We start from the raw sequence: 144,179 nt of genomic DNA, 5'->3' as shown, positions 1-144,179 counted from the left end.
TTCGTATCATTTGGACTTCGTTTGATACTCCAACGGTTAACCGAGGGACCGAAAAGGCCTCGTGTGTGTTGCAGCCCAACACCCCTCAAATTTGGCCCAAAACCCACCAAACTCTGCTCTATGTCCTAGAGCGTTCGATCACGATCGCGTGGCCGAAAACCGCACCTCATTTGGAGTCTCCTAGCTCCGTCTATGCCTATATATAGCCCCCTCCATTCTCGGATCATCTCTTCCCACGAAACCCTAGAAAAAAAACAGATCTTCCCCGCGCGCCGGACAACGTCCGCCGGCGCCGAACGTGTCCGCCCCGCTCCCCTTGCCCTATCCGCTACCGCCATGTGTCCCCGGCGCGGGACCGCTTCGCCGCCCACCGCCGCGGGCCCGAAGCCCATCGCCGGCCCCCGCTTGCCGCGCCCCGGGCCAGAACCCCGCCGCCTCAAGCCGCTCGCCCGCCTCTTCACCAACTCCGGCAGCCGGCGCCGCCGCCCGCGCCTCCACGCCACCTCGCCGCCCGCCGCGCGCCGGCCGGCCGTGCCTCGCCCCGCCCGCGGCCGTCGCTCCACCTCCGGCGACCGGCCGGATCCGGCCGCCTCCTCACAGTCCCCGGCGAGCCCATCTTCTCCGGCGACCGACCTCGACGCCGACGAACCTCGGGAGTCGCGTCGTGAACAGTGCTGCTACAGTACCTCCTCAGATCCAGATCCGGATCTCGGTTGACTTTCCTGCCTAACCCTAGTTTTTTATGCATACTTTGACTGCCCGTAACTTTGCATCCGGAGCTCCAATTTGGGCATATAATATATCAAAATCTTCACCTCGACGAGTGCATCTTTTCATTCCATTGCATCATTTTCATTTGAGTTCATCTTGATGCCCAAAATGCTGTTAGAAGGAGGCTTCGTGAGTTATTTGACAGATCTGCTAGCTCATCTTAGACTTTTGTCATTTTTTCCATGATTATTGTGTGCATGCTATGCCTGTGAGTCCTTCATATGTTTTGTTAAGAATTTTGTCTTCTTTCTAGAGGTGCAACCCATGGATTTTTAGGATGTGTGTGGTGTCTTGTGCAAGCTTGCAAAGAGAGGCACCCGGGAAATCTGTTTTCAGGGACTTAGTTGTTTTCACAAAGTCTGGGATATTTTAGTTCATGATGCCATATGTTCAGCTTGTTTCCTAGTGATCCGTGCCTCTTTTGAGGATGATCAGTAAAGGAGTTTTTTTAATCATGTTATGCTATATCCATCCATGTCTTTGTTTGCAATTATGGAGCACCCTAGCTTGATTGACTTAGTTGTTTTCACAAAGTCTGGGATATTTTAGTTCATGATGCCATATGTTCAGCTTGTTTCCTAGTGATCCGTGCCTCTTTTGAGGATGATCAGTAAAGGAGTTTTGTTAATCATGTTATGCTATATCCATCCATGTCTTTGTTTGAAATTATGGAGCACCCTAGCTTGAGTCAATCAAGCTCTACTTTTGCTTCGTGGTGAATCTGGGCAGATCGTCAACTCGTTTGCGATTTTGCCGGCGTTGTTATAGTTGATCCGTGCATGCTATGCCATTGTTCTTGCCATGTATAGCCTGTATTTTGTGCCTTCTTAATGGATGTATGCCTGCCTTGCCATGACTTCCACCGTGGTGAGTGCATCGAGCTCGTTTACATGCCTTCGTGAGTTATATTTCAGCATGTCTCAGTTTTCACTAAGTCTGAAAATTGCTTGTGTTTTAGCTATGTTCATGTGCCCGTTAATATATTTTGTGAACCCTTTTGGCCCCAGGTCACTTTGGGTCTTTTGTTAAGCTTGTTGAGTAGCTCCATGACATGTTCTTACTTGTCATGTTCAGGTCATGTATCATGTTGTTTTGCTGCTCCGAAGAGAGCATCGTGATCTGAAATTTTAGACTAGTGTTAATTTCACCAAGTCTGGAATCTGTTTTGCATTTGCGTTTTTGCCATGCTTGTTTGAACCTCATAATGGATGAATTGGCCGTGGCTCAGTGCTAGTCTTTTGTTAAGAATCTTGTGGGCATCCCTGCCATGTATTTTTTTGTCATGTTTGGTGGCTGTAGCATGTTCATTTCGTTGCATTTAGATGCCTACTTGCTGTAAATCGCAGACCGGTGTCATATCTTAAAACGCTTGCCATTTCCAAACCGTAACTCCGATTCCAATGATCTTTATATCGTTTTCAAGAGATTTCATCCCCTCTATCCTGTGGCACCCTTGGAATTCCATGTTGAGGCCAGTTTCATGCATTTCCTATCATATCTTGCATTTTGCATCCCGCATCGCATTCCATATGTTATGCTATATCCATCCATGTCTTTGTTTGCAATTATGGAGCACCCTAGCTTGATTGACTTAGTTGTTTTCACAAAGTCTGGGATATTTTAGTTCATGATGCCATATGTTCAGCTTGTTTCCTAGTGATCCGTGCCTCTTTTGAGGATGATCAGTAAAGGAGTTTTGTTAATCATGTTATGCTATATCCATCCATGTCTTTGTTTGAAATTATGGAGCACCCTAGCTTGAGTCAATCAAGCTCTACTTTTGCTTCGTGGTGAATCTGGGCAGATCGTCAACTCGTTTGCGATTTTGCCGGCGTTGTTATAGTTGATCCGTGCATGCTATGCCATTGTTCTTGCCATGTATAGCCTGTATTTTGTGCCTTCTTAATGGATGTATGCCTGCCTTGCCATGACTTCCACCGTGGTGAGTGCATCGAGCTCGTTTACATGCCTTCGTGAGTTATATTTCAGCATGTCTCAGTTTTCACTAAGTCTGAAAATTGCTTGTGTTTTAGCTATGTTCATGTGCCCGTTAATATATTTTGTGAACCCTTTTGGCCCCAGGTCACTTTGGGTCTTTTGTTAAGCTTGTTGAGTAGCTCCATGACATGTTCTTACTTGTCATGTTCAGGTCATGTATCATGTTGTTTTGCTGCTCCGAAGAGAGCATCGTGATCTGAAATTTTAGACTAGTGTTAATTTCACCAAGTCTGGAATCTGTTTTGCATTTGCGTTTTTGCCATGCTTGTTTGAACCTCATAATGGATGAATTGGCCGTGGCTCAGTGCTAGTCTTTTGTTAAGAATCTTGTGGGCATCCCTGCCATGTATTTTTTTGTCATGTTTGGTGGCTGTAGCATGTTCATTTCGTTGCATTTAGATGCCTACTTGCTGTAAATCGCAGACCGGTGTCATATCTTAAAACGCTTGCCATTTCCAAACCGTAACTCCGATTCCAATGATCTTTATATCGTTTTCAAGAGATTTCATCCCCTCTATCCTGTGGCACCCTTGGAATTCCATGTTGAGGCCAGTTTCATGCATTTCCTATCATATCTTGCATTTTGCATCCCGCATCGCATTCCATATGTTATGCTATATCCATCCATGTCTTTGTTTGCAATTATGGAGCACCCTAGCTTGATTGACTTAGTTGTTTTCACAAAGTCTGGGATATTTTAGTTCATGATGCCATATGTTCAGCTTGTTTCCTAGTGATCCGTGCCTCTTTTGAGGATGATCAGTAAAGGAGTTTTGTTAATCATGTTATGCTATATCCATCCATGTCTTTGTTTGAAATTATGGAGCACCCTAGCTTGAGTCAATCAAGCTCTACTTTTGCTTCGTGGTGAATCTGGGCAGATCGTCAACTCGTTTGCGATTTTGCCGGCGTTGTTATAGTTGATCCGTGCATGCTATGCCATTGTTCTTGCCATGTATAGCCTGTATTTTGTGCCTTCTTAATGGATGTATGCCTGCCTTGCCATGACTTCCACCGTGGTGAGTGCATCGAGCTCGTTTACATGCCTTCGTGAGTTATATTTCAGCATGTCTCAGTTTTCACTAAGTCTGAAAATTGCTTGTGTTTTAGCTATGTTCATGTGCCCGTTAATATATTTTGTGAACCCTTTTGGCCCCAGGTCACTTTGGGTCTTTTGTTAAGCTTGTTGAGTAGCTCCATGACATGTTCTTACTTGTCATGTTCAGGTCATGTATCATGTTGTTTTGCTGCTCCGAAGAGAGCATCGTGATCTGAAATTTTAGACTAGTGTTAATTTCACCAAGTCTGGAATCTGTTTTGCATTTGCGTTTTTGCCATGCTTGTTTGAACCTCATAATGGATGAATTGGCCGTGGCTCAGTGCTAGTCTTTTGTTAAGAATCTTGTGGGCATCCCTGCCATGTATTTTTTTGTCATGTTTGGTGGCTGTAGCATGTTCATTTCGTTGCATTTAGATGCCTACTTGCTGTAAATCGCAGACCGGTGTCATATCTTAAAACGCTTGCCATTTCCAAACCGTAACTCCGATTCCAATGATCTTTATATCGTTTTCAAGAGATTTCATCCCCTCTATCCTGTGGCACCCTTGGAATTCCATGTTGAGGCCAGTTTCATGCATTTCCTATCATATCTTGCATTTTGCATCCCGCATCGCATTCCATATGTTATGCTATATCCATCCATGTCTTTGTTTGCAATTATGGAGCACCCTAGCTTGATTGACTTAGTTGTTTTCACAAAGTCTGGGATATTTTAGTTCATGATGCCATATGTTCAGCTTGTTTCCTAGTGATCCGTGCCTCTTTTGAGGATGATCAGTAAAGGAGTTTTGTTAATCATGTTATGCTATATCCATCCATGTCTTTGTTTGAAATTATGGAGCACCCTAGCTTGAGTCAATCAAGCTCTACTTTTGCTTCGTGGTGAATCTGGGCAGATCGTCAACTCGTTTGCGATTTTGCCGGCGTTGTTATAGTTGATCCGTGCATGCTATGCCATTGTTCTTGCCATGTATAGCCTGTATTTTGTGCCTTCTTAATGGATGTATGCCTGCCTTGCCATGACTTCCACCGTGGTGAGTGCATCGAGCTCGTTTACATGCCTTCGTGAGTTATATTTCAGCATGTCTCAGTTTTCACTAAGTCTGAAAATTGCTTGTGTTTTAGCTATGTTCATGTGCCCGTTAATATATTTTGTGAACCCTTTTGGCCCCAGGTCACTTTGGGTCTTTTGTTAAGCTTGTTGAGTAGCTCCATGACATGTTCTTACTTGTCATGTTCAGGTCATGTATCATGTTGTTTTGCTGCTCCGAAGAGAGCATCGTGATCTGAAATTTTAGACTAGTGTTAATTTCACCAAGTCTGGAATCTGTTTTGCATTTGCGTTTTTGCCATGCTTGTTTGAACCTCATAATGGATGAATTGGCCGTGGCTCAGTGCTAGTCTTTTGTTAAGAATCTTGTGGGCATCCCTGCCATGTATTTTTTTGTCATGTTTGGTGGCTGTAGCATGTTCATTTCGTTGCATTTAGATGCCTACTTGCTGTAAATCGCAGACCGGTGTCATATCTTAAAACGCTTGCCATTTCCAAACCGTAACTCCGATTCCAATGATCTTTATATCGTTTTCAAGAGATTTCATCCCCTCTATCCTGTGGCACCCTTGGAATTCCATGTTGAGGCCAGTTTCATGCATTTCCTATCATATCTTGCATTTTGCATCCCGCATCGCATTCCATATAGCATATCATCATTTCATCATATTGCTTGGTCTTGCACGTGGTTGATTGTATCCTTGTTGCTTGTTTGTCTTGTTGGGTAGAGCCGGGAGACGAGTTCGCTACCGAGGAGCCCGTTGAGTTTGCTTGTGAGGATCCAGTCAACTCTGACAACTGTGCAGGCAAGATGATCATACCCTCGAAATCACTACTATCTTTGCTATGCTAGTTTGCTCGCTCTTGCTTTGCCAATGCTACGATGCCTACCTTTTGCTTGTCAGCCTCCTAATTGCCATGTCAACCTCTAACCTACCATGTCCTAGCAAACCGTTGATTGGCTATGTTACCGCTATGCTCAGCCCCTCTTATAGCGTTGATAGTTGCAGGTGAAGATTGGAGGCCGTTCCTTGTTGGAACATTTATTTACTCATTGGGATATCATTATATTGCTATGTTATCTTAATGCATCTATATACTTGGTAAAGGGTGGAAGGCTCGGCCTCTCGCCTAGTGTTTTGTTCCACTCTTGCCGCCCTAGTTTTCCGTCATATCGGTGTTATGCTCCCGGATTTTGCGTTCCTTACGCGGTTGGGTTATAATGGGAACCCCTTGATAGTTCGCCTTGATTAAAGCTTTTCCAGCAATGCCCAACCTTGGTCTTACCATTTGCCACCTAGCCTTCTTCTTTCCCTTGGGTTCTACAGACTCAAGGGTCATCTTATTTTAACCCCCCCGGGCCAGTGCTCCTCTGAGTGTTGGTCCCACTGAGCGATGTCCGAGGCTACCAGGGGCAACTCTGGGCTGGCTTACCCGACGTCTGGCTCATCTGAGTGTGCCCTGAGAAAGAGATATGTGCAGCTCCTATCGGGATTTGTCGGCACATTCGGGCGGTGTTGCTGGTCTTGTTTTAACCTGTCGAATTGTCTTGTTGTACCGGGTTACCGAGTCTGATCGGTGTGTCTCGGGTGGAGGTCTATTCCTTCGTTGACCGTGAGAGCTTGTCATGGGCTAAGTTGGGACCCCCCTGCAGGGATTGAACTTTCGAAAGCCGTGCCCGCGGTTATGGGCAGATGGGAATTTGTTAATGTCCGGTTGTAGATAACTTACACCTTAATTAATTAAAATGAATCAACTGTGTGTGTTACCGTGATGGCCTCTTCTCGGCGGAGTCCGGGAAGTGGACACGGTGTTTGAGTAATGCTTGCGCAGGTTGTTCCTCTAGATTCTCGCTCGCGCCTTGCCTCCTCTTCTCGCTCTCTTTTGCGGATAAGTTAGCCACCACATATGCTAGTCGCTTGCTGCAGCTCCACTTATATTTGCCTTATCCATTCCTTAAAGCTTAAATAGTCTTGATCGCGAGGGTGCGAGATTGCTGAGTCCCTGTGGCTCATAGATACTATAATTCCAGATGCAGGTCCAGGTGATTTTGCTCCAGGTGACGAGTACGAGCTCAAGTGGGAGTTCGACGAGGACTCTCAGCGTTATTATGTTTCCTTTCCCGATGATCAGTAGTGGTGCCTAGTTGGGGTTTGATTCAGGGCCTTGTCGCATGTTGGGTTTTTCTTCTATTTTGGCGCCGTAGTCGGGCCATGAGTGCTTGTATGATGGATGTTATTTATGTACTCTGATGTGACGTGGCGAGTGTAAGCCAACTATGTTCTTCCCCTTTTATTATATATTACATGGGTTGTTGTAATGATTGCCTGACTTGCGACATTGCTTTCAATGCGGTTATGTCTCTAAGTCGTGCCTCGACACGTGGGAGCTATAGCCGCATCGAGGGCGTTACAAGTTGGTAATCAGAGCCTTCCCCGACCTTAGGAGCCCCATTGCTTGATCGTGTTTAGCAGCCGAGTTGTGTCTAGAAAAATGTTTTGAGTCTTTAGGAATTATATATCGGAGAGTTTAGGAATTCTATTTACTTCCCAGTCTCCTCATCGCTCTGGTAAGGCATCCTGACGTAGAGTTTTGACTCTTCTCTTCTCAAATTTCACTAAAAAATTTTTTTAGGATCACGCGAGTATCTTGGATTTGTTCCGATGGCTTATGATGAGAACATTGTCTTGGTGCCTCCTGTCAGGGGTTTAGTGGAAGTGTCCCGGGGAGTTGAGCTCTGAGGTGTTGTCATCATAATTTTATCGTTGCAATTCTGGAATACTTGAGATATGTTCGCCGACATCGAAAATCTCTTTTATGCAGTTCGTTGGTGAGATAACCTCGACGCCACCCAGTACTGGGGCGGGAGTTCGGGAGTATCGCCATAACTTGTATAACGGATGCTTTTCGAAGGTTGAGGTAGATGGTTTCCGAAGTTTTCTTGGTTATGTGTTGAAGGATGGATACAGCTGGATGTAGGATTTGCTAGTTTGGGTGAGATATTATGCTTCCCCTGTATCCCCAACACCTGATTGCATAACCGGAAAAGTTCGGGAGTTTCATAGGTGGGAATTCTAGTAGCTCTAGTTCTTCTTCCACAGATATTGGTTTGAGATTGGGATTTCTTACCGATTATTCGTTCTTGATCCATACCTTGTTGATTTGTTTCTCTACCTTAATTCTACGTGGATTCTCAATTTATGGATATGTGACCATTTGAAGAGGAATGCATTCGTTCATTTTGTTCGGATGTGAAGACTATATGTTGCAATTTTCATTCCGTTGGATTCAGCTTCAATATTTATCTGTCTATGTGCTAACGGTGGTCAACCTCTTCAGGATGGCTCCCGCTAAGAGCACCAGTCAGAACCAGAATCAATATCCGCCACCGCCTCCACCTCCTCCAGAGGCATGGCAAGCTGTGATGGCCGCAACCAATGCAAACACTCAGCTGATCATGCAAATTATCCAAGAGCGCAATCAAGGCAGTCAAGGGAATCAAGGCAGCAATCAGAGTCACTTTGCTACACTCAACCAGTTCCTTGCTAATGGGCCAAAGACTTTCAGTAATTGTGTTGAGGCAACCGATGCTGACGATTGGCTTGTGGATCTGTGTAAGCATTTCGAGTGCAGCAACGTCAGGCCTGAGGACTTTGTGAAGTTTGCTTCCTTCCAACTCAAAGATCAAGCTGCAGAATGGTTCCAGCAGTACAAGGATTCCAGAGGTGGACGTGTTATCACTTGGGATGATTTCCGTCGAGATTTCCGAGCTCATCACATTCCGCAGAGCGTGGTTGAAAGCAAGCGTGAGGAATTCTGCAATCTGAAGCAAGGCTCTTTGTCTGTCTATGACTACAACAAATTGTTTCAGAAGCTTGCCCGCTTTTCCAAGCAGGACGTTCCTGATGAGAAGAGCATGATATACCAGTTCAGGGGTGGTCTCAGAGAAGATATTCAGCTTGCTCTTGTTCTCTTTGAGCCCTTGAGATACGATGAGTTCTACAACATGGCACTGAAGCAAGAGGCTGCTCAGTTGAGGTGTGATGCTTCCAGGAAGCGAGTCAGAGATGTTACTCCTTCTTCCTCTACTCAAGTGGCCAAGCAGAAGAAGTTTTGGCTTCCTCCTCCTCCGTTCCGTCAGCCGTATCAGCAGAAGAGCAAAGGTGGCAGTGGTTCTTCCCACCCACCCAACCCAGGCTTTCAGAACAAGACTTCGTCTCAAGCTCCAAGATCGAGTGCTCCGTATCACCGTCCGCTTTCAGAGGTCACATGCAACAAGTGCCAACATAAGGGTCACTATGCCAACAAGTGTTTCAACCGGAGGCGTCTTCCTCCTCCTCCTCCTCCTGTCAGATCGGCAAGTACAGCTGTGGTCAAGCATAACCCCAAGTCCGCCAAGGTCAATTTGATGAATGCAGCTCAGGCAGAGGACTCGTCAGATGTGATCATGGGTAACCTTCCTCTTAATGACATTCCTGCTGAAGTTCTTTTTGACACGGGTGCATCGCATTGTTTCATCTCGAGGCCATTTGTTTCTAAGCATGAGTTGCCTTTGCAAGATTTGCCTAGACAGTTATCTGTGGTTTCTCCGGGTAAATTTATGAATGCAAGCGCGTTTTCCCCAGATGTTTCTATCACATTGGGCGATTACAAATTTCTCTCTTCTCCGGTGGTTCTTGGTAACTCGGATATTGATCTTATTCTCGGAATGGATTGGCTTTCTAAGCACAAGGCACATCTTGATTGTGCTGCCAGACAGATTCAATTGACTCATTCGTCTGAGGATGTAATTATCTTTGCCGCTCGGGATAATACTATCCGTCTGTTTTCTCTCAATGAGAAGGGTGAATTGGATGCCATCTCTCAGATTCCAGTCGTTTGCGAATATCAAGACGTCTTTCCAGAAGAGCTCCCAGGAATGCCTCCGCACCGGCCAGTTGAATTCGTTATTGAACTTGAGCCTGGCACGGAACCTGTGTGCAAACGTCCTTACAAGCTCGGACCTGAAGAGTTGAAGGAGCTGAAGAAGCAACTCGATGAGCAAGAAAGAATGGGTCTCATCCGGCCTAGTACTTCTTCGTGGGGTTGTGGTGTTCTTTTTGTGAAGAAGAAGGATGGAACGGACCGACTTTGTGTTGATTACCGTCAGTGTACAAGAAGACCATCAGGAACAAATACCCACTTCCCAACATCAATGAGCTGTTCGAACAACTCAAAGGTGCCCAAGTATTCTCCAAGCTTGATCTCCGTATGGGTTATCACCAGATTCGCATTCGTGAAGAAGATATTCCCAAGACAGCATTCAGAACAAGCTTTGGTTCATATGAATACACTGTCATGTCTTTTGGCCTCGCCAATGCTCCTCCGACGTTCTCTCGCATGATGAATTTCATCTTCAACGCCTACACCAATGACTTCGTTTTGGTCTATCTCGATGACATTCTGGTTTTCTCGAAGAACACGGAAGATCATGCCAAGCACTTGCGTTTGGTTCTCGATAAGCTCAGAGAACATCAGTTTTATGCCAAGTTCTCCAAGTGTGAATTTTGGCTCGATGAGGTTCTTTATCTTGGTCATATCATCTCTGCCAAGGGCATTTCCGTGAATCCCGAGAAGGTATCCGCAATTGTGAATTGGGAACCTCCTCAGAATGTGAAGCAACTCCGCAGTTTTCTCGGTCTCGCAAGATATTGCCGAAGATTCGTTGAAAACTTTTCCAAGATCGCGAAGCCTCTCTCAAATCTTCTGCAGAAGCACGTCAAGTATGTTTGGTCTCTGGAGTGTGATATTGCTTTCAACACTTTGAAAGAGAAGTTGATCACTGCTCCAGTCTTGACTCCGCCTGATGAATCCAAGCCATACGAGGTCTTTTGTGATGCCTCTCTCCAAGGTCTTGGCGCAGTATTGATGCAAGAGAAGAAAGTGGTTGCTTATACATCTCGCCAGTTGAAGCCTAATGAGAAGAACTACCCCACTCATGATCTCGAGTTGGCGGCAGTTGTGCATGATCTTTTGACTTGGAGACATCTTCTATTGGGAAGAAAAGTGGACATTTTCACCGATCACAAGAGTCTCAAGTACATCTTCACTCAGCCTAATCTCAACCTAAGACAAACTCGATGGGTCGAAATGATTCAAGAGTATAATCCGAGTATTGAGTATACTCCAGGCAAGGCCAATGTGATTGCTGACGCTTTGAGCAGAAAGGCCTACTGCAATAGTCTGATTCTCAAGCCTTATCAACCCGAGCTTTGTGAAGTTTTCCGCAAACTTAATCTGCAAGTTGTTCCTCAAGGTTTCCTCGCCAACCTTCAAGTCTCTCCTACCTTAGAAGACCAGATTCGCCAAGCCCAGCTTCTTGATGCTATGGTGAAAAAGGTGAAGATTGGGATTGCCAAGAGTCAGTCCAAGTACAAGTGCTACCGCCTTGATGACAAGGACACTCTCTTCTTCGAGGATCATATTGTTGTGCCCAAAGGAGAACTTCGTAAAGTGATCATGAACGAGGCTCACAATTCTCTCCTCTCCATCCACCCTGGGAGCACGAAGATGTATCAGGACCTCAAGCAAGCTTATTGGTGGACTCGAATGAAGCGCGAGATCGCTCAATTCGTGAATGAATGTGATGTCTGCAGAAGAGTGAAGGCAGAACACCAAAGGCCAGCTGGTCTCCTCCAACCTCTTGCCATTCCAGAATGGAAGTTTGACCACATTGAAATGGACTTCGTGACTGGGTTTCCAAAGTCCAAGCGTGGCAATGATGCTATATTTGTTGTCATCGATAAGCTCACCAAAGTGGCTCACTTTCTGCCTATCAAAGAGTCGATCACTGCAGCTCAATTGGCGGAACTCTATACCTCTCGCATTGTCTCTCTGCACGGTATTCCTCAAGTGATCTCTTCAGACCGTGGCAGCATCTTTACCTCCAAGTTTTGGGATTCTTTTCAGAAGGCCATGGGCACCAGCATCCGCTTCAGCACTGCTTTCCATCCTCAAACAAGCGGTCAAGTCGAGCGTGTCAACCAGATTCTTGAAGATATGCTCAGGGCTTGTGTGATCTCCTTCTGCATGAAGTGGGAGGATTGTCTTCCTTATGCTGAATTCTCCTATAACAACAGTTTTCAAGCAAGTTCGGGCAAGGCCCCATTTGAAATTCTGTATGGCAGGAAGTGCCTACCCCTCTCAACTGGTCTGAAACCGGTGAACGTCAGCTGCTGGGTAATGACTTAATCACAGAAGCATAAGAAATGTGCAAAGTCATTCGTGATAAACTCAAAGCAGCCCAATCCCGCCAGAAGAGCTACTATGATAGTAAGCACCGTGATTTGGCTTTCGAGATCGGAGATCATGTTTACCTCTGTGTCTCTCCTATGAAAGGTACTCGTCGCTTCGGTATCAAAGGGAAGCTTGCCCCTAGATACATGGGACCTTTCAAGATTGTCAGCAAGAGAGGCGACCTCGCCTATCAACTTGAGCTTCCTTCAAACTTTGCAAATGTTCATGATGTGTTCCATGTCTCTCAGCTTCGAAAGTGCTTCAAGATGCCTGACCGCACCGTCAACTTCGAGGACATTGAGCTCCAAGAAGATCTCTCCTACCGTGAGCACCCAGTTGCTATTCTTGAAGAGACTGAACGCAAGACTCGCAACAAGTCAATCAAATTTCTCAAAGTCAAGTGGTCACACCATTCCGACCGTGAAGCTACCTGGGAACGTGAGGATCACCTCTGTTCTGAGTACCCAGAGTTCTTTCAGTCCTAGATCTCGGGACGAGATCTTTTCGTAGTGGTGTAGTGTTGTAACACCCCGGATGTAACTTTCCCTATTTGTACTCCAACTCTTGCCGTTGCCGGCGTTAAGTTATATTTATTTCCTCGGGTTCGGGTTTTGTCTCCGTGTGTTGTTTTCGTTCTCATGCATCTCATATCATGTCATCATGTGCATTGCATTTGCATACGTGCTCATCTTATGCATTCGAGCATTTTCCCCGTTGTCCGTTTTGCATTCCGGCGCTTCGTTCTCCTCCGGTGGTCATTTCTAGCTTTCTTTCGTGTGTGGGGATTAAACATTTCCAGATTGGACCGAGACTTGCCATGCGGCCTTGGTTTACTACCGGTAGACCGCCTGTCAGGTTTCGTATCATTTGGACTTCGTTTGATACTCCAACGGTTAACCGAGGGACCGAAAAGGCCTCGTGTGTGTTGCAGCCCAACACCCCTCAAATTTGGCCCAAAACCCACCAATCTCTGCTCTATGTCCTAGAGCGTTCGATCACGATCGCGTGGCTGAAAACCGCACCTCATTTGGAGTCTCCTAGCTCCCTCTATGCCTATATATAGCCCCCTCCATTCTCGGATCATCTCTTCCCACGAAACCCTAGAAAAAAAAACATATCTTCCCCGCGCACCGGACAACGTCCGCTGGCACCGGACGTGTCCGCCCCGCTCCCCTTGCCCTATCCGCTGCCGCCACGTGTCCCCGGCGCGGGACCGCTTCGCCGCCCACCGCCGCGGGCCCGAAGCCCATCGCCGGCCCCCGCTCGCCGCGCCCCGGGCCAGAACCCCGCCGCCTCAAGCCGCTCGCCGCCGCCGCCTCAAGCCGCGCCGCCGCCGCCCGCCTCTTCACCGACTCCGGCAGCCGGCGCCGCCGCCCGTGCCTCCACGCCACCTCGCCGCCCGCCGCGCGCCGGCCGGCCGTGCCTCGCCCCGCCCGCGGCCGCCGCTCCACCTCCGGCGACCGGCCGGATCCGGCCGCCTCCTCACAGTCCCCGGCGAGCCCATCTTCTCCGGCGACCGACCTCGACGCCGACGAACCTCGGGAGTCGCGTCGTGAACAGTGCTGCTACAGTACCTCCTCAGATCCAGATCCGGATCTCGGTTGACTTTCCTGCCTAACCCTAGTTTTTTATGCATACTTTGACTGCCCGTAACTTTGCATCCATAGCTCCAATTTGGGCATATAATATATCAAAATCTTCACCTCGACGAGTGCATCTTTTCATTCCATTGCATCATTTTCATTTGAGTTCATCTTGATGCCCAAAATGCTGTTAGAAGGAGGCTTCGTGAGTTATTTGATAGATCTGCTAGCTCATCTTAGACTTTTGTCATTTTTGCCATGATTATTGTGTGCATGCTATGCCTGTGAGTCCTTCATATGTTTTGTTAAGAATTTTGTCTTCTTTCCAGAGGTGCAACCCATGAATTTTTAGGATGTGTGTGGTGTCTTGTGCAAGCTTGCAAAGAGAGGCACCGGGGAAATCTGTTTTCAGGGACTTAGTTGTTTTCACTAAGTCTGGGATATTTTAGTTCATGATGCCATATATTCAGCTTGTTTCCTAGTGATCCGTGCCTCTTTTGCATTTGCGTTTTTGCCATGCTTGTTTGAACCTCATAATGGATGAATTGGCCGTGGCTCAGTGCTAGTCTTTTGTTAAGCATCTTGTGGGCATCCCTGCCATGTATTTTCTTGTCATGTTTGGTGGCTGTAGCATGTTCATTTCGTTGCATTTAGATGCCTACTTGCTGTAAATCGCAGACCGGTGTCATATCTTAAAACGCTTGCCATTTCCAAACCGTAACTCCGATTCCAATGATCTTTATATCGTTTTCAAGCGATTTCATCCCCTCTATCCAGTGGCACCCTTGGAATTCCAGGTTGAGGCCAGTTTCATGCATTTCCTGTCATATCTTGCATTTTGCATCCTGCATCGCATTCCATATAGCATATCATCATTTCATCATATTGCTTGGTCTTGCACGTGGTTGATTGTTTCCTTGTTGCTTGTTTGTCTTGTTGGGTAGAGCCGGGAGATGAGTTCGCTACCGAGGACCCCGTTGAGTTTGCTTGTGAGGATCCAGTCAACTCTGACAACTGTGCAGGCAAGATGATCATACCCTCGAAATCACTACTATCTTTGCTATGCTAGTTTGCTCGCTCTTGCTTTGCCAATGCTACGATGCCTACCTTTTGCTTGTCAGCCTCCTAATTGCCATGTCAACCTCTAACCCACCATGTCCTAGCAAACCGTTGATTGGCTATGTTACCGCTATGCTCAGCCCCTCTTATAGCGTTGATAGTTGCAGGTGAAGATTGGAGGCCGTTCCTTGTTGGAACATTTATTTACTCATTGGGATATCATTATATTGCTATGTTATCTTAATGCATCTATATACTTGGTAAAGGGTGGAAGGCTCGGCCTCTCGCCTAGTGTTTTGTTCCACTCTTGCCGCCCTAGTTTTCCGTCATATCGGTGTTATGCTCCCGGATTTTGCGTTCCTTACGCGGTTGGGTTATAATGGGAACCCCTTGATAGTTCGCCTTGATTAAAGCTTTTCCAGCAATGCCCAACCTTGGTCTTACCATTTTCCACCTAGCCTTTTTCTTTCCCTTGGGTTCTGCAGACTCAAGGGTCATCTTATTTTAACCCCCCGGGCCAGTGCTCCTCTGAGTGTTGGTCCCACTGAGCGATGTCCGAGGCTACCAGGGGCAACTCTGGGCTGGCTTACCCGATGTCTGGCTCATCTGAGTGTGCCCTGAGAAAGAGATATGTGCAGCTCCTATCGGGATTTGTCGGCACATTCGGGCGGTGTTGCTGGTCTTGTTTTAACCTGTCGAATTGTCTTGTTGTACCGGGTTACCGAGTCTGATCGGTGTGTCTCGGGTGGAGGTCTATTCCTTCGTTGACCGTGAGAGCTTGTCATGGGCTAAGTTGGGACCCCCTGCAGGGATTGAACTTTCGAAAGCCGTGCCCGCGGTTATGGGCAGATGGGAATTTGTTAATGTTCGGTTGTAGATAACTTACACCTTAATTAATTAAAATGAATCAACTGTGTGTGTTACCGTGATGGCCTCTTCTCGGCGGAGTCCGGGAAGTGGACACGGTGTTGGAGTAATGCTTGCGCAGGTTGTTCCTCTAGATTCTCGCTCGCGCCTTGCCTCCTCTTCTCGCTCTCTTTTGCGGATAAGTTAGCCACCACATATGCTAGTCGCTTGCTGCAGCTCCACTTATATTTGCCTTATCCATTCCTTAAAGCTTAAATAGTCTTGATCGCGAGGGTGCGAGATTGCTGAGTCCCTGTGGCTCACAGATACTATAATTCCAGATGTAGGTCCAGGTGATTTTGCTCCAGGTGACGAGTACGAGCTCAAGTGGGAGTTCGACGAGGACTCTCAGCGTTATTATGTTTCCTTTCCCGATGATCAGTAGTGGTGCCTAGTTGGGGTTTGATTTAGGGCCTTGTCGCATGTTGGGTTTTTCTTCTATTTTGGCGCCGTAGTCGGGCCATGAGTGCATGTATGATGGATGTTATTTATGTACTCTGATGTGATGTGGCGAGTGTAAGCCAACTATGTTCTTCCCCTTTTATTATATATTACATGGGTTGTTGTAATGATTGCCTGACTTGCGACATTGCTTTCAATGCGGTTATGTCTCTAAGTCGTGCCTCGACACGTGGGAGCTATAGCCGCATTGAGGGCATTACAGTGTCCTCATAAATGAGGTTCAGGCCACTACCCCCGTCCATCAGTTCTTTAGTTAGTCTGAAGTCATCGATTATGGGGTCAAGGACTAGTGCGGCGGGTGCATGGGTGGTGCGGGACCTTGGCTCGTCCTTTCGATTGAAGGTGATAGGTGTCCACCCATGGCTATGACCATCACCTGGTAGACCTGGCCGAGCTCTCAAAGAACCCTTTTCCTTTGAATGTTTGAGGAGAACGTCTCGTAAACCATCAGGACATCGTCATTGTGGGATGGTGTTGTTGATCGACCATCATGAGTTGTGAGACCAAGGATATTTTTGCTACTTTTGGCCACCTGCCTCACCACACAACAAGCTCGAACCTTGTGAGTTGGATTTGCATTAAGCAGGGCCGAGTGTATAGGGCATGGTTTATCCAGCAATTCATCCACGACTGTTCTGGGTCTATTTTTGTTTTTGGCCGGCTCATGCTTGGGCGACCGTCTCGCTTTGCTTTGGATTTCCTGGACTACGGGGGAGGGACAACTCCTTGTGCATTTTCTCTAACCTGCAGGTGCTTTCCATGGCTCAGTATTTGCGTACCATGTCCGATAATTCGGCGAAGTTTTGCACGCGGCAGTGGGTGAGGGCATTTAAGATCCCTGTGTCCCGGCAGTTGAACCGAAAGGCTTCAATCATTTCTTCGTCATGGCAGTCCATTATCTTGTTTTTGACCAGGAGAAATCTGGCCCAGTAATGATGGACCGTTTCTTCAGGCTTCTTCTTGTAGTACATCAGGTCCCATACGTCTGGTCTTCCAGCATCCAGGCAATATTCGGCGTGGAAGGTGGGTGGGAGAATGTTGTGCGCTCCCGTCTACCGTGAGTCTGGAGCATCGGCAGCAGCAAGCCGCGCCTCGGGTATGTCTGGATCTGTTCGCATAGTGTTCGGACATATGCTTGTATGTGGTCACGCCGACTCAAGGTCAGATCTTGTATCACAGGCCGAGTCCGAACTCTTATCTTGATGGGTGTCTGTCTCCGGGCTAGAGACTCGGATGTTTACTGTCTTTAGCTTCGGAGATCGCGATCCTCCGCCCTTTCTTCAATTGTAGCGATGAGGAGAGTGATGGGCGGGATGTGAATCTCTTTGTTGTCAGGTTCAAGCCCAATATGCTTGTTGGTTGTAGGCCTGCTGACGGAGATACCCATAGTGAGGAATCGATCCAACAGGTTGATCACCAAAAAATTCCCGTCGGGGCCATGCCTCCTAGATGTTCGGGGGATATTCTTTGGGTATTTCGATGGGATCTGGCTTAGGGACAGATCCCGGATTGTGTCGGCTCCCTTTGTATCCCCTGAACCCAAGGTCAAGGCGTCGGGCTCACGGGTTCTTCAGGAGCGAGGTTTTTCCGAGGGACGACGTTGTACTCTAAGTTCCAGTGTCCGGCTTCATGATCGGCAGTGAGGTTTTCAACCTGGTCAAGATGACTGGATGGGTTGGCGCGTAAAATGATGCTGTTGAACATAAAGATCTAGCTGGGGACGAAGATGTCCCTGGTGCTGGCGGGGTTTCCAATGAGCAGTTGGGCCATCGATCCTTTGGCGATCCACAACGGAACTCTCAATGGAAGCACCAATGTCGGTGTCAAAACCGGCGGATCTCGGGTAGGGGGTCCCGAGCTGTGGATATAGGATCAATGGGGAACAAGAGACGAAGAACACGGTGTTTACCCAGGTTCGGGCCCTCTCGAAGAGGTAAAACCCTACATCCTGCTTGATTGTATTTGATCTTTATGATATGGTTACAGAGTCGATCTACCATGAGATCAGGCGAGCTAAACCCAAGGTTTGATGGGGTGATGGATGTTGTTCTCACCCTAAAGACTAAAACCCCTTGGTTTATATAGACACCGGTAGGGTTAGGGTTACATCCGATTGGTTACAATGAAGGAAAGACCATGCTTCATCTTGACTTGGAGGGCACACTAAGACTCCGAAGATATCCTATCCGGCCACAGATCCGCGCTCTAGCTTGGCTCCATAATAGCCCATGAGTCCAACCCACATGTAAAGGGTCGAGGCCCGAGGACCCCTTCATCCAGGACTCCCTCAAGGGGCCCAATATTTCGATGAGAAGATAACTATCGATTTGGTGTAGTCGACTTTGATGATCCGACTATGAATGTGCAACAACATTGCGCCTTACCAATCGCTAAACCAATCTTTTGAGGTTACTGACAATGCCCGAAGCACCATCAGCCTAACCACTGATACGTCTCCAACGTATCTATAATTTTTGATTGTTCCATGCTATTATATTATCTGTTTTGGATGTTTAATGGGCTTTAATATACCTTTTTATATTATTTTTGGGACTAACCTATTAACCGAAAGCCTAGTGCAAATTGCTGTTTTTTGCCTATTTCCGTGCTTCGCAGAAAAGGAATATGAAACAGAATCCAAACGGAATGAAACCTTAGCGAGGATATTTTTTGGAACAAACGTGATCCAGGAGACTTGGAGTTAATGTCAAGGAAGCAGCGGGGGAGCCACGAGGCAGGAAGGCGCGCCCCTGGGTGGTGGGCGCGCCCCCCACCCTCGTGGGCCCCTCGCAGCTCCACCGACCAATTTCTTTCTCCTATATATACTCTTATACCCTAAAACCTTCGAGGAGAGCAACGAAACACCTTTTCCACCGCCGCAACCTTATCTACCCGTGAGATCCCATCTTGGGGCCTTTTCCGGCGCTCCGCTGGAGGGGGATTCGATCACGGAGGGCTTCTACATCAACACCATATCCTCTTCGATGATGTGTGAGTAGTTTACCACAGACCTTCGGGTCCATAGTTATTAGCTAGATGGCTTCTTCTCTCTCTTTGGATCTCAATACAAAGTTCTCCTCGATCTTCTTGGAGATCTATTTGATGTAACTCTTTTTGCGGTGTGTTTGCCGAGATCCGATGAATTTTGGGTTTATGACTTGATTATCCATGAATATTATTGGATTCTTCTCTGAATTATTGTATGCATGATTTGATATCTTTGCAAGTCTCTTCGAATTATCGGTTTAGTTTGGCCTACTAGATTGATCTTTCTTGCAATGGAGAAGTTCTTAGATTTTGGTTCAATCTTGCGGTGTCTTTTCCCAGTGACAGCAGGGGCAGCAAGGCACGTATTGTATTGTTGCCATCGAGGATAAAAATATGGGGTTTATATCATATTGCTTAAGTTTATCCCTCTACATTAGGTCATATTGCCTAAAGCGTTACTCCATTCTTATGAACTTAATATTCACATGCATGCTGGATAGCGGTCGATGTGTGGAGTAATAGTAGTAGATGCAGAATCGTTTCGGTCTACTTGTCACGGACGTGATTCCTATATTCATGAACATTGCCTTAGATATCATCATAACTATGCGCTTTTCTATCAATTGCTCGGTAGTAATTTGTTCACCCACCGTAATACTTGCTATCTTGAGAGAAGCCATTAGTGAAACCTATGGCCCCCGAGTCTACTTTATATCATATAAGTTTCCAATATACAATTCTAGTTTACTATTTATTTTGCAATATTTATTTTGCAATCTATACAAAAAATACCAAATATATTTATCTTATTATCTTTATCAGATCTCACTTGCGTAAGTGACCATGAAGGGATTGACAATCCCTTTATCGCGTTGGTTGTGAGGTTCTTGTTTGTTTGTGCAGGTACTAGGCTACTTGCGTGTAGTCTCCTACTGGATTGATTCCTTAGTTCTCAAAAACTAAGGGATATACTTACGCTACTTTGCTGCATCACCCTTTCCTCTTCAAAGGAAAACCAACGCATGCTCAAGAGGTAGCAAGAAGGATTTCTGGCGCCATTGCCAAGGAGATCTACGCACAAGTCAAGACATACCAAGTACCCATCACAAACTCTTATCCCTTGCATTACATTATTCTCCATTTCCCTCTCGTTTTCCTCTCCCCCACTTCACCCTTGACGTTTTATTCGCCTCTTTTCCGTTCGCCTTTTTTCCGTTAGCCTCTTTTAGCTTGCCTCTTGTTTTCTTGTTTGTTGGATTGATTGTTTGTCACGATGGCTCAAGACAATAATAAATTGTGTGACTTTTCCAATACCAACAATAATGATTTTACTAGCACTCCGATTGCTCCTCTTACCGATGCTGAATCTTGTGAAATTAATACTGCTTTGCTGAATCTTGTAATGAAAGATCAATTTTCTAGCCTTCCTAGTGAAGATGCCGCTACCCATCTAAACAGCTTTGTTGATTTATGTGATATGCAAAAGAAGAAAGATGTGGATAATGATATTGTTGAATTTAAGCTAGATCGTGCTAATACTTGGTTCTCTTCTTTGCCTAAAAATAGTATTGATTCATGGAATAAGTGCAAAGATGCTTTTATCTCTAAGTATTTTCCTCCTGCTAAGATTATATCTCTTAGAAACGATATTATGAATTTTAAGCAACTTGATCATGAGCATGTTGCACAAGCTTGGGAGAGGATGAAATTAATGATACGTAATTGCCCTACACATGGTTTGAATTTATGGATGATTATACAAAAAAATTATGCTAGGTTGAATTTTTCTTCTAGAAATATTTTATATTCGGTCGCGGGAGGCACTTTTATGGAAATCACTTTAGGAGAAGCTACTAAATCCCTAGATAATATTATGGTTAATTATTCTCAATGGCACACCGAAAAATCTACTAGTAAAAAGGTTCATGCGATAGAAGAGATTAATGTCTTGAGTGGAAAGATGGATGAACTTATGAAATTGTTTGCTAATAAGAGTGTTTCTTCTGATCCTAATGATATGCCTTTGTCTACTTTGATTGAGAATAGTAATGACTCTATGGATGTGAATTTTTTTGGTAGGAACAATTTGGTAACAACACGTATAGAGGAAACTTTAATTCTAGGGCGTTCCCTAGTAAGTCCCCTAATAATTTGGTAATTCCTACAACAACTATTATACAAATTGTAATGAGATGCCCTCTGATTTTGAGACTAGTGTTAAAGAATTTATGAAATCACAAAAGAATTTCAATGCTTTGCTTGAAGAAAAATTGCTTAAGATTGATGAGTTGGCTAGGAACGTGGATAAAATTTCTCTTGATGTTGATTATTTGAAACTTAGATCTACTCCACCTAAGCATGATATCAATGATTCTCTCAAAGCCATGAGAATTTCCATTGATGAGTGCAAAGAAAGAACCGCTAGGATGCGTGCTAAGAAAGATTGCTTTGTAAAAGCTTGTTCTTCTAGTTTTCATGATAATGATGATGAAGATCTAAAAGTGATTGGTCTATCTCCTATTAAATCTTTGTTTGCCAATATGAATCTTGATAAAGATGGGACTGGAGATGAGTCAACTTTAGTTAGAAGGCCACCCAACAATTCAGAGTTTTTAGATCTTGATGAAAAAATTGGTAAAAGTGGGATTGAAGAAGTCGATACTTTACATAGCAATGAACCCACTATTTTGTATTTCAAGGAATTTAATTATGATAATTTCTATTTGATAGATTGTATTTCCTTGTTGCAATCCGTGTTAAATTCTCCTCATGCTTATGATCCAAACAAAGCTTTCACTAAACATATCGTTGATCTTATGAAGAAAAGCTTGAATTAGAAGTTTCTGTCCCTAGAAAACTTTATGATGAGTGGGAACCTACTATTAAAATTAAGATTAAAGATCATGAATGGTATGCTTTATGTGATTTAGGTGCTAGTGTTTCCACGATTCCAAAAACTTTGTGTGATGTGTTAGGTTTCCGTGAATTTGATGATTGTTGTTTAATTTTTCATCCTGCAGATTCCACAATTAAGAAACCTATGGGAAGAATTAATGATGTTCTTATTGTTGCAAATAGGAATTATGTGCCCTTAGATTTCATTGTTCTTGATATAGATTGGAATCTTACTTGTCCTATTATTCTTGGTAGACCTTTCCTTAGAACGGTTGGCGCAATTATTTATATGAAAGAAGGAAATATTATATTCCAATTTCCATTAAGGAAATGCATGGAACACTTTCCTAGGAAGAAAATTAAGTTACCTTATGAACCTATTATGAGGGCCACTTATCGATTGCATACCAAAGATGACAACACCTAGATCTATTCTTGTTTTTATGCCTAGCTAGGGGCGTTAAACGATAGCGCTTGTTGGGAGGCAACCCAATTTTATTTTTGTTCCTTGCTTTTTGTTCCTGTTTAGTAATAAATAAATAAATAATCTATCCTCTGTTATGATTGTGTTTCTTATGTTTTAATTAGTGTTTGCGCCAAGTAAAGCCTTTAGGATCTTCTTGGATGATTGTTATTTGATCTTGCTGAAAAAAAACAAAAAGTATGCGCTCACAAGAATAATTTTCATTTTTAACCAGGGAGCGATAAAATACAAATTCCAACTGCAGTAGATCAATATACAAATTATTTAGGTATTCCTAATTTGGTAGGATTTTTGGAATTACAAAAGTATTCGAAACCTACCGATTACTACAGAGTGTTCTGTTTTTGACAGATTCTGTTTTTCGTGTGTTGTTTGCTTATTTTGATGAATCTATGGCTAGTATCGGGGGGTAAAAACCATAGAGAAGTTGGAATACAGTAGGTATAACACCAATATAAATAAAGCATGAGTTCATTACAGTACCTTAATTGGTGATTTGTTTTCTTATACTAACGGAGCTCATGAGATTTTCCGTTGAGTTTTGTGTTGTGAAGTTTTCAAGTTTTTGGGTAAAGATTTGATGGATTTTGGAACATGGAGTGGCAAGAGCCTAAGCTTGGGGGTGACCAAAGTACCCCAAGGTAAAATCCAAGGACAACCAAAAGCCTAAGCTTGGGGATGCCCCGGAAGGCATCCACTCTTTTGTCTTCGTCTATCGGTAACTTCACTTGAGGCTATATTTTTATTCACCACATGATATGTGTTTTTCTTGGAGAGTCTTGTATGATTCGAGTCTTTGATTTTTAGTTTACCACAATCATCCTTGCTGTACACCCCTTTTGGGAGAGACACACATGAATTGGAATTTATTAGAATACTCTATGTGCTTCACTTAAATCTTTTGAGCTAGATAATTTTTCTCTAGTGCTTCACTTATTTTTTTAGAGCACGGTGGTGGTTTTATTTTGTAGAAATTACTGATCTCTCATGCTTCACTTATATGATTCAGAGAGTCTCTTAGACAGGATGGTAATTTTCTTTGGTTATGAAATTAGTCCTAATATGATAGGCATTCAAGATGGGTATGATAAAAAACTTTCATATAAAGTGCATTGAATACTATGAGATGTTTGATTATTTATGATTGTTTTGAGATATGAAGATAGTGATATTAGAGTTATGCTATGTGAGCAGTTGTGAATTTGAGATATACTTGTGTTAAAGTTTGTGATTCCCGTAGCATGCACTTATGGTGAACCATTATGTGATGAAGTCGGAGCATGATTTATTTTTTGATTGTCTTCCTTATGAGTGGCGGTCGGGGACGAGCGATGGTATTTTCCTATCCCCCTAGGAGCATGCGCGTAATACTTCGTTTTCGATAACTAATAGATTTTTGCAATAAGTATGTGAGTTCTTTATGACTAATGTTGAGTCCATGGATTATACGCACTCTCACCCTTCCACCATTGCTAGCCTCTCTAGTACCGCGCAACTTTCGTCGGTACCATAAACCCACCATTTACCTTCCTCAAAACAGCCACCATACCTACCTATTATGAAATTTCCATAAACATTCTAAGATATATTGCCATGCAACTTTCCACCGTTTCGTTTATTATGACACGCTCCATCATTGTCATATTACTCTGGATGATCATGTAGTTGACATCATATTTGTGGCAAAGCCATCATTCATAATTTTCCATACATGTCACTCTTGATTCATTGCACATCCCGGTACATCGCCGGAGGCATTCACATCGAGTCATATTTTGTTCTAAGTATCGAGTTGTAATTCTTGAGTTGTAAGTAAATAGAAGTGTGATGATCATCATTATTAGAGCATTGTCCTACTGAAGAAAGGATGATGGAGACTATGATTCCCCCACAAGTCGGGATGAGACTCCGGACGAAAAATAAAAAAAGAAAAGGAAAAGAGGCCATAAAAAGAAGAGAAAAGGTCCAAATAAAAAAACTGAGAAAAAAAGAGAGAAGGGGCAATGCTAGTATCCTTTTCCCACACTTTTGCTTCAAAGTAGCACCATGATCTTCATGATAGAGAGTCCCTTATGTTGTCACTTTCATATACTAGTGGGAATTTTTCAAAATACAATTTTTCTTGTATATTCCAATGATGGAATTCCTCAAAATGCCGTAGGTCCTCATGAGCAAGCAAGATGGATGCACACCCACTTAATTTCTTTTGTTGAGCTTTCATACATTTATAGCTCTAGTCCATCCGTTGCATGGCAATCCCTACTCACCCACATTACTATCTTCTCCATTTTATCTTCTCCACAACCACCATTCTATTCCATCTATAGTGTTATGTCCATGGCTCATGCTCATGTATTGCGTGAAGATTGAAAAGGTTTGAGAACATCAAAAGTATGAAAAAATTGCTTGGCTTGTCATCGGGGTTGTGCATGATTTAAATATTTTGTGTGATGAAGATAGAGCGTAGCCAGACTATATGATTTTGTAGAGATAGCTTTCTTTGGACATGTTATTTTGAGAAGACATAATTGCTTAGTTAGTATGCTTGAAGTATTATTATTTTTATGTCAATATTAAAGTTTTATCTTGAATATTTCAGATCTGCATATTCATGCCACAATAAAGAGAATTACATAGAAAATTATGTTAGGGAGCATTCCACATCAAAAATTCTGTTTTTATCATTTACCTACTCGAGGACAAGCAGGAATTAAGCTTGGGGATGCTTGATACGTCTCCAACGTATCTATAATTTTTGATTGTTCCATGCTATTATATTATCTGTTTTGGATGTTTAATGGGCTTTAATATACCTTTTTATATTATTTTTGGGACTAACCTATTAACTGAAAGCCCAGTGCAAATTGTTGTTTTTTTTTCCTATTTCAGTGTTTTGCAGAAACGGAATATCAAACGGAATGAAACCTTTGTGAGGATCTTTTTTTGGAACAAACGTGATCCAAGAGACTTGGAGTGGACATCAAGGAAACAGCTAGGGATCCATGAGGCAGGAGAGCGCACCCCAGGGGGTGGGCGCGCCTCCCACCCTTGTGGGCCCCTCATAGCTCCACCGACCTATTTCTTTCGCCTATATATACTCTTATACCCTAAAACCTTCTAGGAGAGCAACGAAACACCTTTTCCATCGCCACAACCTTCTGTACCCGTGAGATCCCATCTCAGGGCCTTTTTCGGTGCAACGCTGAAGGGGGATTTGATCACGGAGGGCTTCTACATCAACACCATAGCCTCTCCGATGATGTGTGAGTAGTTTACCACAGACCTTCGGGTCCATAGTTATTAGCTAGATGGCTTCTTCTCTCTCTTTGGATCTCAATACAAAGTTCTCCTCGATCTTCTTGGAGATCTATTCGATGTAACTCTTTTTGCGTTGTGTTTGCTGAGATCCGATGAATTGTGGGTTTGTGACTTGATTATCTGTGAATATTATTTGATTCTTCTCTCAATTCTTGTATGCATGATTTTATATCTTTGCAAGTCTCTTCGAATTATCGGTTTAGTTTGTCCTACTAGAATGATCTTTCTTGCAATGGGGGAAGTGCTTAGCTTTCGGTTCAATCTTGCGGTGTCCTTTCCCAGTGACAGCAGGGGCAGCAAGGCACATATTGTATTGTTGCCATCGAGGATAAAAAGATGGGGTTTATATCATATTGCTTGAGTTTATCTCTCTACACCATATCATCTTGCCTAAAGCGTTACTCCGCTCTTATGAACTTAATACTCTAGATGCATGCTGGATAGCGGTCGATGTGTGGAGTAATAGTAGTAGATGTAGAATCGTTTCGGTCTACTTGTCACAGACGTGATGCCTATATTCATGATCATTGCCTTAGATATCATCATAACAATGCGCTTTTCTATCAATTGCTCGACAGTAATTTGTTCACCCACAATAATACTTGCTATCTTGAGAGAAGCCACCAGTGAAACCTATGGCCCCCAGGTCTACTTTATATCATATAAGTTTCCAATCTACAATTCTAGTTTACTATTTATTTTGCAATCTTTATTTTCCAATCTATACAACAAAAATACCAAAAATATTTATCTTATTATCTTTATCAGATCTCACTTTCATAAGTGACCGTGAAGGGATTGACAAACCTTTTATCACGTTGGTTGCGAGGTTCTTGTTTCTTTGTGCAGGTACTAGGTGACTTGCATGTAGTCTCCTACTGGATTGATACCTTGGTTCTCAAAAACTGAGGGAAATACTTATGCTACTTTGCTGCATCACCCTTTCCACTTCAAGGGTAAACCAAGGCATGCTCAAGTGGTAGCAACCACGAAGGTCTATTCCTGCATGCAATTGAAGAACAAGCAAGCATATGAAAATGCAATCTGAATATAGCGAATATATATGAAGTATTGATAAAAGTGGGGATCTTAAAGCAGTCTTGGTCTGGTCGTTGGACACAAACAAAGTACACGAAGTTGTTGTGGCTAACTTCTAACTAAGTAAATCCCAAGGAAAAAGCTACTAGATGGATCTACTTATATTGGAGGAAGGGGTGGCGGCCATGTAGGTGGGAGGAGATCCCAAGGGAGCCTAAAACTCAACCTAGGTCTTACAAGGCTCATGGGCCCAAGTGGAGGTCATGCAACACCTTTGAACTTGTAGTTTGACTCAGATTCTACTGCAGCGTCAGATTGTTTCTTCAATATGTCAATGCTGTGGAATTTTTTTAAGGTTAATCCAATTGGGTTGGAAATTTCACAAAATCTACCTTCCAACAAAAAAAGAATCGCCCAATTCGGAGTCCGTATGAAAGAGATCTTGCCATTTTGAGTCGGGTATGTCTGTGCAGTCCGAATCTGAGTCCAGGACATGAGGGACTTGGACTCTATCTTCTCTTGGCCCAAAAGTGACATGAGAGGACTTTTTGAATAGCACCCAAACTTCTCTTTTTCCCTTATCTTCATATATGGATTGTACAAATGTCCCATACACCTACAATTAGACATGACACAAAAGTGTGTGAAGTATTTTTGTCCTAGATAACATAAATAATTATTCGATAGTTTGCATTGGAAATCACCTCACAAATATGCATGTATGCAATATTTTTTGTCGTATCCAAGGTAGTCATGTCCTCATCATCCTCCCCTTCTTGAAAACAAAGCCATCCTCGGCGTTGCTTAATCTGAAATGTGGCTAACAAAAGACACAAGGTGTACATTTTTTATATGTATACGTCATCCATTCTTAATTCCCTTGGTTTTTGCACATATGACACATGTATACATGAGTAACTTTCATAGTTCATAGAATGTAAAACCAAAATTGTCGGCATTCTGGGAACGGGGTCCCCAGACTTGCCTGCCTGCGGCCTGCGGCGTGGCTCAAAGGGGGGCCCAGCACGGCCCATCTTCACCAACACAAACTCAAGACCCTCGCAAGGGGCCAAGCCTCGCGGGGCGGACGACACGGAGCTTCCTCAGGCACGGCCTCGTCAGGCTGGCTCACGAGGACGCGGAGAGATCAAGGCGGGGTACCTCGTGAGGTGCCCGTGACGCAAGCCATGACAACTCAGGGCGCCAGGCGGGTGCCAGCCCGCACATCGTCCTCCTTTCCTCTTTGGTGCAAAGGGGGCAAGCGTAGCCGCGGAGTACCGAGGCGTCAGGCAAAGGTTGCCATTTCGGTGCAACGAGACCAAGACCAGGAGGACTACGAGATGGAGGTCACCGTGGAGCCCAAGACGGCGTCATCACCAGAGCTTTGCGCAGGCGAAGACTACTTTTGTCAGGATAGTTGATACTTGCTGTCCCCCTTCAAATTAGCCCGGCATTGTTGGCTCCCTTCCCGCTCAATATTTGGGGAGAGGACCAGGGCCACTATAAATAGGACCGGCCACCCACGTAGCAAAGGGTTCGGCCCAGTCTCCTCCAAGGGCTCGACAAGCAGAGAGGTGGCAAGCAGAGAGAGAGAGAGATAGAGAAAGGTGGTTGAACTCCTCCCAGCAGTTCATCGCCTCAGCCAAGAACAGACCCTCGCGAGGCTGTTCTCCCTTGTGTTGTTCATCATCACCAGCCCAAGAGGCAATCCACCACACCACACACTGGAATAGGGTATTACACCACAACGGTGGCCCTAACCAGTATAAACCCTGTGTCCCTTACGTTGTTCTTTTCATAGCTTTGATCCTAGCGTGGCGGAGGGGTGCAGGAAGGTAGGAGGCAAAATCTCCGCACGCACCACAGTGTTCGAACCTCAAGGGTTTGCCGGAACCCGAAATCCGACATTTGGCGTGCCAGGTAGGGGTGCACCAGAATTCGTTTTCCACCGCTCCGCTCTCCTCTGACCATCACGCTCATGTCTGACGCACGTCGGGCCGCGCGGAGCGTCGGGCCACCCTTGCTTCCCGCATCGCCCAGACAACCCCTGTCGGTAGGCATCCTCGCCGTTCCCCATCACCTGCCGTCAACGCCTCCACCGGCCTGGCGGGGGACGAGCAGCAAGCATCGTCTCAGCATCCATCCGTGCGCCAAGACGGCCGCACCGCGACTCCCTCACTCGCCCCGGCTGGATCTTCGTCGCGCGCGCTTCGCGTGCCCATGGAGGCTCGGGCTGCACTCATCGCGGCAAACGAGCTCCTGCGCTACCGTCCCGCCGACGACGTCTACGAAGAATGGCTCGACCGCGTCGCCGAACTCGTCCGCGCCACCGGGGCTCCTCCGCGCCGTCCGCTCCGCTGCACCGCACCCCGCCCCGGATGGGCGACGAGGCTCCGGCGGCGCCCCGGCCGCCTCCTCCTCAAGAAGACGCCATGGCTCCAAGACACGTGGCCCCTGGGCGGAACCCGCTCCGTCAGGTGCCAGCGCGGCAAGAGCAGAGCTGCCAAGAAGTCCTTCGCCCGCCAGCAGCTGCCCGGGCACTCCCTGCTCCAGCACGTCGCGACCATCCTCCTGCTGCGGCGCGTGGGGACATGCAGGACCAGGCTCTCCATCACCCAAGGCCTCCCGTGGCCACAGCAGGCTGCCGCGCCTACACCACCGAGCTGCGGAGCGTCGCATGGCCAGGCAAGTTCAAGCCGGACCTGCCTCCTCGCTACGACGGCACGGCCGAACCTGCGGAGTTCCTCCAGCTCTACGAGCTAGGCATCGAAGCTGCCAACGGAGACGAGAAGGTCATGGCGAACTGGTTTCCCATGGCGCTCAAGGACGGGGCCCGCACTTGGCTCCTGAACCTGGCTCCAGGCACAATCTCGTCCTGGGAAGAGATGCGCACCGGCTTCATCGCCAACTTCCAAGGTACTCGCGACCGGCCACCCGCCGTGAGCGACGTGCGCCGCATCAAGCAACAACCCGGGGAGACCCTGCAGAAGTACATCCAGCGCTTCAACAACGCACGACTCAAGATTCCCAAGGTGACTGAAGAGGCCATCATCTCAGCCTTCTCCGACGGCATGCGTGATGTCAAGATGACGGAGGAGCTGGCGATGCATGAAGACCTGTGCACTTCTTTGGAGCTATTCAACTTGGCGAACAAGTGCACCAGGGCTGAGGAAGGGCGTCTCTCCCTCCTTGAGCTGCCTACCGCAGACCCAGAAGAGAAGAAGCTCAAGGCCAAGGAAGTGAAGCGCAGGGGAGCTGCCGTGCTCGCGGCAGAACCAGACACCAAGCGGGGCAGAGATCAGCCCGAACCTCCCAAGGGCAGCCGGTACTGTGTGTACCACGACCTCCACACCCACAACACCAGCGAATGCCAAGACCTCCGAGCCATGCGTGAAGGAAGGATCGGCCGTCGCCCTGACCGTGGTGACCGGGGATACGCCGAGGAGGAGGAAGGAACGCAGGGCGCTGGGAAGACCGTGGCCCGCGCCAGGGGTGGCGCGACCAACCTCGTGAGGATCGCTGGCAAGACCCACCTCGCGAGGGAGGCTGGAGGGGTCAGCCTCGCGAGGATCGCCCGCAAGGCAACGCAGGCCTCCCACCGCTGCCACCGCAGCCAAGGAGAAATGAGGACCGCCACCAGGACAAGGAGGCTGGGGGCTTCCAGGAGCCGCGCGCGATCGCCTGCATCCCGGGCGGAGCTCAGGCCCCAGCCTCTCAGCGCATCTCAAGTAGTTCGCCCGCGAAGTGAATGCAGCCCTCCCCAGGCTCGAAGCCACGCGCCCTCTTAGGTGGTCGGCGTGTGCCATCACCTTCAGCTCAGCAGATCAACTCAAGTGTGCGGCTACAACCGGAGTCCTCCCGATGCTTTGTTCCCCAATCATCAGCAACGTGGTGGTCACCAAGACCCTCATCGATGGCGGGGCAGGGCTCAACGTCCTGTCCGTGGAGACGTTCAACAACCTCCAAGTGCCCTACAGCCAGGTTCAGCCAACCAAGCCCTTCTTCGGTATCACCGATGGCTCCACGGTCCCGATCGGGCAGGTCCGCCTCCGCGTCACCTTCGCGGCACGCGACAACTACCGCACCGAGCTCATCGACTTCGACGTCGCTCACATCCGCCTGCCATACAACGCCATCCTCGGGTACCCGGCGTTGGCCAAGTTCATGGCCATGACTCACCACGGCTACAACGTCCTCAAGATGCCAGGAAGCGGCGGAGTCATCACGGTGTCTTGTGAAGAGGAGGACGCAGTGTGTTCCCTGGAGCGAGCCTTTCAGGCCGCATCACTGGAGGACCCAGATCGCGGAAGCAGGAGGCTTCCCGAGGTCGCCCCCAAGAAGAAGAAGACATCGTCCGGCCTGGCCCCTCAGTAGGTGGGCCCCTCTGGGCCCGTGCTTGCCCAGGGGGAACCTCCTTCCATCGCATAGGAAAGCGCGCCCGGCGCCCTCCTCAGGCAGGGTTCGGGGGCTCTCCCCTGGAGGGCCACCGACCTAGCAAGGGTCACGAGGGAGGCGCTGGGGCACCACACGGAGGCGTGTTTCAGAGCACGTTTCCCTCAAGAAGGAGCAAGGCAAGGAGATCCAGACCCACAGGAGTTCGTCAGCAAGGCCATTCAGGAGATACAGGAGTCCAGAGTCATGAGAGGCGCCTGCCGCCTACCAGCAGTGGCTCCCCATCCAGGCGAGGATGGCGGGATGCGCGTCTGCGTCGACGTACCAGGGCTCAACCAAGTCGCCTCCCTGGAGCGCCTCTGGCCCTAGCGAGTGGGGCGCTGCGGAGGTCCACCCCAAAGCTACGTTCGCATGCCTTACGGCTTGCCGAGCGCGGCTGACGCGTACCAGCGCCTCATGAGGGGCATCGCAGAGGCGCAAGAGGCCAGGTGCTCCGTAGCCCTGGCGAGATGAAGATGGCCCGCGAGGAACCGCCAGCGCCTCCGGAGCCTCCCGAGGCCCCTGGGCCTGGGGGCCCATGAGGATCGGCTTCCGCAGCCCACCTAGCCGGCTACACCAACACCCCTTCGTCTTCAGCGTCATCACGTGACATCTTTCAAGTTTCACTTCCGGCTGGGAGCGCCCCCAGGGCTGCATTATTCCCAGGCCGCGTGGGTCCGTCCCTGTGACGTGTATCCCTTTTATTTCGCGTCGTTAGCTTACCTTGTTGGGGGCGCCCCTCGGGCTGCATGATCCCCAAGCCGCTCGGGCCAGGCTCAGCGACATGTACCCCATTTGCGTTCATTTCCGATTATGCGTAGAACTGCCATGCTTGATTATTTGATGCCGGTCCGCGGCGCCTCCTCTTCTCCATGTTGACCACTTGCACGTTAAAGGGGGGGTACCTGAGCATCGCGACTCAAGGCTCTTACTGGCTCTCCAGCCCTCACCCTCTGGCCCTGACCACGGCATCGTGACCTGGCATACCAGCGACGGCTGAGACCAGCTCGAGGGCCGGGACCTGAGGACATAGAGTGCGGGCATCTAAACGAACTTGCAGGGACATAACACAAGATAAGGCCTAGTGCCAGGCGCAACACGCCTACAGGTAGGGCCCCGTGAGTCCCGCGCTGGCTCACGGGTGCCCAGATACACCTCACTAGGCCATACTGTGCCAGCCACATGTTAGGGCGGGGCTGTATACGCCCCGGGGGCTCATCCCGGAGGGGGGACCCCTCCCACGCACCAGTGGAAGCACCATGCTCCGCGCTGGCTGACGACACTGCCGAGGAGCGGCTATGCCCGTACTCATACGGAAGCGCTATGCTCCGCGCTGGTGATAAACAACTGAGGGTGGCCTCCGGGCCGCATCAACCTCAGGGAGCCCAGTGCTCAGTGTCTAGCCTCATCGCAACGCCTCCCCTCGGGAGTGCCGCGCGAGGGGGCTAGGCACGGGGGCTGCGCTAGGGTCACGCCCAGACGCACGCCGCCCAGCCAGGTCCCCACGGGCCTGGTTCGTCGCTCGCCTCTCCCCGAGCGGAGCCAAGGTATGAAGGCTGTTTGAGCGTCAAGGGGGACTCCTGAGCATCGCGACTCAGGAGCCTAACTGGTCACGTAGACCCTCACTCCTTTGGTCCCATCCTGGTTTCCGATTGGGGCTATTGCTGGGTGAGGTACACACGTGGCTGGGCTCTGCAGACGTAGAACGGTGGATCCACCCACATCACACCTCCCTACTTGCTGTTCGTGCGCCAAGGGGGACTCCTGAGCATCGCGACTCAGGAGCCTAACTTGTCATGTAGCCCCTCACTCCTTGGTCCCGTCCTGGTTTCCGGTTGGGGCTATTGCTGGGTGAGGTACGCGCGGGGCCGGGCTCTGCCGGCGTAGAACGTAAGCAAGTAGGAAGGGAAAGCACAAATTTCAAAGGAATTCGAAAGCAAATATTACAGTCCACACTGTTATCCCAATATCAGGCGCAAGTTTAAACGCCTCCTCGAGGCATGATACATGTGCAGGAGTCAAAAGCGGGACATGAGCCACGATGGAGTCACTTGGCGGCGGGGGAGCAGCGCGGCGTGGGTTCGCCTAACGTAGCTGCGGGGTCGACAGCGCCTTGCTCCGGCTTGGTGCTGAAGGCCCGGAACTTCCCCAGCAGAGCCTCTGCACGACCCTTCACGGCCTCGGCAGCAGCCGCCGCACACTTGCCGCTCACGGGCTCCAGCAGGCTGTCAAGGTCGAACTCGGGATCGTGATGGTGGATGTGGGTGAGAACCCACGTCAATGCTGCAAAAGACAGAACACGCGCCTCGGCCTCGGCCGTGGGGCCGAGGCCAAGGGCGACATCTTCAAGAGCGTGGACCAAGAAGGGAAGCAGCTTGGCGGGGCCGTCCTCGGCGCCGGCCAGCGGGCTCTCCAGGCCGCTGTCATAAAGCGTCCTCAGCGAGGAGCGAGCCTTCGCCTCCAGCTCCGTGAAGGCCGCGTGGTCTTCGGCGAGGACCAGGGCCTTGCCGTCCAGCTCGGCCTTCCTCGCCCCCAATTCCTGCTCCAGCGCGCCTAGGCGGTCGCGGTGTTTCTTGAGATTGGCCTCCCGGCCCTCGACGTCCGCCTCATGAGCCTTCACGCCTTCTTCCTGCTCTTGGCGAAGGCGAACCTCTTTCGCGAGCTAATCCCGCAGGCCCTGCAGCTCATCCTCCAGCACCTTGCAGCGACCACGGATGTCGACCACCTCTCCCAGGGCTGCATCACGAGCAGCCTTCGCCTCAAGGACGGCCTGCTTCTCCTCGTCGCATGCCGTCGAGGCCTGGACCAGCGCCGCCCGAATCGAAGCGTCGGAGCGAACCCATCCAGAAACTAGCTCCAAGCGCCCGGCCACCAGGCGAGGGTCGGCGCCAAGAAGATCCTGCCGCAGCCAGTCCAGCTCAGCAATAGCGCGGTCCAGAACGGCGGAAGGAGTCGGGGAGATAGCAGCCAGTGGAGTAGGAGGAGAAGGCGGTAGCACGGCCGCAGCATCCTGAGGCGGAGTCTGCCGCGCCCCGACAGCTGTAGCAGTGGCGGCAGACGGGAGCACCTCGGGAGCCACTTGGGCCGTGGGCGCTGAGCTCGCCCCAGCCGGCTCAGTCAGGCCCCGCGAGGATGACCGGGCAGGAGAAGCTTGTGCGTCGCGGTCACCTTCCTTCAGGGGTGCTGTCACGAACGAAACCTCAGGAGCCCCCTTTGACTTCTTTGCTGCGGACGCCAACCTATCCAAAGACGCGGACGTCAAGCCCCAGAAGCAGAGCAAGAGATAAAGACAAGAATGAATGTTTACGGGTAGTCGCCAGTGAGCTCAAGCGGCGTCCGGCCAAATTTGAAGCCTGAAAGCCGGCTGGAAGGGTCAACCTCGGGAAGCTTGGAGGCGGAAGGTGCGTCTGCGGTTCGCCCCAGGGCCGGGGGAGACCCGCGGGAGATCAGCCCGGTCCTGTCCTTCTTCGGGATCGGGGGCGGGCTCCCGCCGTCCTTCTCGTCGTCGTCTTCATCGTCATCCTCGTCATCATCGTTCGGAGAGAGGCGGAGAACGCGGGACCTGCGCCGGGGGAGGGGATCCCTTGACTCTCCGTCAGTCACCTCGGAGTCAGGCCCTTTTCCGCGCTCCCCTCCTTCTTCCTCTTCGCTGGAATCGCTAGAGGGCACGTCCACCGGTCCCTCGGGAGCCTCCAGGGGCACGGGCCCTTCCCCGTTGAAGACGGGCATGGACTTCACTACCCGCTCCTAGTCGTCGCGGAGGAACAAGGGCGTAGGAGCGCCCTCCATCCTCGCCACATTGCCCCCGACCAGATATTGGAGAACCGCAGCCAAGTCTCCGTCGACCCAGGCCGCGGGGCTCGGACGGGGCCTTCACATTGGAAGCTAGTACTGCCGAAGCGGAGCCAGCTTGTGCTCCAGGAACTCCCTCAGCAATGACGCGCCGGTCAGCTTCGCCGCCGCCATGTCGGCCGGCCTCAGATCCGCGTCCATCTTCTCCAACACCATCTTCGCGCGGGGATCCGTGAGCTCCGCTCGACCCCATTTGCTGGAGCTCGTGGGCTGCTCGGTGGGCAAGATCAGCCGAGGGTGGATGCGCTCAGCGTCCACCAAGACCCACTTGCTCCTGAAGCCCTCAATCCTCTTCCCAGAGTTCAAGATGGCAATGGCGCCACCGTACACGACGAAGCTCACGCACGCGGAAGCAGGACCGCGAGAGGTCCGTAGGGAGAAGTAGTGGCGCAGCAAGGCCACTAAGGGCTGCACCCCAACATGGGCCTCGCAATAATAAGCAAAGATCGCGAGGAGAAGGACGGAGTTGGGATGGAGATGCAGAGCCTGCAGCTTGTAATGGCGGAGGACAGAGAAGAAGAACTCGGAGAAGGGAGGCACCAGGCCAGCAACAATGGCACTTACGAAGAGTGGATAGAAGGTGCTCCTCTGACCCTCAAGGGTGGCGGAGCCGGCCTTGAACACCTTCGTCCCATCGATGCCTCGCGTCGTCGCTATCCGGCGCAACCGGGCAAGGCCCGCCTCCGACACGTTCGGCGGGTCCAGGGCAGACGAGTACCAAGCTGCGACCGGGGGCTGGCGAGGCGCCATGGCTTCCTGGGTCGCACGGTCAGAGCAGATCTGGAGATTTCGGAGGAAGGAAGGAGAAGCGCAGGAAAGGGGATCTGAACAGCAACTGGGGGGAGCAAGAAGAAGGGCCTAGGCGGAGGCCACTCCCTTATCAACTCGCGCGGCTGCTAAGGCGCCCACGTCCAGTCAACCGCCACGCGGCGCCCAAGGCCGCAGGCTGTTAGGGCCCGTGGCGCTTCGCTCTTGCCCTTCCGCCTCCCTGCACGGCCATGTCCAGGCGCGCCTTGGGCTCGGGGGCTACTGTTGGTGTTCTAGGAACGGGGGTCCCCAGACTTGCCTGCCTGCGGCCTGCGGCGTGGCTCAAAGGGGGGCCCAGCACGACCCATCTTCACCAACACAAACTCAAGACCCTCGCGAGGGGCCAAGCCTCGCGGGGCGGACGACACGAAGCTTCCTCAGGCATGGCCTCGTCAGGCTGGCTCACGAGGAGGCGGAGAGATCAAGGCGGGGTACCTCGTGAGGTGCCCGTGACGCAAGCCATGATGACTCAGGGCGCCAGGCGGGTGCCAGCCCGCACATCGTCCTCCTTTCCTCTTTGGTGCAAAGGGGGCAAGCGCAGCCGCGGAGTACCGAGGCGTCAGGCAAAGGTTGCCATTTCGGTGCAACGAGACCAAGACCAGGAGGACTACGAGACGGAGGTCACCGAGGAGCCCAAGACGGCGTCATCACCAGAGCTTTGCGCAGGCGAAGACTACTTTTGTCAGGATAGTTGATACTTGCTGTCCCCCTTCAAATTAGCCTGCCATTGTTGGCTCCCTTCCCGCTCAATATTTGGGGAGAGGACCAGGGCCACTATAAATAGGACCGGCCACCCACGTAGCAAAGGGTTCGGCTCAGTCTCCTCCAAGGGCTCGACAAGCAGAGAGGTGGCAAGCAGAGAGAGAGATATAGAGAAAGGTGGCTGAACTCCTCCCAGCAGTTCATCGCCCCACCAAGAACAGACCCTCGCGTGGCTGTTCTCCCTTGTATTGTTCATCATCATCAGCCCAAGAGGCAATCCACCACACCACACACTGGAGTAGGGTATTACACCACAACGGTGGTCCGAACCAGTATAAACCCTGAGTCCCTTACGTTGTTCTTTTCATAGCTTTGATTCTAGCGTGGCGGAGGGGTGCAGAAAGGTAGGAGGCGAAATCTCCGCGCGCACCCCAGTGTTCGAACCTCAAGGGTCTGCCGGAACCCGAAATCCGACAAAAATATTATCACAAGAAGTAGAAGGCATGAAAATATTGCAACTCAGTTTGCACATATAAGTGAAGCTCTTATTCATATCAAAACATTGACAATGTTCATCATTAAACCATCCCAACATTGGTGAATAAACTTACTTACATCAAATATACATGCTACGACATCCTTAAATAAGCAAACATGCAATAAGTCATTTGACACAGAATAATCACCAAGATTATAGGTCATATCAAAATGATTAAAATTTGTTTTTTGCATCAACAGTTAATTTGATGGGTGCACTCAAAATTGTTGGTACTTCAGTTGTTTGATCACATGATGCATTCACGACAGTAACATGATTCTATAAAATAGTTGGTGTGATCAAATCAATATGTAACACAACACATGATGTATTCAAGTTAACTAGGCATGCATCATTCTCATGTGAAGTTATATCATCAATACCTTTACTGTTACCTTGTCGCAAAAACGTAGCTGATGTAGCTACGAACAATGACAATATACCATACACTTGAGAAGATGTTGCACTCACAATCTAAGGTGTGGTTGCTCTAGTGATAGAGGCGAGGGTGAACCAATCTTTCGACAAGATGATAACTATCGATTTGGTGGAGACGACTTTGACAATCCGACTACAAACGTGCAACGACGTTGCGCCTTAACAATCGCTGAACCAACTCTGAGAGGTTATTGACCACGCCAGAGCACGATCAACCTAACTGATGAGGACATCACTACCATTGTTACACCCACAGCCTCTGCTGCTATACATACTGGACCAATTACTAGAGCTCGTGCACACCAATTGAATTACCAGGTACTTTTGTTTCTTGTTAAAGATTCTAATGTACATGAGAATATGATGCTGCCTAAATTGGATACATTTGTTTTGCTTACAAATGAAGGGCCTAGCTTGGACAAGAAAGATGAACCTTGGAGCAAGTTCAAGCATGGAGATGATGGCATGCGCAAGGGGAACAAGAATGAAGTTTCAAGTGATGATTTCAGGACTTTAAAGCCACCATAATGAGTTCATGAAGGCTTGGACAAATATACAAGATGCCACTTCCTAAATTTCGTCTAGAGGCTATTATAGGTGTTGCGTCGCCTTATTATTGGGCCAGGCCCATGTAATTTCAAAATACTTGACTATAGGTTGTTCTTAGAGTTCATATGTGTGGGGAAACAAGAGATAGGGTTGGTTTCGGACCCCTCCTCCAAGGGCCACAAAATTCCCCCTCTTCCTCCATATATACAGCTCTTAGGGCACCGTTTAGACTTTGGGATTTGTCTAGTTCAAAGTTAGCCATTGCAACTTCATGTAATTTGTTTGTGTCCAATGACCAGACCAAGACCACTCTTGGATCCCCACCTTTATCAATACTTCATCCATATTTGCAATATTTAGATTGATTTACTATATTCTTGCTTGTTCTTCGATTGCTTGCAGGAATAGACCTTTGTGGTCAGGTTGATCATGCTCCGGCGTGGTCAATAACCTCTCAGAGTTGGTTTAGCAAGTACTAAGGCACAACATTGTGCACGTTCGTAGTCGGATCGTCAAAGTCATCTCCACCAAATTGATAGTTATCATCTCATCGAAAGATCAGGACACCCCGCCGCTATCAAGTGGTATCAGATTTCCAGGTTGCTCGGTGAGATTTTCCAGTTTTTCATAGTTTAGACTGAGTCTGTTCTTCATACCTATAGTCCATGAAAAAGCTAAAAAAATAGGGTTAGTTCATCATATTCGAAGCAATCTAAGCCTTTTCATAGTTGAATTTGCGGTTGCATCATCATGTCGAGTTGCTGGTCTTAGCGTCTAGTCGCTTACAGTTTCGAGTTCTGTCACAGGTTGTCATGCTGCTGCCGCACCATCGTCATAACCGCTGCCATATACCACCATCGTTATCACCTCTGCCATATACCACCATCATCATCACTATCACCACTGACATATACCACATATCCACCGCCATCACGATAATCCGAGTTCACCTCCATCACAGATTCACCACCAGTCCGTGTTCCACCGCCCTACATATATCCGCCACTAGTCCGAGTTTCCACCAGATTCATCTCCGCCACCAGTCCTAGTTCGAGTCCAGTATTTGTTTCTTTGCTTTCGATTTCCAGCTCATGCCATACTCCGAATTGTGAGCAAGTCGGATTTTGCAACTTTCGTGCCACCTGCAGAAGAAAACTAGTTCCAGTTAAAAAAAACTAAGTTTGGAAAATTCTGGCTAGGTAGCTTTTAGACCATTTGTAAAGTTTTTCAAAAAAAATTATCGCGGAGCAAACAAAAGAGGAAAAAATGGAAAAAAATCAGAGTGTGCTCCTCCCTTGTTTACGTGCAGCACCGTGATTTTTTTAGTGTTCTAGGCTCGCGTCTCTAGTGCGGTCAAGCCTAGGACCAACACGCTACTGTCGTTGAGTGTTTATTCAACTTTGCATCTCTGAATTGATTATTGCTGACCCTTTTTGCTACCATATTATAAGCCTTCCCAGCTCCACATACATCTACATCGTGCGTTTGACTCTCCATGGTAATCGCTCGATCCAAGCTTTGAGAGTTTTGACTACAACGGTTGCCGATCACCACCTGATGTTGGGTAAGAACTGGTAAGAATTTGAGATTTTCTTGGCGGATTTGTGACACACTGCCACTTTATAGTAGTCTGTAGGATCATATTCTTGTGTGTTTCTATTGCTGCTAACCATGGCAGGACCACAAGCCGATGAGATTGACTGGGAGAACATGACGAAGAAGTAGCTTCATGATAAATTTCAGCAAATGTTGAGTCAATAGGTGGAAGACGTCATGGCCAGCTTTGGCAAGGCACTGGAGAGGATTGATGAAGTTGAAAAGACAATTGACACCAAGTTGCACGCCAAGTTCGATGAAGTACTCATGTGTCTTCCACAACAAAAACAACAACAACAACAACAACAACAACAACAACAACAACAACAACACCAACAACAACAACAACAGCAACAACAACAGCAACACCAACAGCAACACCAACACAAACACCAGCAACAACACCAGCAACAACACCAGCAACAACAACAACAACAACAACCTCCACATTGCGAAACAGCCCTCCGTCGAGCGGGCCGTGTTCCTCTTGAGCCAGGACAAAATTATGGTGCCGCTGCTACTGTTGTTGGTGGTTCTGTAGCTCCTGATATTACTGCAGAGGTGAAGGACTATTACGAGGATGAGGTTGATCAAAATCAAAACTACGTGCAACCACCAGCACCACCACTAGCAGGTCGACCTCAGGCATATAATCGCAATGGTAGGGCTCCAGCACAACCTCAGGTACGAGATTGTGACCATATTCCTAAACTAAAATTGAATATCCCATCGTTTGAGTGGAGATACATTCCTAATGCATATCTTACTTGGGAGTTAGAAACTGGACAACGTTTCACATGCTTACAGTATCATGAGGATAGACGTGTTGCTGCTGCTGTTTGTGAAGTGACTAGTTTTGCTTCTGTTTGGTGGTCTAAACATTGTAGATTATATAATGATAATATCCCTACTACTTGGGATGCTTTGAAAACTGCTATGCATACTCGTTGGGTTCCACCATATTATGAACGTGAATTACTTCAAAAACTGCAGCGTCTGAGAGAAGGAAAAAAATCTGTAGAGGAGTATTTTTCGGAATTACAAACCGGCATGATTAGATGTGGTATTGTTGAGGATAATGAAACTATGCTTGCACGTTTTATGGGTGGATTAAATAAAGAGATTCAGCCATTGTAGAGTATAAGGAATATAATAATATCACTCATTTATTCCATCTTGCTTGCAAAGCTGAACGTGAAGTGTAGGATCGACATGCATTGGCGCGAACTAATTTTTATGCAGGTCGATCTTCATCATGGACACCACGTACAACCTCTACTCCCATACGTCCTACTACAACACCACTGACTTCAGCCACCAATTCCAACTGAGATACAAGAAAACAGGCACCACCACCACCATCTGCCAGGAGTACACCTTCCGGTCCCGCACAGAGCTCTTTTTCATTCATGACATCAACAGGGCAAACACATGATATTATCTGTCATCGTTGCAATGGTGGAGGTCATTATGCAAGAGAATGCCCATCTAAGCGTGTGATGATTGCTACTGAGGATGGTGGGTGTGAGTCTTCTAGTGACTATGATGAGGAGACTTTGGCTCTTACACTACTGGAATCAGCAGATTTGCCGTCTACCAACACTTTGCTGTCGGCTAGAGGATGGCAAAGAAAGGCTTTGCCATCAGCCACCGGAAAACGGATGGCAAAGAGGTAGCGGACGGCAACAGAAGGCTTTTCCATCAGCATATCTTTGTTGTCTGCTAGCTGACGGCAAAGAGGATGGGTGGCGGACTTACGAGGACGACCTAACGGCCATTTTCTTTACCGTTTGCTGGTGGATGGCAAAACTTCTTTCCCGTCAGCCAGCAGACGGCAAGGAAAATGGCCGTTAGGTCGTCCGTTTCCCCCCGGCCACACCCCACTAGGTACGCTCTTTGTCGTCTGCTAGCAGACGGCAAAGATTTGTGACCTACTAGTAGAAAAGGGGCCGCACCCATGCCCGTGCCCCCCTCTCTGATCTATCCGTCCCCTGCCCGAGCCGCCGCCACCCCACACCCCTGTCGCTGCCCCTAACCCGCGCCGCCACCCCCATCGTCGGCCGCCCCGTGCCACCCCCGTCGCCGGCCACCCCACACTGCCCCACCCCGGCCCCGTGCTTGAGACGCCGCCGCCCCGCGCCACCCCCGTCGTGGGCCGACCCGACCCTATCCCGAGCCGTCACTGCCCGCCCCTCCTACCCAGCCCAGCCGCCGCTGTCGCCCGCGCCGCCCCGCCTAACCGGCCGTGCCGCCCCCGTCCCGATTCGTCATCCGCCCCACACCGCCCCGCCCCCGTCCCGAGCCGCCGCCGCGCAGCCGCACCGCACCGCCCTGCCCCTCATCATGGTGAGTTTTTTTTCTGTTTTTTTTAATTTAGTTTATGTTTGTTTAGTTTAGGTTAGTTAGGTTAGTTTAGTTTAGGTTAGTTTAGGTTATTTAGTTTAGTTTAGGTTAATTTAGTTTATTTTAGGTTACATTTAGTTTATAGTTTTGTTTAGGTTTTTTTCCTATTTTTAAGAATAATCAAGAAAGATGAAAGAAAAAGAAAAACAAGACGAGGAAGAAGAAGAAGAACAAGAAGAAGAAGAAGAAGAAGAACAAGAAAGAACAATAAGTAGTAGAAGAAGATGATGAAAAAAAGAAGTAGAAGTTGAAGATGAAAAAAGAAGTAGGAAAAGGGGGCGCCCAGGAAGGAGCGGGTTAATTAGTGGGTTCCTCGGTGTCGATGGAACCCAAAATAGCAAGTATATCATCGGTGCGAGATACATGTGGCGGTCGGTGTCGAACACTACATCCATGTCCCACAAGTGACGCCGATGTTCGGTGTCCCAAAGCAACTGTTCTCGGCGTCGATGGCGGTCGAACACCATCGCGAATTTGTCTGGCAACCTCTGCGATGACGATTAATAGGCAAGTGTTGAAACTTGAAACACCCAAACTGACTCTAGTTGGTTTGGTTGTTTGAAATTTCAAAACTTGGCTTTAATCCTCATCGCAGAGGCTGCCAGACAAATTCGTGATGGTGTTCGACCATCATCGGCCACCAGAACTACTGTTGAGGGACGCCGGGCGGCGGCTTCACTTGTGGAATGTGGATCTAGTGTTCAACGCCGAGCGCCACATGTATCTCGCACCGATGATACTTGCTATTTAGGGTTCCATCGACGCGAAGGACCCCCTAACCCGCTCGTCCTGTTGTCAATATTTAGTTAGGTCGATGGAAGAAACAAAATTGCTATGTTACTCATCTTTGGATTTAAATGTGAAGTTATTTCGTTGCTGCGAGGGTCTAGTGTTCGACGAGCTCCGCCCCTGCATTCGTTGGTGAGCACGAATGACATGTCCCGATGAAACTTGCTAGCTATAGGTGTCAATCATCAGTATGCGTAACCACTATGCGTCTCCCGTTCGAAAGGGTTACATCTATAAATATGCATGCATTTGCATATTTATAATCATGATTCTTTCGAATTGTCCAACGTTATCCATGGGCAGCCCGAGTATGTGTAGATTGGGTTCGTTTTCCCATATGCTCTGCTCTGGATCCAATGCAGAATTTTGTCAGTGCCTCCCTGTTGTTCTCCGGGTAAACATTGTCTCTGCTTATTGCCGAGACGTGTATCAGGAGAACAGCGAGGAGGTGTTGCCAAAATTTTGCATCGGATCCGGAGCAGAGCATGGGAAAACGAACCCAACCTACACATACTCGGGTGGGATTGGGACCTATCTTTACCTATTAGCGTGTAGGTTGCTTAATTATGTATATATTTCTTCTGTGTCCAGTAGGAAGTCAATATGAGTGATCGTGCATGGATGTACACCGGTTACACTAATCAGAAAGTTTGGACTGAGGAATGGTTAACAAAAACAAAGGGGTTTGTTAGAGCCGCATTTGCAAATGGCCATGAATTAAGGTGGTGCCCCTGTGCCCGTTGTGACAACTATAAAAAGAGGGACGAGCTTGAATTGAGTAAAGACCTACAGAAGTTTGGTTTTACACCTAGTTACACGGTCTGGACATTATATGGTGAGTCTGCCCAACTTGCCAAAGCCGAGGTGGTTTGTCATCGCACCGACAAGCATGGTACCAGGACCGCAGACATGGTGCAAGAGTTTGACGATGCTCGGGAACGAGGAGATGGAGGAATCTGTAAAGGCCTTCACTGAAATGTTGGAGTCCTCAAAACATCCTCTCCATGAGCACACTGAGCTTTGTCAGCTGGATGCCATCTCACAAATAATGGCTTTGAAGGCTCAATTCAACTTGGGCAGAGAATGCTACAACGCGATGATGATAGTATTCAGACGATTTCTACCCAAAGGCCATGTGCTACCTCCAAACCTGTACCAGTCAGACAAAATCCTCTGTGCTCTTAAGATGCCCTATGAGAAGATACATGCCTATGAGAAAGGATGTGTCTTATTTAGGCTTCAGTATGAGGACTTGAACTATTGTCCCATTTGCCATTCTTATAGGTATGTTGCGGTAAACAACGGTATGGGTGAGAAGACGCAGACCAAAATACCCGTTAATGTTCTTCGGTATATGCCAATCGCATCAAGACTTCAACGTCTTTTCATGGTCGAATAGACGGCGAGACGGATGACATGGCACAAAACGGTGAGAAGAACCGAACTAGATGCAGATGGGAATGTGATGATGGTGCACACATTGGATGGTGAAGCGTGGAAGCGCTTCGATGCATTACATAAGGAAAAAACGGCAGATCCAAGGCATCCTCGAGTCACCGTCAGCATGGATGGGTTCAGTGTGTTTGGTCAGGTGGGAACCACATACAGCTGTTGGCCCATGTTTGTCATTCCACTCAATCTCCCCCCCGGGCAGATTATGCAAAGAAAGAACATTTTCCTGACGTTGATAATTCCAGGGCCCAACTATCCAGGGAAGAATATGAATGTGTACATGCAACCGCTTATGGACGAATTGCAAGAAGCTTGGGATAATGGGTTCAAGACATACGACGCATTTAGCAAAGAGAACTTCATAATGTGTGCCTGGTACATGTACTCGACGCATAACTTGCCGGCGTATGCACTATTCGTTGGCTGGTGTGTGCATGGAAGGTTCCCGTGCCACACATGCAAGGGAGCTCTTGAGTTTTGTTGGCTGACGGCATGGCACAAGTATAGTTGCTTCGACTTGCATAGACCATTTCTACATGATGGCCATAAGTTCAAGAAAGACAAGAAGAACTTCATCAAAGGTAGAGTTGTCAAGCACTCTGTACCACCTGTGTTGACAGGCCAACAGACCCTAGATCAGTTACATGCTCTCGAGCTAGATCCAGAGCGTCCGTGGTATTTCAAGGGGTATAATAAGGAACACGCTTGGACTCACAAGACGTGCTTCTGGGATCCGCCTTACTTCAAAGACCTCCTTTGCCCACACAACATCAATGTGATGCACACTGAAAAGAATATTATCGAAGCCATTTTTGGTACATTGTTCGGCATAGAGGGGAAATCAAAGGATAATACTAAGGCTAGAGTCAATCAAGAGGAGATATGTGATAGACCGCTACAAAACATGAAAGAACCGAAAGAAAAGGGGAACTGGACGAAGCGAAAGGCATGGTTCAATCTTGGATGGCCAGCTATGAAGGAAATTATTTTGTGGGTGAAAATGCAGTTGATGTTCACCGATGGGTATGCAGCAAATCTAAAGAGGGGACCGAGTCTTCAAAAATTGAAAATATTTGGTCTAAAAAGTCATGATTGGCACATATCGATTGGCGGATAATGCCGGTGATGTTGTGTGGCTTCATCCCTGAGGATGAATGGCTAGTACTGGCAGAGCTAAGCTATTTCTTCCGTGTTCTTTGTGCGAAAGAACTATCGCCTGGCCTCCTAGAAGAAATGGAATAGTTGGCGCCGGAGTTGATCTGCAAGTTAGAGATGATCTTTCCGGCAAGCTTCTTTAATCCAATGCAACACTTGATTTTGCATCTCCCGACCGAGGCACGATTGGGGGGCCCATGCAAAATCGTTGGTGCTACTCAACTGAGAGCATGCAGAAGACGCTTCGAGCAAAATGTAAAAATAAACGTAGAATAGAACCATCGATGGCAGAAGCATTCATCACTGAGGAGATGGCAAACTTCGTGACATCACACTATGAAGCCAAAAATTGTCATTTGCATAATCGGAAGCCTCAGTACAATGCTGACGAACCTCAAAAGGGTCAATCCAACCTCAGCCTATTCAAAGGGAATCTCGCACCAGCCAGTGGTTGGAAACCAGTGAGGTTGGATGTTCAAGAATGGCGGACCATTTCGCTGTATCTCTTCAACAACCTAACAGAAGTGTGGCCGTACATTGAGTAAGATCTCGATACATTGTTTCACAACTTCTAATTCCTTTGAACTTCTCTTATTCCTGGATATTTGATGCAGTCGATACGTCGCCATATTCTCGTATGGAGCGGTGATCCAAAAGGATTCTGTCGAAGAGTATGAGCTTCTGGCAAAACAAGGAGCCGAATATCCCGGTTTCATCCCTTGGTTTAAAAAAACAGTAATTTCCATTAGACCCTTTCATTTCTTTGGCTAATTTTCCACTAATGCAACAATCCTTTCGTATTAAACTTGTAGGCTAATTCAGAGATTATGGATGCCCAATTGAGAAAATTAGCTAATGGTTTTGACTATAAGGTCCGTTCATTTGACAAATACGACATCAACGGGTATCGCTTTCGTACCTATGGCAAAGAGCTATCTATGGCCGACTGAAAGTCTACAAATTGTTGTGTCTCTGCTATCGAAGAAGGAGGTATCGAGTATTATGGAAGAGTTGAAGCAATTTATGAACTTGATTTCTATGGTGAAAACCCACCAAACGTCGTAGTCTTCAGATGTTATTGCTTCCAGCCGAGGGAGACTAGAAGGACTCATGAACATATAGGGCTAGAAGAAATCAAACAAAGCACCTATTTGGATGTTCCTGATGTCTATATTATTGCTCAACAGGCAACCCAAGTTTTCTCTCTACTGTGGGCCTGTCAAAGTGATCCAAATCTCAGTGGTTGGGACGTCGTTTATGAAGTGCCGCCATGTGTTAGACCACCTCCCTGCAATGAAAATGATTATGAACCTCACATTAACAAAGACACATATGACGAAGGAGAATTCTTCCAAGAAACATGTCTTTCCAAAAAACGTTTCAAGAATCCGACTTCGCCCTTGAGCCGGAACAAGAAGAGCCGGAAGAAGAAGTTACTACTACAGATGACCTGTCAATGCTTGAACATTTGCATAAAGGTGGCCTTCCACATGATGATGCATTTATTAATGATGATGATGAGCACGTCATTACCGATACTGATGATGATGATGCTTCTATTAATGATGATGATGAGCACGTCATTACCGATAGTGATTATTAGGTATTCAAGTTTTTTATGTTGTACTTGATTTATATAGTTATTTGCATGATTGTATGATTTATATAGTTGGTATTTATAACTTTCTTACATTGTATGATTGTTTCTTATACATAGTGCCATGGTCTTGATGTCCGTCCCGGTCGGCCCTCGCCCGCTTTATGATTCGGATGTGGTAAATTCTCTTTCATAACTATATGTTGCATTTCGCATTTATGACAATTATGCCCATCAAGTTGACATAGAGATATATTAATCTAGGAGGTATGTGAACCAGAATTTGAAACGGACCCTCTTGTCAAGAAGTTAAAATTAGCTGAAAAAGAAAATAAGTATTTGAAAGGAAAAATTAGAAGAATTGAAGAAGGGAAGATGACATTGGAGTTGTATGTTGCCGATGTCATCAATGATCACAAGATGAAGATGAATGCAATGCACTTGAAGATGGATGCAATGCGACTGAAGCTTAAGAAGATTAGAAAATATGACATTGATAATGAGTCTTGGTATCATTATGCCGTTGGATCAATTGTTACCTTAGTTGCGATCTTCATCACATTTGTTGTGATGAGGGTAAGTTTTCTCTAGTGTTTTGCTTTACAAATAGATACTTAGCTTATTTTCCTCCTAACTGGCATAATTACCTAAGTTAGATAAAAAAATGAGCTATACTTAGTTATTCAGGTCATTTATGACATACTTAGCATACTTAGGTAAAAAATGGCATGATAATCTTTGTTAGCTCCAAAATGATATAGACTTAGCTTATTTTCCTCGAAAATGACATAATAACCTTACTAAGCTCCAAAATGCCCTATTTACCTGGCTTAGCTCTAAAATGACCTACACTTAGCATTTTTACCTAGCTTAGCAATAAAATGACATTTTTACCTACCTTATTTAGAAGAAGAAGAACATAAAGAAGAGGAGAGGAGAAAAAGAAAGAGAAGAAAAAAAATCTTCTTCTTCTTCTTCATCTTCTAACTTTCATGTTTCCCAATTTGCAAATTTGCTTTACATGAGGAAGCTTGGATTCATGGAGTGTACTATTCTTCGGGTGCTTCCTTGTTGTTTATGAAAACTTGTTTGGATATGTATGTCTATATGGATATGTTGTTGGAAACTTGGTTCTGGTTATGTATATATGGATACGTTGGACTTTGTTGAACTATGTTGTTGGATTTGATGAAATATGTTGTTGGACATGCTGTTGGATATGTTGGATATGTATGCATGTATATCTGTGTTTGAAACCATGTCTAATTAATGGGATTTAAATAAAAATAGGGGATATATAGCCTCTTTGTCGTCCGCTAGTAGACAGCAAAGAGCTTTGTCGTCTGCTAGCGGACGGCAAAGAGGACATGTGGCAGTCACCTGTGCAAACTGGGAACAGTGGCTGCCTATTTGGTCATTTTGCCGTCTGCTGGCAGACGACAAACATTCAAACCACTTTCCCGTTTGCTGGCGGATGGCATAGCTAGACACGTGGCAGCTTCCCAGTGCTGCCTAGCTGAGCTCTTTGCCGTCTGTCAGCGGATGGCATAGAACTTCGACTCTTTGCCGTCCGCTGGCAGACGACAAAGAGCGTCGTTAACCCCCTAATGGCTCTCATGCCACCGCACTGCCGTCCGCTGTCTTTGCCGTCTACTGGCCTCGGATGGCGGATAGCATAATCCTTTACCGTTCGTTTCTAGGAAGCGGACGGCAATAAGGCCTTTGCTGGCACGTGTTCATCCGGACAGTTTGCCGTCCGCTAGCGGACGGCAAAGAAGTTTGCCGTCCGTGATCTACGCCTTTGCCGTCTGCCATGTCGGATGGCAAAGAAGCTGATTCCAGTAGTGTTATTACAAGTGAAGAACACGGTGGAGATGATTCTGATCATGAGATGCAATACATGGCTGCTGAAGATACTAACAGGTATGAAAGTTTAGTTGCTCAACATGTTTTGAGTGTGCAGGTCACACAAGCTGAGCAAAATCATAGGCATAATTTGTTACATACAAAGGGAATTGTGAAGGAATGATCTGTCCGCGTCATCATAGATGGAGGGAGCTGCAACAACTTGGCTAGCATGGAGATGGTGGAGAATCCTTACTACATCGAATTGTTCAATAATAGCGGCAAGGATAAGGTAACACGTACTGTTTGTGTGCATTTTAGTATCGCTACATATGCTGATTTGGTTGATTGTGATGTGGTTCCCATGCAGGCATGTTCCTTATTACTTGGTAAACCATGGCAATTCGATAAAAAATCTGTACACCATGGTAGAAACAATCACTATACTCTTGTTCATAAGGATAAACATATTACTTTGCTTCCTATGACTCCTGATTCCATTTTGAAAGATGATATTAATCGAGCTAGTGGCAAAAGAATTTGAGCAACAAATGAAACCTCATAATAAACCATCTAGTGTTGCTTCTGAAATTAAATTGAAAAGAGGATGTTTACTTGCCACGAAATCTGATATTGATGATCTAGATCACAGCAAATCTGTTTGCTATGCTTTTGTGTGCAAAGAGGCATTATTTCTTTTGAGGATGTTCCTTCCTATTTGCCTCCTGTTGTCACTAATATTTTGCAGGAGTTTGCTGACGTCTTTCCACAAGACATGCCACCGGGATTACCACCTATTCGAGGGATTGAGCATCAGATTGACTTAATTCCCGGTGCATCACTACCCAACCGTGCACCATACCGTACCAATCCAGAGGAGACGAAGGAGATTATGCATCAAGTACAGGAGCTGCTCGACAAAGGTTATATATGCGAATCTCTTAGTCCTTATGTTGTTCCTATTATACTAGTGCCAAAAAAGGATGGTACGTCGTGTATGTGTGTTGATTGTAGAGGCATTAATAATATTACTATTCGTTATTGTCATCCTATTCCTAGGCTAGATGATATGCTTGATGAATTGAGTGGCTCTACAATATTCTCCAAAGCTGATTTGCGTAGTGGATACCGTCAAATTCGTATGAAACTATGAGATGAATGGAAAACAACATTTAAAATTAAGTTTGGATTATATGAGTGGTTAGTCATGCCTTTTGGGTTAACTAATGCACTTAGTACTTTCATGAGATTAATGAACGAAGTTATGTGCTTTCATTGGACGATTTGTGGTAGTCTATTTTGATGATATACTGATTTGTACCAGATCTTTGGAGCAGCATTTGGAACATTTACGTGTTTTTTTTATTGCATCGACCGGGTATCTTTTCCTGGCTTTGTTGTTACTCCATAGGGAATTGAAGTTAATAAAGCCAACATTGAAGCTATTGAGAGTTGGTCGTAGCCCAAAACGGTCACACAAGTGAGGAGTTTTCTTGGCCTCACTGGATTCCATAAGCTTTTTGTGAGAGATTTCAGCACCATTGCTGCACCTCTCAATGAGCACAAAGAAGGATGTGCCTTTTCTTTGGGGTACTGCACGGGAAGAAGCCTTCTATAGCGACCCGACCCGAATGGATCAAGTCTCTATGCTTAAGTGTCATCCCTGGATCGGTATGCTGACACACACAGTACTCGAGGATTTATAACGGAGGTAAATAACATGTACAACGTAACGTAAATACTATTGCCTCAATCCAAAATAGCGGAAGAAACAAGGTTGTGGATTCCCATCAACACCAACGGCAAAGTTGAGTGTAGAAATCGTAACCCTAACGTATCACTTACTCGTCGTAAGAAATCCTGCAACATGAGACGTTGCAGCCATAGAGGGTCAGTACATTGAATGTACTGGCAAATGCACACCATAGAGAGAAATGATGAACAATGGCTATCACTACATGCATATATGGCTGGTGGAAAAGCTCTATGGTTATAAGGTTTTTGCGAAAAGCCAATTTTTCCCTACTACAAAGGAATAAATTTTTATTTAACTATCATGGTGGTTGTTGAACATTGAGAATGGTTAACAGCATTCTCAATCCCAATTAAGTAACATCATTAAACCCAACAAAATTAATTTAAAGTATCGTGATGAGATTCACATGATAATCCAAGTACTAGATACTCAAGACGTCCATAATCGGGGACACGGCTAACCATGATTAGTTTATACACTCTGTAGAGGTTTGCGCACTTCTTCCCACAAGATTGATCGCCTCCGTTTGGTTTCTCGCACTACATGGTGTTTGAGAAGACGGATGACCGAGACATAGTCTTTCAGAAGCGCTAGCACCTTACGATCGGGTAGACCGTTACACCTACTTTCCCCTACATCTGCTAGTCTACCACTGTAAGAGTTCACACAACTTAGTCAACTATGCTAGAGCCCATAATAGCTTGTGGCTGCACACGGAAGTTTCTAGCATGAATAATCTCAGGATCCCTTTGAGCCTAGGTGGTGGTCCATAAAAAAAGGCAATCCTGGAACACCTAGGTGCCTAGACAGGCAATCGCTGGAGTACCCAGGTGCCTCAATCCACCCAGATGTGTGTTAAAGTTGCCACCTTAAGTAAACCATTAATTAACAATCTCACATCTGTCATGAAATACTCTCAAACCCAATCCAAGTCTACGAGCATAGCATAATGTAATAGTAACTCCCAAGGTTTGAATGTAGGGAAATAGGTTCCTACAACATCAACTACTTCCCAATACCCACATGTTATCAATCCTACTCATGCAATGTTTGAGGGTGAAACTAATGCATAAAAACTGGGTATGAAAGGGATATGATGAAAGTGTGAACTTGCCTGCAATATTGATGAGGATGATTCACACTCATAACTCTTGACAGTTCTACTCGTCACACTCCGGTCAATCTATCGTAAGCAAGCAATAGTAACCACACATAAGCAATCACTCAAAATATCAGTAAGATCGAAGAAGACGATTCGAAAAACTTCAAAACCAAGCAAATAACTCTTGCAACATAAAACAATTTCTAACAGTACCAAAATTATATGAATTTGGCCTTATCAGAAAGTTTAGGTGAAGAGCTTCAATTTGCAAAACGAATCAACTCAAACAGAGCTATGAAACTCAAGTTATGATCAAATGAAGTTTGAATTCAAATCTAATCTAATTCAAATTTTAAACTTTTCAAAAACATGTTTGAGTTGGATTACTGGATAGAGGGAATCATAACGAAGATGTGGATGTTGGATTCGTTGAATTTGGACTAACGAGTAAAAAGTTATAGTCGTTTGAAAACCAGGGGCTGATCTGTAAATAAAAACTCACAAATGAGTCCCTGGTAGAACACTAAAAAGAAAAGAAAAAAACTATTGAGCGAACGCTCGCTATGGAGACCTAACGAAAAAAAGCATTCACTAACAGATCTAACCTAGCGAACATCCACTAAATAACTAGGTTAATAAAACAAAACCGGGTTTAACAAAAAAATGAAATTGAGAAAAAAAATAAACCGGATCGGACCGGGCGGTTTTTTTACCGGTCCAAGGTGGGTCAACAGCAACGGCGACGGCGGCGGGTTCCAGCAACAACAGGATGGCGGCGGCGGCTCGGGTCCGGCCGGGGCAGCGGCTCCGCTCGTCCAGGAGGGCGGTGAAGGGGTCAGGGAGGGGAGGGGCGGCGCGGCGAGGCGAGGAGGATGGCGGCGTCGGCGGTGGTCGACGGTGACGGGACGGAGCGGGGCGGCGGCGAGATCAGACGGTGGCGGCGGAGCTGTGGGGCGGGGCGGCGAAAGAGGAGAGGGAGGGGTCTGGGCGGCGCTTATAAAGGCGGACGGGAGGTCGAGGAGTGGAGGAGGGGTAGAGGCAAAGGCGGCGGCGGCGGGACGTGTCCCGGTCGGACACGGGGCGTGGCGGCGGCGGACGCCGTGCGGGAGGCGGAGACAGGAGCGGTCGGGCGAGCTGGGCTAGGCCTCGGCTAGGAGCTTGGCTGGCCCAGTTTCGACGGGAAGTTTTTTCTTAAGATTTTTCTCGAAAACAGAAAAAAAATTATATCGGCATATAATATACCAGAATTTGCAAAAAAAGATTTTCTACAACATGGACATTTTTATAATGCTAAATAAAATCCACACAAATTCAGATAATTCAAAGAGTGCTACTGCCCTAATAAAATCCAATAAAATCATTTTAAAAATACCAAAGTGAAATCAAATTTATTTCTCTCCAATTTTCTGTTGTAGGGAATCATGTTACCCTATTTTCCCTGTATTTTATTTTTGGAGAAAAATGATTTGAATAAAATCCAAATAACTCCAAATTGAAAAATAATTCCAAAAGACTTTGAATTTGATCCTTTGAAACTCCCAACTCATATTTCATATAATTTGAAGAAGTCATTTTATCTCCTCTCGTGAAAATCATTGAGTTGCATAAAGTTTCAGAATTGGAAATATTTTCCAAATGAAATTCAAATATTTTCAACACCCCTTGTCATTTAAATAAATGGAAGAAGTCATGTCATCTTCTCTCCAGGGTTTCGTGGTGAAAAGAATTTGAATTCACGAAGATCATGAATGCAAAATGAAAGTTTGGGAAAGTCCTTTTATTCCCTCTCATTTAACTTTCAAAAAGGTTTCGAATTTCACTCAATTTCACACAATCAATCAAACAATCAATCCAATCTATCTATTTATTATAACATTCCAAAATTTAGAATTTTGTGATGTTACAAACCTACCACCCTTAAAAGGAATCTCTTCCTCGAGATTCGGAGAGGCTAGCATGAAATAGGTTAGGTTTGGGGTCTCTTCAAAATTTCATCAATCGTCTCCGGGGTCTGGGGTGCTACCACCCTTAGAAGCATGGTTACGGTTCCATCAAAACTCATATACTTCATCCATATTGTTAACAGTGTCGATCTTCTCAGATCTTCAGGATAATTCCTTATCTGGGCTCTTTTGGTAGTGGCATAACGTTTTCCTCAATTCTTCTATCTTTCATCTTAGTAAGGTTCTTCTGTGACTGGGTCTTCTTAGCTGACAGGTCTGGCGCCAAAACTAAACAACTATCGATATCTCATGGTGGTCAACAATTTATGGTTCCTTCTGCAGGAAATGGGTTTGGTTGATCCTCACCGTATAACCTACGGTTGGCAAAAGCTGCCTTGTACAAGGGAAAAATACCTATACCATTCTAAGGCTTAAATAAGGTTTTGATCGTTGTCTCTCTACTATAGGTAAGTCACTCAGATTTACCATCCCATATAGCAAGGCGAACAATAAGAGTAAGTCGGTATGGTGATCAATCCATCCCGCACCCAAATCATTACCTTGTACATGGTTTAGCGAATCTCACATTCTAACACTCGGTCATCCTTACAAGCATTGCAGAATTTCTCTTGTCGACGAACTAAGTTCGGATAATTCCATGGATTCTGCAAGCCAAACAAACATCTATCGTTCCTTCAGAACTCTCAGGTTTTGTGTTACTCCTATAAAATTTGTCTGCCGATAAATGTTGTATCTTCATCCAGGGTTTTTCCTTCAGCAAGAATGTGCTTGTTTCTTGGCAGGTCCTGGGGCCTATTGGTTATGGCCCATCTCATCACTTGTAGTCCTTGAACTTATCATCGGGCAACTGATCATTATTCCAACTTCCAACTTCCTAGTATTCTTAAATCCATCCAATTGTATTGTCTTCCTTCCTTCTATTGACACCACACTAGGACATGATTACTCAGACTCATCATGGAGTTTCCATTGATCCATATTTCCGACATCATACCTCCTTTATATCCAATAGTAATTTATCTCTTCATCCTCATGGAATATCCCACATACCGAGATAAAAACTTATACTTATGCAGTCCATATTCCACTTCGTGGAACATCATTATCCTTTCCAGGGTCAAGTGTCCTTATAGGGGAATATTGGCCATTTCTGCATGGCACTTCTTCAACTGGGAAACCTGAAACACATCATGAACTCCTGACAGTCCTTCAGGTGACTCCTACTTGTTGGCCACTTCTCCCATACGCTCCAAAACTTGGTATGGTCCTACAAATCTCGGGGCTAACTTTCCCTTAACTACAAATCGTTTAACTCCTCGCAGAGGGGACACACGAAGACATGCTCTGTCTCCAATTTCATAGACTACCTCCTTGAGTTTTTGAGTCTGCATAACTCTTCTGCCTGGACTGAGCTACCTTCAGTCTATCTCGAATAAACTTAACATTCTTTTCTGATTCCTTGATCACGTTTGGTCCAAACAACTGACGGTCTCCAACTTCATCCCACATACTCTTGGGGCATCACACATATCGAGACAAAACTCATACTTATTTTATCCGAAATCCACTTAGTGGAGTATCCTTATCTTTTCCAGGGGTCAAGGGTTCTTACAGGGTACTACCACCCTTAAAATGCACAAATCTTCCATAGACCATATTTCTCATATCCTCATAATGGCCAAAATTCTTCTTCATAGAGTAACAACTTATAAAATCCATATCAGTACCAACGATGCTAACTTTATTCACTCTCAATTGATTACAATCTCAACTCAACACCTCGATATAAAAGAAAATGTTCTCACTTCTACTACTCCATTCTTTTGTTGCAAACTCAACTATCTCGCACAAGTTTCCTTCTCCTTGGGGCATTCTCTGGCAAAGTGCCCTGCTCCATTACAACTAAAACATATTACTTCTGACAAGTATCGAGGTTTCCTTTTTGGGCAACTGTTGAGGTAGTGCCCTGACTCCTTGCACCTGTAACAGGTGATATCACTCAGGTCCTTCCTGGAATCCAATCTGCTTCTCTTCCTGGACCTTTCCATGCCAATCATGGCTTCTATTTCTTGTGGGTCATATTCTACTTCCTCTGTCGGGAATTATACTAGATCCCCATTCAAACAATTTTGGGAGATGTGTCCTTCTTCTCCACATGAATAGCAAGACTTAGTGCAGGGTTTACTCGGGTCTTCTTTAGGCGTGTCCTCCATCTCTTTCTTCATCACAACTTCTTCTAAAATTTCCATGAGGGCTCCTTTCATTACTTCTTTCTTCTGCTGGATGGTTCGTTGTACCATGGGGTACATATGACACTGAGCAGGATAGTGGGTAGTCCCTTCACACAAGAAGCAAGTAATCTACCTAGTTGGGCATTCTTCAATTGGGTGACTTCCTTCACAATTAGGGCATTCATCCTTGTGTTCTTTATGGGTGTGTCCTATTTCTCCACAAATCTTGCATGCACAAGGTTTCTTCATATCCTTTCCATAAGGCTTCAACTTCTGGGACACAAGCCGAGATTTTGGCAGAGTCAACTTAAATTCTTTCCAAGTGGTTACCCCTTGCCATCCATTGATGGTTTGGTACATCCTCCACCAAGTAGCAGCACCTCTTTCAAAGCACTAAAGAGCATGTTGGGTCATATCCTTTCCGACTATAGGGTTATTCTCCATGTCATCCTCCATGTTATGAATCCATTGGTCCGTCTCCAATTGACTCATCGGTCTAGAAAATATAAGCTCATCTTCATTCATCCTCTATTGGGTCCATGGGTTTGCGGTAAGATAAGAGAGAGGGAGAGGGATACACACAATGCAAACAACAGTTTTAAAAAGACAGATTTTATTGGGGCTGTCGGAAAAACATCAAACATATGACAGCTCACAAACGTCGCATCTAATGTAGGTATATAACAGGGGTTTGGTCTTCTAAAGGTCAATAAATCTTCAACGTCTCCAAACTCTTCAAGCCTTGTTCATGCCTCCAATTGCTTCTTCCGATCATGCTTGTCTTCTCAAGTTCTTTTGCCAGATCATCTCTGTTGACACGAAGTCTCTCATGACGTCCTTCAATATTTCTAGAGTTGTGTTCTAGACTTCTGGGTTTCATCAACCTCGACATGAGTCATGATCCTACTGTCCTTTAGTTCCTGACAAATCTCCGGTATCTCGAGGTTGTAGCTCCTCCAGCTTGGCTACTTCAACTTCTGGGTCCTAAGTTCTTCACGAAATTCTCCTTGTCAAAATACGGCTTCTTGTAGCTCCATCTTAACTTCTTGATGTAACACTCCAGATCCTGGTGATACACCGGCTAAGGTTAAAACTTCATCTTTTGCTGATAGCTGCTACTTCAGCCTTCTACCATCCAATCCTTCCATGCATATGCATGCTTAACTCAGCACAGTGACAATAGCATAAGCGGGCGATGACATCATGGATAGCTGTGTTTCTGCTCTTGTCTTTTCCATGAGCTATCTCTCCATAGTTGACATCTCCTGCCTTAGGGTTTTCCTTGATAGAACTTTGAGGTTTTTTTAAATCTCCATGCTTCGGTCTTTCTCCGATACACCTTGATCTTGGGTATTGACAAGTTCCATAGTCTGCCAAGTTCCATAAGGGTAGCCTTCCTAGGTCACACAAATCTGGAAATTCTTCGGAGCCTTCAAATTCTCCTAGTCTTCGGAGTCTTCAACTGTTGTAGTTTCCATTTTTCAGATGCATAGTAAACTCCTCTTCATTCCGAAGCGGTCTTAGTTGTCCAATATCTTGTACTTCTTGGAGTGGTCTCATCCGTCGAATCTTCGAGTGATCCAAAGGGAAAAGGGATATGGTCTCACTAAAAGGCAATTTTTTAATAAGCTCAGAAGAGAAGAGAGGTAAAAGATATTTTTGAAAGGGAAAGTTGTATAGAAAAATCTTTGCTATGGGCTTGCCAGTTTCTAGGGTCACGTCTTATAGTCAACATGTGCTCTGATACCATCTTGTAGCGACCCGACCCGAATGGATCAAGTCTCTGTGCTTAAGTGTCATCCCTGGATCGGTATGCTGACACACACAGTACTCGAGGATTTATAACAGAGGTAAATCACATGTATAAAGTAACGTAAATACTATTACCTCAATCCAAAATAGCGGAAGAAACAAGGTTGCGGATTCCCATCAACACCAACGGCAAAGTTGAGTATACAAATCGTAACCCTAACGTATCACTTACTCGTCGTAAGAAATCCTGCAACATGAGACGTTGCAGCCACAGAGGGTCAGTACATTTAATGTACTGGCAAATGCACACCATAGAGAGAAATGATGAACAATCGCTATCACTACATGCATATATGGCTGGTGGAAAAGCTCTATGGTTATAAGGTTTTTGCGAAAAGCCAATTTTTCCCTACTACAAAGGAATAAATCTTTATTTAACTATCATGGTGGTTGTTGAACATTGAGAATGGTTGACAGCATTCTCAATCCCAATTAAGTAACATCATTAAACCCAACAAAATTAATTTAAAGTATCGTGATGAGATTCATATGATAATCCAAGTACTAGATACTCAAGACGTCCATAACCGGGGACACGGCTAACCATGATTAGTTTATACACTCTACAGAGGTTTGCGCACTTTTCCCCACAAGACTCGATCGCCTCCGTTTGGTTTCTCGCACTACATGGTGTTTGAGAAGACGGATGACCGAGACATAGTCTTTCAGAATCACTAGCACCTTACGATCGGGTAGACCGTTACACCTACTTTCCCCTACATCTGCTAGTCTACCACTGTAAGAGTTCGCACAACTTAGTCAACTATGCTAGAACCCATAATAGCTTGTGGCTGCACACGGAAGTTTCTAGCATGAATAATCTCATGATCCCTTTGAGCCTGGGTGGCGGTCCATAAAAAAGGCAATCCTGGAATACCCAGGTTCCTAGACAGGCAATCGCTGGAGTACCCAGGTGCCTCAATCCACCCAGATGTGTGTTAAAGTTGCCACCTTAAGTAAACCATTAATTAACAATCTCACATCTGTCATGAAATACTCTCAAACCCAATCCACGTCTACGAGCATAGCATAACGTAATAGTAACTCCCAAGGTTTGAATGCAGGGCAATAGGTTCCTACAACATCAACTACTTCCCAATACCCACATGTTATCAATCCTACTCATGCAATGTTTGAGGGTGAAACTAATGCATAAAACTAGGTATGAAAGGGATATGATCAAAGTGTGAACTTGCCTGCAATGTTGATGAAGATGATTCACACTCATAACTCATGATAGTTCTACTCGCCACACTCCGGTCAATTTATCGTAAGCAAGCAATAGTAACCACACATAAGCAATCACTCAAAATATTAGAAATATCGAAGAAGATGATTCAAAAACTTCAAAACCAAGCAAATAACTCTTGCAACATAAAACAATTTCTAAAAGTACCAAAATTATATGAATTTGGCCTTATCAGAAAGTTTTGGTCAAGAGCTTCAATTTGCAAAAAGAATCAACTCGAACGGAGCTACGGAACTCAAGTTATGATCAAACAAAGTTTGACTTCAAATCTGATCTAATTCAAATTTTAAACTTTTCAAAAACATGTTTGAGTTGGGTTACTGGATAGAGGGAATCATAACGAAGATGTGGACGTTGGTTTCATTGAATTTGGACTAACGAGTAAAAAGTTATAGTTGTTTGAAAACCAGCGGCTGATCTGTAAATAAATACTCACAAATGAGTCCCTGGCAGAAAACTAAAAAGAAAAGAAAAAAAACTATCGAGCGAACGCTCGCTATAGAGACCTAACGAACAAAAGTGTTCACTAACAGATCTAACCTAGCGAACATCCACTAAATAACTAGGTTAATAAAAGAAAACCGGGTTTAACAAAAAAACGAAACTGAGAAAAAAAATAAACCGAATCGGACCGGGCGGTTTTTTTACCGGTCCACGGCGGTTCAACGCAACGGCGATGGCGGCGGGTTCCGGCGACGAAAGGACGACGGCGGCGGCTCGGGACCGGCCGGGGCGGCGGCTCCGGTCGTCTAGGAGGGCGGCGAAGGGGTCGGGGAGGGGCGGCGCGGCGCGGCGAGGTGAGGAGGATGGCGGCGTCGGCGGTGGTTGACGGTGACGGGACGGAGTGGGGCGGCGGCGGTGGAGAGATCCGGGGCGGCGAAGAGGAGAGGGAGGGGTCCGGGCGGCGCTTATAAAGGCGAAGGGGAGGTCGAAGCGTGGACTAGGGGTAGAGGCAAAGGCGGCGGCGGCAGGACATGTCCCGGTCGGACACGGGGCGCGGCGGCGGCGGACGCCGTGCGGGAGGCGGAGACGGGAGTGGTCGGGCGAGCTGGGCTGGGCCTCGGCTGGGAGGAGGGCCGGCCCATTTTCGACGGGATGTTTTTTTAAAGATTTTTCCAGACAACAGAAAAAAAATTATATAGGCATATAATATACCAAAATTTACAGAAAAAGATTTTCTACAACATGGAAATTTTTATAATGCCAAATAAAATCCACACAAATTCAGATAATTCAAAGAGTGCTACTTCCCTAATAAAATCCAATAAAATCATTTTAAAAATACCAAAGTGAAATCATATTTATATCTCTCCAATTTTCTGTTGTAGGGAATCATGTTACCCAATTTTCCATTATTTTATTTTTGGAGAAAATGATTTGAATAAAATCCAAATAACTCCAAATTGAAAAATAATTCCAAAAGACATTGAATTTGATCCTTTGAAACTCCCAACTCATATTTCATATAATTTGAAGAAGTCATTTTATCTCCTCTCGTGAAAATCATTGAGTTGCATAAAGTTTCAGAATTGGAAATATTTTCTAAATGAAATTCAAATATTTTCAACACCCCTTGTCATTTAAATAAATGGAAGAAGTCATGTCATCTTCTCTCCAGGGTTTCGTGGTGAAAAGAATTTGAATTCACGGAGATCACGAATGCAAAATGAAAGTTTGGGAAAGTCCTTTTATTCCCTCTCATTTAACTTTCAAAAAGGTTTTGAATTTCACTCAATTTCATACAATCAATCAAATCTATCTATTTATTATAACATTAAAAAATTTAGAATTTTGGGATGTTACACCTTCACGGTATTGAAAGATAAGTTGACACATGCTCCTTTACTCCAACTTCCTGATTTTAATAAGACTTTTGAGCTTGAATGTGATGCTAGTGGAACTCGATTAGGAGGCGTGTTATTACAAGATGGCAAACCTGTTGCATACTTTCCTGAAAAATTGAGTGGGCCTAGTCTGAACTATTCTACTTACGATAAAGATTATATGCTCCTTTTCGAACCTTAGTAACATGGCAACATTATTTATGGCCCAAAGAATTTGTTACATATTCTGATAATGAATATTTGAAACACATTAGAAGTCAAGCAAAACTGAACCATAAACATGCTAAATGGGTTGAATTCATTGAGATTTTCCCTTATGTCATTAAACACAAGAAGGGTAAAGAATATGTTATTGTTGATGCATTGTCTCCTTGTTATACTATGCTTTCACAACTTTACTTTAAAATATTTGGTTTGGAGACCATCAAAGATAATATGTGCATGAGCTGAATTTAAAGATGTAAAGAAGGGAGAACATGGAACAAATTCGTCATTAACGATGGATTTGTGTTCCGTGCTAACAAGCTATGCATTCCAGCTAGCTCTGTTAGTATTTTGTTGTTGCAGGAGGCACATGGAGGAGGATTAATGGGACACTTTGGCGTGGAGAAGACAGATGATATACTTTCTACACATTTCTTTTGGCCAAAGATGACACAGGATGTTGAGCGTTTTGTTGCTCGCTGCACTACATGTCAAAAAGCTAAGTCACAACTCAATACTCATGGTTTGTATATGCCTTTTCCTGTACCTAATGTTCCTTGGGAGGATATATCTATGGATTTTGTTTTAGGATTACCTCGAACAAATAAGGGGAGGGATAGCATATTTTTTGTCATGGATAGATTTTCGAAAATGGCACACTTCATACCATGTCATAAAACCAATGATGTTGCTAATGTTGTTGGTTTATTATTTTGTGAAATTATTCGCTTGCATGGTATGCCAAATACTATTGTTTCAGATCGTGATACTAAATTTCTTAGCCACTTTTGGAGATGTTTATCGGCTAAGTTGGGGACTAAACTACTTTTTGGTACTACATGTCACCCCCAAACTGATGGACAAACTGAAGTAGTCAATAGGACATTGTCTATTATACTTAGGGTTGTTTTGAAAAATAACAAGAAAATGTGGGAAGAATGCTTTCCTCATATTGAATTTTCTTATAATCGTTTGCTACATTCTACTACTAAGATGTGCCCTTTTTAAATTGTGTATGGTTTCCTACCTCGTGCACCTATTTATTTGTTGCCTCTTCCATCTTCTGAGAAGGTTAATTTTGATGCTAAACAACATGATGAATTGATCTTAAACATGAATGAGTTAACTAAGGAAAACATTGAGCGTATGAATGCTAAATATAAACTTGCTGGAGATAAAGGTAGAAAACATGTTGTTGGCACCTCGAGATCTTGTTTGGTTACATTTGCGTAAGGATAAATTTCTTAATTTGCGCAAATCGAAGCTAATGACATGTGCTGATGGTCCTTTTAAGGTGTTAGAGAAAATAAATCATAATGCATATAAACTTGAGCTGCCTGTAGATTTTGGGGTTAGTCCCACTTTTAACATTGCAGATTTAAAGCCTTATTTGGGTGAGGAAGATGAGCTTCCGTCGAGCATGACATTATTTCAAGAAGGGGAGGATGATGAAGACATCAATACAATTGTTACACCCACAGCCCCTGCTGCTATACATACTGGACCAATTACTAGAGCTCGCGCACACCAATTGAATTACCATGTACATTTGTTTCTTGGTAAAGATTCGAATGTTCATGAGAATATGATGCTGCCTAAATTGGATACATTTGTTTTGCTTACAAATGAAGGGCCTAGCTTGGACAAAAAAGATGAACCTTGGAGCAAGTTCAAGCATCGAGATGATGGCATGCGCAAGGGGAACAAGAATGAATTTTTAAGTGATGATTTCGGGACTTTGAAGCCACCATAATGAGTGCATGAAGGCTTGGACGAAACATACAAGATGCCACTTCCTAAATTTTGTCCACTAGCTATTATAGGTGTTGTATCGCCTTATTATTGGGCCAGGCCATGTAATTTGGAAATACTTGAGTATAGGTTGTTTTTAGAGACCGTATGTGTGGGGAAACAAGAGATAGGATTGGTTTCAGACCCCTCCTCCAAGGGCCAAAAAATTACCCCCTCTTCCTCCATATATACAGCTCTTAGGGCATCGTTTAGACTTTGGGATTTGTTTATTTAGAAGTTAGCCATTGCAACTTCGTGTACTTCATTTGTGTCCAACGACTAGGCCAAGACCACTCTCAGATCCCCACCTTTATCAATACTTCATCCATATTTGCAATATTTAGATTTCTTTATCATATTCTTGCTTGTTCTTCGATTTTGCGGGAATAGACCTTTGTCATCGGTTGATCGTGCTCCGTCTTGGTCAATAACCTCTCGGAGTTGTTTTAGCGATTGTAGTCGGATCGTCAAAGTCATCTCCACCAAACTGATAGTTATCATCTCATGGAAAGATCGGGACACCCCGCTACTATCACTGACCATGAAGGTCTATTCCTGCAAGCAATCAAAGAACAAGTAAGAATATGATAAAGCAATCTAAATATTACGAGTATATATGAAGTATTGATATTCGTGGGGATCCATAAGCGGTCTTGGCCTGGTCGTTGGACACAAACCGCCAGCGCTCCAGGAACCCGGCGGTGCTCTAGGAACGTCCCGCCAAGAGAGGTTGACTGGAAAAATCTGTAACATGAGTCTGCGTGCAAATAAAAATGCAACAGCCAGTTCACTATCACACGGGACCAAGAGGAAGATAGGCCCACATACAGCGTCACCCACCAGCGAAGCAGAGGGGCGAGCGGGAACCGTAAATCGCGCGCAGCGCTCAGGACGCACCCACGCGGCGCGGCAGGATAGGCCGCCCGGGCACCCAAAAAAGGCTCACCCAGCCAATCGTTTGAGAGACTGAGCCCACAGGTCATGGTCTGCCATGAACTCACCATGCAGTCAAAACGAAAACCAACGAAGATCCAACATCAACCAACGCAAATAGAAGCAGTTTGACCAACATCCAACGACCCAAATTGAAACAAAACGAGGGACAACCGAGGAGACGAGTTGGCTAGCCTCATTATATGTTTAAATAACACATGTATACATGAGTAACTTTCATAGTTCATAAAATCTAAAGCAAAAATATTATCACAAGAAGTAGAAGGCATGAAAATATTGCAACTCTGTTTGCACATATAAGTGAAGCTCTTATTCATTTCAAAAGGTTGACAATGTTCATCATTAAACCATCCCAATATTGGTGAATAAACCTTAGTTGCATCGAATTTACATGCTAAAATAAGCAAACATGTAATAAGTCATTGGTCACAGAATCATCACCAAGATTAGAGGTCATATCAAAATGATTAAACATTGGTTCTTTTGCATCAACAATTAATTCAATGGGTGCACTCAAAAATGTTGGTATTTCAGTTGTTTGATCACATGACCCATTCATTACAGTAACACGATTCTCTAAAATAGGTGGTGTGCTCAAATCAACAGGTAACTCAACACATGATGTATTCAAGTTAACTAGGCATGCATCATTCTCATGTGAAGTTATGCCATCAATACCTTTACTGTTACCTTTTTCGCAAAGACATAGCGGATGTAGGTACGGACGATGACAATGCACCATACTCTTGAGATGATGTCGCACTCTCAATTTGAGGTGTGGCTGCTCTAGTAGGTACAACGATGCAGGAACCAACCGATGGTGGTGAGCATAAACTGGAATAGTTGTTATTGTAGTCACCCAATGCATCCTCTTGTATCTATCTCTCAAACGTACAAGCGCGAACATAGATACCAGTAATGCAATGAGGAATATATTGAAATCTTGCACGAATATCATGGTTCAAACCACCAAAAAATCTATTCATTGTATCAACCTCAAATTCTTCTATGTCACAATGATGCATATAAGATTTGAACTCTTGGTAGTAAGCCTAAACAGTGTTACTGCCTTATTTTAATTGTTCCAATTTGCAAAGCAATTCACGGCGATAGTACGGAGGAAAAAATTGTTGTCTCATTATAGCTTTCAAATCTTTCCAAGTTGTGGGTTGGTTATCAATATTTTTCTTAGTATGTACACACCACCAAACAGAAAAAAGGTAAATGCTCCAGTGGCAGCTCGTACTCTCTCAAGTTCAGAAAAATCATGGTGACTAAAAACTTATTCTACTTGAGGCTCCCGAGCTAGATAAATAGCAGGATTAAATCTACCCTCAAATGACGATAAAGAGATAACGTGACGATGTGCTTGTGTGTATTGTTCCACGCCTCTCGTGATGGTGAAGATGTATCCGTCGTCCAAGAACTTCTATCTCCGGAACTTGTCATGATTAGTAGAAACAAGAAACAAAATTCAAGAATAATGTTCCTATGATCTACTAGGATGTGGTGGTAAATCGCTCACAGTAAAGCAAATATCAATATCTTACAAGTTTTTACCAAGCAGCAGACTAAGCCATAGCCTAGTGGTGGAAAGGGGTTGATGCATTCCCACCCACCCAGGTTCAAGGCACGGTACTTGCAATTTGGGTTTGTTGCACCAATTATACTGTAGGGGGTTCCCTTACAGTCATTCTGTCAAAAAAAGTTCTTACCAAGCAACAGGTGGTGACACACAACCAGCGGTGTCAAATAACTCCAAATATTGAGTAAAGCGATTGCCAGGGGAACGCACATATACACTGTGTAAAAATATGTGGAGCCTGGAAGGCTTAAATATATGGTAGCAAAAGATTAGCAATAATCAATTCAGGGATGCAATGTTGAATAAATGCTCAATGACGGTACTATGCTGGTCCTAAGCTAGACCAAACTGGAGACGCGAGCCTAGAACACTAATGAGGTCACGGTGTAGCACTACTAGCATCAATAAAGGATATGAAGTAGCTCTGGATAGCAAGATAAAAGTGAAGATCACGATAGCACTAACGGTAATTATGTGAAACAACTGCCAAGCAGGATATACCAACAACTTTCTCTCCAACTTTCCTCTGGAAAAGTTTGTGCCAATTGTTTGATAATTTTTCTCAAGATTAGCACTGACTCAAGCTTTCAAACGCAAAAAATCACTAAATTCTGAGTTGATATGAAGAGTCAAAAAAAATTCTAAAACTGTCCTGAAAAACTGCATCAAGTTGTGTTCACGAATTTCGGAGGGCAAAAAGACCTATTTAGAAGGCGATTTTGAGGTGTCAAATAGTGAACAAGCTTCTGTAACTATTTAGATGCGGCTCATCGCTAGATTTTATTTAAGTACTCATGGAGCTAAAACAGACTTCGGATGAGGAAGATATGCCTGTTTTACTGAACAGTGCACAAAACAGATTATAATCCATATTCAGCTACGAGATTGAGTCTAGATAGATCCGCATTTTATTTTTTATCTCTCTTTTTTCCCTCCCACTTTTTTCCCTTTCTTTCTCTCCTTTTTTCTTTGGCATTTTAAATTTTTATCTCTCTTTTTTTATCTCTCCCTCTTTCCAAGACAAACTAGATAAGATGTAGATTGGATCAAGCGAAGATGCGAATGGTCTTAGCTATGATTATGACAATGAACGGTGGGTAGCACATGGTGGAAATTGATGGATGGGATGGTGGATAGTGGAAGGAATGATGATGCAGCAGCAGCGTGACTAATGTGAACAGAACTCGAAACTCTAAATGAACTAGACACTAAGACCAACAACTGGACACGACGATGCAACCGACAATTCAATAATGCAAACAATGAAAAGAAAACTGCAAAGGCTCAGACTGGCTTGGACAAAGGATAAACATATCTAACTTTTTTTGGGATGATACCACTTGATAGAGGCGAGGGTATCCCGATCTTTCGATGAGATGATATCTATCGATATTTTGGAGATGACTTTGACGATCCGACTACAAACGTGCAACGCCATTGTGCCTTAGCAATCGCTAAACCAACTCTGAGAGGTTATTGACCACGCCATAGCACGATCAACCTGACCACGAAGGTCTATTCCTGCAAGCAATCAAAGAACAAGCAAGAATGTGATAAAGCAATCTGAATATTGCGAATATATATGAAGTATTGATAATGGTGGGGATCCGTAAGAGGTCATGGCCTGGTCGTTGGACACAAACGAAGTACGCGAAGTTGCATTGACTAAATTTTAACTCCACAAATCCCAAAGAAAAATCTACTAGATTGATCTACTTATATAGGAGAAAGAGGTGCCGGCCAAGGAGGTGGGAGGACATCCCAAGGTAGCCTAGAACTAACCCTAGGTCTTACAAGGCTCATGGGCCCAAGAGGAGGTGATGCAGCACCTTTGGACTTGTAGTTGGACTCGGAGTATGCTACAATGTCAGATTGTTTAGTCGATATCTCAACGCTCTGGACAAATTTGAAGGTGAATCCAATTGGGTTGGAAAGAGAACGTAATCTACTTTCCAACAAAAACAGAATCACCCAATTCGGAGACTGTATGAAAGAGTTCATGGTGTTTTGAGTCAGGTAGGTCTATGTAGTCCGAATCTTAATCCAGAACGTGAGAGACTTGGACTCTATCTTCTCTTGTCTCAAAAGTGACATGAGAGGACATTTTGAATAGAACCTAAACTTCTCTTTTTCCCTTATCTTCATATGTGGATTGTACAAATGTCCCATAGACCTGCAATTAGACATGGCACAAAAGGCCGTGAAGTATTTTTGTCCTGGATAACATAAATAAATTATTGCATAGTTTGCATTAGAAATCACCTCACAAATATACATGTATGCAATATTTTTGGTCGTATCCAAGGTAGTCATGTCCTCATCATCTAGTAGGTGCAACGGTGCAAGAACCAACCGGTGGTTGTGAGCATGAACTGGAATAGTAGTTGTTGAAGTCACCCAATACATCCTCTTGTATCTGTCTCTCAAAGGTACAAGCGTGAACATGCATACCAGTAATGCAACAAGGAATATACTGAAACCTTGCGCGAATATCATGGTTCTAACCACCAAAAAAATCCATTTATTGTATCATCCACAAATTCTTCTATGTCACAATTATGCATATAGGATTTGAACTGTTGGTAGTAAGCATGAACAGTGTTATTGCCTTGTTTTAATTGTTCCAATTTGTAAAGCAATCCACGACGATATTATAGCTTTCAAACCTTTCCAAGTTGTGGATTGGTTATTTATTTTTCTTACAATGTACACTCCATCAAACAGAATAAAAACTAGTAGATGCTCTAGTGGCAGCTCGTACTCACTCAAGTTCAAAAAAATCATGGTGACTTAAAACTTATTCTACTTCAAGCTCCCAAGCTAGATAAATAGCAGGATTAAATCTACCCTCAAATGATGGTAAAGAGATAACCGCACCATGTGCTTGTGTGTGTTGTCGCATCTCTCGTGGTGGTGAAGATGTGTCCGTCGTCCATGAACTTCTGTCCCCAAAACCTTTCATGATTTATAGAAAATAGGAAAGAAAATTTGAGACTAATGTTCCTATGAACTACTAAGATGTGGTGGTAAAATGCTCATAGTAAAGCAAATATTAATATCTTACTAGTTCTTACCATGCAGGAGGTCATGATCAGCAACCAACGGTGTCGAATAACTCCGAAGATTGAGTAAAGCGATTGCCAGGAGAAAGTATGTATACACGGTGTAGAGATATGTGGAGCTTGGAAGGCATAAATATATAGTAGCAAAATATTAGCAATAATCAATTCAGAGATGCAATGTTGAATAAACGGTCAACGACGATACTGTGTTGGTCCTAGGCTAGAATGGACTAGAGATGAGAGCCTACAACACTCATGACATCACGGCGTAGCACGACTAGCTTCAATAAAGGATATGAAATAGCTTCGGACAACAAGGTATAAGTGAAGATCACAACAGTAGTAAAGATAATGAGGAGAAACAACTGCCAAGTAGGATATACCCACAACTCTCTCTCAAACTTTCTCTGGAAAAGTTTGTGCCAATTTTCTAATAAGTTTTCTACAGAATTCTACTAACTCAAGCTTTCCAATGCAAAAAAGAATTACTCAATTCCGAGTTGATATGGTGTAACGCCCTCGATGCGGCTATATCTCCTACGTGTCGAAGCACGACTTAGAGGCATAACCGCATTGAAAGCAATTTCGCAAGTGAGGTAATCTTCACACAACCCATGTAATACATAAGGGAAAAAGATACATGGTAGGCTTACAATCGCCACTTCACACAATACATGAATAAAGCATTACATCAACCAAGTACAATCAGGGCCCGACTACGGAGCCAAAATAAAAGAAGAACCCCAAATGCAACAAGGTCCCCGATCGACCCCAACTGGGCTCCACTACTGATCAACTAGAACGAAACAACACAAAGGACAAGATCTTCATCGAGCTCCTCCTTGAGCTTGGTTGCGTCATCGGCACGGTATCATCGGCACCTGCAAACTGGTATTGGAAGTATCTGTGAGCCACGGGGACTCAGCAATCTCGCACCCTTGCGATCAAGACTATTTAAGCTTATGGGTAAGGTAAGGTATGAGGTGGAGCTGCAGCAGGCGACTAGAATATATGGTGGCTAACCTATTCGCAAAAGAGAGCGAGAAGAGAAGGCAAAAGCATGGTCGAACAACTATGATCAAGAAGTGATCCTAGAACAACCTACGTCAAGCATAACTCCAACACCGTGTTCACATCCCGGACTCCGCCGGAAAGAGACCATCACGGTAACACACGCGGTTGATGCATTTTAATTAAGGTCAACTTCAGGTTTTCTACAACCGGACATTAACAAATTCCCATCTGCCCATAACCGCGGGCACGGCTTTCGAAAGTTCAAATCCCTGCAGGGGTGTCCCAACTTAGCCCATCACAAGCTCTCACGGTCGAAGAAGGAATAGCCCTCCTCCCGAGACATTCCGATCAGACTCGGTATCCCGGTTCTTCAAGACATCCTCGACAATGGTAAAACAAGTCCAGCAACAACGCCTGAATGTGCCGACAAATCCCGATAGGAGCTGCACATATCTCTTTCTGAGGGCACACTCAGATTGTCTTAGGTACAGGTAGGCCAGCCCAGAGTTGCCCCTAGTGGCCACCGGCAGCTGACAGGTGGACCAACACTCAGAGGAGCACTGGCCCAGGGGGGTTAAAATAATTATGACCCTTGAGTCTGCAGAACCCAAGGGAAAGAAAAGGCTAGGTGGCAAATGGTAAAACCAAGGTTGGGCATTGCTGGAGGAGTTTTATTCAAGGCGAACTGTCAAGGGGTTCCCATTATTACCCAACCGCATAAGGAACACAAAATCCGGGAACATAACACCGATATGACGGAAACTAGGGCGGCAAGAGTGGAACAAAACACCAGGCATAAGGCCGAGCCTTCCACCCTTTACCAAGTATATAGATGCACTAATTAAATAAGAGATATTGTGATATCCCAACAAGTAAACATGTTCCAACAAGGAACAACATCTCCATGTTCCAACAAGGAACAAACTTCAATCTTCACCTGCAACTAACAACGCTATAAGAGGGCTTGAGCAAAGCGGTAACATAGCCAAACAACGGTTTGCTAGGGCAAGGTGGGTTAGAGGCTTGGTTCAACAATATGGGAGGCATGATAAGCAAGTGGTAGGTATCGCAGCATAGGCATAGCAAAAGAGCGAGCAACTAAGCAAGCAAAGATAGAAGTGATTTCGAGGGTATGGCCATCTTGCCTGAGATTCCGCACGGAAAAAAGAACGAGTCCATGAAGAAGACAAACGGACGAAGTTGAACGGATCCTCACAAACGCGACGTTATGGGAACTAACCTGAAGAAGCAACACCGGAAAGAAGCAAACAACATAGTAATCAACCATCACATAAACATGGCATGATGCACAACCAAGTATGATGCATGTCCGGTTTAAATATGCATGTCATGGCAAAGTGCACAAACAAAACTACAAGTTAAGTGGAGCTCAATATGCAACGGGTTGCATATTGACGGAACACCACATCAATTATTTGGTTCTCTCTCGTTTAGGGACCCAACAATATTAAATGTTGTTAAACATGGCAAGAGGTGAGGCATAACAAAACTACACCATCTAAACAATTTAAATGGGGCCGAATATAACAAATAATGAATCCGGTAAATCCCCATATGCCTTAGTAATTTATTGCAACAACAATTTAAACATTTTAATTGTTGTTATCATGATGCGGATGACATGAACAAGTTTAAGCAATTTGTATTAAGACTTGATAAGAGCATTATGAAGCATTTGTCACCGTGGTGGAAAGGAAAGGGGTGCCACGGCAACGATAACAAAAAATGGTGCCACGACAGCGTTCCGGTTCCGGTAACTCGATTGAGATACCGATGCAAAGGAGAAGTGTGCGGATGCGTGTAAAAGATGGTGGGGCGCTCCCAGATTCCGGGTGTCCCACGGGTTAGTGGCATGGAAAACGAGTGACAATACGGACACGGTGTAGACAAAAGGGTGCACCTCACCCAACACATGCAAACGTTCTCGGACGGTCGTCTCAGGGTTATACCTTCAAAGCGTGCAAAAGATGGTTCTCGTTCGGTGCAAAGTAGAGGAAGTAGATGTTCTCGGGACGTTCGTAGTCGAGGTAGTCGTACAGGGCGACGGTAGTTGTACACGGGTCTTCGGCCACGGAAGTACTCGTACAACGTTTTCGTAGAGGTTCGGGGTCACGAGACGGAACTTGACGTCCACGGGGTCTTCGAGGGTCGACGGTAGTTGTACTCGATGAATCCCGAAATGGTTTTAGGCATCTTCGCGCGTAGGGTACTTGGCGTTTCCGTTCATAGAGGTACTTGGGGGTTTCGTTCAGTCGGTCTTGCCGGTCTCGGTAACGTAGATGTACAATAGCGTCATCAAACTTGTCGAACCCAAACTCTTGGAGGACCGTCATGGTACTTGGTGTCTCGTGTAACCGGCGTCCGTTCGACCTTGAGAGAGAAGAAACAGGACGTCCACAGTGCCCGATGGGGAGGGTCCTGCAACAACAGGAGGTCGAAGGCGGAACAGCAGCAAGACGAAGTGGAGCCGGCATCGGTCTTGGCGTGGAGCAAGGGAAGCAGAGCTTCTAGAGGCTGGAGAGGGCCTGGACTTCGGGCGCGCGATGCCACAGGGAGGAGGCAAGACCTCGGTGGCACATGGAGAGGGTCGTGGTCGAGGAGGTCGTGGCTGAGCGAGCGAGAGGCGCTGGACGCGGGGCCACACGCTTCTAGCGGGGCATGCCGGAGGCAGGAGGCGAGGCAAGGCGTCAGAGGTGCTAAGCAGCAGCAGGGGTAGAGGCGGAGGCGAGCTCGCGAGAGGACGAGGAAGGAGGCTGCGGCCTTGCGAGTTCCGGCGGCGGGGCACGACTCACCGGCGAGCAGCAGAGTCGCCGGGCGCTGCGCGCAGGTCCATGGTGAGGACGCGAGGGGAAGGGGCGGCACAAGGCGGCACTGGAGGGAACAGCAAAGAGGCACCACGGCTCCTGGACGGTGGCAACGCCTCTTTTGGCACCTGGAGCTGGTGCCTGACCACGGAGGGAGGTAGGTGGCGCGAGGTGGAGGAGAGGTGCCGCTGGTCGAGAGTGTGCGGCAGCGTTGGAGGGAGATCGAAGAAAGGAAATGGGATCGATGGAGACTGCAGCGCTGGAGGGGAGAGGGAGGGAGAGATCGACAGGAGGATCGGGCTAGGGTTAGAAAAGGAGTGGGGGTGCGGCTGGGCTACTGATTGGGCCTGGCCTTGGGCCGGCGCTTGAGGGAGGGAGCTGCTGGAGACCCAAGTGGCCGGCTAGGCTGGGCCTCTCTCTTCCCTCTCCAACTCTCTTTTTTTAACTAAAAAAGAAAGGAACCTGGAAGAAAAGCCGACAGGGACTAAAGTGGAGTTTGAACATGAAGTAAATTTTCTCAGCGTCACAGAAATGAGCCTGATCCACGAAAAATGGAAATGATCACGTGAGTGAAGTTTGAAACGAAATCATTTGAATATAATTCAAATGGTTTTGCATAGGAAATAGGTGATAGGGAGGTCCAAAAATGTTGAGGTTTTTGTTGGAGCTCCGGAAAATGATGAAAGAATATAAGGCAAGGTTAGCGAGTCAACAATTGAAGAAGAAAAAAAGCCAAGGGATTTAATATGCATGTGTGTTAAGGTGAAATCCAAATAAATGGAATATTTTATTATAGCTCCCTAATATTGGGAGGATATGTTATAAAGAGAATCACCACGTGAATTCCCTCGGTTTAAATGGATCGAAGATCCATACGGTTTATTTAGTTGAGATGCAAAAGACTTATGGCAAGATGACATGATGCAATGCACATGATGCAAAGAAGAAAGCAAAGAAACAATCAACTCACACGACGAAAAACCCGGAAACCACGGAACGTATCTGAAGCTCCGGTCTCGGGGCATTACAACACTCCACCACTACGAGAGGATCTCGTCCCGAGATCTGGAATGGCACCGGAGGGAAAACAGAAGATAAAGAGAAGAGGTAAAACTAAGTTGCTTCTTTGACAAACGAGCGAAACCAAAGAACCTTGAAAAGGTTGAGCACATTGAAAGAAAGAAAGCAACGGAGAAGAACAAAGTTGAAAGCACTCCGTTAAGAAAGAGGAATAAGAAATAACCGATTCGGGTAGCACTTCGGTTGAAAAGAGATGAAGACTTGATAAAATGAAAGAGCTTGAGCAAAAGGGGCACAACACTCCGGTTAAATGGATAAACCAAGAAAATAACATAATCCTGACAAAACGAAAAGATGAAACATCACAATGTCTCAGGAAGAAAAGAATAGAAGTTAGATCATTGAAATAGGTGAATGGAGAAGAAAATGCCAAAATCTGCCACAAAAGAGCTCGACAAGGCATCTTTAGGAGAAGGGTCGAACGGAGTTGTTGGGAATCCAACAACGAAAAGGATAAGATTGACATGGACTTATAGAAGACATCTCAAAATTATGAGGTGACAACTTGCCACTCACGGAAAAGATTTGATTGGATTGATATACACAAGGAGACAAGAAACTATTTCGCAGAGAGGATAAAAGAAGAACTTTGGATCATTTATAAGCACCATAAAAGCAACAATCCTTAGGGACGGCTTTAGGTGAAATATAGCCCAAGATAATACCAATGAAGAGATTGATGGACTTAAAATATGTTTTTCTTAACAACATGTGAATCATGGAACATGAACTTAAATTATCAAGAATGACATAATACCACCTCTGATGATACGGTAGAACGAATTGCACTCCAGATTGCAAGATGAAGAATGGTTGAGCTCCTCTGAAAAGAATCTTAAAGAACACTACGAGAAGGAAATTAAATCCTTGATGAACCATCATGTAGAACCTTCATGAAGCACTCCGGTAAACAAAAAGAATAATGAAAATAAAGAGAAGTAGGAAACACAAGGTGAAACCTTGTAATGATTTAGATGGATATCTGTGATAATTAGAGCTTGGAACTCTGGGAAAGAAAGACGAGCACTTGAAACCAAGAATTTAATCATCGTGAACAAACTCCAGAAGAAAAGATTAACATGTGGATGAAACAAGAATAAGAATTACATTATGCTTATCCTTCACCAATTAAATTGATGACAATCAACGGATTCGGCATATTACTTCTTCCCGTTGAAAGGATTAAGAGATATAGCGCAAACTTGAGAAGGTCTTCAACGAACCACCGGTAGGATCGAAACAACGAATGAATTGGTATGATAAAGAAGGAAGAGAAATCTTAAACGAACCACTGTAAGGATTGAAAAAGAACGAATAAAAGATAACGAATCACCGGGAAGAATTATGAAATGAACGAAGATACTTGAGAAAATTTAGATACAAGAGGACGAATAGTTCACGAACTGATTAGAGAATACTTGACTGATGCACCGGTAAGATTTGGGGAACAATGGCTGAAAGCTGAGAATGAACAAGTCTTCTGAAATGATGAGCTCCAGATAATCAAACTGAAAAGACTCCTGAATATCTCCTGATGGGTGAAAAGGATTCTCACAATCGAAAATAATTATGAGAGGATGGCAACAAGCTAGCACCACGAATCTCTAAGAGAACGGATAAGATATGGAGGTAAAACTCTTCTTCGGTCTTCAAATGATGAGAAAGACGACGAGAAACACCACCTTGAATTATTGAGACACTCCGGAACAAAGAAGAATAGAAAAGTTGAACCAATGATGAAAAGAAATGAAAGATCTTGGAGAAAGACATTTGACTGATGATAATTCATTCTTACGTCAAACTTTAGAAGATTTGCGGATAACTCAGGGAGAATAAGAAGAGTCAGGTAAGATCCTGGGAAAAGACCTGTGGGTTAGGGCCCACTGAAAAGATACACCATAGAACGATTTCAAAGAGAGATTGCACCGGTTGAATTTAAATGGCTTGAATGAGATAACATCCTTGAAAGAGCTTGAACGAAAGCAGAGTGTAAGCACGAATCTTTGGGATTTCTTGAGCACTCCGGAACAATTGAATAGCGAGAAATGAATGATTATGAGGTCCACCGGCATGAGAAAAGCATTTGAAATACAGAAAAGAATTTGATCAACACCGAAAGCTTGAATTGAATCCACCGGAGAAGAAAAGAATTAAGGGTGATGACCTTGAGGCTCCGTTAAAATCTTCATGAGAATCACCGGATAAGAACATTGAACGAAAAAGGAATGAAGAGGCCCCGCATCAATAAGATGGATACTCGATCAGGAAATCCAAGTCACTGAAGAACCAAGGGTGGGAGGGTGGGAAAACAAAGGCACCTTGGGAAAGATGAAACAAACACCGTTGAGAAGAACAAATAATTGATCTTGCGGATGTTGACGTGATCGGATTCACTTGAAGAGAAACACACCGGTGAAAAGGATTGACATGACAATCTCGATTTTCATGAAGGATCTGTATTCACATAGAAATATGAGAACACCGCTTAGGAAAGGGATGGAATCAACATTTGACTTCAAACAACTCGAATACCACAACTCAAAAAAAACAAATGATTGGCTTGCAGAATAAGCCGGAACAAACATATGATAGAGATTTCGTCCGAAGTTTTCGTGGTGGGGCCTACACGGGCTCGATCGTACAGCACCATCATGTACAAGGCAGTGCACATGACATACGAAGCGTCCCCGAGTCGACATAGCCAAGGACTCTTTAAGACACAACGAGACCACTGTAAAACCGACCGTGAATAGGCGGACCACTAGACGTCGAACCCCAATTTCAAATCACACATCTGTCGGAAAGAAATCCTAAGAGCTACTTGAATTCCCACTTATAAACTCCCGAAACTTTCCGGTTATGCAATCAGGTGTTGGGGATACAGGGGAAGCATAATATCTCACCCAAAACTAGCAAATCCTACATCCAGCTGTATCCATCCTTCAACACATAACCAAGAAACCTTCGAAATCATCTACCTCAACTTTCGAAAAGCATCAGTTATAAAAGTTATGGTAATACTCCCGAACTCCTGCCCCAGTATAGGGTGGCGTCGAGGTTATCTCAACAACAACTGCATAAAAGAGATTTTCGATGTCGGTGTACTAAACTCAGGTATTCCAGAACTGCAACAATAAAATTATGACGACAACACCTCGGAGCTCAACTCCCCGGGACACTGCCATAAAACCCCTGACAGGAGGCACCAAGACAATGTTCTCGTCACAAAACCATCGGAATGATTCCAAGATACCCATGTGATCCTAAAAACAATTTAGTGAAATTTGAGAAGAGAAGAGTCAAAACTCTACGTCAGGATGCCATACCAGAGCGATGAGGTGACTGGGAAGTAAAAAGAATTCCTAAACTCTCCGATATATAATTCCTAAATGACTCAAAACATTTTTCTAGACACAACTCGGCTGCTAAAAACGATCAAGCAATGGGGCTCCTGAGGTCGGGGAAGGCTCTGATTACCAACTTGTAACGCCCTCGATGCGGCTATATCTCCTACGTGTCGAAGCACGACTTAGAGGCATAACCGCATTGAAAGCAATTTCGCAAGTGAGGTAATCTTCACACAACCCATGTAATACATAAGGGAAAAAGATACATGGTAGGCTTACAATCGCCACTTCACACAATACATGAATAAAGCATTACATCAACCAAGTACAATCAGGGCCCGACTACGGAGCCAAAATAAAAGAAGAACCCCAAATGCGACAAGGTCCCCGATCGACCCCAACTGGGCTCCACTACTGATCAACTAGAACGAAACAACACAAAGGACAAGATCTTCATCGAGCTCCTCCTTGAGCTTGGTTGCGTCATCGGCACGGTATCATCGGCACCTGCAAACTGGTATTGGAAGTATCTGTGAGCCACGGGGACTCAGCAATCTCGCACCCTTGCGATCAAGACTATTTAAGCTTATGGGTAAGGTAAGGTATGAGGTGGAGCTGCAGCAGGCGACTAGAATATATGGTGGCTAACCTATTCGCAAAAGAGAGCGAGAAGAGAAGGCAAAAGCACGGGCGAACAACTATGATCAAGAAGTGATCCTAGAACACCTACGTCAAGCATAACTCCAACACCATGTTCACTTCCTGGACTCCGCCGGAAAGGGACCATCACGTTAACACACGCGGTTGATGCATTTTAATTAAGGTCAACTTCAGGTTTTCTACAACCAGACATTAACAAATTCCCATCTGCCCATAACCGCGGGCACGGCTTCCGAAAGTTCAAATCCCTACAGGGGTGTCCCAACTTAGCCCATCACAAGCTCTCACGGTCAACGAATGAATAGACCTCCTCCCGGGACATTCCAATCAGACTCGGTATCCCGGTTCTTCAAGACATCCTCGACAATGGTAAAACAAGTCCAGCAACACCACCCGAATGTGCCGACAAATCCCGATAGGAGCTGCACATATCTCTTTCTCAGGGCACACTCAGATTGTCTTAGATATGGGTAGGCCAGCCCAGAGTTGCCCCTGGTGTCCACAGACAGCTGACAGGTGGACCAACACTCAAAGGAGCACTGGCCCCGGGGGGTTAAAATAATGATGACCCTTGAGTCTGCAGAACCCAAGGGAAAGAAAAGGCTAGGTGGCAAATGGTAAAACCAAGGTTGGGCATTGCTGGAGGAGTTTTATTCAAGGCGAACTGTCAAGGGGTTCCCATTATTACCCAACCGCGAAAGGAACGCAAAATCCGGGAACATAACACTGATATGACGGAAACTAGGGCGCCAAGAGTGGAACAAAACACCAGGCATAAGGCCGAGCCTTCCACCCTTTACCAAGTATATAGATGCATTAATTAAATAAGAGATATTGTGATATCCCAACAAGTAAACATGTTCCAACAAGGAACAGCATCTCCATGTTCCAACAAGGAACAAACTTCAATCCTCACCTACAACTAACAACGCTATAAGAGGGGCTGAGCAAAGTGGTAACATAGCCAAACAACGGTTTGCTAGGGCAAGGTGGGTTAGAGGCTTGGTTCAACAATATGGGAGGCATGATAAGCAAGTGGTAGGTATCGCAGCATAGGAATAGCAAAAGAGCGAGCAACTAAGCAAGCAAAGATAGAAGTGATTTCGAGGGTATGGTCATCTTGCCTGAGATCCCGCAAGGAAGAAGAACGAGTCCATAAACAAGACAAACGGACGAAGTTGAACGGATCCTCACAAACGCGACATTATCGGAACTAACCCGAAGAAGCAACACCGGAAAGAAGCAAACAACATAGTAATCAACCATCACATAAACATGGCATGATGCACAACCAAGTATGATGCATGTCCGGTTTAAATATGCATGGCATGGCAAAGTGCACAAACAAAACTACAAGTTAAGTGGAGCTCAATATGCAACGGGTTGCATATTGACGGAACACCACATCAATTATTTGGTTCTCTCTCGTTTAGGGACCCAACAATATTAAATGTTGTTAAACATGGCAAGAGGTGAGGCATAACAAAACTACACCATCTAAACAATTTAAATGGGGCCGAATATAACAAATAACAAATCCGGTAAATCCCCATATGCCTTAGTAATTTATTGCAACAACAATTTAAACATTTTAATTGTTGTTATCATGATGCGGATGACATGAACAAGTTTAAGCAATTTTTATTAAGACTTGAGAAGAGCATTATGAAGCATTTTTCACCGTGGTGGAAAGGAAAGGGGTGCCACGGCAACGATAACGAAAACGGTGCCACGGCAGCGTTCCGGTTCCGGTAACTCGATTGAGATACCGATGCAAAGGAGAAGTGTGCGGATGCGTGTAAAAGATGGTGGGGATCTCCCGGATTCCGGGTGTCCCACGGGTTAGTGGCATGGAAAACCAGTGATAATATGGACACGGTGTAGACAAAGGGTGCACCTCACCCAACACATGCAAACGTTCTCGGACGGTCGTCTCGGGGTTATACCTTCGAAGCATGCAAAAGATGGTTCTCGTTCGGTGCAAAGTAGAGGAAGTAGATGTTCTCGGGACGATCGTAGTCGAGGTAGTCGTACAGGGCGATGGTAGTTGTACATGGGTCTTTGGCCATGGAAGTACTCGTACAACGTTTTCGTAGAGGTTCGGGGTCACGAGACGGAACTTGACGTCCACGGGGTCTTCGAGGGTCGATGGTAGTTGTACTTGATGAATCCTGAAATGGTCTTAGGCGTCTTCGTGCGTAGGGTACTTGGCGTTTCCGTTCATAGAGGTACTTGGGGGTTTCGTTCAGTTCGTCTTGCCGGTCTCGGTAACGTAGATGTACAATAGCGTCATCAAACTTGTCGAACCCAAACTCTTGGAGGACCGTCGTGGTACTTGGTGTCTTGTGTAACCGGCGTCCGTTCGACCTTGAGAGAGAAGAAACAACACGTCCATAGTGCCCGATGGGGAGGGTCCTGCAACAACAGGAGGTCGAAGGCGGAACAGCAGCAAGACGAAGTGGAGCCGGCATCGGTCTTGGCGTGGAGCATGGGAAGCAGAGCTTCTGGAGGCTGGAGAGGGAGGAGCAAGACCTCGGTGGCACATGGAGAGGGTCATGGTCGAGGAGGTCGTGGCTGAGCGAGCGAGAGGCGCTGGACGCGGGGCCACACGCTTCTAGTGGGGCATGCCGGAGGCAGGAGGCGAGGCAAGGCGTCAGAGGGGCTGAGCAGCAGCAGGGGTAGAGGCGGAGGCGAGCTCGCGAGAGGACGAGGAAGTAGGCTGCGGCCTCGCGAGTTTCGGCGGCGGGGCACAGCTCACCGGCGAGCAGCAGAGTCACCGGGCGCTGCGCGCAGGTCCATGGTGAGGACGCGAGGGGAAGGGGCGGCGCAAGGAGGCGCTGGAGGGAACAGCAAAGAGGCGCCACGGCTCCTGGACGGCGGCAACGCCTCTTTTGGCTCCTGGAGCTGGTGCCTGACCACGGAGGGAGGTAGGTGGCGCGAGGTGGAGGAGAGGTGTCGCTGGTCGAGAGTGTGCGGCAGCGTTGGAGGGAGATCGAAGAAAGGAAAGGGGATCGATGGAGAAGGAGACTGCGGCGCTTGAGGGGAGAGGGAGGGAGAGATCAACAGGAGGATCGGGCTAGGGTTAGAAAAGGAGTGGGGGTGCGGCTGGGCTGCTGATTGGGCCTGGCCTTGGGCCGGCGCTTGAGGGAGGAGCTACTGGAGACCCAAGTGGCCGGCTAGGCTGGGCCTCTCTCTTCCCTCTCCAACTCTCTTTTTTTAACTAAAAAAAAGAAAGGAACCTGGAAGAAAAGCCGAGAGGGACTGCAGTGGAGTTTGAACATGAAGTAAATTTTCTCAGTGTCACAAAAATGAGCCTGATCCATGAAAAATGGAAATGATCACGTGAGTGAAGTTTGAAACGAAATCATTTGAATATAATTCAAATGGTTTTGCATAGGAAATAGGTGATAGGGAGGTCCAAAAATGTTGAGGTTTTTGTTGGAGCTCCGAAAAATGATGAAAGAATATAAGGCAAGGTTAGCGAGTCAACACTTGAAGAAGAAAAAAAGCCAAGGGATTTAATATGCAAGTGTGTTAAGGTGAAATCCAAATAAATGGAATATTTTATTATAGCTCCCTAATATTGGGAGGATATGTTATAAAGAGAATCACCACGTGAATTCCCTCGATTTAAATGGATCGAAGATCCATACGGTTTATTTTGTTGAGATGCAAAAGACTTATGGCAAGCTGACATGATGAAATGCACATGATGCAAAGAAGAAAGCAAAGAAACAATCAACTCACACGATGAAAAACCCGGAAACCACGGAAGGCATCTCTCCGATCTCGGGGCGTTACATATGGGGAGTCAAGAAATTCTAAAACTAGAACAAGCTGTGTTCGCGAACTTCAAAGGGCAAAAGGACCTATTTCAAAGCCGATTTTGAGGTGCCAAATATTGAACTACCTCCTTCAACTATTCAGATGCGGCTCGTCGCTAGATTTAATTTGAGTACTCGTGGAGCCAAAACACACTTTGTATGAGGAAGATATGCTTGTCTTCCTAAACTATGTGTGTTCGCACACAAACACGTCACCATGTAACCTCGACACCGTGGGTGATGCACCGCAGATCACGCCGAAGGGGACCCGTCCGGAAGCGCGGTACACAAGAAATCCGGCCGGTGCTTTTGATGACCCGAAACCCTACACACCCGGGATGGACCCCATCAGGGCGTGTGGCGGCTATGGGCTGCCCTAGGTCGGTCTTACCGCCCCTGGGGCCTCATGGTTCGCCACCCTGCAATGAATAAGAACAAGTGAAGAATGAGAAAGAAGAAGAACAAGGGAGATTGATAAAGGTAAATGGTAAAAAGTGGTTGATGATTTGATCGATTGAGTGTTGTTCAATCGACCGTCACCCCTTAGGTATATAAGAGGCAGCTGAACTTCCGATGCAAGGAAAAGGCTTGGATTCATGTCCAAAACCCTTGTAAAATTCGGATTGATTTTGTTCGAACTTTCCAAAACTGTTCGGTTTAAACTGGCTGGACCTTGCGGGTACGTTTTGAGGTGGTAAACGACCTCCGGTGGAAACGAGCCCAAAAGCAATCTTGACCGTTTCGACGAGGCGAACAACTTTCATGTTGAACTTTTCTGATTCGAGGTAATCTCGAGGGTCAAATCACTCGCGCAAAACAGACTATTATTCGTGCCACCCATCAGACATGGTGTCTGGTGGGGCGCGCCACTTTTGGCTCGTGATAGGGTTGTATTCGGATGGCTGTAACTTTTACATACGAACTCGGATTGCGACGATTTTTATATCAAAATCGACCATTTTGACGAGATGAAGAAAATTCATGTAAAAAGGTTTCTCATATGTGGCCACCTTGGGGGCGTAATCAGCCAAATAGTGTTTTGGATACAAAATCTCAGTACTTCGAACACAACTTCGGCCTTGGAGATGAGACCGGATGGCTATAGCCCAAATATCAAAGTTTATCTTTTTGATGAAATGGAACTTTCTCACTTTGAGCAATTTTCCATTTGAGGCATTCTTAATTACGTTTTCGACCATGCCAAAATCTGGTGTCAACACATGCCCCCCTGATTTTCGGCAAAACTTGCATGCCGAAAAATAATTTGCATAATGCCCTTTCTAAGGAGATGTCAACACTTCATCGGCCGTTTGTATGTGCTTAGGACGATAAGTATATATCGGCCATTTAGATTAGCAACAAAAGTGAAGCTAATCAAACATATGATGATTTGGTAATACCCTTTCATGATGTAAGAAATTATATTGCGTCCATGGATTAAAATAAGCCCATTGAGGGTAACCAATCATACCTGATGACAAATTCCATGGCATAGGCATCAACGACATTGTTGAAGAAAATGGATAATGTGTGGATCGAAGATGTAGAAACCTTCGGCTTGGTCCTTCATAGTTTTCACTCTTTTCCTTTTTCACCTTTGCCGCACTCCTTGTAAAGGAAGCTTGCACATAATTATTATTTTGAATACTTCCTTTGGGAACCCATGACATGTTTCTCTTTTCAAGTTCTTCTGCACTAAGCTTTTGCAACTTCTTCTTTTGCCAATACGAGAAGCCGAGTGGGCACCCGGCTGCGATTTTGTTTGAAGTAATGGCAATTATTGTTTTAACTTGTGCACTCTCAACTTCTTCCCTTCAGATTTGGCACTTGATTGACTTGCCTCATTGCCTTTTGTAGCCAATGTCAGCACTTTAATTTTCTCTTTTTCATTTGAGATCATATCTGAAGTGGCACTCTTACGACAATCCCTTTTGACGCGGTAGACTTGCTCAACCACCTTCTTATTCTTCCTTGTGCTCCGGACTGACTCTTTTTTATTGAAACGGTCTTGAACATATGATTTCTCATTGAAAGTTGGTCTTCTTGGAGATGCATAATATTGACGAGATGGTTTATAATAATATAGAGAATGTTCCCTGGTATCATACTTGTCCCATGATGGATATGGATTTACGTGAGCATAGCGAGGTACCCATGACATTGGCATTGGTGGCCCAAAATAAGGATATGAACAAGTTGCATTCAAATTCTCTTCTTGCCAATATCGATCCTTGGATTTGTGCCTAGGGGGTGATCTTGATGCTTTCACATTAGTTGGCCGATAAGCACTGTTCTTCTTACTTATCTTCTGATATTTTTCCAATAGTTGCGCGAAAGTGACTTTCGGCTTTTTTCCTTTGTGCTTACATTCGCCTTTGTTTTCTTTGGTTGTGCTTGCACCGATCTTTGGATTTTCTTATTTCCCCCATTCCTTGGCGTCTCCATTGTAGCTTCGATGGAATTCTCGGCCTCAAGATTATGTTCATTATGCTCTTCAACAACTTCTTTACTTGAAACCTTGGTCCCTTCACCTACAGTTTTTACCTTGTCTTTAAATGGATCAGCTTGAATCAGCCAATGCAAAAACCTTTTACCTTAGGGACCAATTGGAATAGACTCGTCATCTCTTGGTGTCTCAACAAATTTCAATCGTCCTTTATCAATGGCCGATTTAACTATTTGACGAAACATGTTGCAATTCTCAATACTATGCTTGAACGAAACATGCAACTTACAATAAATTCGCCCTTGGATAGATGGCTTGACATGGTGATCAAGAATTCTAATGTAATCATTTTTCAACAACAAATCAAAGATTTGATCACACATGTTTGAATCGAAGGTATACGTTTTGTTTTCTAGCCGATCTTGGTGTGCAAACGGCTTTGGAGGTAAGCAAACTAATGGTTCAGATTTAGAATCTCCCTATTCGGCTATGCATTGTGTTTTGCACCCTATCTCCGATGTATTTGGATAAGATATTATATTAGCATCGGATTTCTCAAAAGAATTTGATCTTGGCTTTAAATTTTTGAAATGAAAATAGTTAGAATACACATATCACAATTGAGACCATGTGCAAGCCAAGTATGAAACAAGCAAAGCTACCCAATTAGATATGAAATTTTGATAAAGCAATGGGGAAAACTTTGGCTGCAATAACAGATCAATATCGGTCTTTATAAATGGCACAATATATTGACCGATATGTTCTATAACATTTTTATTGCTAACAAGTAAATTTCCCTTCTTCATTGGTCTTTCAAAATCACTTATGAGAATTTCTCTTATAGAAGCATCAACAATAAAGTTGCGACCAAATTGGAAGATAGGTAAATCACTTGTTAGACATACCTTTTCAAACACGTTGGGAGAGCATGATGGTTGCGTTACTTGAACGGTATGTTGTTCCTCTTTTGAATAGCTCCCCAACACCTTGTCATCCCGTTTTTCTAGAATAAATTCGGTATACGTAATATTTGATTCGGTCTTTTCAATAGCCGAATTAACTTTGTTATCCCAATCACCACTTTTTTGATAATTCTATCCACACCCAATGCTTTTTCTTTTTGACATAATCTAGCTTGAATTGCAGCAGAATTAATAGGCTTTCCCTCTTTTATTAATTCATGTAGAACAACATTGCATTCATCCCAAAAAGACGTAAGATTTTTCTTAATGACCCAATCTGGATAGAACTGCCCCTGACACTTTTAGACTCTTTTGGTAATGAGATGTCACCAAAATTCTATAATTTTGCAGGGGAAAAATTATATGCTATGATACTAGGTGAAGACACATGTGATCCTATAGAATTTTCACTTATTCGGCTATTAGCGTGAAGTTGCGAAGCCGAATTATGAATACACATAGTTGCATATGGTGCCAAAAAATTAGTAGCATGAGGTGTAGCATATGATGACTGAGGGTAATTGGCCGGATAACTAGTAGTAGCATGGACAATTCCCGTATCCACCATGATGTTTTGATTAACATATTGCAAGCTAGTTGCTGATGAATAAAAAGGTGAAACACTTTGTTGCATACTATCAGAAGTTCCTATGTGAAGTGTTTCAACTTGATTAATGGAACTCATCATGTTGTTCATCAGCATATGGATTTATAGGGCTGCCGATGCATGGGAGTTAGTATACATATGTTCCATGTTGCTAAAGTTATATGAGGTAGAAGCATGGAGATTTTGTTGCATCGGCTCTTGCACATAATTAGATGCATGATTGATAAAGCTAGGGCTAGACGATACATTATGCTCATTAAACGATTTAGCAACAACATATGCATTATTTGCATCTACATAGGTGAATTGGGTATTCATGTTACCTTTGTAGATTGCAAACCCAAGATGATGACCTCTTCGTAGCAAGACCGGGCCAGAGACCGTTCAAAGCTTCGTCCCCAGCGGAGTCGCCAAAAAGTGTGTTCGCACACGAACATGTCATCTTGTATCCTCGACGCCGGGGTGATGCACCGCAAATCACGCCGAAGGGGACTCATACAGATGCGCGGTACACAAGCAATCCGGCGGGTGCTTTTGAGGACCCAAAACCCCACACGCCCGGGAGGGACCCCGCCAGGGTGCGCGGCGGCTATGGGCTGCCCTAGGTCAGCCTGACCGCCACTAGGGCGTCGAGGTTCGCCGCCCTGCAATGAAGAAGAACAAGCAAAGAACCAGAAAGAAGAAGACCAAGGGAGAGAGATAAAGGTAAATGGTAAAAAGTGGTAGATGATTCGATCGATTGTGTGTTGTTCAATCGGCCGTCACCCCTTAGGTATATAAGAGGCGGCTGGACTTCCCGTGCAAGGAAAATGCTTGGATTCACGTCCAAAACCCTAGTCAAATTCGGATTGATTTTCTCCGAACTTTCCAAAACTGTTCGGTTTAAACTGGCTAGACCTTGCGGGTAATTTTTATGGTGGTAAAAAACCTCGGATAGAAATTAGCCTAAAAGAAATCTTGACAGTTTCGATGAGACGAACAACTTTCGTGTTGAACATTATTTGATCAGAGGTCATATTGCGGGTCAAATCGCTCGCGCAATACAGACTATTATTCGCGCTACCCATCAGACATGGTGTGTGGTGGGGCGTGCCACTTTAGGCTCGTGATAGGGTTGTATTCGGATGGCTGTGACTTTTGCATACAAACTTGGATTGAGACGACTTTTATATGAAAATCGACCGTTTCGACGAGACGAAGACAATTTGTATAGAAAGTTTTCTCATATGTGTCAATCTTGGGGGTGTAATCAGCCGAATAGTGTTTTGGATACAAAATCTCAATACTTCGAACACAACTTTGGCCTTAGTGATGGGACCGGATGGCTATGTCCCAGATATCAAAGTTTATCTTTTTGACGATACAGAACTTTCTCACTTTGAGCATTTTTCCATTTGAGGCATTCTTAATTATGTTTTCGACCATGCCAAAATGTGGTGTCAACAAGTGTGCAAAATAGATTCGAATCTAAATTCAGGTATGAGATTGAGTCTACATAGATCCAAATTTTTTTCTCTCTTTTTTTCTCACACTTTTTTCTTTTTATCTCTCCTATTTTTGCTGACTTTTTTATTTACTTTTGTCTGTGTTTTTTATCTCTCCCTCTTTCCAAGACAAACTAGATAAGATCCAGATTGGATCAAGCGAAGATGTGAGTGACCTCAATTATGATTATGACAATGGACGATGGGTAGCACGTGGTGGAAATTGATGGATGGGGTGGTGGACAGCGGAAGGGATAATGATGCAGCAGCAGCGTGACTAATGCGAACAGAATTCGAACTCTAAACAAACTAGACACCAAGACCAGCAACTCGACACGACGATGCAACCGAAAATTCAACTATGCAAGAAATGAAACGAAAATTGCAAAGGCTCAGACTGTCTTGGACAAAGGATGAACGAATCTAACATTTTTATGGCTTTTTCCAGTATAGTAGGTAAGAAAATAAAACTAATCTAGGTATAACTGGAAATTCTCACCGACCAACCTGAAAACTGATACCACTTGACTGAGCCGAGGGACCCGATCTTTCAATGAGATGATAACTACCGATTTGGTTGAGTCAACTTTGATGATCCGACTATGAACGTGCAACAACATTGCGCCTTAGCAATCGCTAAACCAATATCCTAAGGTTACTGACGGTGCCGGAAGCACGATCAGCCTGAACACGAAGGTTTATTCCTATATGCAATCAAAGAATGAGCAAGAATATGATAATTGATGTCTACTACACAACTTGTTCTTGTAGACTCGTGTTGGGCCTCCAAGCGCAGAGTTTTGTAGGACAGTAGCAATTTTCCCTCAAGTGGATGACCTAAGGTTTATTAATCCGTGGGAGGCATAGGGTGAGGATGGTATCTCTCAAACAACCATGCAACCAAGTAACAAAAAGTGTCTTGTGTTGTAACGCCCCGAGACCGATGTGCCAGGTGTCGTCCAGTTATTCGCTGTGTTGCGTTGTCATTGCTTGCATGTCATGCATTGCATATCATGTCATCATGTGCATTTCATTTGCATACATGTTCGTCTCATGCATCCGAGCATTTTCCCCGTTGTCCGTTTTGCAATCCGGCGCTTCGTTCTTCCCCGGTGGTCATTTCTACCTTTCTTTTGTGTGTGGGGGATTAAACATTTCCGGACTGGACCGAGACTTGCCAAGCGGGCTTGGTTTACTACCGGTAGACCGCCTGTCAAGTTTCGTATCGTTTGGACTTCGTTTGATACTCCAACGGTTAACCCAGGGACCAAAAAGGGCTCGTATGTTTTGTAGTCCAAAACCCCTCCAATTTGGCCCAAAAACCCACCTAACTCTGCTCCATCATCTCGGTCGTTCGATCACGATCGCGTGGCCAAAAACCGCACCTCATTTGGACTCTCCTAGCTCCCTCTACATATAAATATGTGATCCCCTCCGAAAATCTCGCGCAGATCAAACCCTAGTCCCGCTCCTTGCGCCGCCGGACAAAATCTCCACCACCGGCCGGACATGTCCGCCGTCGCCGCCACCTCACTTCAGTCTATCAGGGGCTGCCACCTCAGCAGCACCGCCTCCCTCCTCCTCTAGCGCGCCGCCACCTGGCCTCCCGCTCCTCCCCGCCGCCACGGCCTGCGGAGCCCGTGGCGGGCCCGCGCGGGCCCAGATCCGCCGCCGTCTGGCCGAGGCGCCCGAGCCGCCCAGCTCCGCCTAGCTCGCCGCGCGACACCACCACCTCGCGCCGGCGCCGCCACCCCGCATTCCGCCGGCGCCCCAGACCTTGCCGCGCCCCGCCGCCTCGCCTACCTCCCGCGCCGCCGCCGCCATGGCCCCGCCGCCGCCTCCATGCGCCCGCAGCGCACCTCCCCGCCGGAGCCTCCCTGCCGCCTCCTCTCGCCGCTGCAAGCTCCGGCAGCCGCGCCGGCGTGCGCCGCCCCATCTTCGACCTCGCCGGAGTTCGTCCCTCGCTGGCCGGGTCCGGAGAAGAAGGTGGACGAGATCCACCACTCCCTTCATCCAAACGCGCCCGCACCCGAACCGGATCCCTCCGTCCCACACCGCTTCGTCCCGGGTTGACTTTTCTCGGAGAGGTTGAAATTCTACTAAGTCCCCGAAATTCCCAGATTCATATGCCCATATTCATCATGTTGTAACTCCGCATCCGTAACTCCGATTTGAGCATATAGCATATCAAAATGTTCATCTCAGAGAGTACATCATTTCATTCCATTGCATCATTTTCATTTGAGTTCATCTTGATGCCCGAAATGCTGATAGAAGAGGGCTACTTGAGTTAATTGTCAGATCTGCTACTCCATTTAGGTTTTTGTCATTTTTGCCATGAATATTGTGTGCATGTTATGCCATGATGCTCTGCATATGTTTTGTTAAGGGTTTTTTATCTTTCCAGAGGTGAAACCCATGTATTTTTGTGATGTGTGTGGTGACTAGCACAAGCTTGCCAAGTGAGGCACTTGGTAATTCTGTTTTCAGGGACTTAATAATTTCACTAAGTCCTTGACATGTTTATCTCATGATGCCATATGTTCATGTTGTTTCCTAGTGATCCATGCCTCTTTTGAGGATGATCAGTAAAGGAGTCTTGTTAATCTTGTAGTGCTCTATCCATCCATGTCTTTGTTTGCAATTATGGAGCAACCTAGATTGAGTCAATCGAGCTCTACTTTTGCTTCGTTGTGAATCTGGGCAGATTGTCAACTTGTTTGCAATTTTGCCGGTGACGTTGTAGTTGATCCGTGCATGCTATGTCATTGTTCTTGCCATGTATAGCTTGCATTTTGTGCCTTCTTAATGGATGTATGCTTGTATTGCCATGACTTGCCCTGTGGTGAGAGCATCGAGCTCGTAAACATGCCTACTTGAGTTATGTTTCAGCATGTGTCAGTTCTCACCAAGTCTGAAAACTGATTATGTTTTTGCTATGTTCGTGTGCTTGTTAGTATATTTTCTGATCCCTTTTGGCTCAAGGTCACTAAGGGACTTCTGTTAAGGTATTTGAGTAGCTACATGCCAAGTTCTTCTTTGTCATGTTCAGGTCCTGTAGCATGTTGTTTTGTTGCTCCGAAGAGGGCTATATGATCTGAAATTTCAGACAAGTGTTAATTTCACTAAGTCTGAGATCTGTTTACCATTTGCGTTTTTGCCATGCTTGTTTGAACCTGTTAATGGATGAATTGGCCATAGCTCAGTGCTAGACTTTTGTTAAGCATCTTGAATGCTTCCCTGCCATGTATTTTGATGCCATGTTTGAGTGCTGTAGCATGTTCAACTCATTGCATTTAAATGCCTACTTGCTGTAAATCGCAGACCGGTGTCATATTTGAATCGCTTGCCATTTCCAAACCGTAACTCCGATTCCGGTGTTCTTTATATCGTTTTCAAGCGATTTCATCTCATCTTTCCAATGGAACACTTGGTTTTCCAAGTCGAGGTCAGGTTCATGCATTCCTTGTCAAATCATGCATATGCATCGCATACCGCATCCCGCATATCATACCATGTTCATGTGTTGGTTGTTTACTTTGTTGTGTGCTTCTTTTCCGGTGTTTGCTTCTTCGGGTTGGTTCCGGTAACGTCACGTTTGTGAGGACCCATTCATCTACGTCCATTTTTCTTCTTCATGGACTCGTTCTTCTTCCTTGCGGGATTTCAGGCAAGATGATCATACCCTCGAAATCACTTCTATCTTTGATTGCTAGTTGCTCGCTCTTTTGCTATGCCTATGCTGCAATACCTACCACTTGCTTATCATGCCTCCCATATTGTTGAACCAAGCCTCTAACCCACCTTCTCCTAGCAAACTGTTGATTGGCTATGTTACCGCTTTGCTTAGCCCCTCTTATAGCGTTGTTAGTTGCAGGTGAAGATTGAAGTTTGTTCCTTGTTGGAACATGGAGATCGTTCCTTGTTGGAACATTGTTTTTCTTGTTGGGATATCACGATATATCTTATTTAATTAATGCATCTATATACTTGGTAAAGGGTGGAAGGCTCGGCCTTATGCCTGGTGTTTTGTTCCACTCTTGCCGCCCTAGTTTCCGTCATATCGGTGTTATGTTCCCGGATTTTTGCGTTCCTTACGCGGTTGGGTTATAATGGGAACCCCTTGACAGTTTGCTTTGAATAAAACTCCTCCAGCAAGGCCCAACCTTGGTTTTACCATTCGCCTCCTAGCCTTTTTCCCTTGGGAGTCACGCATCCCGAGGGTCATCTTCATTTTAACCCCCCCGGGCCAGTGCTTGTCTAAGCGTTGGTCCAAACTAGAGCCCCTTGCAGTGCCACCTCGGGGAAACCCGAGGGCTGGTTTTAGTTGTACGGATTGCTTATCCGGTGTTGCCCTGAGAATGAGATATGTGCAGCTCCCATCAGGATGTCGGCGCATCGGGCGGTCTTGCTGGACTTGTTTTACCATTGTCGAGGATGTCTTGGAGTACCGGGATACCGAGTCTGATCGGAATGTCTCGGGAGGAGGTCTATTCCTTTGTTGACCGTGAGAGCTTGTCATGGGCTAAGTTGGGACACCCCTGCAGGGATTTGAACTTTCGAAAGCCGTGCCCACGGTTATGGGCATATGGGAATTTGTTAATGTCCGGTTGTAGAAAACCTGAAGTTGACCTTAATTAAAATACATCAACCGCATGTGTAACCGTGATGGTCTCTTTCCGACGGAGTCCGGGAAGTGAACACAGTGTTGGAGTAATGCTTGACGTAAGTAGTCCAGGGTCACTTCTTGATCATAGTTCTCGATCGTGCTTTGCCTTCTCTTCTCGCTCTCATTTGCGTATGTTAGCCACCATATATGCTAGTCGCTTGCTGCAGCTCCACCTCATACCTTTACCTTACCCATAAGCTTAAATAGTCTTGATCGCGAGGGTACGAGATTGCTGAGTCCCCATGGCTCACAGATACTTCCAAACCAGTTTGCAGGTGCCGATGAGTCCGTGCAGATGACGCAACCAAGCTCAGGAGGAGCTCGATGAAGATCTTGTCCTTTGTGTAGTTTCGTTCTAGTTGATCAGTAGTGGAGCCCAGTTGGGGTCGATCGGGGACCTTTGTCGCATTTGAGGTTCTTCTTTTATTTTGAATCCGTAGTCGGACCTTGATTGTATTTGCATGTTGTAATGATTTATTCATGTAATTGTGTGATGTGGCGATTGTAAGCCAACTATGTATCTTTTTCCCTTATGTATTACATGGGTTGTGTGAAGATTACCTCACTTGCGACATTGCTTTCAATGCGGTTATGCCTCTAAGTCGTGCTTCGACACGTGGGAGATATAGCCGCATCGAGGGCGTTACAAGTTGGTATCAGAGCCATCCCCGACCTTAGGAGCCCCATTGCTTGATCGTTTTTAGCAGCCGAGTTGAGTCTAGAAAAATGTTTTGAGTCATTTAGGAATTATATATCGGAGACTTTAGGAATTCTTTTTACTCCCCAGTTCCTTCATCGCTCTGGTAAGGCATCTTGACGTAGAGTTTTGACTCTTCTCTTCTCAAATTTCACAAAAAAAATTAGGATCACGCGGGTATCTTGGAATCTTTCCGATGGTTTTATGACGAGAACATTGTCTTGGTGCCTCCTGTCAGGGGTTTTGTGGAAGTGTCCCGGGGAGTTGAGCTCTGAGGTGTTGTCGTCATAATTTTATCGTTGCAGTTCTAGAATACCTGAGTTTAGTACGCCGACATCGAAAATCTCTTTTATGCAGTTCGTTGGTGAGATAACCTCGACGCCACCCAGTACTGGGGCGGGAGTTCGGGAGTATCGCCATAACTTGTATAACAGATGCTTTTCAAAGGTCGAGGTAGATGATTTCCGAAGGTTTCTTGGTTATGTGTTGAAGGATGGATATAGCTGGATGTAGGATTTGCTAGATTTGGGTGAGATATTATGCTTCCCCTGTATCCCCAACACCTGATTGCATAACCGGAAAATTTCGGGAGTTTCATAGGTGGGAATTCAAGTAGCTCTTAGGATATCTTTCCAACAGATGTATGATATGAAATTGGGGTTCGACGTCTAGTGGTCCGCCTATTCACGGTCGGTTTTTACAGTGGTCTCGTTGTGTCTTAAAGAGTCCTTGGCTATGCCGACTCGGGGACGCTTCGTATGTCATGTGCACTGCCTTGTACATGATGGTGTTGTACGATCGAGCCCGTGTAGGCCCCACCACAAAAACTTCGGACGAAATCTCTATCATATGTTTGCTCTGGCTTATTCTGCAAGCCAATCCTTTTTTTTGTTTTTGAGTTGTGGTATTCGAGTTGCTTCAATGTCAAGTGTTGATTCCATACATTTCCCAAATGGTGTTCTCATACTCCGATGTGGATACCAATCCTTCTTGATCATCAAGATTGTTTTTGTCATTCCTTTTAACCGGAGTGCTTCTCTTCAAGTGGATCCAATCACTTCAATATTCGCAAGAGCAATTATCAGTTCTTCTCAATGTTGCTTGTTTCATCCATATCCAAGTTGCCTTTGTTTTTCCCGCCCTTCCTCCCTTGTTTTTCTGCAACGACTCAGATTTCTTAATCAAGTATCCTTTTATTCTTAAGAAGTCTCTCCATTCTTTTCCATCAATGTTCTTACCCGGTGATGCTGATGAAGATTTTAACGAAGTTTCTAGTTCACCATTATTCATTCTTTTTCTTCTCCGCTGGAACCAAGTCAAGCTTTGTTGATCTTACCCTTTCCTCATTTCAATACCCTCTCATAACGGTGCACCTCATAATAATTCACTTCTCGCTATTCATTTGTTCCAGAGTGCTGAAGATATCTCAGAAGGTTCACGTTTCAATTATCAATCCGTTCAAGATATCTCGAAGATTCGTGTTTTCCACTCTGCATTCATGCAAGATCTTTCGAGATTGTTATCTCATTCAAGTCATGTAACTCAACCGGTGCTTTCTCTCTTTTGAATCATTCAACGGTGTTTCTTTTGAGTGGGCCCTAACCCACATGTCTTTTTCTAGGATCTTACCTGACTCTTCTTATTTTTCCTGGAGTTATTCTCAAATTCTTTCCTAAAGTTTGACGTAAGAATGAAATATCATCAGTCAAATGCTTTTCTTCAAGATCTATCGAATTCTTTTCATAGTTGGCTCAACCTCTTCGCTTTTGATTCTCCCGGAGTGTCTAAATTATTCTTGGTGGTGTTTCTCGTCGTCATTCTCGGAAGTTGAAGACCGAAGAAGAGTTTCTCTTTAATCTTGCTCCATTCTCTTCGTGATTCGTGATTCTAGCTTGTTGTCATCCTCTCATAATTGTTTTGATTGTGGGTATTCTTTTCACCTATCCGGACCTTTTCATGAGTTGTTTCCATTTCTTTACTAAGAAGGCCACCATTTCGGGATTATCCATTTCAGCTTTCAGCTCTCGTTCTTCAAAATTTTTACCGGGGCATCATTCAAATACTCTCTATTCAGTTCGTGATCCCCTCGTTCTCATGTATCTAGTTTGTCTCAAGTGTCTTCGTTCATTTCATAATTCTTCCCGGTGTTTATTTATCTTTTATTCGTTCTTTTTCAATTCTACCGGTGGTTCGTTCAAGATTCTTCCTCCTTCGTGTATCATATCAATTTATTGGTTGTTTCAATTCTACCGGTGGTTCGTTGAAGACCTTCCCAAGCTTGCGCTATATCTCTCTTAATCCTTTCTACGAGAATAAGTAGTGTGCCAAATCCATTGTTTTTCATCAATTTAATTGGTGAAGGATACGCATAACGTAATTCTTATTTTTTTTTCATCCAAGTGATTAATTCTTTATTCTGGAGCCTCATCAAAACTTCTTGGTTTCACTTGTTTCATCTTTTCTTTTCCAGAGTTCCAAGTTCTCTCAATTATATCATCACGGAGATCCATCTAAATCAGTACAAGGTTTCACCTTGTGCTTTCAACTTCTCTTTCTTCTCGATATACTTTCGTTACCGGAGTTCTTCTTGGAGGTTCTACATGATGGTTCATCAAGGATTTATATTCCGTCTCGAAGTGTTCATCGAGATTATTTTCTAAGAAACTCAAGCTTTCTTCATTTTGTAATCCGGAGTGCATTTCTGTCTATCGTATCATTGGGGGTGGTATTATGTCATTCTTGATAATTTGAGTTCATGTTTTTTTTTCATGATTCACATGCTGTCAAGATTGGGATATTTTAAGTCCATCAACCTATTCGTTGGAATTGTCTTGGGTTATATTTCACCTAAAGCTTTTTCCTAAGGATTGTTGCTATTATGGTGCTTATAAATGACCCAAGTTCTTCATTTATCCTCCCGGTGATATAGTTTCTCGTCTCCTTGTTCATATCAATCCAATTCTTTTCCCGTGAGTGGCAGGTTATCACCTCTAGTTTCGAGATGTTTTTCTATAAGCCCACTACAAGCTTACTCTTTTCGTTGTTGGTTGTCCAACAATTCCGTTCAACCTTTCTCCTAAAGATGCCTTTTCAAGCTTTTTTGTGGCAGAAGTTGGCATTTTCTTCTCCTTTCTTCTATTTCAATTATCTATCTTCTATTCTTTAGTTTCGGAGGTATTGTGATGTTGCTCTTCTCAACCCATCCTCTTGTTTGTCTAAGATCATGTTTTTTTTCATGATTGTCCATTTAACCGGAGTGTCGTGTCATCTGCTCAAGCTCTTTTCTTCCTATCTAGTCTTTCATCTCTTTTCATCTCTTTTCTAACGGAGTGTTTTCAACTTCGTTCATCTCCGTTGTTTTCTTTTCTCAAAATGGCTCAACCTTTTCAAGGTTCTTTGGTTTCACTCGTTTGTCTAAGAAGCAATTTGTTTTACCTCTTCTCTCATCTCTTCCGTTGTCCCTCCGGTGCCATTCTAGATCTCGGGACGAGATCCTCTCGTAGTGGTGGAGTGTTGTAACGCCCCGAGACCGATGTGCCAGGTGTCGTCCAGTTATTCGCTGTGTTGCATTGTCATTGCTTGCGTGTCATGCATTGCATATCATGTCATCATGTGCATTTCATTTGCATACATGTTCGTCTCATGCATCCGAGCATTTTCCCCGTTGTCCGTTTTGCAATCCGGCGCTTCGTTCTTCCCCGGTGGTCATTTCTACCTTTCTTTCGTGTGTGAGGGATTAAACATTTCCGGATTGGACCGGGACTTGCCAAGCGGCCTTGGTTTACTACTGGTAGACCGCCTGTCAAGTTTCGTATCGTTTGGACTTCGTTTGATACTCCAACGTTTAACCGAGGGACCGAAAAGGCCTCGTGTGTGTTGCAGTCCAACACCCCTCCAATTTGGCCCCAAAACCCACCTAACTCTGCTCCATCATCTCGGTCATTCGATCACGATCGCGTGGCCGAAAACCGCACCTCATTTGGACTCTCCTAGCTCCCTCTACCTATAAATATGTGATCCCCTCCGAAAATCTCGCGCAGATCAAACCCTAGTCCCGCTCCTTGCGCCGCTGGACAAAATCTCCACCACCGGCCGGACATGTCCGCCATCACCGCCACCTCACTTCAGCCTATTAGGGGCTGCCACCTCAGCAGCACCGCCTCCCTCCTCCTCTAGCGCGCCGCCACCTAGCCTCCCGCTCCTCCCCGCCGCCGTGGCCCGCGGAGCCCGTTGCGGGCCCACGCAGGCCCAGATCCGCCGCCGTCTGGCCGAGGCGCCCGAGCCGCCCGGCTCCGCCTAGCTCGCCGCGCGCCGCCGCCACCTCGCGCCGGCGCCGCCACCCCGCATTCCTCCGGCGCCCCGGACCTCGCCGCGCCCCGCCGCCTCGCCTACCTCCCGCGCCGCCGCCGCCATGGCCCCGCCGCCGCCTCCATGCGCCCGCAGCGCACCTCCCCGCCGGAGCCTCCCTGCCGCCTCCTCTCTCCGCTGCAAGCTTCGGCAGCCGCGCCGGCGTGCGCCGCCCCGTCTTCGACCTCGCCGGAGTTCGTCCCTCGCCGGCCGGAGCCGGAAAAGAAGATGGACGAGATCCACCACTCCCTTCATCCAAACGCGCCCGCACCCGAACCGGATCCCTCCGTCCCACACCGCTTCATCCCGGGTTGACTTTTCTCGGAGAGGTTGAAATTCTACTAAGTCCCCGAAATTCCCAGATTCATATGCCCATATTCATCATGTTGTAACTCCGCATCCGTAACTCCGATTTGAGCATATAGCATATCAAAATGTTCATCTCAGAGAGTACATCATTTCATTCCATTGCATCATTTTCATTTGAGTTCATCTTGATGCCCGAAATGCTGATAGAAGAGGGCTACTTGAGTTAATTGTCAGATCTGCTACTCCATTTATGTTTTTGTCATTTTTGCCATGAATATTGTGTGCATGTTATGCCATGATGCTCTGCATATGTTTTGTTAAGGGTTTTTTATCTTTCCAGAGGTGAAACCCATGTATTTTTGTGATGTGTGTGGTGACTAGCACAAGCTTGCCAAGTGAGGCACTTGGTAATTCTGTTTTCAGGGACTTAATAATTTCACTAAGTCCTTGACATGTTTATCTCATGATGCCATATGTTCATGTTGTTTCCTAGTGATCCATGCCTCTTTTGAGGATGATCAGTAAAGGAGTCTTGTTAATCTTGTAGTGCTCTATCCATCCATGTCTTTGTTTGCAATTATGGAGCAACCTAGATTGAGTCAATCGAGCTCTACTTTTGCTTCGTTGTGAATCTGGGCAGATTGTCAACTTGTTTGCAATTTTGCCGGTGACGTTGTAGTTGATCCGTGCATGCTATGTCATTGTTCTTGCCATGTATAGCTTGCATTTTGTGCCTTCTTAATGGATGTATGCTTGTATTGCCATGACTTGCCCTGTGGTGAGAGCATCGAGCTCGTAAACATGCCTACTTGAGTTATGTTTCAGCATGTGTCAGTTCTCACCAAGTCTGAAAACTGATTATGTTTTTGCTATGTTCGTGTGCTTGTTAGTATATTTTCTGATCCCTTTTGGCTCAAGGTCACTAAGGGACTTCTGTTAAGGTATTTGAGTAGCTACATGCCAAGTTCTTCTTTGTCATGTTCAGGTCCTGTAGCATGTTGTTTTGTTGCTCCGAAGAGGGCTATATGATCTGAAATTTCAGACAAGTGTTAATTTCACTAAGTCTGAGATCTGTTTACCATTTGCGTTTTTGCCATGCTTGTTTGAACCTGTTAATGGATGAATTGGCCATAGCTCAGTGCTAGACTTTTGTTAAGCATCTTGAATGCTTCCCTGCCATGTATTTTGATGCCATGTTTGAGTGCTGTAGCATGTTCACCTCATTGCATTTAAATGCCTACTTGCTGTAAATCGCAGACCGGTGTCATATTTGAATCGCTTGCCATTTCCAAACCGTAACTCCGATTCCGGCGTTCTTTATATCGTTTTCAAGCGATTTCATCTCATCTTTCCAGTGGCACACTTGTTTTTCCAAGTTGGGTCCAGGTTCATGCATTCCTTGTCAAATCATGCATATGCATCGCATACCGCATCCCGCATATCATACCATGTTCATGTGTTGGTTGTTTACTTTGTTGTGTGCTTGTTTTCCGGTGTTTGCTTCTTCGGGTTGGTTCTGGTAACGTCGCGTTTGTGAGGACCCGTTCGTCTACGTCCGTTTTTCTTCTTCATGGACTCGTTCTTCTTCCTTGCGGGATTTCAGGCAAGATGATCATACCCTCGAAATCACTTCTATCTTTGCTTGCTAGTTGCTCGCTCTTTTGCTATGCCTATGCTGTGATACCTACCACTTTCTTATCATGCCTCCCATATTGTTGAACCAAGCCTCTAACCCACCTTGTCCTAGCAAACCGTTGATTGGCTATTTTACCGCTTTGCTCAGCCCCTCTTATAGCGTTGTTAGTTGCAGGTGAAGATTGAAGTTTGTTCCTTGTTGGAACATGGAGATCGTTCCTTGTTGGAAAATTGTTTTCTTGTTGAGATATCACGATATATCTTATTTAATTAATGCATCTATATACTTGGTAAAGGGTGGAAGGCTCGGCCTTATGCCTGGTGTTTTGTTCCACTCTTGCCGCCCTAGTTTCCGTCATATCGGTGTTATGTTCCCGGATTTTTGTGTTCCTTACGCGGTTGGGTTATAATGGGAACCCCTTGATAGTTCACTTTGAATAAAACTCCTCCAGCAAGGCCCAACCTTGGTTTTATCATTCGCCTCCTAGCCTTTTTCCCTTGGGAGTCGCACATCCCGAGGGTCATCTTTATTTTAACCCCCCCGGGCCAGTGCTTGTCTAAGCGTTGGTCCAAACTAGAGCCCCTTGCAGCGCCACCTCGGGGAAACTCGAGGGCTGGTTTTAGTTGTATGGATTGCTTATCCGGTGTTGCCCTGAGAACGAGATATGTGCAGCTCCCATCAGGATGTCGGCGCATCGGGCGGTCTTGCTGGACTTGTTTTACCATTGTCGAGGATGTCTTGGAGTACCGGGATACCGAGTCTGATCGGAATGTCTCGGGAGGAGGTCTATTCCTTCTTTGACCGTGAGAGCTTGTCATGGGCTAAGTTGGGACACCCCTGCAAGGATTTGAACTTTCGAAAGCCGTGCCCGCGGTTATGGGCATATGGGAATTTTTTAATGTCCGGTTGTAGAAAACCTGAAGTTGACCTTAATTAAAATACATCAACCGCGTGTGTAACCGTGATGGTCTCTTTCCGGCGGAGTCCGGGAAGTGAACACGGTGTTGGAGTAATGCTTGATGTAAGTAGTCCAGGATCACTTCTTGATCATAGTTCTCGATCGTGCTTTGCCTTCTCTTCTCGCTCTCATTTGCGTATGTTAGCCACCATATATGCTAGTCGCTTGCTGTAGCTCCACCTCATACCTTTACCTTACCCATAAGCTTAAATAGTCTTGATCGCGAGGGTACGAGATTGCTGAGTCCCCGTGGCTCACAGATACTTCCAAACCAGTTTGCAGGTGCCGATGAGTCCGTGCAGATGACGCAACCAAGCTCAGGAGGAGCTCGATGAAGATCTTGTCCTTTGTGTAGTTTCGTTCTAGTTGATCAGTAGTGGAGCCCAGTTGGGGTCGATCGGGGACCTTTGTCGCATTTGAGGTTCTTCTTTTATTTTGAATCCGTAGTCGGACCTTGATTGTATTTGCATGTTGTAATGCTTTATTCATGTAATTGTGTGAAGTGGCGATTGTAAGCCAACTATGTATCTTTTTCCCTTATGTATTACATGGGTTGTGTGAAGATTACCTCACTTGCGACATTGCTTTCAATGCGGTTATGCCTCTAAGTCGTGCTTCGACACGTGGGAGATATAGCCACATCGAGGGCGTTACATGTCCCCAACACACTAAATACAATGGTAAATTGTATAGGTGCACTAGTTCGGCGAAGAGATGGTGATACATGGGCAATATGGATAGTAGATATTGATCTTTGTAATAAGAACAATAAAAAACGACAAGGTTGGAAGTAACAAAAGTGAGCACAAACGGTACTCCAATGCTTGAAAATGAGGCCTAGGGTCCATACTTTCGCTAGTGCAATCTTTCAACAATGCTAATACAATTGGATCACATAAAAATCTCTCAACGTGCAACGAAGAATCACTCCATAGTTCCTATCTACCAGTGAAAATAAGAAGAAATTGTTTGTAGGGTAGGAAACCACCTAAAAGCTATTCTTTCCGATCAATCTATCCTAGAGTTCGTACTAAAATAACATAAAGTTACCCTTTCTAATTGATCTATCCAACAGTTCATACTAAAATAACACCAAATGATACACATCAACCAACTCTAATGTCACCTAGATACACCAATGTCACTTCGAGTATCCATGAGGTGATTATATGATATCCATCAAACATTTTCAGATTCATAATACTCAATCCAACACATGTAACCTCAAATAGTGCCCCAAGATTCCTACCGGAGAAACAAGGACGAAAATGTGCATCAATCCCTATGCATAAATTACCCTAATGTTACCTCGGGAATCCACGAGTTGAGTGCCAAAACAAATATCAAGTCAATCAATATGATACCCCGTTCTCACCATGGGTATTCATAGCAAGACATACATCAAGTGCTCTCAAATCCTTAAAAATATTTAATTTGATAAAAAAAAAATCTCAAAGGGAAAACTCAATTCATCACAACAAGATAGAGAGGGGGAAACACCATATGATCCAACTATATTAACAAAGCTCATGATACATCAAGATCGTGCCAACTCAAGAACACGAGAGAGGGAGAGATTAAACACATTGCTACTGGTACAAACCCTTAGCCCCAAGGGTGGACTACTCCCTCCTCATCATGGTAGCCGCCGGGATGATGAAGATGGCCATCGGTGTTGATTTCCGCCTCTGGCAGGGTACCAGAATAGGGTCTAGATTGGTTTTTCGTGCCTATAGAGGCTTGTGGTGGTGTAACTTCTAAGTTGAGTTCCATGCAAATCATACAAAAACAATATAAAAATCTTGTAAACATGGCATGAATACTTCATAAATTATAGATACATTTAATACGTATCGGCATCCCCAAGCTTAATTCCTACTCATCCTCGAGTAGGTAAATGATAAAAGAAATAATTTATGAAGTGTGAATGCTAGCATAGTGCATAAGTTTGATCATTGACAGTTACAATCACTTCTCCTAGAATCGTAATAGCAACTCTTTCTCATAAAACTCATCATGACAAAGTAGCAATTAAAAGCGGAATTCTTGTTGTGGAATGCTACCTATCATATTCATCACATACTCTTTCTTTTGTAGCATGGACATTTGGACTTGAATGATTGAAAGCAATAGTCTATAATTTTACATGAAGACATCAATACTCAAGCATACTAATAAGCAACCATGTCTTTCAAAATATCAATGCTAAAGAAAGCTATCCCTAGCCCATTATGCTCAATCATTGATCCATTCATGAAACACACTCGAATATTAGCTACATCCAATGCACAGGTATGCTCCCTAGTTGGTGCTCTATAAGAGAAGATAGAGACTCACATAAAAAATAAAAATTGCATAAAGTAAATATATAGGCCCTTCGCAGAGGGAAGAAGGGATTTGTAGAGGTGCTAGAGCTTGAAGCTTAAATTGAGAGAGAGAAAATTTGGGAGGCATACTTTTCCCGTCAACAAAAATGACCGAGTAGTTTCCAATACTTTCCATGCTAGATACATCATAAGCGGTTCCCAAACATAAAATAAATTTTATTCCTTTTTCCACCATTCTTTCACAATCCATGGCTAGCCATATCCACGGGTACCTTCCATACCAACACTTTTCAAGGAATTTATTATTTGGCAACATAAAGTAAATTTCTTTTTCATTTCGGGACTGGGCATCCCTATTACCACCATACTCTCATGCAATGACAAGTGAATAAACATTTATCTTGAGAATAACACATCTAGCATGGAAAAGTATTGGCCACCTCCTACCACTTCATGAGCGGTACAGACACACAAAAAGGACATTCATTTTGAAAATTAGAGTTGGCACATAAAAATTTGCTTAGAACGACATGGAAATACCGCATATAGGTAGGTACGATGGACTCATATGGCAAAACTGGGTTTAAGGATTTTGGACGCACAAGTACTATTTATACTTAGTACAAATGGAGGCTAGAAAATAGATTAACAAACAACTAATCTGTTGCTGTTTTTTCATGAACTTAAATACGCTAGATGCATGTTGGATAGTGGTTGATGTGTGGAGTAATAGTAGTAGATGCAGGCAGGAGTCGGTCTACTAATATTGGACATGATTCCTATATAATGATCATTACCTGGATATCATCATAATTATTTGAAGTTCTATCAATTGCCCAACAGTAATTTGTTTACCCGTCGTATGATATTTTTCTTGAGAGAAGCCACTAGTGAAATCTACGGCCCCCAGGTCTCTTCTTTATCATATTGCCTTTGAGATATATTTGTATTCTCTTTTATTTTCAGATCTATTAATCCAAAAACCCAAAAATACCTTGCTGAAATTTATTGTTATTTAATTTATCTCGCATTCCCACGAGATCTATTTATCTAATCTACTACAATTTTATCTATCTTTTTACCAGGGAGGGATTGACAACCCCTCTTTTACGTCGGGTTGCAAGTATTTGTTCTTTGTGTGCAGGTACCGTTTATGTAGTGTTGTGTGGTTCACCTACTGGTTCGATAACCTTGGTCCCATAACCGAGGGAAATACCTACCGTAGTTGTGCTACATCATCCCTTCCTCTTTGGGGAAATACCGATGTAGTGCAAGCCGCATCAAAAGGAATTTCTGGCGCCATTGCCGTGGAGATATCATCAACATCTATCTCCTAACCACAAATCTCATCTCCTTACAATTTACATTATTTTCCATTTGCATCTGGTTTTCATCTCCCCCACTTCACAAAAAAATGTCATTTTATTCGCCTTCTTTTGCCTTTTTCTTGTTCGATCTTACTTTGGCTTGTGTTTCCATGCGCCTTCTATTTTGATTGCATCTTTGCTTGCTAAAATCTATTGTTATGGATCCACTCAAATTTTTCTACCTGAATCATCTTCGATCCATATGTGCTCGTGCTGAAAGCCCAACTAGTTTAGTTGAGGGAAAATCATTAGATGAGCACGCTCACTTTGGGCGTCATCGTTTGTCTGAAAAGGGGAAGCTCTTATGGAACCAAATAAATCATTTGCCATGTTATGCTTGGAATCTTTGTGGAGTTTGTGATTTTACTTGTTGCTCTAAGAACCCTAAAAAAACTCCCCTATCTATGTGCGTTTAATGAAAATGAAATCTTATCTTATGCCAAGGAGGTTTATAGTTACTATGATATCGAACAAATTGAAGAATTTCTTGCTTTTAAGGGTGCTTATGAAAGTTGCTTCTTTGATTGAAAAGTATGATATTACTCTCTACAAATCTGAAAATTTTGACATACTAAAATATTGCTATGAAAACTATGTTCATAATGCCTATGTTAAAGAATTTATTGAGAGAATGTTCGCTGCTTTGGAAGAAAATAATGATATGCATGAAGCTATGGATAATTATGGTTCTGTTGATTTGATTGAATTATCCCCTCTTGATGAACTTGATGCTTGCTATTCTTGTGGCCATGATGCCAACATTAATGATACTTATGGAAATGAACTTGCTCTAGTTCCTTGTGTTAAACATGAAATTATTGCTATTGCACACACACTTGATAGCTCCTTGAATGAAAAGCATGATTGCAATGATATTATTGTAAATTCTATTAATGTCAATTGTGTTAGTAATATGCAAAACCCCAATCTTGGGGATGCTTGTTTTGTTATGTCCGCTACTTATTGCAATGATCATGATTGGGGTGATTCTTCTTATGATCTTGAAAATGTGTTTATGCCTCATGATGAATATGATATTGACAATAATGTTTACAATAATATTGAAAGTGGGTTTGGAAGAGTGTAAACTTCAGGTATTAATGATCCCACTACTTTGGAGAATTATCAATCTTTTAAGTTTTTGATAAAAGTGGGTTTGGAGAGGTCATGATTTTATTTGATGATAATGCCACTATATTGGAAGAGTGTCAACTTTGCATGCATGTGGGTCATTTAGAAAATATGTTATGTGATAGATATACTATTGAATTTGAATATGATCCCACATATAATTATTATTAGAGAGGAAAATATTGTGGTGGAAATTTTCATGTTACTAAATTACCTCTCCTTATGTTGAGATTGCTTTTGATTCTTTCTTGTTCCTTGCATATGCTAGTTTTTGCGTGCCTTGATAACTTGTTTGCTTATAAAATGCATATGCATAGGAAGAATGTTAGACTTAGACTTGTTTTTCACATGCTACATGATGCTGTCTTTGTGTTTCAATTATTATCTTTCGTGTGAGCATCGTTGAAATCGTATGCCTAGCTAGGGGCGTAAAACTATAGCGCTTGTTGGGAGGCAACCCAATGAATAAATTTTATTATCACCTTTTTCTTTCTGTTCTTGAGTGTTTGCGCAATTTTGATACTTTTATGATTGTGTTTTTTATGTTTTAATTAGTGTTTATGCCAAGCAAAGCCTTTGGGATCATGTTGGATGATAGTTGATTTGATCTTGTTGGAAAATAGAAATTTTTATGTCCAATGAAATAAGTTTCAAAAATCATAGAAGCATGATAAAATTCTGAACTTTTTACACAAGATTGACATAAAAATTTCCCACGTTTTCCTAATTTTTCATAATTTTTGGAGTTACAGATGTATTCAAAGTTTTCAGATTACTACAGACAGTTGTGTTTTTGATATATTCTGTTTTCTTTGCATTGTGTGCTTATTTTGATGAATCTTGGACTCTATCAGGGTGTATGAGCCATATAAAAGTTGGAATACATTATATATAATGCAAAAATAAAATATGAATGGGTTTGCAACAGTACTTAGAGTAGTGATTTGTTTTGTTATACTAATGGATCTCACAAAGGTTTTGCTGAGTTTTTGTGTGATTGAAAAGTTTTAAAGTTTTGGGTGAGATCACGATGGATGAAGGAATAAGGAGTAAGAAGAGCCTAAGCTCGGGGATGCCCATGGCATCCCAAGCTATTATTTAAAATATAGGCAAGCATGTAAGCTTGGGGATGCCCTAGTGGCATCCCCTCTTTCTTCTAACGACCTTCGGTATTTTACTTGGAGCTATATTTTTATTCGTCACATATCATGAGTTTGGCTTGGAGCATCTTGTATGATATGAGTCTTTGCTTGTTATGCTTTTTATTTTGTGTCATCTACCCTTGCTGGACACACCTATTTAAGCCTATTTAAGAGAGCCAAAATTATGCTATGACTTGTTAGAATTGCTCTCTATGCTTCACTTAAATCTTTATGAGCTATGGAATTCCTCTAGTGCTTCACTTATATCTTTTTAGCATGGTGTGCTTTAGTATTTTTTAATAAATGCTCTGATGATTCACTTAGCTTTATTTGAGAGTTAGTAAAAAAATTAGAAATTCTCTCATGCTTCACTTAAATTATTTTGAGAGAAGAAACTTTTTATGCTCATGTGCTTCACTTAGATTTGTTTGAACTATCAAAAGCAACATACGAAATTAGTCCCAAAGTGATAGATGTTCAAGAGGGATATAATAAAAACTTACATGAAGATTATTGGACAAAATAAACTTGATTCTTTGTAATAGTTTTGCCATATGATGATATAATATGTGAGTCATGTTGGTGAGTAATTATGCTTTAGTAAGAATATTGGTTTTAATGTTTGTGATTTCCTATGCAAGAACAAAAATAAATAGTTATGCACTGAAATTACATCCTACTTGTGGTGCATTATTCGGTGTTAGTTATGCTTAATGCTCTCTTATGAGATTTTTCGTTTCTTGGTTGGATGCTTCTCAATCTTCTGCCAGCCGTCACTTGTACTAAGTGGGATTACTACTTGTGCATCCAAAATCCTTAGACCAGTTTTGCCATATGAGTCCACTATACCTACCTATATGCGGTATTCTTTTGCCGTTCTAAGCAAATTTGTATGTGCCATCTCTAATGTTCAAAATAATTTTCACTTTTATGTGCTCGTACCACTCATGAAATGGTATGGGGTGGCTGATATTTTTCCATGCTAGATGTGTTATTCTCAAGATGAGTGTTTTCACTTGTCATTGCACGAGAGTACGTCAAAGGTATTAGGGATGCCCAGTCCCGAAATGAAAAATGAATTTACTTTACGTTATCAAATAATAAATTCCTTGGAAAGTGTTGGTATGGACGCCACTCGTGGATTCGGTCAGCCGTGGAATGTGAAAGTGTGGTGGAAAAAGGAATAAACTTTATTTTCTGTTTGGGAACCTCCTATTATATATCTAGCATGGAAAGTATTGAGAACTACTTGATCGTTTTTTTGAAAGGAAGGCATGCCACCCAAAATGTTTTGTCTCTTTCTTTTTCGCTTTGAGCTCTGGCACCTCTACAAATCCCTACTTCTCTCTGTGAAGGGCCTTTCTATTTACTTTATGCAATTTTTATTTTGAGTCTCCATCTTGTCTTATAAAGAACCAACTAAGGGGCACTATGATCGTACTTGAGCATTGGGTGTAGCTAATATGCGAGTGTGTTTCATGAATGGATCAATGATTGAGCATAATGGGCTAGGGATAACTTGCTTAGTGTTGATATTTTGGAAGACATGGTTGCTTCTTGATATGCTTGAGTATTGAAATCTTCATGTCAAAACTAGACTATTGCATTGAATCATGTAAAATTCCAAATGTCCATGCTACAAAAGAAAATAATATGTGATGAACATGTTAGGCAGCATTCCACATCAAAAAAATTTGATTGTTCCATGATGTTATATTATCATTCCTGGTTGTTTTACAATCATTTTATAGAAACTTTATATCGTTTTTTGGGACTAACCTATTACAATAGTGCCCAGTGCCAGTTGTTGTTTTTTGCTTTGCAGAAAATCAATACCGAACGGAGTCCAAATGCAAGGAAACTTTTTGGAGATTTTTTTGGACCAGAAGACATAAGTTGGGCCAAGAAAGTACCAGAGGGGGCTCCGAGGGGAGCACAACCCACATGGGCGCCTGGGGGCCCAGGCGCGCCCTGGTGGGTTGTGCTCACCTCGGCCGCCGCCTGTAGTGCCTATTTGCTCTATAAATACCCAAATATTTGAAAAACCCTTGGGGAGTCAACGAAACACAATTCCAACCACCGCAAGTTCCAGAAACCACAGATCCAATCTAGACACCATCACGGAGGGGTTCATCATCCTCATTGGTGCCTCTCCGATGATGCGTGAGTAGTTCATTGTAGACCTACGGGTCCATAGTTTGTAGCTAGATGGCTTCCTGTCTCTCTTTTGATTCTCAATACAATGGTCTCTTGGAGATCTATTTGATGTATCTCTTTTCGCGATGTGTTTGTTGGGATCCGATGAACTTTGAGTTTATGATCAGATCTATATTTTTATCCATGAAAGTTATTTGAGTTTCTTTGATCTCTGATATGCATGATTACTTGTAGCCTCGTATTTCTTCTTCGAATCTTTGGTTTAGTTAGGCCGACTAGATCGATTTTTCTTACCATGGGAAGAGGTGCTTCGTGATGGGTTCGATCTTGCGGTGCTCAATCCAAGTGACAGAATGGGAACTGACATGTATGTATCATTGCTATTAAGGATAACAAGATGGGGTCTATTCCCACATGAATAGATCTTGTCCAAATCAAGTCATCGTTCTTATAGCATTATTCTATTTTTGCATGAACTTAATACACTAGATGCATACTGGATAGCGATCGATGTGTGGAGTAATGGTACTAGATGGAGGAATGAGTCGGTCTACAAATCTTGGACGTGATACCCATATAATGATCATTGCCTGGATATCGTCATAATTATTTGAAGTTCTATCAATTGCCCAACACTAATTTGTTTACCTGTCGTATGTTATTTTTCTCGAGAGAATCCACTAGTGAAATCTACGGCCCTGGGGTCTCTTCTTTATCATATTTGCCATTGAGATCTATTTTTATTCGCTTTTATTTCCAGATCCATTAATCCAAAAACCCAAAAATGCCTTGCTGCAATTTATTGTTATTTATTTTATCTCGCATTCCCGCAAGATCTATTTATCTAATCTACTACAATTTTATCTATCTTTTTACTCGGGAGGGATTGACAACCCCTCTTTTACGTCGGGTTGCAAGTATTTGTTCTTTGTGTGCATGTGACGTTTACGTAGTGTTGCGTGGTTCTCCTACTGGTTCGATAACCTTGGTCTCATCCCTAAGGGGAATACCTACTGTAGCTGTGATGCATCATCCCTTCATCATTGGGGAAATATTAACGTAGTTCAGGCCGCATCAGGATGCCTACCAGGGGATACCCAAGCTTAGATGCTTGAGACTTCTTGAAATATTACATAGGGATGACTTGGGAATCCCCAACCTTGAGCTTTTGCGTCTCCTTTATTCCTTTTATATCATAGTTTCTCTAAATCTAAAAAAAATTCATCCACACAAAACTCAACAAGAACTCGTGAGATAAGTTATTATAAATCAATGCATAACCTTATCATTCTCTACTGTAGCAAATACCTAAAGTTATTTTTAACATTAAATACTAAATTCCTTTTCATATTTAATACTCCCATCCTCAAATAGAATCATTAAACAAGCAAACAAATGCAAACATAATAGCAATCTATCTAAACAGGACAATCTGTAAAGACTGCAATTATACTCATACTTCCCTAACTCCAAAAATTCTTAAAATATACCACATTGTATAAAGTGTTTCATAGCTTATTGTGCAAAACATTTCAACCTTTTATCACATTTTGACTTTTCTCAAGAATTCACGCACTGGCGTGCAACTTTCTATTTTAAAATAGCAACGCATAGACTTGCAAAATAAGCATGGCAAAGGCTATACTTTACATTTTTATTGATGTAGAACATATAAAACATTACTGTAAATAACAGCAAGAAAATCCTAATAAAATAAAATGACACTCCAAGCAAAACATATATCATGTGATGAATGAAATTATAGCTTCAAGTGAGGTTATCGATCATGTTGAAGACGAAAGAGGGGATGCCTTCCGGGGCATCCCCAAGATTAGTTGCTGGGATCTTCCTTGAATACTACCTTGGGGTGCCTTGGGCATCCCCAAGCTTATGGTCTTGTCACTCCTTATTCTCCTCATATCGATATCTCACTCAAAACTTGAAAACTTCAATCACACAAAACTTAATGGAACTTCATGAGATGGTTAGTATGATAAAGACAAATAATTCACTTTGGTACTATCAAGCAAAGATTCATAATTTTCTCCACATAATGCTTACTGTATGTAACGCCCGGATAATCAAGCTACAGTAACCTCTGCTAATGATGCCTCGTCACCACTCTTACTGTTGTAAACCTCGCGATGATTCAATCCCATTCGAATTCAAATTTCAAAATCAAAGCAAACAATAAAAGTTTTTCAAAATTTAAAACAAAAATGTTCGGGAGATGCCATATTTTACATAGGTCAATATGGTGTAATAAACACAATTTTATAAACTGCCTAAGTATTTTAAATTAAATAAAGACAGAAAAGGAAAATAAATAAAAGAAAGAAACTAACAAAAAAAGAGAAGAAGGAGGGAACCCCCTCCCACGGCCTACTGGCCCAGTTGGCCGGCCCATTCGGGCGCGGGCCCAACCGGCCTTCCCCCCTCCCCTTATCCATTCCCCCCCCAAAACCCTAACCCACCCGATCCCCACTCCCCCCCACTCGCCCCACCCCGCTCCCCCCCCCCTCGCTCCCTCCCTCGATCTGGATCGGGGCGAACCCCCCGATCCCATCGGCCCGACACCGCCGTCGATCCCCGTCGCCCCGCCGTCGTTCACCATCGCCACCTCCGCCCAGCTCCCTCCTCCTCGCCCCGTGCCGAGGCCGCCGTTCCAACGCCGCGCCCCCCGACCTTGTCGCCCGCCGCCCTCGTCGCCGGACCGCCCCGTCGCCGCCGAACGCCTCCTCGTCCTCCTCCTCCTCGCCGGTCTTCCCCGACCGCCCCTGAGCCCACTGCCCCGTTGCCCTACTCCCCCCCCCCCCCGTGAGCTCCCCCACTTTGCCCTCCTCTCCCCCTAGGTCGCCTCGGCCGTCGCCGCTCGACGCACTCCGGCGCCACCGTCGCCCGCGCCGGGCCGTCCCGCCCCCGGCCCCTCCCCGCTTCCCCGTGCGGCTCCCCTGCCACGGCCGCCTTTGCTCGCCCGTGCCCTCCCGTGCGGTTGCCCGCACCTGCCGCCCCTGGCCTCGCCGTCCCGCTATGGTGGCCGCGCCCCGCGCCACCGCGTCACCTCGCCGCTGACCCCGCGCCGCCCCTCGAAGCTTGCCGCCGGAGCCAGCCGCTCCTTCTGGCCGCTCCTGCCGCTGCACCTGCCACCACCGTCGCTGCTTAGCACCGCCTCGCCTCCACTGCTGCCCGTCGCCGCCTCCCTGGCGCTAGCCCAGCGCCCGTTCGGGCGACAGCCGTCGCCCCAGCGCCCAAAACCCGTTAAGGCCCCCTGTGCCAATGACAGGGGGCCCCACCGCCCCAGAACGTTTTAATTAAAAAAAAAGAAAAAAAAGAGAATTAAAAAATATATATAATAATTAATTAATTAATTAATTAATTAAGTTAATTAATTATAATTAGATTAACCTAATCTAACCTAATTAACAGTTAGTTAATTAAAACAGAGTATGACGAACGGGACCCACCTGTCAAGTTGACCTGGTCAACTGCTGACGTCATGCTGACGTCATGTTGACGTCAGCAGACACTATTCTGGATAATGTTGATTAAATTAATTAAATAAATCCTAAAATGATTTAAATCTTTTAAAATTTATATAAAATAAACCGTAGCTCGGATGGAAAAACTTTGTACATGAAAGTTGCTCAGAACGACGAGACGAATTCGGATACGCAGCCCGTTCGTCCGCCACGCATCCCTAACCTATCGAACTCGCAACTTTCACCCTCCGGTTCACCGATGCGAAACGCAAAACACCGGGGATACTTTCCCGGATGTTTTCCCCCTTCACCGGTATCACCTCATACCGCGATAGGGCACCTCTAACGCCGTTACTTGTCATGTCATGCATCACTATGCATATGCTTGCATTATATTTATTGTTTCTTCCCCCTCTTCTCTCGCTAGACACCGAGACCGACGCCGCTGCTACCCAGTACGACTACGGTGTTGACGACCCCTCTCTCTTGCCAGAGCAACCAGGCAAGCCCCCCCCCCTTTGATCACTAGATATCGCCTACTCTTCTCTATACTGCTTGCATTAGAGTAGTGTAGCATGTTACTGCTTTCCGTTATTCCTATCCTTATGCATAGCCTGTCCTTGCTACTACTGTTGTTACCATTACCTGCTATCCTACTGCTTAGTTTAGGATGCTAGTTTATCATCAGTGGCCCTACATCCTTGTCCGTCTGCCATGCTATACTATCGGGCCGAGATCACTCGGGAGGTGATCACGGGTATATACTATATACTTCATACATGATACAAGTGGCGACTAAAGTCGGGTCAGCTTGTGGAGCACCCGCGAGTGATTCACGGATTGGGGGCTGAAAGGACCTTTGTCCCAACGGCCCTCTGTGTGGATCTTTGTGGCGAAGCGACAGGGCAGGCTCAGACCACCTAGGAGAGAGGTGGGCCTGGCCCTGGTCGGCGTTCGCGGATATTTAACACGTTTAACGAGATCTTGGTATTTGATCTGAGTCTGGCCATTTGGTCTATACGCACTAACCATCTACGCGGGAGTAGTTATGGGTATCCCGGCGTCGTGGTATCAGCCGAAGCCTTCTTGACGTCAGCGACGGAGCGGCGCGTGCTGGATTGGACTGGAACGCCACTAGGCTAGGTCTGCTTCCGGCCGCCCACGCAACGTGCAGGTGTGCTAAGGGCGATGGGCCCAGACCCCTGGGCGCTTAGGTTTAGACCGGCGTGCTGACCTCTCTGTTGGTCTAGGTGGGGCTGCGACGTGTTGATCTTCCGAGGCCGGGCATGACCCAGGAAAGTGTGTCCGGCCAAATGGGATCGAGCGTGTTGGGGTATGTGGTGCACCCCTGCAGGGAAGTTAATCTATTCGAATAGTCGTGATCTTCGGTAACAGGACGATTTGGAGTTGTACCTTGACCTTATGACAACTAGAACCGGATACTTATTAAAACACACCCTTCGAAGTGCCAGATACAACCGGTGATCGCTCTCTCACAGGGCGACGAGGGGAGGATCATCGGTTAGGGTTATGCTATGCGATGCTACTTGGAGGTCTTCAGTCTACTCTCTTCTACATGCTGCAAGACAGAGGCTGCCAGAAGCGTAGTCTTCGAAAGGACTAGCTATCCCCCTCTTATTCCGGCTTTCTGCAGTCCAGTCCACATATAATAGCCTTATTCCAGTTGATACCAATGCATACGCATGTAGTGTAGCTCCTTGCTTGCGAGTACTTTGGATGAGTACTCACGGTTGCTTTCTCCTTCTTTTCCCTCTATCCCTTCTACCTGGTTGTCGCAACCAGATGTTGGAGCCCAGGAGCCAGATGCCACCGTCGACGAAGACTCCTACTACACCGGAGGTGCCTACTACTACGTGGTGCCCGCTGACGACGACCAGGAGTAGTTAGGAGGATCCCAGGCAGGAGGCCTGCGCCTCTTTCGATCTGTATCCCAGTTTGTGCTAGCCTTCTTAAGGCAAGCTTGTTTAACTTATGTCTGTACTCAGATATTGTTGCTTTCGCTGACTCGTCTATGATCGAGCTCTTGTATTCGAGCCCTCGAGGCCCCTGGCTTGTAATATGATGCTTGTATGACTTATTTTGTTTGTAGAGTTGTGTTGTGATATCTTCCCGTGAGTCCCTGATCTTGATCGTACACGTTTGCGTGTATGATTAGTGTACGATTAAATCGGGGGCGTCACAAGTTGGTATCAGAGCCGACTGCCTGTAGGAATCCCCTTTCCAACTCCTTGGCCGAAGTTGAGTCTAGTCGATGAAAACTGTTTTTCTAACATGGCTGTGTGCCTTACGGGCCCACGTCGCCATCGGGTGGTACTAGGATCTTTTACTCCTCGACCTTTACTCTGGGACTTTGAACTCTCTTCTACTCGGGTTAAACGAATTTACTAACTCTGACACTAGGATCCCGTTACGACATTCACCCCAAAGTTGGATAAGCCCTAGTTATTCTTTAGAGTAGTATTTGAACTTTATCCACATTGTCATTTGACTCCTGTGAAAACATCTTTGTTTTCAGATGGAACCCACGAGGCAGGTCGTGCGTCACACGACGGCCATTGGTGCCTCAAGATCACCTGCTGTGTTGGTTGAGATGATGACCTATCTGGGTTATCGCTGGCACCCTGAATACACCGTCTATGAGGAGTATCAGGACTTCAACCAGGAGCAGTACCGTGCCATCGTCCACCTCTACTCTCGGGAGTATGACTCCACTACCGTGCTGCACACTGCTCATGGTGTTGGAGTGACTATCGATATGGCGGTCCACGATGCTGCTTATGCTGCTCTGACACGTCTTCGTGGAGAGTATCAGGAGTTGGAAACCTCCCCCTTCAGGCACATTGCTATCGCATCCGATGTTGGTGCGGAGGGTTACTACACTGCTGCCTACTCCACTGTCACCCGAGAGCCCTTCTACCATCAGAACCTGGTTCTGCATGCTGATGGGCTGGATCGAGCTAACCGAGCTCTTCGCCACGAGTTATACACCACTCGTCAGCACCTCTACCGTGCTCTGACGATGTTGCACCCCTTCGTCGGATCTGGGGAGCTGTCGCGTTCTGCTATCTACCCAGCCAGGACCGTGATGCCCCAGGGCGTCGGCTGGCCAGATGTGGGAGGCTACTCTCCTGCATTGGGTCCTCTCCTGCCACCTGCACATCGGGTTCCGCACCAGAGTATCCGTGGGCCCCAGGCTACTCGCGTGGAGGTCTTCCCTTCGCGTCACTACCAGCTGTCGGGCTACACCTACCTCCGCAGTACCGCATGGGACTGACGTAGACTTGCTTGTTTGTTAGCTGCATTCGCCGCGAGCCTGTGTGCCGCCTATGATGTCTTAGCCTATGTACCGAACTCCGTGTAACGAACTATGTGCTGATCTCTTTTGTAAGATATGCCGACTACTATGTAGTATCTATCGTGCTGCTTTCGTTGTGCATGTTTCATCATGAATGATTCTCGTCTTTGCACATTTCTCAATACTGAACTACCCCTGTTATATATTAGCAGGATGGTTAGACCAGGTGGTCGTGGTCGTGGTCGTGGTGGCAATGCCCCACCACCACCTGAGTACATGGCTGGTATGATCCAACAGCTTGAGATGAATCGCCAGTTCATGGATAATATGATGGCTCAGTTTCCTCGCCCCAATATGAACCAGCAGCCAACCCCAGTGACTCTGCAGGATTTCATGCGCCTGAACCCAACTGTGTACCGCAGCTCAACTCAGCCTCTGGATGCTGATGACTGGCTCCGTGACATCACCTATGAGATGGAGTCTGCTGATGTAGCCCCCGCCAGCTATGTCACCTTTGCTTCCTTCTTCCTGAAGGGGCCCGCAGCTCAATGGTGGGACAGCCACAGGTGTACTCTGCCAGCTGGAACAATCATCACCTGGCCAGACTTCCAAGCTGCCTTCCGTGCTCGCTTCATTCCTCAGGGAGTTATGGACCGGAAGAAGCGTGAGTTCCGCAACCTCACCCAAGGCAACAGAACTGTGGAAGCTTATCAGCGGGAGTTTCTGGACTTGTCCCGCTATGCTGAAGAGGACATTGCAACTGATGCACGCAGACAGGAGAAGTTCCGGGATGGCCTTCAAGCTGACATCAAGCTCGCACTTCTAGTGCATGACTTTGCTGATTTCGCCACTCTGGTGAACAAAGCCATCAATGTCGAAACTGGTCTGCAGGAATACCAGAGCTCTCACAAGCGCAACCGTGACACGGGCTCATCTTCGGGCCCGTCCTCGCAGAAGCGCAAAATATGGATCCCCAACAGCATGTACCAGCCGGATGCACCTGCCCCAAGGCAGTCATATGCTGCACCTCGTCTGCCTGCTCCTCCAACTAGGCAGACAAGACTCCCAGCTCCACCACCACAAGCTGCTATTCCCACTCCCAATAATGGATTGTGCTTCAGGTGTGGACAACCAGGGCATCGTGCTAGGGAATGCAACCAGAACCAGAATCAACTGGCCCTTCCAGCAACTGGCCGTGGAAGCAACCAGCCCCGCAGCAACAATGCCAAGTCTTATGGTCGTGTTCATGCCAACCACGTTGATCTGAGCGAAGCTCAAGACCAGCCTGCTACTGTGATGGGTACCCTCCTCGTAAATTCAGTACCAGCATCCGTTTTATTTGATACAGGTGCATCGCATTCATTCATGTCAGAAGGTTTTGCATGCTTGCACGACATTAAATGTGAGAACATGGATGCTTCACTATTAGTACACACCCCTGCGGGCCAATGTCGAACCTCCATGATTTGCAACGACGTCCCTGTAGAAATCGAAGGACTGGAATTCCTTGTCTCTCCCATCGTACTGAAGTCCTGTAGCATTGATCTCATTCTGGGAATGAATTGGTTAAAAGCGCATACTGCTTCTATAGTTTGCGCCACTAAGGTCGTCCATCTGCTACACCCTTCTGATGAAATAATAGCTTACCAAGCTCATCTAGTTCAGAACGCCGAGGCACGACTTTATGCCTTGAATGCGTTGAACGCTGCACCACTCGACGGCATTGAAAACATTCCCGTCGTTCGTGAATTCCAAGATGTCTTCCCAGAAGAACTTCCAGGGATTCCCCCTGCTAGAGCTGTCGAATTCATCATCGACTTGAAACCTGGCACTACCCCTATAGCTAAACGACCCTACAAGATGCCGCCGCATGAACTCATTGAGCTTAAGGAGGAAATCGACAAATCTCTTGTCAAAGGTTTCATTCGCCCAAGTTTCTCTCCTTGGGGAGCACCTTCTCTCTTTGTTAAGAAGAAGGATGGGACAAACCGATTAGTCCAAGACTACCGTCCTATAAACCAAGCTACCATTCAGAATAAATATCCTCTTCCTCGAATCAATGATCTTTATGATCAACTGGCTGGCTCATCAGTGTTCTCCAAACTCGACTTGAGGTTGGGTTACCACCAGATCCGTGTTCGTGAAGAGGACATCCCAAAAACCGCCTTCGTGACTCGGTATGGATCATATGAGTACACCGTCATGTCATTCGGCTTAACGAATGCTCCCGCCACCTTCTCTCGTCTGATGAATTATATATTCATGGATTACCTCGACAAGTTCGTCGTGGTTTATCTGGACGATATCCTTGTATTGTCCAAGAACGAGGAAGAACATGCTGGACATCTGCGTCTTGTGCTAGAGAAGCTTCGAGAACATCAACTGTATGCTAAGTATTCCAAGTGTGAATTCTGGCTCCCCGAAGTAAACTATCTTGGGCATGTCATCTCCAAGGATGGTATTGCCATCAACCCTGAACGATTTCAGGCTATACTCGATTGGACTCCTCCGAAGAATGTGAAGCAAGTCCGAAGTTTTCTCGGTCTCGCCAGCTATTGCCGTCGATTCGTCGAGAACTTCTCCAAGATTGCCAGGCCTCTGACTAATTTGTTGCATAAGGGTGTCAAGTTCGACTGGACAGACAAGTGTCAGGAAAGTTTCCAAGCGCTCAAAGACAAGTTGACTTCTGCCCCCGTACTTGCTCCACCTGATACTAAGAAGGACTTCGTCATTTACTGCGACGCTTCCCGTCAAGGATTAGGCTGTGTCCTAATGCAAGAGCGCAGAGTGATTGCTTATGCCTCTCGTCAATTGCGCCCTCACGAGGAAAACTACCCGGTTCACGACCTCAAGCTTGCTGCTGTCATTCATGCACTGAAGCAGTGGCGACATTACCTTCTCGGTAATCATTGCGAGATTTTCACCGACCATCAAAGTCTGAAGTATCTGTTTACTCAGCCAGATTTGAACCTACATCAGCAAAGATGGATGGAGACTGTTGCAGACTTTGACGTGGGTATATCTTATACCCCCGGCAAGGCTAATGTAATGGCCAATGCCTTGAGCCACAAGTCTTACTGCAACCACCTCCAGGTTCATAAAGTTCTGCCCCCGCTTGTCGAAGAATTTAGAAAGCTGAACCTCCATATTGTTCCTCCTAGAGCACTCGCTCCCCCTCCCCCGGAGTTTCGCAAGATGAATCTTCTTGTTGTTACTAAGGGTTCTCTAAATACCCTGGCTGTCGTACCAGATCTCGTAGCTGGTATAAAGACTATACAAGGTTACGACTCTGAAGTCCATAAGATTAAACGCCATCTAGTAGAAGGAAAGCCCTCATTCTTCTCTATCGCCGACGATGGCGCCTTGTATTTCAAAGGCCGCCTAGTGGTCCCATGTTCGAAGAAAAACCTGGATAAGACTAAAAGGGTTATGCAAGAAGCCCATGATACGCCTCTGTCCATCCATCCTGGTAGTACAAAGATGTACCAGGATATTCGTCAAAGATTCTGGTGGTCTAATATGAAGCAGGACATTGCTCGTTATGTTGCTGAGTGTGACGTTTGTCGCCGAATCAAAGCAGAGCATCAAAGGCCTGCCGGAACTCTGCAACCTATCTCTATTCCTGAATGGAAATGGGACCATGTTGAAATGGACTTCGTCACTGGATTTCCCAAATCGCAGAAAGGTAATGATGCTATTCTTGTCGTCATTGACCGACTTTCCAAAGTTGCCCATTTTCTGGCGGTCAAAGAGACAATCACTGCTAGTCAGCTTGCTACTCTCTACATGGCCAGAATTGTTTCACTTCACGGAATTCCACTGGTTATCAGTTCAGACCGTGGCAGCTTATTCACTTCAAGATTCTGGGCAAGTTTCCAAGAAGCTATGGGGACTCACTTATCTTTCAGTACTGCTTTTCATCCGCAGTCACAAGGGCAGGTTGAACGTGTCAACCAAGTTCTCGAAGACATGCTTCGAGCTTGTGTAATCTCATTCGGCAAGAAATGGGAGGAATCTCTTCCATATGCCGAGTTCTCTTATAATAATAGCTATCAAGCTAGTCTGAAGATGTCCCCCTTCGAAGTGCTATATGGACGAAAGTGTCGAACCCCTCTGAACTGGTCAGAAACTGGGGAACGTCCACTCTTCGGTCCGGATATTATCCAACAGGCCGAAGAACAAGTTCGCATTATTCGCGAGAATCTCAAGACTGCTCAGTCACGTCAGAAAAGTCAGTATGACCGTCATCACCAAGACATGGTCTATCAACCTGGCGAAAAGGCTTATCTTCGAGTTACACCAATGAAGGGTGCTCACCGCTTCGGGATCAAGGGCAAGCTAGCTCCTCGCTATATCGGTCCCTTCACTATTCTCGAAAGGCGTGGAAAGGTAGCATATCAATTGGAGCTTCCGCCGAACCTTTCTCAGGTTCACGATGTGTTCCATGTGTCACAACTCCGCCGTTGCTTCAAGGATCCAATCCGAGCGGTGGATCATGAAGTGCTCGAGTTGCAACAGGACCTCTCCTATAAAGAGCATCCGGTCCGCATTCTCGACCAAGCTGAACGCCGCACCCGTCAGAAGGCGATCAAGTTCCTCAAGGTCCAGTGGTCGAATTACTCTGAAGACGAAGCCACCTGGGAACGCGAGGATCGTCTTCGCGATGAATACCCTGCACTGTTTCCTTCTACCTCCTAAATCTCGGGACGAGATTTCTTGTAGTGGAGGAGATTTGTAACGCACGGATAATCAAGCTACAGTAACCTCTGCTAATGATAACTCGTCACCACTCTTACTGTTGTAAACCTCGCGATGATTCAATCCCATTCGAATTCAAATTTCAAAATCATAGCGAACAATAAAAGTTTTTCAAAATTTAAAACAAAAATGTTCGGGAGATGCCATATTTTACATAGGTCAATATGGTGTAATAAACACAATTTTATAAACTGCCTAAGTATTTTAAATTAAATAAAGACAGAAAAGGAAAATAAATAAAAGAAAGAAACTAACAAAAAAAGAGAAGAAGGAGGGAACCCCCTCCCACGGCCTACTGGCCCAGTTGGCCGGCCCATTCGGGCGCGGGCCCAACCGGCCTTCCCCCCTCCCCTTATCCATTCCCCCCCCCCAAAACCCTAACCCACCCGATCCCCACTCCCCCCCCACTCGCCCCACCCCGCTCCCCCCCCTCGCTCCCTCCCCCGATCTGGATCGGGGCGAACCCCCCGATCCCATCGGCCCGACGCCGCCGTCGATCCCCGTCGCCCCGCCGCCGTTCACCATCGCCACCGCCGCCCAGCTCCCTCCTCCTCGCCCCGTGCCGAGGCCGCCGTTCCAGCGCCGCGCCCCCCGACCTTGTCGCCCGCCGCCCTCGTCGCCGGACCGCCCCGTCGCCGCCGAACGCCTCCTCGTCCTCCTCCTCGCCGGTCTTCCCCGACCGCCCCCGAGCCCACTGCCCCGTTGCCCTACTCCCCCCCCCCGTCAGCTCCCCCCCTTCGCCCTGCTCTCCCCCTAGGTCGCCTCGGCCGTCGCCGCTCGACGCACTCCGGCGCCACCGTCGCCCGCGCGGGGCCGTCCCGCCCCCGGCCCCTCCCCGCTTCCCCGTGCGGCTCCCCTGCCGCGGCCGCCTTTGCTCGCCCGTGCCCTCCCGTGCGGTCGCCCGCACCTACCGCCCCTGGCCTCGCCGTCCCGCTATGGTGGCCGCGCCCCGCGCCACCGCGTCACCTCGCCGCTGACCCCGCGCCGCCCCTCGAAGCTTGCCGCCGGAGCCAGCCGCTCCTTCTGGCCGCTCCTGCCGCTGCACCTGCCGCCACCGTCGCTGCTTAGCACCGCCTCGCCTCCACTGCTGCCCGTCGCCGCCTCCCTGCCGCTAGCCCAGCGCCCGTTCGGGTGACAGCCGTCGCCCCAGCGCCCAAAACCCGTTAAGGCCCCCTGTGCCTATGACAGGGGGGCCCCACCGCCCCAGAACGTTTTAATTAAAAAAAAGAAAAAAAAGAGAATTAAAAAAAATGTAATAATAATAATAATTAATTAATTAATTAAGGAATTAATTAAGTTAATTAATTATAATTAGATTAACCTAATCACTAATTAACCTAATTAAGTGTTAGTTAATTAAAACAGAGTATGACGAACGGGACCCACCTGTCAGGTTGACCTGATCAACTGCTGACGTCATGCTGACGTCATCATTCTGGATAATGTTGATTAAATTAATTAAATAAATCCTAAAAATGATTTAAATCTTTTAAAATTTATATAAAATAAACCGTAGCTCGGATGGAAAAACTTTGTACATGAAAGTTGCTCAGAACGACGAGACGAATTCGGATAAGCAGCCCGTTCGTCCGCCACGCATCCCTAACCTATCGAACTCGCAACTTTCACCCTCCGGTTCACCGATGCGAAACGCGAAACACCGGGGATACTTTCCCGGATGTTTTCCCCCTTCATCGGTATCACCTCATACCGCGATAGGGCACCTCTAACGCCGTTACTTGTCATGTCATGCATCACTATGCATATGCTTGCATTATATTTATTGTTTCTTCCCCCTCTTCTCTCGCTAGACACCGAGACCGACGCCGCTGCTACCCAGTACGACTACGGTGTTGACGACCCCTCTCTCTTGCCAGAGCAACCAGGCAAGCCCCCCCCCTTTGATCACTAGATATCGCCTACTCTTCTCTATACTGCTTGCATTAGAGTAGTGTAGCATGTTACTGCTTTCCGTTATTCCTATCCTTATGCATAGCCTGTCCTTGCTACTACTGTTGTTACCATTACCTGCTATCCTACTGCTTAGTTTAGGATGCTAGTTTATCATCAGTGGCCCTACATCCTTGTCCGTCTGCCATGCTATACTATCGGGCCGAGATCACTCGGGAGGTGATCACGGGTATATACTATATACTTCATACATGATACAAGTGGCGACTAAAGTCGGGTCAGCTTGTGGAGCACCCGCGAGTGATTCACGGATTGGGGGCTGAAAGGACCTTTGTCCCAACGGCCCTCTGTGTGGATCTTTGTGGCGAAGCGACAGGGCAGGTTCAGACCACCTAGGAGAGAGGTGGGCCTGGCCCTGGTCGGCGTTCGCAGATATTTAACACGTTTAACGAGATCTTGGTATTTGATCTGAGTCTGGCCATTTGGTCTATACGCACTAATCATCTACGCGGGAGTAGTTATGGGTATCCCGGCGTCGTGGTATCAGCCGAAGCCTTCTTGACGTCAGCGACGGAGCGGCGCACGCTGGATTGGACTGGAACGCCACTAGGCTAGGTCTGCTTCCGGCCGCCCACGCAACGTGCAGGTGTGCTAAGGGCGATGGGCCCAGACCCCTGGGCGCTTAGGTTTAGACCGGCGTGCTGACCTCTCTGTTGGTCTAGGTGGGGCTGCGACGTGTTGATCTTCCGAGGCCGGGCATGACCCAGGAAAGTGTGTCCGGCCAAATGGGATCGAGCGTGTTGGGGTATGTGGTGCACCCCTGCAGGAAGTTAATCTATTCGAATAGCCGTGATCTTCGGTAACAGGACGATTTGGAGTTGTACCTTGACCTTATGACAACTAGAACAGGATACTTATTAAAACACACCCTTCCAAGTGCCAGATACAACCGGTGATCGCTCTCTCACAGGGCGACGAGGGGAGGATCATCGGTTAGGGTTATGCTATGCGATGCTACTTGGAGGTCTTCAGTCTACTCTCTTCTACATGCTGCAAGACGGAGGCTACCAGAAGCGTAGTCTTCGAAAGGACCAGCTATCCCCCTCTTATTCCGGCTTTCTGCAGTCCAGTCCACATATAATAGCCTTATTCCAGTTGATACCAATGCATACGCATGTAGTGTAGCTCCTTGCTTGCGAGTACTTTGGATGAGTACTCATGGTTGCTTTCTCCTTCTTTTCCCTCTATCCCTTCTACCTGGTTGTCGCAACCAGATGTTGGAGCCCAGGAGCCAGATGCCACCGTCGACGACGACTCCTACTACACCGGAGGTGCCTACTACTACGTGGTGCCCGCTGACGACGACCAGGAGTAGTTAGGAGGATCCCAGGCAGGAGGCCTGCGCCTCTTTCGATCTGTATCCCAGTTTGTGCTAGCCTTCTTAAGGCAAGCTTGTTTAACTTATGTCTGTACTCAGATATTGTTGCTTTCGCTGACTCGTCTATGATCGAGCTCTTGTATTCGAGCCCTCGAGGCCCCTGGCTTGTAATATGATGCTTGTATGACTTATTTTGTTTGTAGAGTTGTGTTGTGATATCTTCCCGTGAGTCCCTGATCTTGATCGTACACGTTTGCGTGTGTGATTAGTGTATGATTAAATTGGGGGCGTCACACTGTACTCTACAATTTCCACAATTTATATTAAGTAATATAAGCCATAGAAACTATAAAAGAAGCAAACTATGCATTGAAAATAGAATGTGTCAAAAACAGAACAATACGTAAAGATCTGAATTATGGTCATACTTCTGTAACTTGAAAACTTCTGAAATATTTGGACAACGTATAGAATTTGTTTTCCCATCAACTGTAAATAATTCAGAATTTTTCAATCCTCCTGTGGATTTTAATAATTTTGTAACTGGGCTCAAAAGTTTCTGCTTTGCACAGAATCAAGTCAACTATCATCCACACTATCTCAAAGGCTTTACATGACACTTTATTGAAACAGAATCTATAAAACATGATTAATACAGTATCCTAATCATGTGAACGCACAAAAATAGTAGGTATAAGTGTTGGGTTGTCTCCCACCAAGCGCTTTTCTTTAATGCCTTTTTAGGTAGTCATGAAGATTTCAATGATGCTCGCATAAAAGATAAGAAGGAAACATAACGGGAGCATCATGAATCACATGACAAGCACATTTAAGCCTAACCACTTCCTATGCATAGGGATTTTATGAGAAAACAACGTATGGAAACAAGAACCAACTAGCATAGGAAGGCAAAACAAGCAAAACTTCAAGGTTTTCAACACATAGAGAGGAAACCTGATATTATTGCAATATGTAAAAGCATATGTTCCTGATATTATTGCAATATGTAAAAGCATATTGCGCCAGAAAAGAGCTTGATGTCTACTACACAACTTGTTCTTGTAGACTCATGTTGGGCCTCCAAGCGCATAGTTTTCTAGGACAGTAGCAAATTTCCCCCAAGTGAATGACCTAAGGTTTATCAATCCGTGGGAGGCATAGGATGAAGATGGTCTCTCTCAAACAACCCTGCAACCAAATAATAAAAAGTCTCTTGTGTCCCCAACACACCAAATACAATGGTAAATTGTATAGGTGCACTAGTTCGAAGAAGAGCTGGTGATACAAGTGTAATATGGATAGTAGATATTGATTTTTTGTAATAAGAACAATAAAAACAGCAAGGTAGCAAGTAACAAAAGTGAGCACAAACAGTATTGCAATGCTTGAAAATGAGGCCTAGGGTTCGTACTTTCTCTAGTGCAATCTCTCAACCATGCTAATATAATTGGATCATATAACCATCCCTCAACATGCGATGAAGAATCACTCCAAAGTTCTTATCAGCGGAGAACATAAGAAGAAAGTGGTTTTATCATTTATACCACCGGTTGTGTCCCAGTACTCAGTTTTGCCACTAGGAATTTCATCCGCTCAGAAATGTCATCGCTTCGTTGGACACATGCTCCAAAATGTCACTAAACGCCATTATTGTGATTTCAAATCTCTTTTTCCATGTTATAATGACATAAATACCTATGGAACAACATGCCAACTCTTCCTCTATCTCAGTACAATAAAGTGTGGGGCCTACTTGATCCCAACAGCGTTCTTATTTTCCTATAAAATTATTCGCTTAGTTACTCCTGAAAAAGTGGGGCCACACTTATCATTGTGAGATAGAGAGAACTGACATGTGGGTCTAGGCTTATTTTTGTCATATAACATGGTCAACAGGTTTGACGTGAAAATAACAATGTCTAATGGCATTTATGAGCAAACATCTAATGAAACGATGGCATTTTTGAGATATCTAATGGAATTTTTGAGCAAACATCTCACGGAACGATGGCATTTTTGAGTAGTTGTAACTTCTAATGGCAAAACTTAGTAGTGAGACACAACTAGGGTACGAAACCACCTCAAAGTTATCCTTTTTGATCTATTTACCTAAGAGTTCTTACTAAAATAACACAAAGTTATCCTTTCTGGTCGTTCTATGCAAGAGTTCATACTAAAATAACACCATATGATACACATCAACCAACTCTAATGTCACCTAGATACTCCAATGTCACCGCGAGTATCCGTGAGTTGATTATGCGATATGCATCAAACAATTTCAGATTCATAATACTCAATCCAACACAAAGAACCTCAAAGAGTGCCCCAAGATTTCTACCAGAGAAATAAGGACGAAAACGTGCATCAACCCCTATGCATAGATTACCAATGTCACCTCGGAAATCCATGAGTTGAGTGCCAAAACATATATCAAGTGAATCAATATGATACCCCATTGTCACCACGGGTATTCATAGCAAGACATACATCAAGTGCTCTCAAATTCATAAAAGTATTCAATATGATAAAAAGAAATCTCAAAGGGAAAACTCAATGCATCACAACAAGATAGAGAGGAAGAAACACCATATGATCCAACTACATTAACAAAGCTCGCGATACATCAAGATTATGCCAACTCAAGAACATGAGAGAGAGAGAGAGATTCAACACATAGCTACTGGTACAAACCCTCGGACATGAGGGTGGATGTAACACCCCGGATGTAATTTACCTTATATGTACCCCAACTCTTTCCGTTTCCGGCACTAAGTTATTTTATTTTCATCGGGTTCGGGTTTTTGTCTCCGTGTGTTGTTGCCTTTGTCATGCATCTCATATCATGTCATCATGTGCATTGCATTTGCATACGTGTTTGTCTCATGCATCCGAGCATTTTCCCCGTTGTCCGTTTTGCATTCCGACGCTCCTATCTCCTCCGGTGCCCCTTTCTACCTCTTTTCGTGTGTGGGGGTTAAACATTTCCGGATTGGACCGAGACTTGCCAAGTGGCCTTGGTTTACTACCGGTAGACCGCCTGTCAAGTTTTGTGCCATTTGGACTTCGTTTGATACTCCAACGGTTAACCGAGGGACCGAGAAGGCCTCGTTTGTGTTGCAGCCCAACACCCTTCCAAAGTGGCCCAAAACCCACCTAAACCGTCTCCATCATCTAGAGCGTTCGATCACGATCGCGTGGCCGAAAACCGCACCTCATTTGGAGCTTCCTAGCTCCCTCTACCTATAAAACTAGCCCCTCCTCCGAAATTCCGGGTTAAATCCTACCATAACCCTAGCCCATTAGTCCTCAGCGCGCCGGACACGTCCGGCCGCGCCAGACACAATCGTGCTGCCAGTCCCGAGCCGCCACGTGGCGCACGAGCCCCACTTCGCCGCCTCCCGCCATCGCTGGCCCGCGGGGCCCGTGGCCGGCCCGCCCGCGCCGCGCCCGGGCCGGAGGTGCCCGCACCGTGCCGCTGCCCGCGCCTGTTCCTCCGCCGCGCCGCCCCGCTCCAGTGGCCGGAGCTCGCCGCGCCGCCCTGTGGAGCTCGCCACACCACCGTCCGGCCCTCCCCGCCGCGCGCCACCCTCATCAGCGCCGCCGTCCAGATCCGATGAGGAGAGGCCGGATCAGCCTCTCCCTCACCTCCCCGCCGCATCTCCTTCCTCGCCGGAGCCGCTGCAACCTCGCCGGCGAACCTCAGATTGCGTGAAGCTACAGGAACCCTAGATCTGTTCTTGAGGGTTGACTTTCCCCCTCTCTCCTTATTTTTTGCAATATTCATCATGTCGTATCTCCGCATCTGTTGCTCCGATTTGCGCATGTAGCATATCAAAATGTTCGTCTCAGAGAGTACAATATTTCATCTCATCGCATAATTTTCATTTGAGCTCATCTTGATGCCCGAAATGCTGTTGGAAGAGGGCTATGTGATAAAATTGTCAGATCTGTTTCATTAAATAGATATTTGTCATTTTTGCCATGTTTAATGTGTGCATGATATGCTCCTGATCTCTACATGAGTTTTGTTATATGCCATGCCATCTTTACAGATGTGCTTACCATGTATTTTTGTGATATGTGTGGTGACTATCACAAGCTTGCAAAGTAGTGCAATCGGTAATGCTGATTTCAGGGACTTAGAATTTCACCATGTCATTGATCTGATTTTGTCAATATGCCATATGTTCATGTTGTTTCCTAGTGATCCGTGCTGCTTTTGAGGATGATCAGTAAGGATGATTTGTTAAAATTGTGGTTCTCTATCCATCCATGTCTTTGTTTGCAATTATGGAGCAACCTAGCTTGAGTCAATCGAGCTCTACTTTTGCTATTTTGTGAATACTGGCAGATTGTTGTCTTATTAGCGATTTTGCCGAGGATGTTGCTATTGATCCGTGCATGCTATGTTGTTGTTCTTGCCATGTCTAGCATCTATGCCATGTATTCTTGATGGGTGTATGCTTAGTTTGTCATGCCATGCTCTGTAGTGAGTGCGTCGAGCTCGTAAACATGCCTACTCGCTAACTGTTTTGCATGCTCCAGTTTTTCTGTAAATCTGAGATCTATTTAAGTTTTTGCCATGTTCACATGCTTGCAATTGTATTTTCTGATCCCTTTTGGCTCAAGGTCACTAAGGGACTTTTGTTAAGTGCTTTGAGTAGCTTCATGCCATGACTTGATTTTCCATGTTAAGTTCCTGTAGCATGTAGTTTTCATGCTCTAAAGTGTGCTACCTGATGTTAAATTCCAGACTTGTGTTAATTTCACAAAGTCAGAAACCTGTTATCATTTGCACTTTTGCCATGCTTGTTTCAACCTATTAATGGATGAATTGGCCGTAGCTCAGTGTTCATCTTTTGTCAAGCATCATGAGTGGATCCCTGCCATATATTTTGTTGTCATGTTTGAGTGCTGTAGCATATTTGTCTTGATGCTTTTAGAGGGTTACTTGATGATTATCTCAAACCGGTGCCATATTTGTTTTGCTTGCCATTTCCAAACCGTGCATCCGATTCCGGTGATCTTTATATCGATTTCAACCGAAATCACCTCACCTTTCCAGTGGCACTCTTAGATTTCCAAGTTGAGGCCAGGTTCAATCATTCCTTGTCAAATCTTGCATATGCATCACATATCGCATCCCGCATAGTATACCATGTTTGCATCATGTTGTTCGAGCATTGCACGTGGTTGATTGTGTTGCTTTTGCTTGTTTGTCTTGTTTGGGTAGAGCAGGGAGACGAGTTCGCAAACGAGGAGCCCATTGAGTTTGCTTACGAGGATCAAGTCAACTCTGACAACTTTGCAGGCAAGATGATCATACCCCCGAAATCACTTCTATCTTTGCTTGCTAGATGCTCGCTCTTTTGCTATGCCTATGCTACGATACCTACCACTTGCTTTCATGCCTCCAAAATTTCCATGTCAACCTCTAACCCAACATGTCCTAGCAAACCGTTGATTGGCTATGTTAACGCTTTGCTCAGCCCCTCTTATAGCGTTGCTAGTTGCAGGTGAAGATTGGAGATCGTTCCTTGTTGGAACATCGTTTACTGTTGGGATATCACTATATTATCTTGTTATCTTAATGCACCTATATACTGGGTAAAGGGTGGAAGACTCGGCCTTTTGCCTAGTGTTTTGTTCAACTCTTGCCGCCCTAGTTTCTGTCATATCGGTGTTATGTTCGCGGATTTTGCGTTCCTTACGCGGTTGGGTTATAATGGAAACCCCTTGACAGTTCGCCTTGAATAAAACTCATCCAGCAATGTCCAACCTTGGTTTTACCATTTTCCACCTAGCCTCTTTTTCCCTTGGGTTTCTGGAGCCCAAGGGTCATCTTATTTAAACCCCCCGGGCTAGTGCTCCTCTGAGTGTTGGTCCAAACAAGAGCCCTGTGCAGCGCCCCCTCAGGGAAACTCGAGGTTTGGTTTTAGTTGTATGGAGCACTCATCTGAGTGTGCCCTGAGAATGAGATATGTGCAGCTCCTATCGGGATTTGTCAACACATTCGGGCGGTGTTGCTGGACTTGTTTTACCATTGTCGAGGATGTATTGTAAAACCAGGATGCCGAGTCTGATCGGAATGTCTCGGGAGAAGGAATATCCTTCGTTGACCGTGAGAGCTTGTGATGGGCTAAGTTGGGACACCCCTGCAGGGATTTGAACTTTCGAAAGCCGTGCCCGCGGTTATGGGCAGATGGGAATTTGTTAATGTCCGGTTGTAGATAACATGAAACTTAACTTAATTAAAATGAATCAACCGCGTGTGTTACCGTGATGGTCTCTTCTAGGCGGAGTCCGAGAAGTGAACACGGTGTCGGAGTAATGCTTGACGTAGGTTGTTCTAGGATCACTTCTTGATCATAGTTCTTCGTTCGTGCCTTGCCTTCTCTTCTCGCTCTCTTTTGCGAATAGGTTAGCCACCATATATGCTAGTCGCTTGCTGCAACTCCACATATTACCTTGCCTTACCTATAAGCTTAAATAGTCTTGATCGCGAGGGTGCGAGATTGCTGGGTCCCCGTGACTCACAGATTACTTCCAAACCAGATGCAGGGACCGATGTTACCGCTCAAGACGATGCGCTTGAGCTCAAGTGGGAGTTCGATGAAGACTCTCGTCGTTACTATGTGTCTTTCCCAGATGATCAGTAGTGGTGCCCAGTTGGGGCAATCGGGGACCGTGTCGCTTGTTGGGGTGATCTTTTATTTTGGTACCGTAGTAGGACCATGAGTGTATTGGATGATTGTAATGTTATTCAAGTATTTGTGTGACGTGGCGAGTGTAAGCCAACTATGTATCCTTTCCCCTTTTTATATATATTTACTTGGGTTGTTGTGAAGATTACCTTACTTGCGACATTGCTTTCAATGCGGCTATGCCTCTAAGTCGTGTTTCGACAGGTCGGAGATATAGCCGCATCGAGGGCGTTACAAGTTGGTATCAAAGCCTTCCTTGACCTTAGGAGCCCCCCTGCTTGATCGAATAGCTGGCGTTATTGAGTCTAGGATAATGTTTTGAGTCATTTAGGAATTATATATCGGAGAGTTTAGGAATTCTTTTTACTCCCAGTCCCTTCATCGCTCTGGTAAGGCATCCTGACGTAGAGTTTTGACTCTTCTCTTCTCAAATTTCACAAAAACAAAATTTAGGATCACGCGGGTATCTTGGAATTGTTCCGATTGATTTGTGACGAGAACATTGTTCTTGGTGCCTCCTGTCATTAAGGGGTTGTGGCAGTGTCCCGGGGAGTTGAGCTCCGGGGTGTTGTCGTCACAATTTTATCGTTGCATTTCTGGAATACCTGAGTTTAGTTTCGCCAACATCAAAAATCTCTTTTATGCAGTTGTTGGTGAGATAACCTCGACGCCACTCAGTACTGGGGCGGGAGTTCGGGAGTATTGCCATAACTCGTATAACGGATGCTTTTCGAAGGTTGAGGTAGACGATTTCCGAAGTTTTTCTCGGTTATGTGTTGAAGGATGGATACAGCTGGATGTAGGATTTGCTAGATTTGGGTGAGGTATTATGCTTCCCCTGTATCCCCAACACCTTATTGCATAACCGGAAAGGTTCGGGAGTTTCATAGGTGGAAATCCTTGTAGCTCTAGTTCTTCTTCAACGGATATTTGGTTTGAGGTTGGGTGATCCTTACAAAGTATTCGTTCTTGTTCAATACCTTGTTGTTTTTCTTCTTCCTCAAATTCTAAGTGGCTTCTCAATTTATGGATATGTGACCATTTCTATTGGAATGCATTCGTTCATTTTGTTCGGATGTGAAGACTATATGTTGCAATTTCAACCCGTTTGATTCCGCTTCGATATTTGTCTGCCAATGTGCTAATGGATGTCAACCTCTTCAGGATGGCTCCTCCAACGCGCATGACTCCGAATCCTGATCCGCCACCACCACCTCCACCTCCGGAGGCATGGCAAGCTGTGATGGCCGCTACCAATGCAAACACGCAGCTGATCATGCAACTTCTTCAAGAGCGCAATCAAGGGAACCAGGGCCAAGGTAACAATCAGAATCACTTTGCTACACTCAACCAGTTCCTTGCTAACCAGCCAAAGGCCTTCAGCAATTGTGTTGAGGCAACAGACGTTGGTGATTGGCTCGTGGAAATATGCAAGCATTTCGAGTGCAGTAACGTCAGGCCTGAGGACTTTGTGAAGTTCGCTTCCTTCCAACTCAAAGACCAAGCTGCAGAATGGTTTCAACAGTACAAAGATTCCAGAGGAGGCCGTGTGATTTCCTGGGATGAATTCCGTCAAGACTTCAAAGCTCATCATATTCCTCAGAGCGTGGTTGAAAGCAAGCGTGAGGAATTCTGCAACCTGAAGCAAGGCTCTATGTCTGTCTACGAGTACAACAAGATGTTTCAGAAGCTCGCCTGTTTTGCTAAGCAGGACATGCCTGACGAGAAGAGCATGATATACCAGTTCAGGGGTGGTCTTAGAGAAGAAATCTAGCTAGCTCTTGTTCTCTTTGAGCCCAAGAGGTACGATGAGTTTTACAACATGGCAATGAAGCAAGAGACTGCTCAACTGAAGTGCGATGCTTCCAAGAAGCGAGTCAGAGATGCTACTCCTTCTTCCTCAACTCAAGTGGCTAAGCAGAAGAAGTATTGGCTTCCTCCTCCTCCGTTCCGTCAACCTTATCAGCAGAAGAGCAAAGGTGGCAGTGGATCTTCCTACGCACCCAACCCTGGCTTTCAGAACAAGACATCATCTCAAGCTCCAAGATCGAGTGCTCCGTATCACCGTCCGCTTTCCGAGGTCACATGCAACAAGTGCCAACAGAACGGTCACTATGCCAACAAATGCTTCAATCAGAGGCGTCTCCCTCCTCCTCCTCCTGTGAGATAGGCAAGTACAGCTGTGGTCAAGCATAACCCCAAGCACGCCAAGGTCAACATGGTGAATGCAGCTCAGGCAGAGGACTCGTCAGATGTCACCATGGGTAACCTTCCTGTTAACGATGTTCCTGCAAAAGTTCTTTTTCACACTGGTGCATCACATTGCTTCATTTCAAAACCTTTTGCTTCAAAGTATGAGCGCGATTATCAGTATTTACAACGATCTTTGCAAATTGTGTCACCGGGCAAGCAAATGACATCTAATATCTGTGTCCCGGATGTTACTATCACGTTGGGCGACTACAAATTTCTAGCTTCTCCTATTGTTCTGGGCGACTCGGATATCAATCTTATTCTGGGAATGGATTGGCTTTCTAAGCACAAGGCTCATCTTGATTGTGCTGCCAGGCAGATTCAATTGACTCATTCGTCTGAGGATGTAATTGTCTTTGCCGCTCGGGATAATACCATCTATCTGTTTTCTCTCAATGAGAAGGGTGAACTGGATGCCATCTCTTAAATTCCAGTCGTTTGCGAATATCAAGACATCTTTCCAGAAGATCTTCCAGGAATGCCTCCGCACTGGCCAGTTGAATTCATCATCGATCTTGAGCCTGGCACGGAACTTGTTTGCAAACATCCTTACAAGCTTGGACCTGAAGAGTTGAAGGAGCTGAAGAAGCAACTCGATATTCAAGAGCGAATGGGTCTCATCCGACCTAGTTCTTCTCCGTGGGGTTGTGGAGTTCTTTTTGTGAAGAAGAAGGATGGAACGGACCAACTTTGTGTTGACTACCGTCCATTGAACAAGAAGACTATAAAGAACAAGTACCCACTTCCCAACATCAACGAACTGTTTGAACAACTCAAAGGTGCTCAAGTATTCTCCAAGCTTGATCTTCGTATGGGCTATCACCAGATTCGAATTCGTGAGCAAGATATTCACAAGATGGCTTTCAGAACAAGCTATGGTTCATATGAATACACTATCATGTATTTTGGCCTCGTCAACGCTCCTCCGACTTCCTCTCACATGATGAACTTTATCTTCAACACCTACACAAATGACTTCATCTTGGTCTACCTTGATGACATGCTGGTCTTTTCGAAGAACAAGGAAGATCATGCCAAGCACTTGCGTTTGGTGCTCGATAAGCTCAGAGAACATCATTTCTATGCCAAGTTTTCAAAGTGCGAGTTTTGGCTCGATGAGGTTCTCTATCTGGGGCATATCATCTCTGCCAAGGGCATAGCGGTGAATCCTGAGAAGGTGTCTGCAATTGTGAATTGGGAACCACCACAAAACATGAAGCAACTCCGCAGCTTCCTTGGTGTTGCAAGCTATTTTGGAAGGTTCGTTGAGAACTTTTCAAAGATTGCGATGCCGCTTTCCAACCTTCTCCAGAAGCACGTCAAGTATGTTTAGTCTCCTGAGTGTGACATCGCTTTCAACACCCTGAAAGAGAAATTAGTCACTGCTCCAGTTCTGACTCCTCCTGATGAATCCAAACCGTTCGAGGTCTTCTGCGATGCCTCTCTTCAAGGTCTTGGTGCAGTGTTGATGCAAGAGAAGAAAGTTGTGGCCTATACCTCTCGCCAGTTGAATCCCAACGAGAAGAACTACCCCACTCATGACCTCGAGTTGGCGGCAGTTGTGCATGCTCTTTTGACTTGGAGACATGTCTTATTGGGAAGAAAAGTGGACATCTTCACTGACCACAAGAGTCTCAAGTACATCTTCACTCAGCCTAATCTCAACCTCAGGCAGACTCGTTGGGTCGAAATGATTCAAGAGTATAATCCGAGTATCGAATATACTCCAGGCAAGGCCAATGTGATTGCTGACGCATTGAGCAGGAAGGCTTACTGCAACAGTCTGATTCTCAAGCCTTACCAACCCGAGCTTTGTGAAGCTTTCCGCAAACTCAATCTGCAAGTTGTTCCTCAAGGGTTCCTCGCCAACCTTCAAGTCTCTCCTACTTTGGAAGATTAGATTCGCGAGGCTCAACTTCGTGATGCTATGGTGAAGAAGGTGAAGATTGGGATTGCCAAGAGTCAACCCAAGTACAAGTACTATCGCCTTGATGACAAGGATACTCTCTTCTTCGAGGATCGCATTGTTGTGCCTAAAGGTGACCTTCGTAAAGTCATTATGAACGAGGCTCACAATTCACTCCTATCTATCCACCCTGGGAGTACGAAGATGTACCAAGACCTCAAGCAGGCTTATTGGTGTACTCGAATGAAGCGCGAGATTGCTCAGTTCGTGAATGAATGTGATCTCTACAGAAGAGTGAAGGCAGAACACCAACGACCAGCTGGTCTCCTCCAACCTCTTGCCATTCCAGAATGGAAGTTTGACCACATTGAGATGGACTTCATGACTGGGTTTTTCCAAAGTCCAAGCGTGGCAATGATGCTATATTCGTTGTCATCGACAAACTCACTAAAGTGGCTCACTTTCTGCCTATCAAAGAGTCTATCACTGCAGCTCAATTGGCGGAGCTTTATACCTCTAGGATTGTCTCTCTGTCGGCATTCCACAATTGATTTCTTCAGACCGTGGCAGCATCTTTACCTCCAAGTTTTGGGATTCTTTTCAGAAGGCCATGGGCACCAACATCCGCTTCAGCACAACTTTTCATCCTCAAACTAGCGGTCAAGTCGAGCGTGTCAATCAGATTCTCGAAGATATGATCAGGGCTTGCGTTATCTCCTTCGGTATGAAGTGGGAAGATTGTCTTCCATATGTCAAGTTCTCCTACAACAACAGTTTTCAAGCAAGTTCGAGCAAGGCCCCATTTGAAATTCTCTATGGCAGGAAGTGTCGTACTCCTCTTAACTGGTCAGAGACCGGTGAACGTCAACTTCTTGGAAATGACTTGATCACAGAGGCAGAGGAGATGCGCAAAGTCATTCGTCATAACCTCAAAGCAGCGCAATCGCGTCAGAAGAGCTACTATGATAGTAAGCATCATGATTTGGCTTTCAAGATTGGAGACCATGTTTACCTCCGCGTCTCTCCATTGAAAGGTACTCGTCGCTTCGGTATCAAAGGGAAGCTTGCCCCTAGATACGTGGGTCCTTTCAAGATCGTCAGCAAGAGAGGCGATCTCGCCTATCAACTCGAGCTTCCTTCAAACTTTGCAAATGTGCACGACGTGTTCCATGTCTCTCAGCTCCGCAAGTGCTTCAAGACCCCTGACCGCACCGTCAACTTCGAAGACATTGTTCTCTAAGAAGACCTCTCTTATCATGAGCACCCAGTTGCTATTCTTGAAGAGACTGAACGCAAGACTCGCAATAAGTCAATCAAATTCCTCAAAATCAAGTGGTCACACCATTCCAACCGTGAAGCTACTTGGGAACGCGAGGATCACCTCCGTTCTGAGTACCCCGCGTTTTTCCAGTCCTAGATCTCGGGACGAGATCCTTTTGTAGTGGTGGAGTGTTGTAACCCCGGATGTAATTTACCTTATATGTATCCCAACTCTTGCCATTTCCGGCACTAAGTTATTTTATTTTCCTCGGGTTCGGGTTTTGTCTCCGTGTGTTGTTGCCTTTGTCATGCATCTCATATCATGTCATCACGTGCATTGTATTTGCATACGTGTTCGTCTCATGCATCCGAGCATTTTCCCCATTGTCCTTTTTGCATTCCGGCGCTCCTATCTCCTCCGGTGCCCCTTTCTACCTCTTTTCGTGTGTGGGGGTTAAACATTTTCGGATTGGACCGAGACTTGCCAAGCGGCCTTGGTTTACTACCGGTAGACCTCCTGTCAAGTTTCGTGCCATTTGGACTTCGTTTGATACTCCAACGGTTAACCGAGGGACCGAGAAGGCCTTGTTTGTGTTGCAGCCCAACACCCTTCCAAAGTGGCCCAAAACCCACCTAAACCCTCTCCATCATCTAGAGCGTTCGATCACGATCGCATGGCCAAAAACCGCACCTCATTTGGAGCTTCCTAGCTCCCTCTACCTATAAAACTAGCCCCTCCTCCGAAATTCGGGGTCAAATCCTACCCTAACCCTAGCACATTCGTCCTAAGCGCACTAGACACGTCCGGACGCGCCGGACACAATCGTGCTGCCAGTCCCGAGCCGCCACGTGGCACACGAGCCCCACTTCGCCGCCTCATGCCGCCGCCGGCCCGCCCTCGCCGCGCCCGGGCCAGAGGCGCCCGCACCATACCGCCTTCATCCCCGACCTCGCGCCGCCGCCAGCGCCTGTTCCTCCGCCGCGCCGCCCCGCTCCGATGGCCGGAGCTCGCCACGCCGCCTTGCGGAGCTCGCCACACCACCGGCCGGCCCTCCCCGGCGTGCGCCACCCTCGTTAGCGCCGTCGTCCGGATCCGGTGAGGAGAGGCCGGATCAGCCTCTCCCTCGCCTCCCCGCCGCATCTCCTTCCTCGCCGGAGCCGCTGCAACCTCGCCGGTGAACCTTGGATTGCGTGAAGCTACAGGAACCCTAGATCTGTTCTTGAGGGTTGACTTTCCCCCTCTCTCCATATTTTTTTGCAATATTCAACATGTCATATCTCCGCATCCGTAGCTCTGATTTGCGCGTGTAGCATATCAAAATGTTCATCTCAGAGAGTACATCATTTCATCTCATTGCATCATTTTCATTTGAGCTCATCTTGATGACCGAAATGCTGTTGGAAGAGGGCTATGTGATAAAATAGTCAGATCTGTTTCATCAAATAGATATTTGTCATTTTTGCCATGTTTAATGTGTGCATGATATGCTGCTGAGCTCTACATGAGTTTTGATATATGCCATGCCATCTTTCCGGAGGTGCTTACCATGTATTTTTGTGATATGTGTGGTGACTAGCACAAGCTTGCAAAGTAGTGCAATCGGTAATGCTGATTTCAGGGACTTAAAATTTCACCAAGTCCTTGATATGATTTTGTCAATATGCCATATGTTAATGTTGTTTCCTAGTGATTCGTGCCTCTTTTGAGGATGATTAGTAAGGACGATTTGTTAAAATTGTGGTGCTCTATCCATCCATGTATTTGTTTGCAATTATGGAGTACCCTAGCTTGAGTCAATCGAGCTCTGCTTTTGCTATTTCGTGAATCCTGGCAGATTGTTGTCTTGTTAGCGATTTCACCGAGGATGTTGCTATTGATCCGTGCATGCTATGTTATTGTGCTTGCCATGTCTAGCTTCTATGCCATGTATTCTTGATGGGTGTATGCTTAGTTTGTCATTTCATGATCTGTAGTGAGTGCATCGAGCTCATAAACATGCCTACTCGCTAACTGTTTTGCATGCTCCAGTTTTACACCAAGTCTGAGATCTGTTTATGTTTTTGCCATGTTCACATGCTTGCAATTGTATTTTCTGATCCCTTTTGGCTCAAGGTAACTAAGGGACTTCTGTTAAGTGCTTTGATTAGCTTCATGCCATGCCTTGATTTTCCATGTTAAGTTCATGTAGCATCTAGTTTTCATGCTCTAAAGTGTGCTACCTGATGTTAAATTCCAGACTTGTGTTAATTTCACTAAGTCTGAAACCTGCTATCATTTGCACTTTTGCCATGCTTGTTTGAACCTGTTAATGGATGAATTGGTCGTAGCTCAGTGTTCATCTTTTGTCAAGCATCATGAGTGGATCCCTGCCATGTATTTTGTTGTCATGTTTGAGTGTTGTAGCATATTTATCTTGATTTTTTTATATGGTTACTTGCTGATTATCGCAGACCGGTGCCATATTTGTTTTGCTTGCCATTTCCAAACCGTGCATCCGATTCCGGTGATCTTTATATCGATTTCAACCGAAATCACCTCACCTTTCAAGTGGAACTCTTGGATTTCCATGTTGAGGCCAGTTTCAATCATTCCTTGTCAAATCTTGCATATGCATCACATATCGCATCCCGCATAGCAGACCATGTTTGCATCATGTTGTTCGAGCATTGCACGTGGTTGATTGTGTTCCTTTTGCTTGTTTGTCTTGTTTGGGTAGAGCCGGGACATGAGTTCGCGAACGAGGAGCCCGTTGAGTTTGCTTACGAGGATCAAGTCAACTCTGACAACTTTGCAGGCAAGATGATCATACCCCCGAGATCACTTCTATCTTTGCTTGCTAGATGCTCGCTCTTTTGCTATGCCTATGCTACGATACCTACCACTTGCTTTCATGCCTCCCAAATTGCCATGTCAACCTCTAACCCACCATCTCCTAGCAAACCGTTGATTGGCTATGTTACCGCTTTGCTCAGCCCCTCTTATAGCGTTGCTAGTTGCAGGTGAAGATTGGATATCGTTCCTTGTTGGAACATCGTTTACTGTTGGGATATCACTATATTATCTTGTTATCTTAATGCACCTATATACTTGGTAAAGGGTGAAAGGCTCGGCCTTTTGACTAGTGTTTTGTTCCAGTCTTGCCGCCCTAGTTTCCGTCATATCGGTGTTTTGTTCTCGGATTTTGCGTTCCTTACGCGGTTGGGTTATAATGGGAACCCCTTGACAGTTCACCTTGAATAAAACTCCTCCAACAATGCCCAACCTTGGTTTTACCATTTTCCACCTAGCCTCTTTTTCCCTTGGGTTTCCGGAGCCCAAGGGTCATCTTATTTAAACCCCCCGGGCCAGTGCTCCTCTGAGTGTTGGTCCAAACTAGAGCCCTATGCAGCGCCCCCTCGGGGAAACTCGAGGTTTGGTTTTAGTTGTATGGAGCGCTCATCTGAGTGTTCCCTGAGAACAAGATATGTGCAGCTCCTATCGGGATTTTTCGCCACATTCGGGCAGTGTTGCTGGACTTGTTTTACCATTGTCGAGGATGTCTTGTAAAACCGGGATGCCGAGTCTGATCGGAATGTCTCGGGAGAAGGAATATCCTTCGTTGACCGTGAGAGCTTGTGATGGGCTAAGTTGGGACACCCCTGTAGGGATTTGAACTTTCGAAATCCGTGCCCGCGGTTATGGGCAGATGGGAATTTGTTAATGTCCAGTTGTAGATAACATGAAACTTAACTTAATTAAAATGAAACAACCGCGTGTGTTACCGTGATGGTCTCTTCTCGGCGGAGTCCGGGAAGTGAACACGGTGTTGGAGTAATGCTTGACGTAGGTTGTTCTAGGATCACTTCTTGATCATAGTTCTTCGTTCGTGCCTTGCCTTCTCTTCTCGCTCTCTTTTGCGAACAGGTTAGCCACCATATATGCTAGTCGCTTGCTACAACTCCACATATTACCTTGCCTTACCTATAAGCTTAAATAGTCTTGATCGCGAGGGTGCGAGATTGCTGGGTCCCCGTGACTCACAGAGTACTTCCAAACCAGATGCAGGGACCGATGTTACCACTCTAGACGATGCGCTTGAGCTCAAGTGGGAGTTCGATGAAGACTCTCGTCGTTACTATGTGTCTTTCCCAGATGATCAGTAGTGGTGCCCAGTTGGGGCGATCGGGGACCGTGTCGCTTGTTGGGGTGATCTTTTATTTTGGTACCATAGTCGGACCATGAGTGTATTGGATGATTGTAATGTTATTCATGTATTTGTGTGACGTGGCGAGTGTAAGCCAACTATGTATCCTTTCCCATTTTTATATATATTTACTTGGGTTGTTGTGAAGATTACCTTACTTGCAACATTGCTTTCAATGTGGTTATGCCTCTAAGTCGTGCTTTGACATGTAGGAGATATAGCCGCATCGAGGGTGTTACAATGGACTACTCCCTCCTCATCATGGTGGTCGCCGGATGATGAAGATGGCCACCATCAATGATTTCCCCCTTTGGCAAGGTGCCGGAATAGGGTCTAGATTGGTTTTTCATGGCTACAGAAACTTGCGGCGGTGGAACTTCTTATCTATGGTTATTTCTAGGGGTTTCTGTATTTATAGAATTTTTTGGCGTTGGTTTCACGTGAAGATGGGCTTCGAGGGACCCACAAGACACCACCACACGGGCAACAACTGGCGTACCCTGGTGGGTTGTGCTCACCTCCTTCGCCTTCTGGTGCTCCCACAAAGCTTCTAGTGCCTATTTTGTTCCAAAAACAATCATCAAAAAGTTTTAGCTCATTTGAAAAACTTTCATTTCTGCACAAAAAACAACACCATGCCAGTTCTGAAAAAACAACGTCAGTCTGTGGTAGTTCCATGCAAATCATACTAAAACCATATAAAACTGTTGTAAACATGGCATGAATACTTTATAAATTATAGATACATTGGAGATCAATCAATAATGCAATTTAAATATTGTGAATACATATGAAGTATTGATAAAAGTGGGGATCCGAAAGCGGTCTTTATCTGGTCGTTGGACACAAAATGAAGTACACGAAGTTGAAATGGCTAACTTTTAACTAAACAAATCCCAAGGAAAAAGCTACTATATGGATCTACTTATATAAGAGCAAGGGGTGATGGCCAAGGAGGTGGGAGGACGTCCCAAGGCAGCCTAAAACTAAACCTAGGTCATACAAGGCTCATGGGCCCAAGTGGAGGTGATGCAACACCTTTGAACTTGTAGTTTGACTCGGATTCTACTATAGTGTCAGACTGTTTCGTCAATATATCAACACTCCAGATGAATTTTAAGGCGAATCCAATTGGGTTGGAAAGTGTACGAAATCTACTTTTCAACAAAAAAGAATCACCCAATTCGGAGTCTGTATGAAAGAGGTCTTGGTATTTTGAGTTAGATATGTCTGTGCAGTCCGAACCTGAGTCCACAATGTGAGAGATTTAGACTCTATCTTCTCTTGGCCCAAAAGAGACGTGAAAGGACTTTTTGAACAGCACCTAAACTTCTCTTTTTTTCCCTTACCTTCATATAATGGTTGTACGAATGTCCCATACACCAGTAATTAGACATGGCACAAAATTCTGTGAAGTATTTTTGTCATAGATAACATAAATAAATTATTGCATAGTTTACATTAGAAATCACCTCACAAATATGCATATATGCAATATTTTTGGTCGTATCCAAGGAAGTCATGTCCTCATCATACCTACTCGAGGACGAGCATGAATTAAGCTTGCGGATACTAATACGTCTCCAACATATCTATAATTTTTTTATTGTTTCATGCTATTATATTATCAATCTTGGATACTTTATATGCAAGTCTATATGTAGCGATCCGACCTCAAACGGTCAAATCTCTGTGCATAAGTGTCATCTTTGGATCGGTAATGCTAACACACACAGTACTTGAAGGATTTATAATAGAGTTCAATCACACACTTATTACATTCAATGTCTCAAAAGAGAACTATTACAATAATATGGCTGAAGGCCATCTAAATTAGATAATAGGGGAAGGATTGGAAGATCAAGCGAGTCCATCAACTCCAACGGCATAGCTGAGTGCATGACAATGACCTAGCGCACCTTACTCTTTGTCTGAAAAGTCTGCAACATAATCCATTGCTGCCTGAAACGGGTCAACACATGGAATATGCTGGCAAAATAACATTGTAGAGCAAACAATTGGATCAAGAGTGTTTAGATCACATCCCGAACACCCCCGTATTTCCTACATGGGGGCAGAAGCCGATGACTGGCCAACTCTCAGATTTCACATAACATGGCCACAGAGGAGGAGAATTTTTTTAACAAAACATTATATTACATAATGATTTTGTTTCATCATACAAGGCGAAGACAACATGATTGTATTCATTCGAAAATAATGTCTTGTGCACATTGCACTGCTACAATGCGAGACCCCTCCAGGACATCTGCAAAATACCGCTCAGGCATGCGGTACTCCTTGCCCTCTGGCGGCCCTTCGGTCGTCAGCTTGACGGCGTCCATCTTCTCCCACCACACCTTGACGCGGGTGAAGGCCATGCGCGCACCTTCAATGCAGGCCGATCACTTGACGACGTCCAGCCGAGGACAGGCGTTCACCAGCCGCTTCACAAGCCCGAAGTAGCCGCCGGGCATAGCTTCGGCAGGCCACAGCTGGATTATCAAATCCTTCATGGCCTGTTCGGCCACCCTATGCAGCTCAACCAGCTGTTTTAGCTGATCGGTGAAGGGCACGGGATGCTCTGGCGCAAGGTATTGCGACTAGAACAGTTTCTCCGTTGAGCTCCCTTCTTTGGCTCGGAAGAACTCCGTGGCGTCGGACACACTGGACGGCAGATCTGCAAATGCCCCTGGAGAACTCCGAATCCGGGTTAGTAGGAAATATTTCTTCTTCACATACTTGCTTTTCATACTAAATGCCTTACCCGCTACGGTCATCTTGGCCTCCTGGATCTCCTAGAGGGCACCCTGGGCTTCAACCCGGGCTGCTTCCACGCTTTGGCGAGCCTTTGATAGTTCGGCCTCTCGAGCCGAAACATCACCCTCCAAGGCCTCATACTTCTTCACATCATCTTGGAGCTCTTGCTGGACCTTGTTCAGCCTAGCCTTAAGCTTCTTACGAGCGACCTCCTCCTTGAAAGCTTTCCCCTCGGCTTCGGCCAGGGCATTTTTGAGGGCCTCAACCTCGATCATCGCTCCTACGCATATCATGACACGACGTTCAATATACATCATGTATTCTTTCCAAATACATAGAGAGTCAATACATACCTTGCTGGTCTTCCAGCTGCTTCCTCGCCTGGCCGAGCTCCTCTTCGGCCCGCTCCAGTCTCTGCTTTAGTCCGGAGTCTTCGGCAGTGTGAGAGGTCACGGTCAGTAGTGACGCCTACTTATTCACATCAGACACAATTTGGTTAGTTTCTTGCGAAATTTAATTGATCCTCTGCCCGGCTTTTCTTTCCGAACAAAAGACAGTGTCTCAGGGGCAACTGTCTATATTGGCATTTTCTCGGTTAATGCCGCTTACCTCAAAACCTGTTAGCAGGCCGCTGGAGGCTTCGGTTAGTCTGCTCTTGATGGACTGGACCTTCTCAATCACCATACCCATAAGGATACAGTGTTATTCCACAATGGAAGCGCCCCGTAGCGCTTCCAATAGATTATCCGGTGCCTCTGGTTGGACAGAGCTCACCGGCGGGACGAGCACGCCTCCTTCTCTTGAAGGAGGATGCTTGTCGGACCCTGGGGCCGTATGGGTCTCCGGATCCGTGCATAGATGGGGGCCGAACTGAGCACGACCCCCATAGTTAGTCTCCATGGGGGTCTGTTCCCCCATGTGTCTGGCGGCCGAGGTGTCGTCCTCCGACGCCACCATGACGGGCTCCTGAACCTCTCCCTGGCCTGGGAGGTCCTTTGGGACAGCACCTCGTCATCTCCCTTGGCCTTGGGAGAGTAAGCGGTCGGCGTTGTCTCGCTGGCCATTGCCTTTGAATCCAACGAGCCTCTTGATGAGGATCGCTAGGAGCTATCATGGGCCGGACTGCAATAACATGATTAAACCATATAAAATACCATAAGGAGGGGAGGCCAGATAAATGGATGTGTGCGGTTTCTTAGTACTCACGATGCGGCCAGGGGCTTGTTCCGGGGGCGTCGCTCTGCACTACTGTCGACGTCCCACGCGGAGCTGTCTGTGAGAGGGCCTTTGCCCTTCTTGGGCGCATCTGCCTCCAGATTTGTGGAGGCCGCCCTCTTCTTCCTCCCCCCATCAGGGGGAGAGTCGCTCTCCTCCTCCTCCTCATCGTCGTCATCTTTGGTGGCGGAGGAGCGGGTCTTGTCATCGGACGTCATGTCCGAAGCGCCCTTGCGGCAGGGGCCACTCCGGAACCCCTTGGCCTTCCCCTTGGCCATCTTCTCCGGCGTCGTATAGGGCGCCGGTACCAGCATCTTCGCTAGATGCGAGATGACTGGTTCCTCAGGTAGCGGAGCCGGACACCAAATCCGCTTTGCCCTCTCCATCTATTCCTGAAGAAGCAATGATAATAAAAGTCCAGATATCATCCTTGAAACAAGCAAGTAGAGGATGCGTTAAAAAACTTACCTCGTTGGTGGGGTGGTTAATGTCATGCCCGCGGTCCGAGTCTGTCGCTGGCGGTGTCTCGTTGCCCTTGAAGAGCAACTTCCAGGCATCTTCGTGAGTGGTTTCAAAGAGCCTCTTCAGGGTTTGGTGCTTCTTCGGATTGAACTCCCATAAAGGGCAACTTCGGTTTTGGCACGGGAGAATCCCGTGAACTAGCATCACCTGGATTACATTGAAAAGCTTGATATCTTTATCCACCATGCTTTGAATGCGCGTCTACAGGTCTATCAGCTCGTCTGACAAAGACCAATTCGGGCTCTTCTCAAACCAGGTGGTGAGTCGCATTGGAGCGCCGGAGTTGAACTCGGCAGCCTCGGCCCAGGTGGCGCCGCGGGGTTCTGTGATGTAGAACCATAGTTTCTGCCATTCCTTGATAGTCTCCACGAAAGTACCTTTTGGCTAGGAGATATTGGTTAGCTTGCTCACCATGGCGCCTCTGCACTCCGGGTGCTGGCCATCCACCACCTTCGGCTTCACGTTGAAGACCTTGAGCCACAGCCTGAAGTGGGGTTGGATGCGGAGGAAGGCCTCACACATAACGATGAACGCCGAGATGTCGAGGAAAGAGTTCGGGGCTAGATCATGGAAGTCTAGCCCGTAATAGAACATCAGCCCGCGGATGAAATGGTGGAGTGGAAACCCAAGCCCACGGATGAAAGGGTGGAGTGGAAACCCAAGCCCGCGGATGAAATGTGGGATGAATACCACCCTCTCGTTAGGCTTCGGTGTGGGGACGACTTGCCCCTTGGCAGGAAGACGGTGGGCGATTTCCTTCGCCAGATACCCGGCCGACCGAAGCTCGGTAATGTCCTTCTCCTTGATGGAGGAGGCCATCCACTTGCCTTGACCTTCGGATCCGGACATGGTTGTGTGCTTGCTCGAGTGGGGAAAATATGAGAACTTGGGCGCTAGAGCTCAAGAGTGGAAGGGCAGAGGAAGAGAGAAGGCGTGGGAGAA

Source organism: Triticum urartu, chromosome 3A (genome assembly GCF_056163025.1).
Source record: "Triticum urartu cultivar PI428250 chromosome 3A, HENAU_Tu73, whole genome shotgun sequence".
Taxonomy (NCBI): Eukaryota; Viridiplantae; Streptophyta; class Magnoliopsida; order Poales; family Poaceae; genus Triticum; species Triticum urartu.
This window is presented reverse-complemented; position numbering follows the sequence as displayed.